This window comes from Trichechus manatus, unplaced genomic scaffold, assembly GCF_000243295.1.
Source record: "Trichechus manatus latirostris isolate Lorelei unplaced genomic scaffold, TriManLat1.0 scaffold00038, whole genome shotgun sequence".
Classification (NCBI taxonomy): Eukaryota; Metazoa; Chordata; class Mammalia; order Sirenia; family Trichechidae; genus Trichechus; species Trichechus manatus.
The window spans coordinates 15,810,928-15,934,585 of NW_004443974.1; the positions used below are offsets into that span (position 1 = coordinate 15,810,928).

Sequence of the window (123,658 nt, forward strand, 5' to 3'; positions counted from 1 at the left end):
GCACTAACTCCTGGGCGGGGGCAGAGTCCTCAGAAACCAGGGCTGCTCCTGTGGGGCAACCTTCTAGAAGCACCCTAACCAACCCCAGTGTGGCCTCTTTCCTCAGTCCTCCCAGAAACAGCCACTTACCTTGAATGGGTCACAAAATCATAGGTGGGGACCTCAACAGTTTTGCCCTCCACAATGTTTTTCAGAGTCCTGTGCATCAAGTCATTATCAAAAGCATCTGCAGAGATAGGACAAAAGCAAGCCAGCCCAGCTGCCCTTGAGCAAGAGAGGGTTGTGGGGTCAGCCACAGCTAGTGGAGGTGACACAGAGAGCTGAGCACCCTATGGAACGTTTGGACTAGGAGCTGCCCCTACAGTTTACATTTGGTAGCAACAGGGGCCTCTGCAGTCCTGCAAACCATGGGATGGCCCTGTTCTTGCTGCCCTCAGGCAGTGGCCACTGCCCAAGCTGTGAGGGGCCCTCTGGGCAGCTTCCCTTTTGTACATGAGGACTTTCTAATCAGCCAGTGCTGGGAGGGAGAGAGGTTAGGCCTCAGCCTCCCTCTTCTGGGAAATCACCACAGTATGACTGATGCTTCCCAGGCCTTCTTCCCATGTGCCCTCCTGGAAAGGGCCAAAGGAACCATCCACCAAGTAAATCTGCTATTAGTTGCTGGGCACCCTGACTTTTTCTCCCTCAACTACCCAGTCTCCCCCTGTTCACCTGGCCCTTGACCAGACCAGGAAAAGGTGCTTCAGTCCACCAGCTCTAGTTTACCTACCCCTATCCATAACTGACCTCTGAGGACTTTGCCCAGGACAGGTGGGGAGATGAAAGGCTATCAGGGACAGCACTGTGTACAAAGGGCCCATAAAGATTAGTCTTTGAAACCCTATGGAGCAGTTCTACTCTATCCTGTATGGTTACTATGAGTTGAAACTGACTTGACGGTAACAGGTTTGGTTTTTCGAGTTTTAGAGTCATTGCAGCATGGAGGTCCAGAAGGCTCCTCTGCTATGGAGGCTTCCTGACTGGTTCCCAGCCAGGGGCCACCTAGGGCCCAGGGAGCTCAGCAAAGTCCTTCTGACTTAACCGCAGCCCACTCTGTGAGGGCTATCTGGAAAATTTCACGGAACCTCTGGTCTCCTCATCCTCTTTCAACCCTGGACAGAGCAAAAGCCCGCTGGGATTGCACTCAGGGCCGTCTGCCCTCACCCCCATTCCTCCCCATTGTCGGCCTCTCTCCATCTACCTGGGTGGTCGAAATTGTACTGTCCCTTCAAGGCCTTCGCCTTCTGTTCTGCTGTCAGGACCTTATAGAACCTGTCTTGGCTTAAGATGACCAACTTCCGCTGTCGGTGGTCTACTTCGTTCTGCCCCAGCAACTCCATGATCTTCTCACACACGGTCGACTGAAGAATAAAGAAACAGGGTTCCAGCCTGGAAGCGCTCGGCCTTCCACGGTCTCAGGGCCTTTCCTGAGCGCTTCTGCAGAGCAAGCTTCTGGAGACACTGACGTAACAGCCACATGTGGAGCTGAGATGGGCGGGAGGGGCCGCGGGGCACGTGGCAGCACGGACCTGGGGGCCTGAGGGGGCAGCTTGCGAGCAGCCCCGACGGCAAGCGCCCCACATCCTGCCTGCCACCCAAGCCGACCCTGGCCCACTGCGGCCGGCAGCCCCTTCGCTCCTCGGCTCCGCCCATGCCTGGGAGACGGCACCTCGTGAGACAGTGGCTGGGGTCTCCTCTCCAGCCCGAGGCCGATGACACGGGAGTCGGCGGTCAAGCCCCTTACCTTCCCGCTCGCAGTGCCGCCGCTCACCCCGATCAGGAAGGGCCGCTGGTGAGGGCGGTCCGCGTCCGGCGCCGAGGCCGCGCAGTCGCCGCCTCCAGCCGAAGCCATCTCCGAGTGCGCTTCCCCGCATCGGGTTCCTTGCTCACCGCCTCTTCCCCAAACCTGCCCGCTCCCAGCACAAAGGTCGGACACGGACCCCCGCAACTACCATTTCCGGGGGGCTTCCGGCGCGGCGGACGCGCGCGGTGCAGGGCGGGAATTGTAGTCCACGGTACTGCGCATGCGTGAGACCTGGATGGGTCTCAAGACCAAACCTGCTCCCCTCCTGTAGTCAATTCCAAGTCATGGGTCTCGATCGTAGAATCCGCTCAGTTTGCAGTCTCCGCGGACCCTAGGCCGAATGGGGAAAGGACAAGTGCCATCCAGTGTCGCAAGCGGCAGCAGGAATCTCCAGACGCCTGGCAGCCTCCCCAGCAGAGGCCCATGGCTGGGAAAGACTTCCCCCCATCCGCACCTCAAGTGTCTGGGGGCGTCGGGAATGATTCCTGGAAGTGGTGGGGTCGCGGGCAAGGGGCAGCACCCTGGCTCTGGCTGTAAATTGGAACCGGCCTTGACGCCTCCTGTGCCATCACCCTCAGTGCGGATGATCCACCTCTGATCCGCTTCTGAATCAATCCCATTCCCTCTGTTGCATCACCCGGGTTTCGGCTTCTCACCTAGTCACGACCTTAGCCTTGCCTGGGCTCACACCCACTCCTGCCTATCCTCCACATTGGTCCTCAGAGTTTCCCTACAGCCCTGATCATGTCACACACACACACACACACAAAACCTACACCCACTGCCTCCTGAAACAAGTGCTTGACTTTCTCGCTCTACCGAGACCAATGTGGTGGGCAAATATCACGGGATGACTTTTTACTTGCCCAGGTGGGCTGTGAGCGCCAGGAAGGCAGAGCCCAGGTCTGTATCCTCAGTGCTTGGTACAAATACCAATGGATTCAAAGTATAAAATTTCCCAAGGTATCAAGACTCTCTTTGCATCTCTAGGCCTAGGGTATCATGAGAGTCCCATTAAGATTTGATGCTGAAATATGATGCAGGAGAGATGAGAGTAACATGCAGACTTCAGGAGGTGTAGCTGTTTATGTAACTTCAGAGGTAGTAACCCATCTCAGGGAAGGTTACAGGCAGCTTTGATCAGTGGGAGGAGGTGGAAGGGGCCTTGGGCCTCCTGAGCCCTGTGGACATGGCTGAGTAGAGAGGAAGGCTCCATAAAGAGGCAGCTGGGTTGGCTCTGCCAGCACCCGGGCCTGAGAAACCATCCCCCACACTGAAAGGAACTTGCACATGAGCTCAAAACTCCTTCAGCCTGTGTAACCGGACTGTCAGGCAGCCTGCAGAGCAGTCCTGGGGTGAGGTTTGCGTTCAAACCCTGCTTCTACTGGGTGCCCTTGAGCATGTGATGTGACCACTCTGTGCCTCTATTTCCTCACATCCAAAATGGGGGAAATGACATCGTCTTAGTTATCTAGTGCTGCTATAACAGAAATACTACAAGTAGATGGCTTTAACAAATAGAAATTTAATTAGGAGGCTAGAAGTCCGAATTCAGGCTGCCAGTTCTGGGGAAGGCTCTCTCTCTTTCTGCTCTGGGGGAAAGTCTTTCTCTCTTTTCAGCTTCTATTCCTTGGCTCCTTGGTTGATCTTCAGGTGACATGGCATGTGTCTTCCCCCGTCTCCCCCAGCTTGGTTGCTTGCTCAATCTACTTTTTTTCTTTTTTCTAGCAACTAACTGTTTTATGTATTTACTAGCAATGCGAGGCAGAGCCCTGGTGGCACAGCGGTTAAGTGTTCGGCTACTAACTAGAAGGTTGGTAGTTCAAACCCACCAGCTGCTGCTTGGAAACCCTATGGGGCATTTCTACTCTGTCCTATAGGATTGCTATGCATCAGAGTTGACTCGATAGCAGTGGATATGGCAACGGGTATAGCAATTTGATGCGGACATGAATGAACAGGAACAACTTGGAGGATGATCCCGATTAAAAAACATTTCAATGTATCCACGGTCCAGTCAGAATATTATGATACTATATAATATAAACAACTGCTCAGTGATACTTCCATTTATTTTACTTTTAGTAATAAAATTTTTTTGCTATCTCATACATGATTGAACACATAGTTTGCTTTAAAATTAACAGTCACAATTGAAGAAACAGTGGTTTCTTTTTCTAATCAAGTGACCAAGCTGCTGAATCTTATAATCTTATTATTTTCACTAAGCAACAAGCCATTCTATTTGATTATTCCTGATACATAGCGATTTTGTCTCTCCAGTGGTTTCCATTTGCCAAACAGTCATGACAGACAGTTTAACATGGTGACTTTTGCTTTCAGGGGAGTCTATCAAATGAATCTTCATTTCCGGTGCCACAGCTGTGAGCAGTATTACATCAAAAGTCCAGCCATCAGGACTTCCCTACTGTGGCTGGCCAAGGAGTCCTCCTTTGGCCGCTAGAGCTTCATTCTGCTGACTATGATATTCCTAAAATCTCATGGATATTCTTTGCCTCATTTTTAAATATTTCTGTAAACAAGTTCTGAACAGGTGGTCTCTTCAGGTTTTACTTCTGTTGTTGTGAAGTCTTTAACACAGTCCAAAAGGGAGATTTCTGTAAGCTTATTGTAGTTTCAAGAAATTCCTTGAGAAAAGATTAGTCCAAAGGACTAATTGTCCACAGCTACCAAGGCCTCCACCGGACTGAGTCCAGTACAGCTAGATGGTGCCCGGCTACCACCACTGACTGCTCTGACCAGGATCACAACAGAGGGTTCTGGACAGAGCTGGAGAAGGATGTAGAGCATAATTCTAACTCACAAAAAAAAAAAGACCAGATTTACTGGCCTAAAGGAGACTGGAGAAACCCCAAGAGTATGGCCCCAGACACACTTTTAGCTCAGTGGTGAAGTTACCTCTGAGGTTCACTGTTCAGCCTGGGAGTGGACAGCCCCGTAAAACCAAACGAGACTAACAAGGTATAGGAGTCCAGTGACAAGGGCCAGAAGGCAGAAGGGGACAAGGAAGCTGGTGATAGGGAACCCAAGGTTGAGTAAGGATATTGTTGATATGTTGTGAGATTGTTAACCGTTGTCATAGGGCAACATTTGTAGTAACTGTTAAATGAGAAACTATTTTGTTCTGTAAGGCTTCATCTTAAGTGAGAATAACAGCACAATTGGAAGAGCGTAGTCAATGTCACTGAACTGTGTATGTAGAAATTTTTGAAACGGTGTATCTTTGGCTATGTGTATTTTCACCAAAAAAAAAAAAAAAGGTTGAGAATTTAGAGAGTTGATATGTTGTGGGGTTGTTAACCAATGTCATAAAACAACATGTGTACTACTGTTTCATGAGAAACTATTTGTTCTGTAAGCCTTCACCTGAAGTACAGTAAAATAAAAAAAATTAAAAAAAAGAAATTCCTTGAACTGTTTTGTCTGATCAGATTCTGGTATTTGTGCAGCCATGTTCTTTTGGTATGGTTATTCACCTTTTCTGATGCATGAGTTTCTTTTCTGTTCTGGAATAGTGGTTGTCCAACCTTTTCTTGAATGTCTCCAGTGAGGCCTGAGTTCTTAGTTAAGCACAGGCTCTCACATCCGACACCTGTACAAGGCTGGAGCGCTGCGCTGCCAGTGGAGTCTGGGGGTGGAGGGCCAGGGTCAGGGCAGGCACCTCAGTCACTAGATGGGGCTCAATCTACTCTTTTATATCTCAGAAGGGATTGATTTAAGACACACCCGACACTAATACTACCTCATTAACGTAACAAAGAAAACCCATTTCCAAATGGGATTATAATCACAGGTATAAAAAAAAAAACAAAAAACCTGTTGCCATCGAGTTGATCCCAACTCATAGAAACCCTAAAGGGACAGAGTAGAACTGCCCCATAGGGTTTCCAAGGAGCGGCTGGTGGATTTGAACTGCCAACCTTTTGGTTAGCAGCCAAGCTCTTAACCACTGCGCCATCAGGGCTCCACCACTGGTATAGGGGTTAGGATTTACAACACATATTTTGGGAGGACACAATTCAGTACATAACAAACACTGAGAGGCTTCGCTGCCATAAGACACACAAGGGCCTGACACAGGGCCTGGCCCAGAGTAGGTAACTAGCCAACGGCACTGCCCTTGCTGTTGCTGGGGCTCTTGTTCTCTGGAGCCAGGCAGGTGTGTGCCCGAGAAGCCATTGGGCCCTGAAGCCAGTTTCTCATTCACAGTGAGGAAGAACTAGACACCAGGTTGCTGGCTCCTTCTTCCCCTGTCCTCCCGCCACTCAGAAAGTGGGGGAGGGGCAGGCAGGGAAATGGATCTAGTGGAGTCTGACCAGTTACTGTCCACTTGGCTTGACCTGTGACGACCAGTCTGACAGTTTGTGTCTCAGGGGACAGCCTCCTGCCCTGGTTTCTAATTTCCTTGCTCTTGCCAGCCCCTCCCTCTCATCCCCAGGCTGCTGTGTCACAAGGGCTGTGGATGAGCTGGGGCCCCTTCTACCAGTGCCAGCCAGGCTGCAGCCGGGTGCTGCTCCCAGGGCAAATGGATGCCTTGGGTTGAGGCAGTCCTTGGAGACCTGGAGACAGGCCAAGCACCCAAGAGCCCATCACTTGGGAAACAAGTCTTGGGCCAGCATGGACACCCCCACCTCCCCCACCAAGCAGATGGCCAGCCCCAAATCCCTAGCTGGCCCCTGCCTAGCCTCATTCTGTGGGCTGAGAGGGAAGATGAGGAGTGAACCTGGCCAGGCATGAGGGGAGGGAAGGAATTCCTGGCTTGTCCAATTATTTGTTTAACAACATTCATGAGCATATACTGTGGCCTGGCCCTGAGCAAGAGACGCACCGGGGGACACAGAGATGGAGACAAAGAGAGAGATGGAGTCTGCCAGAGGCTGCTCCTGCCTCAGAGCTGCAGGCCTGGGACACCCTTCCTCTTCACCCCCTCCTACCCCAACTCTTTCTCAAGCATCCTTTCCCCAGGGAAGCTCTGTCCCCTCCACAGCAGGACGAAGCCAACCTCTTATCCTTCTCAGTGGCCCCTGCAATGCTTCTGGAAAGCTCCTAACGCAGCTGTGTTGTTGTTAGTTGTTGTCTAGTCCATTCCAACTCATGGCGGCCCCATGTGTGCAGAGTAGAACTAGGTTAACCAGGTGCTCCATAGAATTGTCAAGGCCATGACCTTTCAGAAGTAGATCGCCAGGCCTGTCTTCCAAAGTGCTTCTGGGTGGGCTCAAACTACCAACCTTTCAGCTAGTAGTCAAGTGCTTAACCCTTTCGCCACCAAGGGACTGTGTTGTTAGGTTAGGTGCCACCAAGTTGGTTCCGACTCATAGCTACCCCATGTGTAACAGCAGGAAACGCTGCCAAGTCCCTCTGCACCCTCACAATCGTTGGTATGTTTGAGGTCATGTTGCAGCCACTGTGTCAATCCATCCCATTGAGGGTCTTCCTCTCTTTTGCTGACCCTCTACTTTACCAGGCATGATGTCTCACCATCCTTGCTTCTGAAGAGCATTCTGGCTATACTTCTTCCAAGACAGACTTGTTCGTTCCTCTGGTGGTCCTTGGGATATTCAATATTCTTCGCCAATGCCATAATTCAAAGACATCAGTTCTTCTTCGATCTTCCTTATTAATTGAAACTACTTTGTAAAATCACTTGCTTCCATGATGACAAGGGTGTGGCTGGTTTGGTCAGCCCAACCTCCCTGCCATGCACCATAAACATTTGTTGTTGTTGAATGACGCATGAGGTTGAGACTTGTAGCCCTTGGGGTCTGGATTTCTCAGAACCAGACAGGGTGGTTCAGTGAACAGTGAACGGTGTCTACCCTCTAGGATTTTCTCCTCTTATCTCTACATGTCCCACCCCTCAAACACACATAAGCACAGGGAACACAGCTCTCCAAGGCTGCCCTCCTGCCTCCTCACCTTAGCCAACTGGACCTCTACAAAAATGTCAGTTAATTCCAATCACATCTTTTAGCGTTTGTTAAGCTCTAGCTGGAGTCCCTGGGTGGTGCAAACTGTTAACAAGCTCAGCTGCTAACCAAAGGGTTAGTAGTTTGAGTCTACCCAGCAGTGCCTGGGAAGAAAGACCTGGTGATCCACTTCCAAAAAAACCAGCCTCTGAAAACCCTGTGGAGAACAGTTCTGCTCTGATACACATGGGGTCTCCATGAATCAGAATGACTCCATGACAACTGGTTGGTTAAGCACTAGGTAGCACTCAGCATTTAAAGAGTTAACCAGGAATCACTATCACTGAATTGTATGTCTAGAAATGTTGAACTGGTGTTATGTTTTGCTGTGTATATTCTCAAACAACAACCAAAAAAATAAAACACATTATTTAAAAAAAAGAGTTAACCAGGTGCCTGACATTTTAAGCAGCATTTATTGCCTTTTTCCTAATCACAAAAGTAATTCATGCTCATTGCAGACAATGTATACACAAATAAAACTAAAATCACACATAACCTTTCACCCAGGGAAAACCAGGGTTTTGTATTCTGGTGTTTGCCCTTCTGGTCTGACGTGGATATGGATAGATAATGTGAGTGAGAGGTTAAACAAGGTTTGGTTCCGCATCTAGAATGTTATTAAAGCTTCACAACAACCCTATGTTTTGGGTACCATTATTAGTCCCATTTTACTGATGAAGAAGTTGAGGAGCAGAGAGATTGCATGGCTTGCCCAAGTCTCATGGCTGCAAACAGACTTCCGGTCAAGATGGTGGTGCTACAGGTACTGGAAGTCAACACACACACACAGATTTCTACACATACACACTCCACACACACAGACATGCATAGTCTTCCCGTTCGAAGACAAGAAAAGGACATATACTATCCAGGTCCTTGAAATGAAGAAGGGCCTTATAGCCTGTGGTGTTGAAGCCAAGTTACCCATTAAGGGATCTGGACCAGATATGTACCCTAGGGGATGGGAATCAATAGAGAAGGCCCCAAGCCCAGCAACAGGGTTCTGAAACTAGCCCTATGCATACTGCTGAAGCCAGTATGAATTGTGTCCTCCAAAAATATGCGTCAGTTTGGCTCGGCCATGATTCCCAGTATTGTGTGATTGCCCACCATTTTGTCATCTAAGGAGACTTTCCTATGTGTGATAAATCCTACCTCTATGAAGTTAATGAGGCAGGATTAGAGGCATTATGTTAATGCAGCAGGACTCAATCTACAAGATTAGGTTGTGTTTTAAGCCAATCTCTTTTGAGATATAAAAGAAAGAAATGAGCAGAGAGACATGGGGACCTCTTATTAACAATAAAGTAGTGCCAGGAGCAGAGCATGTCTTTTGGACCCGGGGTCCCTGCGCTGAGAAGCTCCTAGTCTAGGGGAAGATTGGTGACAAGGACCTTCCTCCATAGCCGACCGTGAGAAAAGCCTTCCCCTGGAGCTGATGCCCTGAATTTGAACTCTTAGCCTCCTAGACTGTGAGATATTAAACTTCTGTTTGATGAAGCCATCCACTTGTGGCATTTCTGTTATAGCGGCACTAGATAACTAGATACTGCCCTTTTGTGAAACTGAAGGAAACCACTAGGTCAATCAGGCTATGGGCAGAAAGAGAGCCATCCCTAAGAAATTAGCACCCTGGGCCTGCACTACTCGTAGGTCACTTACCTGGCACATAAACCCCACGCTGAGAAATTAACATAGGGATCCATAGAGACAAATGCAAAACTGTCTCATATCTCAGGGTACGTGCGTGGCACACACAGGACGCCCTTAGAAGGCCGTTCCTGCTGCAGATGAACTCACAAAGAGTCTATGAGGAAATCTGCCACCTTGCCGAATAGTCAACAGGTACAGCAAATGGGCAAATGACGTCTGAGAAGCTAGAGATAATACAATTTAAAAAGGAGTTTCAGGGTTTAAAAATTAGTCTACAAAAGTGTTTGACAACTAAATGCAACACATGATAGAGACTAGATTCTGTACTGAAGAAAAAAAATGCTAGAAAAGGCATCACTGAGTCATTTAACAAAATTGTAATAACCAAAAATCAAACCTGTTGCCATCAAGTTGATTCCTTCAGGACAGAATAGAACTGCCCATAGGGTTTCCAAGGCTGTAATCTTTACAGAAGCAAACTGCCACATCTTTCTCCCCCGGAGTGGCTGGTGGGTTCACTTAATCACTGTGCCAGCAGGGCTTATCAAAATTGTAATAGAAACCAAAAACCAAACCCGTTGCCGTCCAGTTGATTCCGACTCATAGCGACCCTACAGGACAGAGTTAGAACTGCCTCATAGAGTTTCCAAGAAGCAGCTGGTGGATTCAAACTGCCGACCTTTTGGTTAGCAGCTGAGCTCTTAACCACTGTGCCACCAGGGCACAAAAATTGTAATAGGGACAGTGAATTAGATTCTATCTAATTGGATCAATGTTAAATTAACTAAAGGTGTTAACTGTGCTGTGGTTGTATAAGAAATAAGAAAATATCCTCATTCTTAGCAAATACATACTGAAGTATTTAGGGTTAAAGGGCTATGATATATGCAACTCACTCTCAAATAGTTCAGAAAAAAATATGTGTGTGTATGTGTGTGTGTCTGTGTGCGTGTATGTGCGCCTGCATGCATGCACATGCGCCCTCATACTTTTCTCTGTGCCTCCGGCTCCTGCCAGTTCTGCCTGTGGTAGCTCTAGCTTCTGCCAGGTGACTGGGCCGGCCAATGAGTCTTGTAATGCTATTCGCTTTCTTTGTTCCTCCAGCCTAGTATGCAGTGGCAGACTTAGCATTTTTGACCCTTGGAACGGATCATTTTAAAACGCTTCCTCTTCTATATGACAAAATCATTTTCACTAATAATTAAAAAATGAATAACAATGGTCAGGAAAAAATGTAGACAGTGAAAATTTTCTTGATTGAATTTCAGGTAAATAAGCATGCTGTGGGGTCACATGGGGTTGCCATGAGTTGGAATCAACTAGACAGCAACTCGTTTGGTTGTTTTGGTTTGAATCATGCCATTAAAAAGAGAAAATTACTATCATTGAACAGAAAAGGGAAAAAGTAATGGAGTAATACTTTTCAATCATAATATAGTTTTTCAAAAAAAGGGAAAATATACCTACCTTTTGGGTTTCAATTCTTTAATAATTAAATATAAATATTATATTTTAATTTTAAAGTTGTTCTCAAATTCAGTAAAAAAGTTCATGTATGAACTAAAATTTATACCTTCCGAACATAAACATTATACCTTCAAGTTCACACTCCTCACTGTTTTGTATTTTCAACACAAATAAAAACTCCCAACTGGTCATAGAGAATGACAATTAAAGTAACTCAAGATCTCTTTCTTCATTTTCACAACCATGCTATCACTGTTTACTTCAAATCTACTCCTTTAATGCAGGAATACATAGTACCTCAGGAGTTCGAGACAAAAATCGTGCCCAAAGTGAGTTTAAAAGATTCTGAACCGTTACAAACTTATTCCCAAAAGGAATGTGTGTGGCTGAGGCTAAGTCCTAGTCGCATTGTGTTGAGGGCTCATTGTTTAACTGGGACTTCTCCAAATCAACTTCCACTTAGAATATAATGTCTACTCAAAGATAATTTGAGCTTGCACATATTATTAGAAGTCAACAGTAACCACACAAATTGTTTAGAACTTAGACCCACAGAAGTTTTTTTCAGGGAGGAGTGTTTTCTCACTGACATTGTTTAGAATTACTGGTCCGTACCCGCTGAGTGGATTCCAACTCATAGCAACTGCATAGGACAGACTAGAACTGCCCCATAGGGTTTCTCCAAGACTGACATCTTTAGGTATGCAGACTGCCACGTATTTCTCCCACGGAGCAATTGGTGAGTTCGAAACCACTGACCTTTTGGTTAACTGCCAAGCTCTTAACAACTGTGCCACCAGGGCGCCTAGAATTACTGGCACATAGTGACTAAAAGCAGACTGATTTTTAGTCAGTTTTACTGTTTTTAAATTCACTTCAGACAATGCACTCTCTTGTTGCCTTTCTTGTGTGTCCCTTGATAACATCTTTCTGCTCTTGCTAAACTCTGAGTTACTTCACTCTTCTCGGATTAACTTTCGCCTCTTCTATTTCCTCTAATACCAGCTTCCTGTACTAAAATCCTCTATTTTAAATACTCCAAGTGGTTTCTGTTTTCCTGGTTGAATCCTGGTTCATCCAGTGTCTAATCTTGCTATTGTTCATCAGACTCTCCCTCAAGGTGGATTGTTTCTCTATGTGTTTTGCCATTTGGGATTATGAGTTCATCTCTAGGAGGTGCTTTTTCTGTGGAAATCTTAGCAGCTGGGACGGAGGTTGTGTCCCAACAGAGTGTTTTTATGTTTGCTTTGGCCATATCCCAGGGCTCTTCTGTTCTACCACTTTTTTAAAGCCAATTTTTAGTGTAGGGGTTTCTGGACCACATGGATGGGTGAATTTGAACTCCATGCCCATGTGAGGAACAAGACTGTGGTTGGTTACAACTCCCAGGGAAATTTTATTTCCATCCACAGCCTAGGCTGGGTCAGACCAACATCCTTACCACCTCTATGATCCATGGGCAGATTTTGTTCTCTGTCCATCTCTCTTCATCCCAACTCCCTGCTTCATGGACCCAAAGGCTTCATCTCCTGTTCCCATTTGGATCCCTGAGCCCAATAACCCCACAGTGACCAGCCCCCATCTGCACCCAGGGTGCTGTATCCTATGCTCTCTCTACACTCTTTGTCTTGGGCTTTTCCTTACTATCTTGGGAGCTCAGCTGTGACCGTAAAAGGATGTTTGGCACGCAGAAATAGTTTATGTCGCATTTCTGGGTGTTTGTATTGAGACTTGCTTCAGGTTATCCAGTCTGGCAAATTTCAGGGACTAGAAGCCCCATACACATTGTTTTAAAAATCTAGAGACTTCACATAATCTACACTTTTGACTTCTCTTGAAGGCAAAAAAAGAAGAAAAAAAAAGGTGGGGGGACATCTGGCAGCTATGAGTCCTGCAAAGTCCTTGTTGGCCACGATTACATCCAGCTGTGCTCTCCAGTTTGCCTAAGTCCCCGCCACTCCTTACTGTCTCACCGCTGACCTGCCTGGCCCCTGTGGGCATTTGAATTTGCTATCCTTGCCTTTTTCCAATTCTGCCTGACCTGCTCCCCTATCCCACCCCAGCTCAGTTAAAGGGCTGCTTAAAATCTCAGTCAAGACCATTCCTTTCTTTACGCAAAGAACAGATCCTCCGCCAGGCTGTGATTTGGATGCAGCCGCGGCCTACAGGCCAGACGTTCAGGGCACGGGACACCACCTGGGTCCGGGGAGGAAGGTGGCAGCCCCCCCCCCCCCGCGCCGACCAGCGCCATCAGCCCAGAGCCCAGGATTGGCCCGCGCGGGGTCCGCCGCAGCGCGGGGTCCTGGCTAGGCGAAGAGGACATAGGTTCGGGCTCCGAGCACCAGGGCGCGAGGGGAGCGACCTGTTGACACAGCCGTCAGCAAACAAGGCGGTCAATTATTAACAGGCCGCGCAGCCGGCACCAGGAAACTGGAGCCGGCGGCGAAAGGCGAGCCAGCCGGGCGGTGGCGGGCGGTGGCGGGCGGGACCGTGGCAGGCGCGGGGACGGGCGGGGAGCGCCGGGCGCAGGGAGCCGGGCAGCCCCAGTCGCACTGGCCGCCGGCACCGGCCATGGAGGCAGGTAAGGCCGCGGGACTGATGCGAGCTGCGCGCACCCCCGGACCCAGGTCCCCGGGGTCCCAGCCCTGGGGTGGCGGGCGGCGGGCGGCGGGGAGACAGCAAGGTGAGGGAGCAGGGAGAGGGTTAGGGCGCGGGTTCCGGGGGCCCCACCCTGACCCTACCCTGCTACACTTCCCCCTCCCCAGAGCGGAGTCTGCTGTGGAAAGTTGAGTCAACTTTGGCGACGCCCCCAGCTCCAGGGGCACCCCCCGCTCCATGGGCGCCCCTCCTTTGGCGTGGCCCCAGGGGGCCCCTGCAGCCAGCCCTACCCAGCCGTCCAGGGCAGGCAGCAGGTGCCTCGGGAGGTGTCAGTTCTTCCGGCATTTTCCACTGCACCCCTCCCCCCGCCCATCCTTCACTTCGCGGCTTTGTTCACTCTCTGGCCTGGCTGAAGTGCTTAGAACGTGGGAAACAGGCGACTCAGGAGAGGGGGCCGAGGCAGAACGGGGGGAGGGACACAGAGATGGCAAGAGACCCGGCAAACTGAATCAGAGACTGAGAGTTAGGGACTGAGACCCGGAGGGGCGGGAGAGACCGATCTAGGGAGACCGGCAGACTGAGTGGGTCCGCGGAAGGCTCATTCAGTCGACTCCGAGGGCCCCGCGGGAACCAGGCTCTGCGAGGGCTCGGGGTGGGGGGTTGGGGCAGTGAACCGAGACCCTGTCCCTGCCCTGAGGAGTTCCAGGCTGGCGGAGGTGGTGAAGGGGGTGACCGCAGAGGGTCCTGCCAGGACCCCCCCAGCCCCGCTGTTCTCGAGAACCTGCATGAGGGGCGGAACACCCATGTATCAGGGGATGCGGGGCGAAGAGGGGCGGGGCCCGACCTGGCTCTGCCCCGTACCGGGGCTTCCGGGGTTCCCTCACCCGCTAGAGCCCGGAGCATCCCCCTCCCCTGCGCAGCCTGGGGCCCCCCTCCTTGCCGCCTGGAATGTCCGACGGAGGCTCGGGTGTCGAGAACCGGAGAACCCCAGGCCTCAGCCCGGCCAGCAAATTTATTTACTCTGCGGCCCTATCTCCGCGCGATCCGCCAGGTATTTGCCCTGGCGGGACCCAGGGAAGCTGTGGTTTTTGTTATGATAACTGGGGCAGGGGCTCCGCGAGCCCCCGGGGCGTTCGTGTGCTGGGTCTCTGCAGTGGATCAGACTCGCTGAGGCTCGCTGACGCTCGGGTGGCCTGTTCTCAGCCTCAGTTCCCTCATCAGTTCAGCCAGGGTAATAAAAAATAAAAGCGCACCTGAGGATGACCTGGGTTAAAATAGCAAAGCTCTCAGAACACAGCCTGGTCCACTGTTAATTATTTTTAAATGATCATTACTGTTATTGCTCTCATTTTAAAGATGAGAAGCCAGAGGCACAGAGAGGTTAAGTCAGTTGCCTATAAGGTCACACAGCCAAAGTGCAGTTGTTATGTGGGTTTAATGTTGATGGAGATACGCGAAGACACCTATTAAATGCTTAATGGTGGTAACTGTTGTTCTTAGCATTGTTATTATTATTCACTTGGACATCTTACCCACAAAGCTTCATGGTTTCACCTGCCCCATAGGCACTAGAACCTGCTGAAAGCAGGTATTTTTGTAGGGTTTGTGTACAACATTGTATTCTGAGCCTAGAACACTGCCTGGTCGGCCCCCTGACTTATGATGACCCCGTGAACAATGGAACAAATCTTTGCCGGTCTGTCCTGGGCCATGCTCAGAGCCCTGGTGGGGCAGTGGTTAAGAGCTTGGCTGCTAATCAAAAGATTAGCAGTTCAAATCCACCAGTTGCTCCTTGGAAATCCTATGGGGCAGTTTTACTTTGTCTTATAGAGCCACTGTGAGTCAGAATCGACTCGACAGCAACGGGTTGGTTTTTTGGGGGCCACGATTGGTTTCAGATAGGACCGTTGTGACCCATAGGGTTTTTATTGGCTGATTTTCAGAAGTAGATAACCAGGCCTTTCTTCCCAAGCCTTTCTTCCTGTTCAGCATCATATCTTTGCCATCAAGTTGATTCTGACTCATGGCAACCCCATGTGCTACAGAGTAGAACTGAGCTCCATAGGGTTTTCTTGGCTGTAATCTCTACTGAAGCAGATGCCAGGCGTTTCTTCCTTGGTGCCACTGGGTTGGTTCAAACCACCAACCTTGGGTCACAAATCGAGAGCCAACCTCCTAGGGACTTTGCACAGCATCATAGCAGCATGCAAACCACCATGACAGATGAGTGGTGGCTGAGCATGAGGTGCGTTGGCTGGGAATCGAATCAGGGTCTTCCTCATGGAAGGTGAGGATTCTACCACTGTACCACCAGCACCTGTCTGGTAGAAAGCAGGTGCTCAGTAAATACTGTGTGATGGAATGGCTGGCCTGCTGAGTCCTGGGCTTCTGTGTAGTTGCATACGCAGGGGGAGGTTTTGGGCTTTCTGTCCCAGGGGTGGTGGGCTTTGGCTGAAAGCGGTGTGAATAAGTCAACCAGTGTCACTGGTGCCTCTGGCTCAGGCAGCAAACACACCGTCTCATTTTTTTCAGTGTTTCTTTTTTGTTGTTGTTGTTGCCTGGATTATTTCAAACCTCTGGCCTTTGGCTGCGCGGAAGTGGGGGCCTGGGCGAGTGAGTTTGGGAAGCTGCCCTGGAAACCCTCACAGCATCTAACAAGGCCTCTACAGGGGTTGGGGTCTGGCTGGCGCCTCCCCCAATGATATTTAAGCCACCTTCTAACTTGAATCTGAACCCCCAGCCTGACCGTTAAAAAAAGCCTATTGCCATCGAGTCGATACAACTCATAGCCACCCTGTAGGACAGAGTAGAACTGCCCTGTAGTATTTCCAAGGAGCACCTGGTGGATTCGAACTGCTGACCTTTTGGTTAGCAGCCAAACTCTTAACCTCTATGTCACCAGGGTAGGACAGAAACCCCTAAATCCCCACGGGGGTCATCTCATAAGCGCCCCAGCTCTCAGGGTCAAAGTTACGGACTTTTCTGATTTTAAATGTGGACCTCATTTCTCAGTAGTTTTCATTCCCCACTTACACAGTTCAATAACTGGCCAGAATACCTTCCATTTTCTTGTCTTCCAGTCTCTTCCCGACCTCCGATAATAGTTTTGTTTTTTTTTTCAGTTGCCGTTGGGTAGATTCCAACTGATGGCAACCCCAAGTGTTGCAGAGTAGAACAGCATTCCATAGCATTTTAAGGCAGTGACCTTTTGGAAGCAGATTGCCAGGCCTGTCTTCCAAGGTGCTTCTGGGTGGGTTCGAACTGCCAACCTTTTCAGCTAGTAGTCGAGTGCTTAACGGTTTGCATCACCCTGGGACTCCCAGATAATAGTAGCCAACGAAGCAAGCTCTTTGATCATTTAATCATTATCCCCATTTTAAGAACAGGGAAATGGGAAGAGGCACAGGGAGGCAAAGTAGCCCAGGACATCTGGCCTCTGAGTTCCAAGTTCTGACCAGAACAGAGAACCTCAGCCCAGGCCCGTCAGCCCAGCCCTACAAGTCAGCTATCACTCTTGATAACTTCTTTCCCTCCCTCCATATCCCATCAGGTACCGTGTCTTAGTCATCTAGTGCTGCTATAATACAAGTGGATGGCTTTAACAAAGAGAGATTTATTCTTTCACAGTCTAGGAGGCTAGAAGTCCAAATTCAGGGCGCCAGCCCCAGGGGAAGGCTTTCTCTCTCTGTCGGCTGGAAGCTCAGCTGAAACCTGTCTGCCATTGGTGACCCTGTGCTATTTGAATACCGGTGGCATAGCTTCCAGCATCACAGCAACCTGCAAGCCCCCACAGTACGACAAACTGAGAGGTATATGGGGGACCAGATGAGTTGTGGAATGACAGCAAGAACATCTACGTTAAGAAAGCATGAGATCATTAAAAAGACGACAGGGAAAGAAAGAAAAGACCAAACTGGATGTCAGAAGAGACTCTGAAACTTGCTCTTGAATGTCGAGTAGCTAAAGCACTCGACATGAAGAAATGAAGTAAAAGCTGTACAGAAGATTTCAAAGGGCAGCTTTAGAAGACAAAGTAAAGTATTATAATGACATGTGCAAAGGCCTGGAGTTAGAAAATAAAAAGGGAAGAACATGCTTGGCATTCCTCCAGCTGAAAGAATTGAAGAAAATATTCAAGCCTCAAGTTGCAACACTAAAGGATTCTATGGGGAAAATATTAAACGACGCAGGAAGCATCAAAAGAAGATGGAAAGACTACATGGAGTCACTATACCAAAAAGAGCTGGTCGGCTTTCAACCATTTAAGAGGTAGCATATGATCAGGAACTGATGGTACTAAAGAAAGAGGTCCAAGCTGCACTGAAGGCATTGGTGAAAAACAAGGCTTCAGGAATTGGTGGAATACCAACTGAGATGTTTCAACAAACGGATGCAGCGCTGGACGTGCTCACTCGTTTATGCCAAGAAATTTGGAAGACAGCTACCTGGCCAACCAACTGGAAGAGATCCATATTTATGCCTCTTCCAAAGAAAGGTGATCCAACCGAATGTGGAAATTATCAAACAATATCTTTAATATCACACACAGTAACATTTTGCTGAAGACCATTCAAAAGTGGCTGCAAGAGTACATCAATAGGGAGCTGCCAGAAACTCAAGCCAGATTCAGAAGACGATGTGGAACAGGGATATCATTGCTGATGTCAGATGGATCCTGGCTGAAAGCAGAGAATACCAGAAAGATGTTACCTGTGTTTTACTGACTATGCAAAGGCATTCAACTGTGTGGATCATAACAAATTATGGCTAACATTGCGAAGAACGGGAATTCCAGAACACTTAGTTGTGCTCACTCACGAGGAACCTGTACATAGATCAAGAGGCAGTCATTCGAACAGAGCAAGAGGATACTGCGTGGTTTAAAGTCAGGAAAGGTGTGCATCAGGGTTGTATCCTTTCATCATACTTATCCAGTCTGTATGCTGAGCAAATAATCTGAGAAACTGGACTATATGAAGAAGAGCTGGGGCATCAGGATTGGAGGAAGACTCATTAACAACCTGCATTATGCAGATGACACAATCTTGCTTGATAAAAGTAAAAGAGGACTTGAAGGACTTACTGATGAAGGCCAAAGACTACAGCCTTCGGTATGAATTACACCTCAATGTAAAGAAAATAAAAATCCTCACAACTGGACCAATAAGCTACATCATGATAAATGGGGAAACGATCGAAGTAGTCAAGAATTTCATTTTACTTGGATCCACAATCAACACCAGTGGAAGCAGCAGTCAAGAAATCAAACAATGCATTGCATTGGGCAAATCAGCTGTAAAAGACCTGTTGAAAAGCAAAGGTATCACCTTGAAGACTAAGGTGCGCCTGACCCAATCCATGGTGTTTTCAATCGCCTCATATGCATGTGAAAGCTGGACAATGAATAAGGAAAACAGAAGAAGAATTGATGCTTTTGAATTATGGTGTTAGTGAAGAATATTGAATATACCATGGACTGCCAAAAGAATGAACAAATCTTTCTTGGAAGAAGTACCGCCAGTATGCTCTTTAGAAGCAAGGGTGGCAAGACTTCTTCTCAAATACTTCGGATGTGTTTATCGGGAGGGATCAGTCCCTGGAGAAGGACATCATCCATAGTAAGGTAGAGAGTCAGCAAAAAAGAGGAAGACCTTCAAAGAGATGGATTGACACCAAAAAAAACCCCAAATGCGTTACCGTCGAGTTGATTCCGACCTTTTGGTTAGCAGCCTGAGCTCTTAACCACGGCGCCACCGGGGCTCCAGACTGACACAGTGGCTACAGCAATGGGCTCAAGAATAACAAGGATTGTGAGGATGGCGCAGGACCAGGCAGTGTTTCATTTCGTTATACATAGGGTCCCTATGAGTCGGAACCGACTCGATGGCACCTAACAACAAGCCTGTGGTTATAATCCCATTTGGGTGGGTTGTCTTTGTTATGTTAATAGATAAGATTAGTGTAGGGTGTGTTTTGAGTTAATCTCTCTTGAGATATAAAAGAGATTAAACAAGGCAGCAGAGGAGAGATGGGGTAAAATAGATGCCAAGACACATGGAGATCTCCAAGGAACCAGGAAGCAGAAGCTGAAGACACAAGGCTCTTCCTCCAGAGCTGACAGAGGGAGCCTTCCCCTAGAGCCTGTGTCCTGAATGTGAACTTCTAGCCTCTTAAGCTGTGAGAAAATAAATTCTGTTTGTTAAAGCCATCCACTTGTGGTATTTCTGTTATAGCAGCAATGGTATTCTCTAATTATCCTTTTTAATGTCTGTAGGATCTGTGATGATAACCCCTTTTTCATTTCTAATAGTGATTTATGTTCTCTCTCGTTTCTTGATAAGTCTAGCTATAGGTCTGTCAAATTTGTAGATCTTTTCAAAGAACCGTCTTTTGGTCTTGTTAATTTTCTCTATTGTCTGTTTTCTATTTCATTGATTTTCATTCTTATTGTTATCACTTTCATCCTTCTTGTTACTTGGGATTTTCCTTGCTCTTCTTTTTTTAGCTTTTTAGGGTAGAACTTTAGGTCATCGATTTTAGCCCTTCCTTCTTTTCTAGTGTATTTAAAGCTTTGTGTCTCCCTCTGAGCACAGCTTTAGCTGCACCTCACAAATTTTGTTACGTTGGTCTTCATTGTTATTTAGTTAAAATCTTTTTCTTATTTACCTTGTGATTTCATTTTTGATCCACCAATTATTTAAAAGTGTGTTTAATTTCCAGATATTTGGTACTTCCTAGGTATCTTATTGTTATTGATTCCTAATTTAATTCTGTTGTTGTCACAGAATATACTTTGCTTGATTTCAGTCCTTCTAGATTTATTGAGACTTGTTTTATGGCCTAGTATATGGTATACCTTGGTGAATGTACACTGTGTCATTGAAAAGAAGGTATATTCTGCAGTTGTTGGGTATAGTATTCTATAATCAGCCTGATCGCTGTAGTTGATACATTGTTCAGATCTTCTCTATCCTTACTGATTTTTTAAAATATAGTTGTTCTATCAATTGCTGTAAGATTAAGTATTAAAATCTTCTACTATCATCGTGGATTTGTCCATTTTCCCTTTTAATTCTATAAATTCTGCCTGCTGCTCTGTCGTGTGGCTCCAGGACTGGGGCTTGCCCCTGAGGCTGAGCTGCCTGGGAACTAGAGAGAGAGAGAAGGAAACTCACCCTGTGAGGGTTGCTTCTCCAAGTTTTGACTCTATTTCATAGTCTGTCTGCTTTTATTCACTTTTCAATGACCCCAGGTAATTGTTTTTTGTATTTTTTCTAGAGTTTTTAGTTATAATCAGCAGGAGAGGGAGGTTTTTTTAGACTCTGCTTGCAAGATATTTGTCAATGTCCTGTTGGCCAAAGCAAGTCACATGCCCAAGCTCAGATTCAAGGGGTGGAGAAATAGAGCCACCTCTTGATGGAAGGAAGGTCCCTGGGTGGCAAAAATGGTTTGGCTTGACAATTAACCTAAAAGTTGGTGGTTCAAACCCACCCACCAGTGCCACAGGATAAAGGCCTGGCAATCTGCTTCTGTAAAGATTACAGCCAAGAAAACTATGGAGCAGTTCTGCCCTATAACGCATGGTATTGCTGTGAGTCGGAATTGACTGGATAACAACGGGTTGGGTTTTGATTGTTTTTGATAGAAGAAGCTGCAAGCTTACACTGCAAAGGGGCATGCATGTAAGGATGGCAGAAACGTGTCTATTTTTGCATTCTACACTCTTTCCAACCCAAAAGTCTGGCCATGCTACTCTCCTGCTTCAAACTCTTCCAAGGCTTATCAGGGTAGCGTTTTAACACCTTTACACAATGTGCAAGATCCTCTTCTTGTCCTGGCCCTTGCCACTCCTCTCCTCCAACTGAGCTCCAGCCATATTATGAAACCACTCACAATTCCCGGGCTACACTGCAGTCACACCTGCTGTTCCCTCTGCCTGTAACACTGTTCATCCCTCCGCCTACTTCACACCTCCGCATCCTTCAGAAACTGTTTAGATGTCACACCCGCCAGGACAGATTCCCTGGCTCGCCATGTCTGCCTCTCTGTGTTCCCATCTCCCTGGGCTTCCCCGGTGCAGTCCCCATCACTCTGGGCCAGTTTTTCCTTTTCCTATGTCTGCCACTCACCATTTTGTAAATGACGATGTGAAACCGCCAACTCTTACTCATTTTCTAGCCCCATCCCTACACAGCCCTTTTGCAGCAGAGTGTGTGCTCACTAATGAAAGAAGGAAGAAATGGGAGGCCAAGACTGACACAAGACAGTTACAGAGGGAACCCCCAAACTTGCTAAATGATGTGGGGCTAATGGAGCGCTTCGGCCGGCAGGCAGAGGCACAGCATGGGCAGACGTGGAGGCATAAATACCACGGCAGGTCTGTGAGGAGCAGGGGCCCTGAGGGAGACCTTGGATGCTGGGCGGTGGGGGGGGGGGCAGGGAGCTCTCAGGGGCTCAGCACCCCTTGCCATTGGAGTCTCCTCCCCTAGTGATCCCTAGCCTCTGACTCCACCCACCAGCCCAGCCTAGGAATTTCAGAAAGGCTCTGCCCACCCTCACCTGAGATGCCTGGGGTTATAGCTGTTTTACTTATCCCTCTGCCTTGCAGGGAGTCCCTGGGTAGTCCAATGGGTAACACGATCGGCTGCTAACTGAAAGGTTGGTGGTTCAAGTTTACCCAGAGGCACCTCAGAAGAAAAGCCTGGTGATCTAATTCTGAAACATCAGCCATTGAAAACCTTGTGGAGCACAGTTCTACTCTGACACACACGGGGTCACCATGAGTCGGAATCTATTTGATGGCAAACAACAATAACAACCTGCCTTGTAGAAGCCACAAGACCGCTTAGAAAATAAGCCTCCAGAGCCAGGCCCTCAGCACTGGGCAGTCCACCCCTGCTCTGGGGCCTTGAATGCCCAACCAGGGGAGGGGTCCTCCCCAGCACTCCATCTTTTTAAAAAGAATTTATTTTATTTTGTTGTTGTTGTTGAGAATATACATAGCAAAACATACACCAGTTTAAGTTTTATATGTACAATTCAGTGTCATTGATTATATTCTTTGAGTTGTGCAACCATTCTCACCCTCCTTTTCTGAGTTGTTTCCCCCCCGTTAAAGTACACTCATTTCCCCCTAAGGTTCCTATCTAATCTTTTGAGTTGCTGTTGTCAATTTGATCCCATATAGATAGATCTTAAAAGAGCTCAAGGCAGACATTCTTTACTGGTCAAGCTGAACTACTGTTTGGTTTTAAGAAGACTTCAGGGGATGTTTTTGGTTTAAAATTTAAAGATTATCTCAGGGTAATAGTTCTGGGGGTTCATCTAGCCTCCATGGCTCCAGAAAGTCTGAAGTCCATGAGAATTTTAAATTTTGTTCTACATTTTTCACCTTTTGATCAAAGATTCTTCTATAGTAGAATGGTTTGGCTTGACAATTAACTTAAAACTTAGATTCTTCTATAGAATCTTTGATCAAAAGGTTCAGTAATGGTAGTGGGGCACCATCCAGTTCTTCTGGTCTCATGGCAAAGGAGTCAGTTATTCACGGAGGCAATTAGCCTCACATTCCATATCCTCCTCCTATTCCTGACTCTCCCTTCCTCGTTGCTCCAGGCAAATAGAGACCAACTGTTGTGCCTTGGGTGGCGGCTTGGCAGCTTTTAAGACCCCAGGCACTATGCAACAAACTAAGGTAGAACAGCACTCTCTTTCAGAGTCTTCCACGGGCACCTGCCTGACATCTGGGGGTGCTCAGTCGGTCAGGACGCTCCCAGGAGGTACAGAAGGACCTTCAGGATTTGTGGAGACGTGCTCAGGTGCCTCCTGAGTTTATCACGTGGATGCTCAGGCCAGGACCAGAGTTAGAAGGCAAATGGGCAACTGAGGTGCCTCTGAGTCCCAGCTTTAAACAGCTGGCCTGGCTTCTCTCCAGCCACTGCCCTCTCCTCTCCCTGGCCCCCTCAACATTCAGGATTCTGTTCCTTCTGTGCCTTGGTGACCTCCTGACTCTTCCATGTCACTCATTAACCATGGTCTGGCAGCTCTTGAGCACCCCACCCCTCCCCCACAACCTCCAGGCCAAACCCCCAAGCCAAGAATCTGATTGGTCCAGCTCATCTCCTGAGACCAGCCCCCACACGACTTGTATCTGGGGCCAGCCTATCAGAGGGCTGCCCTTGGTCTGTGCTCCTTCCCTAGTCCAATCAGCCGTGGCAGCAGAGCCTGGGGGTCGGCACTATCTCCCAACAGAAGCAATCTGGACCAAGCACTGGGCAGGGCAGTGGCAATAACCTGGGCTCCCATCCCAGGCCGGCCACTGGGTGTGTGACCTCCAGCAACGCACTCAACCTCTCTGAGCCTCAGTTTCTCCTCACATCATTGGACTTTGGGCAGGATTCTATGAGAGCTGGGAGCAAGCGGAGCACTTGGTACACAGAAGTGGTCAAGATTAGCGTCGTCATTGGGGTTTTGTCCTTAGGGCTCTGTCTTGGGGGTGTGAGGGAAGGAGTTCCAGTGGCCCAGCTGCGTCTTAGGGCTCACGGTGCCTCCCATTTCTTCCCAGGACAGGACACGAAAGGGGGTGGCACGCCCACAGACTCTGAGGGCCTCCGGAGCCCAGAGCACCCCGTGCTCCCGCAGCTCCCACGCCGTCCGCGTCTCCTGGATAAGGACCGAGGGACCAGCGAGGAAGGGGCCGCGGGGCCTGTGGAGGGGAGCAGCGGCCCTGGACGCGCTGCGGGGGGCGAGCAGATGCCGGAGGACCCCCTCGCCGATTCCTCCACCGAGGCCTCAGCAGCGCCCACCACCCAGGCCGATGACCCCGCTGGCTCCCAGGCCAGTCAGGAGCCCAAGCTGGCGCCCTGCGGGGTCCCCAACATCGGCTTTGTGGGCGAGCCCCCGCCTTACGCCCCACCCGACCCCAAGGCCGTGCACCTGCTCTACCCTCCCTTCCCCCAGGTGCCGGTGCTGTTCCAGCCCGGGCCCTCGCCCCAGGCCCTGTACCCGCCACCGCCCGCCGCCACGCCCCTGTACTCTGCCGGGTCCTCACCACCGCTGCCCCTCTTCTCGCCCTCTGCCGCTGGAGGAGGAGGCACCTTCCCCTTCCCCATGGTGAGTGGGGCCCACGGCCCTGGCAGTGTGGGCAGGGGTCGGGCCTCCGCCGCCCTTCAATCTTCCCTCCCTCCCTCCCTCATCTGTTGTATTAGCACGGGTCTGGGCCGTTTCTGGGCACACAGCGGGCTGTCCGGTAGGGGAGGCTGGAACCCAAGATAAGAGGTTACTGCTACTGGTGCAGAGGGGCCTTCTGTGCCTGGAAGAGGAAACGGCTACCTCTGCCTGGGGGGGCATGTGGGCCTGGAGGCCCCCCAGAGGTGCCAGCATTGGAGCTGGGTTTTGCAGGATACATAGGAGGGTGCAGGCAGGGAAGCGAGGAAAGGGCCTCCAGGTCAAGGCTGGTGTGTTCTGAGAATGTTGGGTTTGTTCAGCTTATCAGGAAGAGGTGGGTAAGGTGGGATCCATTGTGAGGGGCCAGGGGCTTTGGGTGGGTGGGAGTAACCTGATTAGATTTTCATAAAAACAGAACAAACAATAAATCCCTGAGAGATTGGAGGAGCCCGGGGGAGTCCAGTGAGGATGATGTAGACCCCCTGTGGCTGGGTGGATTGAGCAGTTTGTAGAGGACTGAACTACAGATGGCTGGGGGCTGAGCAACTGATGGGATGGGGGAGGGAGAGGGTGGAAGAAGTGCCATAACCCGACCCTCAGTGACTCACAGTCACACTAGGTGTGGCAGGTGGGAGGGTGGTGGATGGTGTGACCCTCCCATTGCCCTCGACAGCCATGTCCTCCACGGACTGCACCCATCTCTGAACCTCAGCTGCCTCACGCCGGCAGTGTTGGAGGCTAGGGCCAGCTTCCTCACTGTGGCGTGGGCTCTGCCTCCACAGTATAACAGCCCGGTGGCAGGCATGCCAGCCCCTGCCACGGTGGAGCACAGGCCGCTGCCCAAGGATTACATGATGGAGTCTGTGCTGGTGACCCTCTTCTGCTGCCTCCTTACTGGGCTCATCGCCATTGTCTACTCCCACGAGGTAGGTGGGGCAGGGGCAGGCCCTGGGTACAGCCCCCCCCCCACCATGCAGCCACCGGTGACCCCAGATAGGGGTCTGCAGAGTCACTGTCCCAGCAACAGGGACTCTGGTATTTCTCCCTCAGGAGAGGGTAGGAATTGGGAAATCAGTGCCCAATTGTCAGTGGGTCCTAGCCCTTCTTATATAGGCACCTCCTCCCTTCTCCTGTCTCTGCCCCTTACCACTCAGGATCTGCTCCAGAAAGCTCTGCTGAAACTATTCATAGTAAAGGTGTGAATGACTGATAAGGCCCAAAGTGCTGCCCATCCCAGTAACAGGATACAATTCTGCCCATCCATCCATCCACTCATCTCTTCATCCATCTACTTCCAAATATCCATTTATCTAGCACCCATCTGTCTACTCACCCACTCATCCACGCATTTATCCATCCATCCATCCATTCCTCTATTCATCTATCTACTCATTCACCCACGGTCAATCCACCTTCATCTATCTAGCTAGCTACCTACCCGACAGTCTACTTTCCCATCCCCAGCTATTTATCCATCAATCCATCTATTCATCCATCTATCTATTCACTCATCTGTCTACTCACCTATCTGCTCATCCTTATCTATTCATCTCCCACCAATCCACCCATCTACCTACCATCTCTCTAGTCTCCATCCATCCATCCATCCATTCATCCATCAATCTTCCCTTGCTTCTGTTACTGACCATATGCCAGGCACAGGGTCAGCCCCTGGGGATACAGTGATGTCATTCTAATATACACAGAAGTAAAAAAGCCTCTGGGGGCCTTTGCTCAAGGCTGATGGCCAGGGAGGCCACAGCCTTGACTTCCCTCTGCTGGCCAAGCTCCCCAGTCATAAGAAATCCAGGACCGTGGGGAGAAGGCAGCTTTCAGGACAGCTTAATGGTCAAGAAAGAGACTCTGTAGGCAAACTACTTGCCTGTGAATTGTGGCTCCATCACTAGCTGTGTGGCCCTGGGCAGTTCATTTATAACCTCTCTGGGCCTTTGTTTCCTCATCTGCAAAGTGAAGGCAACAAAGATCCCACACTCAGGGTTGTTGTGAGGATGGTAGATGAGATGGAGGGTATAAACCAGTGCCCGCACACATCAAGTGCCCAGGGGCCAGCAGCCACCACCTCCATCACTCCTCCTCCCCTTGACCTTATCACTCACTAGCTGTGAGGGCTGGGCAGGTCCCTAAACTTCTCAGTGTGTCGGTTTTCAGTCTGTAAAATGGGATTCACAATCCCCTGCCTTCCTCAGGGCGGGGACTTGGCCTGGATGGTGTCACGCCAAAGGGAGTGGGGCTCTGGTCTACTCACCCTTTGCCCTCCCCTGTCTCGTTGCAGACACGCGCAGCCCTGAGCAGGGGTGACCTGGCCCAGGCCGAGGAGGCCTCACGGAAGGCCCGCTCACTCGTGCTCTTCAGTCTGCTCTTTGGGGTCTTCGTGTCCACCAGCTGGGTCATCTACGTGGTGGTGGCACTCTACCTCCCCTGAGGGCTGGAGGCTCTTGCCCGGATACCCAGGGGTACCTGGCCTGGCCAGACTCTTTCTGGGAACTCTGGTCCTTGCCAGCGGACAGCTGTTGCCTACAGGGGGACCAGGGGCCAGAAGAGGATGGGCTCTGCAGCCCTCTGCAGCCATGTGGCTGGGCCTCAACCCCCACAGATGGCCCAGGGGCCCAGGCCCAGTTGTGGGAGGGCACCCACTGGAGCCCTGTTTCCTAGACACCTCCTCCTGAAGTCTCCTGGGGACTGTCCTGAAAGGCCCATGGCCCTGCCTTTGCCTTCACTTCCGGGGGACTGTCAGAGGGACAAGAGCCCCAGTGTCCTCAGAGCCTTCTGGCAAGGACATTGCAAACTCCCCCTTCCCCCTTCTCCAGCCCAGCTTGGTAGATGGCCCCGGGCAGAGCTGTCAGTATTTATTTTTCCCTGTGGGAGAGTTGAGGGGCCCTATCGCTCGGTCCCGGGCTTTCTGCTACCACTGCGTCATCATCTCTCCCTGGTAGCTCCTGGCTAGTTGGTCCCCCATCCCTGCACATCCCAGGAGACAGGGTCTTTCATGCTGAAACCAAAGCCATTATTCTGGTCAATAAACGTAAGCGACACCCTGTGCAGAGCTCCATGTGGCTGCTTCTGGGACATTGCTACCTCCTGGCTCACTTCCAGGTGGGCAGCAACATCTGCCCACAGCTGCCCTCTCAAGATGCCCTTAGGATGTAGGCCGCCCCAGCCAGGATCTGTTTGTTGCTCACACTTGCAGCTCTACCAAGACATGACACCTCTTCTCCCTGGATCCACTTCTTCTGGGGCTGCTTTTCTAGAAACTTCTCTCTCCCCTCCTCATTGCCTCCTGGCTTCTGCTTACTATCAGTCTCTGCAGGTCTTTCAGCTTCTGCCCCACCCCATCTGATCTCTCTGCTCAATTCTCAAGTCCCTAATTTTATTGCCTAAAGATGGAGGATAAGCTGGGACCCCCATTTGGAGACAGCCACCCTAACTGGGGAGTGCTCTCATCCCAGGTCACCCCCAAGGCTGCTGGTCAGCCTGTAGAGCTATAGATTGGTGCCCTTTCATCAGATGCCAGGAGCCTGGGCCAGTCAGCTGTGGTCCTGAGAACGTCCCTCCATTTTAACAAGATTCAAAACCATAAGCAGAGACAGAGAAGGAGAGGGACACCTGGGAACTGTGATCCTGGTGAAACTCTGCAGCTTCCCAGGAGGGGGCACTGTAATTGGCCAGCAACTTTCTTGGCTTGTCCAGTCTCTGGCCCTTTCAACAAGTTTCCCATTTCTTGAAGAAGTTGGGTTTTCCCCATCTATAAAATAGGGCAATAACACAACCTGCCCCCTGGAATTACAGAGTGGACTCATTGAGATAACCCCGTCGGTGTTCAAAGGTGACGGGAGAGTAAGGGTTTTACCCTGAGCTCCAGGACAGCCTGGAACCTCCCAACCAGCAGAGACGGGAATTGGTTAATGGGCATTTTCCTGGGGAGTGGTCCAAAGCTTTCAGTAGATGACTCACCAAGATTAAAAACCATCTACAGAACTTAAGAGAGGGGGGAAGGGGGCCGGGCAGAGCTGTAAAAGATTGACAGCTCAAGTTCCAGCAGGTGTTTTCTGAGTGCCTACTGTGTGCTGCTCAGAGCCCTGGCACTGGGAGCCCAAGCAGGAGGACATCCTGCCCCAGCTCTTGAGGTGCCCAGAGAAGCTGGAGAGAAAGGAATGAGGAAGTGATGAGCAAGAACGCTTGGAGCTCGTGAGGTGGCTTTGTGTCCCAGGACACAGGGCTGGTCCAGAATTAGGGAACTCAACACTAAAATGCATGCTAGCTACAAACAGGAGGAAACCATTTTTTAGTGGATGAATAGATGCCACAGAGTATTTGATAAAAATTCAACAGCCACAGCTATCCCTACTAAGTTCTTAAGTAAAATCATAATTGAAAGAAATCACCTAGACCAGTGCTTCTCAAACTTTTAAGTGTATATGAATCACCCAGGGATCTTGTTAAAATGCAGATTCTGATTCAGTAAGTAGGGCCTGAGATTCTGTATTTCTAATGAGCTCCTAGGTGTTGCTGAAGCTGGTACAGGAACCAACAGCAAATGGCACACTAAGTGGGAAATTACTAAAACCGGTAAAAACCATTAAAATCAGCATCAAACTAGGGATGCCCCTAATGTCTCTACTATTCAACATTGTTTTGAGGTTCTAGCTAATGTAAAAAACAAGGAGAAGAGATAAGATGACTCTTGGACTAGAATATCCAAGTGTCACTGAAAAACACTTAGAACAGTGACAACCAGTTAAAAGTGGAAAAACTTAAAATCTAACTCCCAACAGTGGCAAAACAGTAAAACCTAAGAATAAATTTAGCAAGAAAGATGTGAGACCCCAAAAAGGAAATGGTTTTTAAAATTACCAAAAGACAAGGGGGGAAAAAAAAGAGATGAATAAAATTTCTGACAAGAAGATGTAATGTCATTAAAATATCTATCCTTCTTAAGTATAAATTAATGTAATTCTAACAAGAAGACCAAGTTTTCAAAAATTTGACAAAATATTTTAAAAAATTAATATGAAAAGTATGCAAAACTTGCCAATTTTTTAAAAGTTTAATAAGGGGAAATTTCTTCACTAGATAGTCAAACTTTTCATAAAGCTAAAATAATAAAAACAGTATGGCATTGACATAGAGATAGACAAATAGATCAGTGAAAAATAATAAAGTCCAGAAACCATTCCAAGTATATATGAGAAGTTAATATAGGATAAAAATGGTATTCTAATTGAGTGATTCAAGGAAGGTTCACAAAAAACATTGGCACAGTTGGCTATCTGGCTGGAAAAAATACTCTCCTTATATCGTATATAAAATATAATTCCAAATGGATTAAAGAGTTAAGTATAAAGCTAGTAAAAATAGAAGAAAGTCTAGGAGAATATTTGTATAGCTTTCGGGTGCTGGGGCAGTATGGAGAGGGGAGGCCCCTGAAGTTCTGGAAAACCATAGAGAGAAAGACTAATAGCTTTGAGTCCTATATATCGGAAAAGTGCAGATTTAAGCCGTGAGACATGATTTTTATTCATTGAATTGGAAAGCAATTAGAGCTTGAATACATCCGGAGATGGCAAAGGGCTGAAGACACAGACCCTCTCGTTCATCACCGGTAGGGTGTGTATTGCCACAATCTTTGTGGAAAGTAGACTAATGTTGTCTATTAATAATGTCTGCACCATATGCTTATATGCATATAAGTGCAAGGAACGGGGTCTGGAAGGATGTATTCCTCATGATTGACAGTGGCTGCCTTTGGGACTAGGAGAGTTTGCGTAATACACTGAATTTTAAAATATGGATGTATTCATGCCTTAATTATGTAATTAAAAAATAACTGGAAAAAAAAAATCCATGCCTTTTGACTCAGTAATCTCAGTTTTAGGATTCATAGTGGTGAGGAAGACAGACACAGTCTGTTTTCCTGGAATTTACAGTCCTGTGTGAAAGACAGATATTTATCAGACAGGGTAGTAACAGACTGTGCTGAAGTGCTGGGAAGGAGAGGTAGCTAGGGCAAATCAAATCTGAAATGCCGAGTGTAATGAGAAAAAAAATGCTGCAATTAAACTGTGATGCATTCTTGTTAAAATATAAAATGTAAAAATATGTTAAAATGTAAAAGTTTGTGTCTTAGAATCACTATAATGTGAAATAGAGGTGTTTGACTTGAGAGTGATGAGGAAAAGCTTTCCTTGAGGAAGTGACTTCTGAGCTTTGGTTGTGAATACATTAAAATCTAATGAGATGCTGCCAAACTGCATTCCAAAGTGGTTGCATCATTTTGCATTCCTACCTGCAACAGATGGGCAGTCCAGTTACTCCACATCTCATCAATCCCTGGGCTTCTGGTAGGTATGTAGTGGTATTTCAGTGTGGTTTTAATTTGCATTTCTCTGATGACTAAAGATCTTGAAGCTTTTATATGTTTATCAGCTATTTGAGTATCTTTTCATGATGTGCCTGTTCAAGTCTTGTGCCCGTTTCTATGCTGACTTGTTTTTGTCTTATTGATTTATACGAGTCCTATAGCAACTGGAATTCTGGAATGTTATAGTTATTACAGTTACAGCAAATACCTTTTCCCACTAATAGCTTCTATGTTCACTCTCTTAATGGTGTCATCGGATGAAAAGTTCTCAATTTTAATGTAGTAAAACTTATCTTTTCCTTTCTTTAATAAATCTTTCCCTACTCCTAGGTCGTGAAGATGTTATCTTCTAATTCTAGAAGCTTTATTGGTTTATTTTCACATTTAGATCTGCCACCCACCTGGGACAGATTCCAGGGGTCCATTGGTCTCTTCTTGCACCCGTCATACTTCCTTAATTGTCATAGCTTGATAGTAAGTATTGATATTGGTGGATCAGATTCAAACACCATCTTTAACAGTCTTGGCCATTTTTAGCAATTCATATTTAGAATAAATTTTGACACAAAAAAAGTTGGGATTTGGACTGCGATTGCTTTAAGTCTATGGATTAATTTGGGGACAGTTGGCATCTTTACGTTGTTGAGTCTTCCAATACGCACATACATATAGTGGCTCTCCTTATTTAGTTAGGTCTTTAAATATTTTCCCTCAATCTATTTTTTTAGTTTTCTGTGTAGAAATCTCATGTCTTATGTTAGTATCTCTAGGTATTTGACTTTTTTGATGCTATTATAAATATGATCATTTTATACTTCATTTTTGTTACTTGTTAGTATACAGAAATACAATTGATTCTCCATTGACTTTGTATCCAGCAATCTTTCCAAATTCTCCTATTTATTCTGATGACTTATCTGTAGATTCTATTGGATTTTCTATTTACACAATCTTATCATCTGTATATAATGACAGTTTTGTCTTCTTTGCCAATTCTTACTCCTTTTCTGTGTTTTTCGTGTTGCACTGGCCAGGATCTCCAGTGCAATGTTGAACAGACGTTCTGATAGTGGGCCATCTTGTCTTCTTCCCAACTTCAAAAGGAAGGCTTTCACCAGTTTCACTTTCAGTTGTGTGTATGCATATGGTCACACACACACACACACACACACATATACACAAACATCCTTTATCAGATTAGGAAGTTCCCTTCTTTCTTTTTTAATCACGAATGGATATTGAATTTAATCAAGTGCTTTTCATGCATGTATTAAGAACATTATGTATTCTGTTAATGTGGTTACTTCCATTGATTTTCAATTGTTAAAATAACTTCTCATTCCTGGAATAAATCCATCTTGATCATGCTGTATTATCCTTTTAAAATATTACTAGATTTGGTTTGCTAATATTTTAGGATTTTTGCATATGTGTTTGAGTGAAACTGGCCTGTAGCTGTCATTCTCATTATATCCTTGTTATGGTTTAGGGTTACATTGGCGTCATCAAATGAGTTGGAAAGTGTTTCAGATGTCCCTTTGAGTCTCTAATGACGTCTTTTGCCTTAAAGTCCACTTTTTCTGGTATTGATATAGCTATACCGTTTTTGGGGCGGGGCGGCTGTATTGGCAGTATATCCTTTGCCATTCCTCCCCCCCGCCCCGTGGTCTTTCTGTTCTTGTGTCTCTTTGAGTCCCTGGTTATCATATGTGAAAAATCAATCATTTGACGCCTAGGATGATGTTACCTTCTTCCAGTGAGACTCTGCACTTGCCTGGCAGGTGCCAGGGGCCAACAAGCCAGGATCATCTTAATCCAGTTTCAGGGATGGTGATGATTTGAAGCTGGGTTCAGTCCCTGTTAGGCAGTATACTTGGAGTTCACCCTTACTCCCCAGGTGTACCTCCTTGGGGTCCCAGCTCAAAGCATGTTGAGTTCTGGACTCCTTTAAAAAAAAAAAAAAAAAAAATTCCTTTTGTCACAAGTGCCCCTCAGCTTCTCAGCCACCTCTTCAGGAATTGGCAGATACCCTTGAAGAAAATGTGGCCCCAAATGCCAGGCTCACATCCCTGGCTGTCTTCTTCTAGATCTTGGTCCAGTAATCCCTCACTCTTGCCAGCGCTCTGACTCAAGGCAGAGATTTTAAAACATTTTGTACAGCTCCCCTAGCAGGATGGCTGGTCTGAATTACCAAGTCTGCTGTCACCAGAGTAGAAATGCTTTCTTATAAATTTTAGAATACACTTGTCAAAGACCATATACAATCCTCTTAGGTTTTTCTGTGGAATAGCTTTCAGCTTATAATCTAGGGGAGAATTGACATCTTTAAGAAAGCGAATCTTTCTACCCATGAATATATGTATCTCTCAATTTATTAAATTCGTCTAATGTCTTTTAATAGTCTTACAACTTTTTTCTATAAAAGTCTCACAGATCTCTTGTTGGATTTATTCCTAGTACCTTAAGACTATTACGAATGGTATCTTTTAAGAATTACATTTTCTAGTTGTTTGTTGATTGTATATTAGAATGTGTTTAATTTTTTATCTGATTTTATAGCCAGCCACCTTGACAAAATTTTCTATGTCTTGGTTACTTTTTTCCTACAGCACTGCCTAGCGTCTCCAGTACAACAATGAACAAACATAGTGGTAGTGGACGGGATCCTTACCTTACTGCTGACTTTAAAGGGAATGTTTTGAATATTTTACTATTAAATATGTTTGCAGAGGATTTTCGAAGATAATCTTTATCAGATTAAGGACGTTTTCTATTTCTCGTTAACTAAGAGTTCCTTTTTTAAAAAATGATGAATGGGTGTTGCCCTCTTAATAAAGGCTTTTCTGTGTCTATTGAGGTGATCATATTGTTTTCTTTCTTTAATCTATTAATGTGGTATATTCAGGAGAGTCTAGGCTATGTTGTGAAAATAAACCCTGAAATCTCAGTGGCTTAGCACAAGAGATCATTTTTCTTTCACGTAAAGCCCAGTGTCCGTCCCGGTTCCCTCCCGTTGGGATTCTTGCCATCTCCATCCCTGGATTCTGAGTGTGCCAGGGCAGGGAAAGAATGAGCATGGAGGCGGTGTACCAGTTCTTAAATCCCCGGGACAAGGTGACAGGTATGTCTGTCCCTCAGATTTCACAGACCTAACTGCAAGGGGGCTGGGAAGTGCAGCCTCCCTCGTGCCCAGGAAGAGAGGAACCTGACACAGGGAAGCACGAACATCCTTGCATTTGTGAGAGAAACTCAACTTGGTTGCTGGTTTTGGATTGCTAAAATTATTTGAGAAGTTTTCCATCAGTATTCATAAACAAGACTGCCCTGTGGGTCTTCTTGTGCTGTTCTTGTCTGGTTTTGATGTCAAGGTTATATTTGACACATAAAATGGGTTGAGAAGTGTTTTGCCTTTTTCTGTTCTCAGGGGGAGTTTGTGTAAGATTGAAATGACCTTTTTGTTCCTTGAGTGTTTGCCACAACTACCTGTTAAACCTGTCTGATGTCTGTGGGTGGATTTCAAGCTCAGATTTAATTTCTTCAGTGTTAAGAGCCTCCTCTTTTCAACACCTATCATGGCTGTAATATTTCACTTGTGCAGTTGTCTGATTAAGAGAACTGAGTGAGGTGAAGCTACTGGCGAAGTGCTCAATAAGCTGTACTGGTGGCCACAGCTCACCAGACACTGCCCCAGGGGTCACCTAACTGAACCTTCCCAAGAGCTTATGAGGTAGACGCTGTGGAACAGAGAAGGGAAGTCACGTATGGGACCATCAGCTCAGCCCCTTCGTGTGGCAGTGCCACTGGGGTCTCCTCACCTGGAGGCCACACTGCTGTGGTCCTGGGTCCAGGCACACACCCATCCAAGCCTCCTGGGTCGCTGGCTAAGCATACAGATTCCTGGGCCCTGGATACTCTTCCCCCACCTCCGAGCGGCTCCCCAGTTACGGAACACCAGGGTTTGAGTTGCAGCAGCTTCGTCCTGCGGCCCTGGTTGGAAAGCACAGGTCCCCGCCTGGCCTGTCACCTCTCTGGGGAAGTGTTGGGGCTAGATCAGCCTGGTTCTTGATGTTGTTGGCTGGTGGGGGAAATGGGAGTGGAGGACACGGGAACACCTGGTCTCTCTCTCTGCACCTTGGTGTGCTCATTGGTCAAACAGGACAACAGTAAATAATGGGAGAAACTGAAGAACAAGTGGTTAAGCAATTTGCCCAAGGACAGAGCTAGCAAATGGGAGAACCAGGAAGGCTTTTAGCGCACTCCACAGGCTAATGTGGGGCTCAAGGATGAATAAGTGTGACCACCCAGGAATACCTGCCCCTTCCCCCACTTCAAAGGATAGTTGAGGGAAGGCCACCTAAAGCAGCCACCAGCTCCATGGTAGGATCTGAAGGGAGACGCTGCCTTCTAGTCACCACCCCCTTCTCTGCCAGGTTCCGTTTTCTGAGCCTCACGCATTGCCTGGGTAGAGCTGTGGGGCTGCCTGACTTTCCTGGGCTGCCCTGTTGGCACCTTCCGCAGGGCTGAAAGCCTGGGCCTGGGGGCCAGGGTGGAATACCAGAGGGTTTTGTCTCGACCCCCTGCCATCCCCTAGGTGCAGAGACTCAGGTACTTGGTCTCACTGCAGTAGAGGTGCTGGGGGTGGTGCTGGGGGACAGGGGGGTGACTGGTATCTGGGATGGCTCTGGAAGGACACCTCCCAGCCTGGTAAAGAGAAATGATGACAACGGCCTCCCAGAGCTGGGCGGACCTGGAGACCAGCTTACCCCCTGCAGAGGAGAAAACAGTTACCTCAAGGCAGAGAAGGGAGTAGAACCTATGGGCCTCTCTTGGTCTATGTGAGTGCAGGGGGCTCCATTGCTTTCTGGCATATAGGCTGGCCCCGGCTAAGCAGCCCCAGCTGAGTTCAGCAGGGGTCACCTCCAGGCTGCAAACAGCCTGTTGTGCAGCGCAGTTGCACCGGCCCCTCTGCAGCCAGGGGCACCAGAGCAAAGGGGGAAGCTCGAACCCCCAGAAAGCAACAGGCAAAGTTGGGCCCAAGCCTCTGAGCACTGCCTGTGGGTACACTTTCAAAGACAGAAATTTAGGGGCACTGCAAGGCAGCTCTAGACAACCTGTGCCCCCTGAAATTCCACCCTTAGAAATGCAAGTTTTCATCAGGATGCCAGGGGTGGTGGTGGTGGTGGTACAACTCTTATGCATCAACCCACTTCTACAGCACATGCGACCTAGGAGAAAAAGTTCTGGAAAGGAGCTGATGCTGGTGATATCTGTTCCACTCTACCCTGACAATAGCAATGGGTCTGGGGACTGGGACAAATGTCCTGCGCAAAGGAGCCAGGGGGCTGGGTCCTACTGGGGACGAGAACGAATGCCTTGCATAGAGGAGCCAGGGGGCTGGGTCCTACTGCTGTTTCTGCTCCAGGGCCACTGCCCTTCTCTGGCCAGCAGCACCTGTGCCCCTGGGCTGCCTGAGAAGGTGAGAGAGGCGAGGCCAGCATAGGCACCGTGGACTGTCCCTTAACTGCACACATGCTGCTTGCAGGGCAGACACGGTCACCAGGCGGGGAGGGGCTTTCATCTGTGTTTATTTTCTCATATAAAAGTTACACGTTTGAAATGTCTGCAGGAAGATGCCACTATTGGGTGGGTTAGTTGGGGGATATATATTACAGTGTAACACTTGGGAAGGGTGGGGGACAGCCAGAGAGGGAGATGCTTCTTGGAATTGGGGTTCAATTTAGACATGGGTGTGCCTACCCTTTCCCTGGCTTCCCCCACACCTGCCAGGTGAGAACTGACTTTTTCTACAGGGAACCAAATGATCTTGAGCAGGTCTGTCTGTAAAGATTGATTCCCACACCCCCACAACCCAAGAAACTGACAAATCACAGCCAAGGCTGCAGCGCTGAGCAGTGGAATTTGGCAACTGCCAGAGCCAAGAGGGCGTCTTTTAATGAGGCACAGGGCGGGGAAGCTTGTCAGCCAATAAGTTAACGCACACACGTTACACCTCACCATCTTTGCACAGCCAGTCAAGCTTGGGCCCACCCAGGCCTGCCGCCTGGGGCCTAGATGGCTACTCAGACCCCACGGGCTCCCAGGGAGGGGCGGACCCAGGGCCTCTGCACAGGCACAAGGTCTGTTCTGAATTAAAGCAGATGAAGAGCTCTCCTTCCCCTTCTAGCTCCTGACAGCGAACAAGATGGCCTGTGAAGACTGCGGACACGAGTCAGCCTACTGAATGGGTGTAGGCGGGCTGTTTTTGAAGCTGAAACACAGCCATTCATATTTCCTGTGCTATAGAAGGTGACTCCTAGGGGTTCTCAAAAACGCAAGGAGAATTTGAATTTGCACAACCCAGGGTCCCGTGCGCATAGCGTCCCTCACACATGCACACACACACACAGGCGAACACACACACAGCAGCATTCAACAGAGCTGGGCAAAAGGCGGGACGCAAGATGGGAAGGGAGTGGGAAAGACTGAAATGAAGGGACTTAAAAAAAAAAGAGGAAACAACCTAAAACCCAACCCCTACACACAATACTGTTAATAAACGAGTGACTCCACACACACACGCACACACACGCTTTAAATAATAAAGTGACACGTTCCGGCCTGTAGCCGGCAGCATTGCCGCCAGAGGTGGATTTCAACTGACATTTCACAGATTTCTTCCTCTCTATATACAGGAAAACACAAAAGACGAAAAAAACCTGCCCAAACTTTTTTTCTTGATAAAAGCTGCTCAAAACCCCACAGAAGACTCAAGGGTGACATGGTTGTTTCTTTAAAAAAAAAAAAAATCTTCTAGTCAACAGGTGTTACTTTCTACTCCCTTTCTTTGTTCTGTTTAAACTGGGCTAAGCACAGTTAGATCCTGGGCAATCGCTTGACCGTGTCCTAAACCCAGGAGAAGTGAGCACTCGTTCATGCAAAAAAGGACCTGGGGTGGGGTAGGGAGGCAAAAGGCCCAACATGAGATGCAGCACATCTGGATTCCGGCCGGCATGCTGGCGGAGGCCCACCTCTTGCTGGCATGGAGGGCCAGAAGGGGACGTGGAAGGCTCGCTGTGGGCCCAGGGTCCCCCTTGCAAACCTAGCCTCGGATTGTCAATCTCAGCAGTGAGGATGGTTTTTAACTAGGCGGATGGAGACAGCCCCTATTCTTGGAAATGCTTGCTTCTGCCAGACGAGAAAGAAACTCTGCAGACTGGTTGGAGGGCTGTGGCTGGCTGGCCTCCGAGGCACCTCCACAGCCAGGCCTCAAGGGCCTCTGTTTGGCCTCTCAGAGATGCCCCATCTTTCCCAAGGGAGAGCTGACAGCACTGGCAGAAAGGCCTGGTGAGCTGAGGAGGAACCATTCTGGCTCTCCCAGGGTGGGGTGAGGTCAGAGGGAAGCCTCTGGGACCGGGGTTGGGGGGCACAGGGTAGAGTTTAAGGCACACAGCAAGCAACAGACACAACAGAAGAGGGGGTCTGCGGGCTTCTTCCCGGGACAGAAATGCTCCTCCATGCTCCCCTCTCTCTGGATTAACCCACCAACAGCTACCGCCCAGCTCAGAAAAGTTAAAAAGACTCCCAGCAATAAAAAAGTGTTTCTTTGATGGTAAAGTCCTCCCTTTTCCAACCTCTTCTTCCCAGCTCCCCAAAGTACTTCTGAAAGTGGCTGATGGAAAACTGTGAAATTACGGGCAGAGGGGCCCAATGGAGTGGGGTGGGGGAGACGCTAAGGTGCTACAAGGTGACAGAGGCTGCCATTGCTCACCACCCAGCGAAGGGGCGGCCTATAGGTGCAGCAGGACAGTTCTGAAAACCAGTACCGTGATGAGGGGTTGCTGAAACGCCACCTGCCACACCTCTCTGGGCCAGGCGAAACTGCACACCGTCCTCCATTCTAGAAAGCAGAGAATGGAAAGTGAAAGGGGCCTCCCCTGATCCTCTCTGCTCTTGGCCTACCCCTGAGTCTCCCTCCACCCTAGCTCATCTGGAAGGCAGCTATCCCCTAGGGTCCTGCTGAGCCTCTGCTCACATGTCCCCTCAGAACATGCAGACTGCCAGATGAGGGAAGCTGCGGAGCCCTCTATTCCTCATCCTGCTGATGCCAACTCTGCGCCACTCCCAGGCTGGAGGGGCGTGGGCAGGAGGGGGAGAGGGAAAGAGAAGTGAAAGCAGAAAAAATTAAAAATAAGGAAACCACCAGTTCACAAATCAGTCCTAACACCTGCCAGGTGGGCTCCTCTGTGGGCCGTAGGGTCTGCTCCTGCAGAGGAGGGAGGGTGGGAAGCTGCCAGCAGGCTCCGGCTCTGGGCCCGTCATCACACCAGAGGCCTGGCCGGGCCTGGGGCTCCGAGGCCCAGATACTCTCAGCCTGCTCGAGGAGAGGGACTTCCGCCGTGCACCAGGTCCAAAGTCTCGTCCGGTCTCGGAGCTGCCCGCTGCGCGTCTCTTGAGCATTCTCCTCGCTCACACACCTGTTCCTAGGTTTTCTCTTCTCGGTCTGTTTTTCTCCTTGTTATGTTCCGGGGTTTGATTTTCAGAGAGAGTTCCCATAGGGCCTCCTCAGCCAGGTGGTCACTGAAGTCATTGAAGAAGTTTACAATGTCATCGTTTCTCCGGATGTCATAGTGTCTGGGGAGGGGAGGCAGTCAGTGAGAGCCAGTGTGGGTGGAGGGGGCCAGAGACCCCTGCTCAAGCCCTGCTCTGCCACTCCCCGGCTGTGAGGACCCACTGCCCACTTGTGTAAAATGGGAAGCGGTTCCTACTTTGAAGCACTGCTGCGAGGATGGTAAGAAGAGCTGGAGCAGCACTTGGAGACCAGCCCCCAGACAAGGTCAGGCACTACTGCGATAACTTGAGCCAGCTCAGGACTCACAGCAAGGACTGTCGAGGGGTTCCTGCATGGGGCAGGACACTGGCTAGTTCTGACCCACTGCACTGGGGCACCTGGTCCCTAATCTGACTTGGTCTGGAATAGCCTCACGATGACTCCCTCTTGGAACACGACCCTTGAGCCAGGCCTGTGCTGAACGCCAGCGCACCCTTACAGCAAACCGATGAGGCAGGGGCCACTCATGTCCACATTTCATAGAGGAGGGAATTAGCACCAGAAACTACTAGCACCCAGACCACCAGCTGGACTCCAAAGCCAGTGCTCTCAACTGCCCCCCACAGCGCCCCCCTGAGCAGTGCCCCTGCAGCTGGGCTCCCTGAACAGGGAAGGCTGCTGCCTGTTGGAGCTCCTTCCTTCTGAAGAGGCCTGGCTCCCCTCTGCACACCATGCCCCTGAGAGCCCACGCCTCCTTGGCCCACACTGCACACGCAGCCCAACACAGGGTGGGCTCTGCTGGGAGTAAAGCAGCAGGGTGTGCTGGCTCCCCCTTGTGATGAGACGGGGCATCAGTTTCCAGGTCTGTGAAATGGAGGTGATAGGAGAAGCTTCCATCGCTGGGCCCTAGCCCTGCTCCAGATCCTGCGTGGAGCCCTTTAAGTGCACTTCCTCATATAATGCTGACAAAGCTCCAAGAAGCAGAGATCATATCCCCACTGAACAGACCAAGAGTCCCTTTGGTCCTTTTTAACTTCCCGTCTCTGCTCAGATGCCTCAGGAGCTGTCTCTCCATGCACCTAAGCAGAGGGTTCAGGTGTGCCCCCTCACCACGCCTCCCCCACCCCCCGTGCCCCCAAAGGGCAACACTCACGCCTGCTGGAAGCGCCGCATGCTGTCGAGGATGTTGAACTGCTGCCACCGTTTGGAGAAATTCACTTTTCCGTCAATATAGTCTGGGTTTCCCAGGTGAACAAAGGTGAGGTCCTGTAGAATCAGCCCCCTGGGAGGATGGAGAAGCCCAGTGACTACTCTAGAGGGCTGGCCGAGCCACCAGGAAGGCCCAGTGACTAACAAATAACTCCAGGACCTAGTCCTTTGGGCTGGGCCTGAGCAGCTGCCAAAACCAAAGGGCAAGTCTGGGCTGAGGCTGCATGCTTTTTCCTCTGTGAGTGATCGATTCATGAACTCTGGATCCATGACGGCCTGCTGGATTCCTGGGACGCCAGGCCAGGGCCTCAGAGGAGCTGCTAAGGCCCCAACTGCTACAGAACAGGCCCTCACGCCTCTGTCCACATGTGCCAGCAAACTGAATGTGGCTGCAGTGTATGTGTGCACAGTTGGGGCAGCTGATGTAAAATCAGTACATGAACAGTAAAAAAACAGTAGAACCCAAAACCGGCAGGGCGGGGCCCTCTTCATTCATAGGTAGGGTAAGTTGTTTTAAAATACAAACGACGTGAGGTCAAACAAGTAAAGATGTGGGAGTAGCTCTTCCACTGAGAGAGCTCAGCCTGAGTGACATGGGTTACACTCTCTCAGGACCCCAGATGTCAATCCCCTAATGGGAAAACAAGTTAAAGTTCAGTGCGGGCAACAAGCTAGAAAGCAAGAAGAGGGCATTGGCTACAAGCAGATTAGTGTCTTCAAGAGTGAAGACCTCCAAGCCAGCCCCAACTCTGAGACATGTTCCATCAAGCACTTGGCCCAGGGACACGGCTGAATCTTCCATCCCCTTCTTGGAGATTCACAATGTCTGTTAGTATATTAAAGGCTCTGATAAGTCCTACAAGGAAGAAATCTGCTTAGCTTAGATTATTCCACTGTTGCCCAAGCTTATGTGACCATGGGAGCCTTTTCCAGGAAACATGTATTTACTCCATGCCAAGGCCCACACTTTGGGAGATGCTCTCTGACCTTCTTTACACCAAGTGCTCTTGGGCTCCCTGGGGGTGACTGCCAAGGTTGAGGAACACTGGAATATAGCATGATGCCATTTGTGGGGAAGAAAAGAGAAGCTAGACAGCTGCACACATACTGCCTGAACATGCTCCCTGGCAGATTACAGAAGGAAATGGGAGTAGGTCTGGAAAGCAAAGGTGAGACAGGAACTTTTTCACTTGACCCTTTGTTTCTGTTTAAATTGTACTACAAGGAGCATGTTTTAGTTTTAGAGTTAAAAATAAAAGTACAAACATCTTAGATGAAAACCCTTAAGTGAGAGTTTCTCTGAGGGAATCCAATATATATTCCCCCAAGAAACACGCGGGTGGCAGGACAGGGCAAGGAAGGAGCTACTCACAGGTACGGGATGCAGGGAGGCTCCACCTCTGAGAGGGCTGCCCGGTAGGCGCGGAAGGAGGACGAGCTGTCAATTAACGTGCAGTACTCGGCCAGGCCCTGGTCAGGACAAAGTTATGTGAGTGCTGGGACAGTGCTCAGTGGACAGGGCCCCACTCCTCCTCGCTGGCCAACTGGTCAATCACCCTTCCACCCTACATTCACTGAGTGCCCACACACGTGACACCATGACAGACTGCGCTGTGTCCACGGGCCAGCAGGAATTCGGGCTCTTTTCCCTGGTGTCAGCCGCACTCCTGGCTGCAGGGGACTGCAGGGCCTTTTCTGGAGAAATATTCCAAGGGTTCCTTGTGCTTGGCCAGAATCATCTCTGAATCACTGGCACCCACAGTGTGTGCAGACACTGACAGAAGGGCTTCTTGCTTGGTGAAGAAGTTACACTCCACTCTCCATCCTGCAGCCCAGGTGAGCTTTCTAAAACAAACTGCAACAGGCCACTCCTGGCTCAAAGCCTTTCCTTTGCTCCTCACTGCTCTCAAAGTACAGTCAACCACAGGTGTTGAGGGGCCCTGCGGCCCACAACCTCGCCCTCCAGTAGCGCTAAATGCCCTTCGCCTCCTGGATGTAGTCACCTATGAGACTAAGCTGATCCTGCCCCCTGCTCAGAACACCACTCTCCTGCCTTTTCACCTGTTAAGTCCCTCTTACAATGACATGCCACCTCCTCTAGGAAGGCTTCCTGTCTCCCCAGTATCTCTTTTCTGTAGGGCACTGTTTTATAATTGTCTCTTTGTGTATGCCTAGTGATATGACCCGAGTAGCTCAGCTGACACTAAGCAGAGCGGGCCTGGCCTCCCTTCTCAAGGACCGTCCTCCCACATAAGGATAAAGGGCCCACTTCCTCAACAGGCTCCTTGAGGGCCTGGCAACAGAGAACTGGCCCTCTCACCACAGTGAGGTGGCCAAAATGGCCTCCTTTCCGCTCCTTGAGGGTGCCAAGCTCCCACCTGTCCCCTGTATGGGCATCCCTCTGTCCCCTTGGACAGGAATTCTATTCCTTTCCCAGGAAACTCCTTCCTCATCTTTCAGGTCTTGGTGTGAGTGGTACCATTCCCAGATGGGATTATAACCACAGGCATAAAGGTTAAGATTTACAACACATATTTTGGGGGGACAATCCATAACATTCCACCTTTTGGCCTCCCCAAATTCATGTCTTTCCCACATGCAAAACACATTAACCCCATCACATCATCCTAAAAGTCTTAGATCAACTCTCCAAGTCCAAAATCTCATCTTCTGAATCATCAAAATCAAATATGGGTGAGACTTTAGGTATAGTCCATCCCGGGGCAAAATTCCTCTTTGTCTGTGCACCTGGGAAATCTAGACTACAAGTTATCTGTTTCCAAAGTACAATGGTGGAACAGGTCCAAAGCATTGGACATTTCTATTACAAATGGGAGAAACTGGAGAGAAAGAACGGATAACAGGCACCAAGCAAATCCAAAGCCCAGCAGAACATACTACATTGGCTCTCAAGGCTTGAAAATAATCCTCTGTTCTCTGAGACTATCTGGGCAATGGCCCTGCCCTCTAGACTCTGGGTGTTGGTCACGCCCTCTGGATTCTGTGTGGAGGACCCTGGGCCCTGGGCTTCAACTCCACCTTCCAGGTCCTCTGGGATGCCAAGTCTGCTCCCTCGGCTATAGGCAGCCCCATTCTCCTACTCCATCTGAGTGGCAACCCCACCCTCTTGGCCCCAGCAGGACCCGCTCTTCTGCCCCTTGCGCATGGTGGCCCTGTACTCTCAGCTTTGGGCAGCAGCCTCATCCCCCTGGTACATGTTAATGGCAGCCCCATGCTCCAGAACTGAGCTGGCGAAGATCAGACTTTTTGAAACCTAGAAGGCTGTGGCCCCACCCTTTGAAACTGAGAAGGCCCTGCTTCTTGTGCTCCTTCAACAGTTCTGTTGATCTCTGAACTGCTCCAGGGATGGTCCTTTTCTCTTCCTCGAGGATAAATAACAGATGCATCTCCTTTGACCTGTTTCGTATCTGTAGAATTCCAAGAGGCAGATGGCATTCTTTCCTTTTGTTCTTTCTCTGTACCTTTCAGTCTAAGCTGATGGGTTTTCTGCCATAGTGGTTGGTTAGATCCATCAGTCACAGGCTTAATCTCTTTAACAAAAGATTGTGTAGCCACATTGTTGGTGAATACTCTAGAACATGTGTCCTTAGTTTTCATAACAGATTTTTCCAAATCTTTAAGTACTGTTTTCATTTTGTACAGTTCATTTTTAAGTCCATCTCTTTCCTCTCGCATTTTACCGTTAAGTGGCAAGGAGAAATCACGCGGCTCCTTTAAGATCTTGCTTATAAATCTCATCGGCCAGAGATCCAAGTTCATCACTTACAAGTTCTACCTTCCACTAAACATTTGAACATAATTCAGACAAGTTCTCTGCCACTGCATAAAAAGCATCACCCTTCCTCCATTGTCCAATCACATGTGCATCATTTTCTTTTAAAGCCTCACCGGGAGCACATTTAACCTTTACATTTCTAGCGACATTCTGTTGCTGGTGCCATAAATATTTTCTAAGATGATAGAGACATTCTCTATAGCTCTCCTTACTTCCTTCTGAACCCTCACCAGAATTGCCTTTGACATTCGTAATTCTACCAACAGTTTCTTCAAGCCAATCTTAGGCTTTTACTATTAGACACCTCAAAACTCTTCCAGCTCCTACCTATTACTCAATTCCAAAACTGCTTCCATATTTCAGGTATCTGTTAGAGCAGCATCCCACTCCTGGTATCAAATTCTGTCTTGGTTATCTAGTGCTGCTATAACAGAAACACCACAAGTGGGTGCCTTTAATAAACAGAAATTTATTTTCTCACAGTTTAGGAGGCTAAAAGTTTGAATTTGGGGTGCTAGCTCTAGGGGAAGGCTTTCTCTTTCTCTCGGTTCTGGAGGAAGGTCCTTGTCTCTTTGGGCTTATGCTCCTGGGCAATCTTCATGTGGCTTGGTATCTCTCTTCCCCATCTCTCCTTCCTCGCTTGCTTTTAATCTTTTTTATATCTCAAAAGAGACTGACTCAAGATACACCCTACACTAATCCAGTTTCATTAACATAACAAAAGACAAAAACAAACACACAAAACCAAACCTACTGCCATAGAATCTATTCCAACTCATAGTGACTCTATAGGGCAGAGCAGAACTGCCCCATAGGGTTTCCAAGGCTGTAATCTTTATGGAAGCAGATTGCCACATCTTTCTCCTGCGGATTGGCCAATGGATTCGAACCACTGACCTTTAGGTTAGCAGCTTAGTGCTTAATCACTGCAACACCAGGGCTTCTATAACAAAGACAACCCATTCCTAAATGAAATTATAACCATAGGCATAGAGGTTCAGATTTACAACATATATTTTGGGGACACAGTTTAATCCATAATCCTCCATCCTCTCTTTTGTACTTATCCCACAGAATTCACCACTAGATGTCTGTTCACTGTGAGTTCTCAATGCCCAATGCAGTGCCTGGCCCAGATCAGCTCCTCCAGAACCAAGGGCTCAAGGAACAAGCAGGTGAAGCTGGGACTCAGGTACGGTCTTGTGGCATAGGCCAGTTGTGACATTACAGCTCCACAGTGAACCCTGAAGCCCCTCTGAGACCTGACATTTAGAGATGAGGAAACAACGGCAGGGGCCGCACAGCTGACTGGTGACAGAGCAGGGACTCTATTCTAGTCCCAGCACCTTCTGCCACAGCCAGCTCGCCCGAGTGCCAGGTGGGCCTCTCTACCCATGGGCACGAAGGGCCGGCCCCAGCTCACCTCTGAGGTCTGCTTCTGCCACTCCAGTCTGCGGATGGGCGCCGAGTCCAGCGCAGAGAGGATGGCCAGGTAGGAGTTGAAATTATTTAGTTTTCGTAAGTGCTGCAGAGAGAAGACAAGGCCTCGTGAGGGAGGTGGCAGGGCCAGATAGGCCCAGGGCCTCCCGGGGCAGGGAGTGGCCACAGTTACCTTCATGATCTTGATGAACTTCAATAGCAGCCGTTCCCTGTCCTGGGCCTTTTCCTGTAACATGATTATTGACCGGACCCTGCAGAGACCAAGGAGGAAAAGAAGAGACAGCCACGCTGACTGGTGGTCCTGAAGGGGGTGGGCTGAGGTCCGACACCTGTGTCAGCTGGCCCTGAGCCTGCACACTGATGCCCAGAGCTGTGCGGGGCCCCAAGTGCAGACCTAGTCCCTGCTCCCAAGGAACCTATAGCATCCCAGAGACAGAGGCTAGGTGCTACGAAGAAATCTAGGGACCAACGCCACACAATATGAACAGGGGTGCCCCGATTCTGCAGACAGTGGGAGGCTGTGGAGGATCAAGGCAGAGTCTTTCCTGACAAATTGTGACGGTGACCCTGGGCATCTCTGGGGCTAGAAAAAGCTACTCAGAAGGCCTTAGGGCTGGCTTGGGGGAGACGAGCTGGCACGGGGATTAAAGGGGCATCTCGGCCAGCCACAAGGGAGGGAACGGCTGCTGTTCTGAGAAGCTGCCCTCAGCAGCAGCAACCAAAGCCAAAGCCAATACCAAAGGCCTGTATCGTTTGTGCCAAGTGTGCAGCAAAGACTTCCTGGTTTCACGGGGTCCACTAACAGACTCACTGAGGGGAAAGGCCGCCCTCCACTTTGTCCCATAAGCCCCGTAAAAGGGCACCTGCTTCAAGGATACCCTGAGGACCATGGTTCTGAAAAGACCACATCCACCCCTCCTCCTAGCCAGCCCCACTCTGTCGGGGTGTGCAGCCAGAGCTTCCTTACTCAACTTGGGGGCTGCGGTTGGAGGCCAGGCTCAGGGGCTGTGCGTGGTTTCAGTCTGCCCTAGAAACCACCATATCCTATTGGGCAAAACTCTAAACTGTATGATGGGTTGCTACTGCTGAGCACGCTTAGCAAGTGATGCGCTTCCTGTGGTGGGAACAAAGCTGGGAAAATGGGAGATGACCCTGTTTTTCTCCAATAAGCAGATCTCAGAGCACTTTGAAAATATCAGACCTTTCCCCTGGTGGCAGCAGTAGGGCAGGTTCTGCTGCAGCTTGAGGCTGTGGGGCTGATAGCTCAGACTGATCCTCTATTTAATGTCATGAGGCTGCAGGCACTTTTGATTTACACGTTGAAGAGCTAAGATTTCTGAATTATAAATATACTTTTGGGCTTCAATTCACCTTAAGAACTAAAGGCTAAATAAAATATTAATAAAACCCACGTCTTTGCTAACTGCTCTTCTCTTTCAGGCAGATTTAGTGTAAGGATGAGCCCTGACAGCTGCCTGGCAACAGCTAGTGCAGGATGGCAAACAGTCTTCCTAACCCCCTGCCATCTATGACAGACATTACTAATCGATCCTGGCACTTTCCTCCCCTGCTGAGCCTCGGACTCCTCAACCAGTCCTCCAGGTGGCCACTTCCAACTCATGAGAGCTGACGTGCAAAGTGAGCCCATCCTGTCTCTGCTCTTGCTCTCTGCTGCCTACGGTTCACAATTAATGCCCACCAGGTCTCAGAATGGGGCTTGGAGGAACGGAAGGCTCTCTGTGAAGGAAAATACAGATGCCTATTGGAGGTGCTGCTATCAGAGACATGGGGCTCCGGCTGAGGCCCTTTCTTACCAGTAGGACATGTTGTTGAAGTGCTCAGTGAACTGGGTCAGGTTGGGGCTCTTCTCCTCATTTTGCTCTTTTGCCCAAAGCAAAACCTCGGGGATCTGAAAAAGGAAGTAAATCAGATACAGCTGGAACCCTCTAGCTTTCCTCTGATGGGTAGTTTCTCTCATTTGGAGATGCCCACGGGGTGGGGCAGCCCCAGTGTTTGCACAAATCTACTCCCCCAGCACCCTGTCCCTCCTGAACACCATACCTCTATTTTATAAAAGAGCTCAGCATCTAGCAGTGTCAGCTGCTCTGCTATTTCATGGCTGTGAAAGTCATGCAAGGTCCCTGGCCTGAAAGACAGAAGGTGCGAGAAGAGTAGTCAGGGGAGCTGAGCCAGCGCTGTACTTGCAGACGATTGAAGGAGCTGCACCCCAAGCCTCACTTCCTGACAGGAGAGCGGGCAACATCAGGGCCTTGTTGGAGGTCACACAGCAGTTCAGTGGCAAACAGGACCAGACCAGGGCAGTGCTTTTCCTGGGACAATGCCATCCAACTTCCTCTCTCCTCTGCTGTGTCCCCTTCAGCTTCAGGAGTTGGGGAGACTGAGCTTTCCTCTTGAGTGCACGGACAGTTCAGGTGCCCAAGAACTGTCTGTCGTTCACAGCCTGACCCCACTTCTAGGTGGTCAGTGCCAATGAGATGACTGTGGGAACGGAGATATTGCCATATAAAGGAGCCAACATGCTCATTATCAAGGAGCTGATAAGTCAACAAACATTTACATCTGAAATTAAAATTCACCTTGGGAGTGGGGCAGAAAGGGCAGGCAACAGATGTAAAATCTTATACAAAGTCTTAGGAATGTTCTGGATGGCACAAGGAGGCTGGGCTAGAATTAATAACTGCCACGTTCGTTAGTGCCATGAAGATAATCAAGGGCTGACTACAGCCAGGAACTTATTCATTTACTTCCTGTCCTATTAAACCCCCCAACACCCCCCCGCCACTTCATTTCCTAGTAAGAAGGTGACTCATCACACAAAATACGCCTCCCAGAGAAAAGCCCCAGCTCATGGGGAAAACCCACGGGGCTATCCCAGAGGCACCTCATCACAGGAGGTGAGGCTGTGGGGCTGGGAAGGAGGGAGGGAAGGTAAACTGAGGAAAGAGGAATAAAAGGGCTGCTACTGGGGACTCCTCTTGCCAGAGGAGGCGGGGGTTGGAGAAGCAGGCCAAAGTCTAGGCCCAGAGAGCTCCCACCTGTGGGGGGCTGGGCCTGGGTCAGAACTCATGGCCATGTGGCTAGCTCCTCACCTGGCTGCTACTCCCCTGGCCGCCAGGGGCTGGTCGGAGTTGGCACACTTGAGCAACTTCTTCTGGGCCACCTTGTCCAGGATGTTCTTCCGGAGCACGCGGGCAAGGCTGAGCTCCCCATTGCACACCAGGCGGAAGACCAGCTCCATCAGCAGCTTCAAAATCTCTTCTGTCAACTCCACTAGGCTAAAGGGCCAAAGGGCCACAAGGTGAAGGGCAGGATCACAAGAACCAGGAAAAGTACTGCCAGCCACTGAGTCTGGGACTCAACTCAAATTCCAAAGGGCCACAGGGCTGTGATCAACACAGAGTTGGGAAACCCCATGTGGGAAGAGAGTAAGGAAAAGACCTTGGGACGGCTGCCTGCCTGAGGCACACCCCAACTTTCTCTACCTAGCACTTACCATGTATTACAATGTCCCAGTTGTACACTCATTGACTGAGGTCACTGTCCGTGCCTTGAAGGCAGGGCCTATTTTGCTCACTACTGATTCTCCAGACCTAGTACAAGGACCCACTCAATTTATATTTGTCAAATGTATGGAAACGGCAAGTGCACGTCAGAGGTGCCGAGAGATCGCTATGGAAATGCTGAGGAGGCAGGGTGAGGCTGCTGCCTCCACCCCAGCCTAGACTCCACTTAGCCTCCAACACTGCTAGTGGCTAAGAGCACGACCTACTGTGGACTCTGTCCTAAGCCGGGGTGGGAGGGATGGCCCCGGGGCAGGTTCTAGCCTAGTCTAGGGTACACCCCACAAGAAAATCCAGGGCCCAGGCTTGGGTTAGTAACATTCTTCACTCTGCTCTAAGGGGGACAGTTTATTCTCTCAAGGGGCTGAGAAGGGGTTTGAATTCATGTAAAAGCAGGCCAGAGCAAGCCCTGTCCGGTGCTGGCAGGCAGGGCCCTGGCACATGCCCTAGGAGAAGCAGGGAAGTCCACACCACCCCACAGGCTTGAGTTTCTCCCCCCAGGATCCCTGCTGGCGAAAGCACTCACCACAGCTCATCCACCACTCTCACCAGCACGAAGAACGTGTTCTTGCTGACACGGTTCTTGAATGTGTCAGCAAAGGGAGAAAATTTCTCATATGTGGAGCATGGGTTAAAGAAACCGCCAATCCTCATGTGGTGGGGGGTGAATGTGGGGATTAACTTCTAGCTACTACTCACTGAGTGCTTACCATGTGCCAGGAGCCCTATGAGTAAGGCTTTCTCATCTGGAAATGTAGGCACAGGGATGCTGAAGGACTATGCAAAGGCCTGGGGCTGCAAAGTGGGGTGTGAGTCCAAATCTGCCTAACCCCAAAGACTACACTCACCACTACCCTCTCCTGCCTTCAGAACCGTCTCTACTGTTATCATCCAGGCCTGGCTTTCTATGCAGTTTAATCCAGTTTCCTGTGAGCCTCAGGTAAGGGAAAGGTGATCAAAAACAAAACACCCTAATAGATTTATAAACCAGAGATGTCTTTCTCCAGACTCTCTGTGTGAGTTTACATTCTAAGATCATTCTGTACATAGCTGCTCGCAACCAGAGCCTCTGCAGGAACCTCCTTGGTCCTGTGGCCAGCTGTGTATTGGCCACTCTCCTAGGGAGAAGGGGCTCTCATCTCCTAATGCCTCACCAGAGCACCAAAGAACACACCTGTGCCCTCTTCTCTACAGTAGCCCTTCACCCACCTGAAGACCTTGGCTCCTCCTCTAGGGTCCACACTTCTGACTGCACCCTGCCTGCTTTCTAGCGATCCATGATCTTCTATGTCACGGCGCTCAGGACGGGGGGCAGTGCACCAGCATGCTCCACACAGCACAGAGGGCTCACTAGCCAGCATGCCCAGGAGCTAGATGCTACGACATTTCCACTAACACAGCCTGAAGCAGCCAGGCAGGGCAGAGGTTAAGAACCTAAGCACTGGAGTCAGAGCTTGGGGTGTGGCCATTAGCCCACCCACCAGCCACCTGGGTCAGCTACTTCACCTCTCTGAGCCTGAGTCTCCTCAATCACATAACAGGAAATCATAATGGTACCAAGATCACGGTGCTGTGGCTGAGTGAGACTGCACATGCAAATGCTTAGCATCATGCTTGAGGCCAGCATGTTCTCAGTAAGTGCAAATTTCTAATATTCACTGAGCCAGCTGTGTGGTAGGTGCTTTGAGTAACAGAACATGTGAAGCTGGAGGAAATCTAAGTCTCTGCAAAGGGGAACTTTCCACTTGAGCCTTGATAGATCAGGAAATCTAAGGGAGGAGGACAAGGGGAGAAGGAACAGGCAGAAAGGTCTGGATGGAGACACTGACCCTAGAGCAGCGGAGCTGGGGAAGCCCCAGGACTTCCTGCCCCGAAGTGACAGCAGCTGTCCAGCAGGCGGCAGTGGTGGACTATGATGCTGGGAGACAGCCAAGGAGCAGAGGATCCCGGGCCACCCCCATTTCTGGACCAGTAGCTCCAGGTAGACAGGTTTGGACCCAAGGGAAGAGGTAACGCAAGTGGGTCCATCCAAGCTCCCAGGGGCTCCCGTGGCTGCTATGGCAGGAAGTGCTGTTTACCAAAGTGTGAGCCTGTAGGCAGATGTGGTAGAGGCAACAGGGATCGATTCTAGCTGGGGCTGTGGTGTTACTGTTCACTGCTGGTCTGTACCTATCCCTGAGACTGTCCATTTGAACTGTGATTCCCTCAAGCCTCACACACTTTGATATCCATCACCCCAACACCCTGGGCTGCAGCTCTGAGGGCTGCCCACCTACAGGGATGGGTGCATGCTGAGCAAAGTCCCCAGCCGGTCTCCGCAGCAGCCTGCACACTCCCTCCCTCTCCAGGATGTGTTAAGTCCTTTTCAGTCACCCATTGACAACAAGTGCCATCAGGCAGCACACCCTGACTATGTTCCAGGCACTTGTTACAATTTCACTCGACTCTTTCAAAGATGAGGCAAGTGGGATTCAGAGAGGAAGCCTTGCCCAAGACCCCAAAGCTGGGATATGGCAGAGTAGGTATGCAAACCCTGGTCTGCTGGACTCCAACATCCCCACATCACGCTGCTGCCCCACATGACCACCTGGCCCCCTTGCAGGAGGGCTGAGCCAGTGCGGCTGGTCCTGGGGCTGAGGGCTGGGTGCTGAGGCAGTGCGCCGGGAAGGATATCTGTACTGCAGCTTCTTGATGAGCTCCTCAGGGGTGATGAAGGTCCGATAGGTTGTCAAGAAGGCTTCACAGTACAACACCAAGTCTAGAGGAGAAGAACAAAAGGAGTCAATTAGTGAAGGTACAGAGGGCTGGGGGGTGGATGACCCTGGGCCAGAGAAGAGCTGGGAAATCCTCAAAGACAAGTCCTTGCTCAAAGAGGCAGGTGAGGCAGGGTGGGGGAGTGCAAAGAGCAGTGGGAAGGGGATTAGAAGCCCACTCTCCGTGCCCTCTGCCTGTGTGTCCCAGAGAGTCACCGGTCCTCTCGGGACTCAGCTCTACATCTCTCAAATAAGAGGGTGATCACAGTCAGAAAAAGCCAAACGGGTTTCATCTTGCAAGCACACTCTACTTGACTGACAGCAGCTGGCTTGGGAATGAAGCTGCAGTAGATTTTGAGGCCAGGGCGGGCACCAGTGGGAAAGAGAACTTCAGTTGATTAGTAATGTCTGCCACTGGCAAGGGATAAAGACTGGCAGCATGCCTGCTCCCCTAGATTAGACAGAGAAATTCCTGTCTGTTCCAAGAGCTGATGATTCGAAGGGTCATAATCATCATACTCATAGAGAAAATTAGTTCAAACTTGTCAGAGGGTTTTGAAGCTAAATTATAGATAGTACTCTTAGATGGAAGGGTCCAGTAATGCAAAAATTTTGGGAAATTCCACTTATTGCGAGTCCTAAGAAAAGGTTGAAGAGGCATAGCCTGGCATGCTGCTGGAATGCACATGTGGGCACCCTCAGGCACCAAGGAGGTGGAAGGTCAACTGCTAGGAGCATGGCTCCAGCAGTTGGGGGCGGGAAAGAACGAGAGGACAGGCCACTGCACAGACCTGGGCTGGCAGCTCACACCCACCCCTTCACCTTCTCTTTGGAGGAGCTAATTCTAGCCAGGGATTCCCAACCCCTCTGGAATCATGACATCCCCTTGTTTATTTGCTGTTGTGACCCTCCTAACCATGCTGTCTCTGGCATTAAAGAAAAAAGAAATGGAATTTTTAAATGGCAGGACACTCTGTGAGACAAAGGACCTGGCTAGACTTGCTAATTTCACAGAGTTATGACGTGACAGAGCTTTGAATCCAGATCTGGTTCCAAAGTCTGTGCTCTTAACCATGAGGCCAAGCATGCATGTGCACACACATACAATTTAAATTTTCCTTTTTGGGCAAAGGTCACCTTCCTCTATCTTCTCTCATTCCTCCTCCAATTTGTGGGGTGTCTGCTCCCTGCCAGGCAGCAGCAGCGAGGCTGCACTGGCGTGGCACAGATGCACCAGTATGCTCACCCTAGATCACCTCCAGATGAAAGAGGAAAACTCACACCTGTTCCTGCATCTGGAGGCCCGTGTGGCGTTGGGTCCAGCTGGGGAGAGCAGGTGGTGTGAGGGAAGCTCACAGGTTGAAATCACAGCAGAGTCCAACAGCATATGCTCAGACTCTTTCTGGACCCTCAACCCCACCCAGCTGTCTCTCAAATTTGGGATTTCGTTCAAGGAAGTGCTGGGCAAGGAAGCAGAGATGGAATCAGCACAGACCAAGGCCTACTTCCGGAAAAATGGAGCCAAGTCTGCACTTCTTTGTGGGGTGCTATCTTCACTGCTGCCAGTGGCCATGGTGACCACTCACAGGATATGTCCCAGGCTTGCTGGTGAGCACCTAGCCATTCTCAGTCCCCACACCACAACCCAGTATGCCCAGAGCAGCTTCATGAGGGGCAGAGCCTACCGTTACCCCCACTTTAGAGACAAGAAATCCCAGGCCCAGAGAAAGGGAGTAATGAGCCCAAGTTCACAAAATATGTAAGCAGTGGTATCATGGTTTGCACCCAGGTTAAAGCTCTTACCCATCTGCTGTGCCCTGGGACATGGTAAACAGGGTGCTACCTGGTTTTTGGTAACAGCAGTGATGCGCCACACTTTCTAATGTTCACATACCTCTTTATACGTCCCAGAGTACTTTCTGTTACCCTGGCACGCTTGCTCTTCATGACAACCCTGGAAGGGAAGGTCTTATCATCCCCAGTTTTCCTAATGAGGAAATGGAAGCCCATGAGGGCTGAGTGACGTCCCTGGCACACACAGTTCATGCAGAAAGGAGCCAAATCTGAACTGAGGTCTGAGAAGGCCAAATTCAGCTTCACCCTCTACCATGCTGCTTCTGATAATATGCTACCCGAGAGCAGAGCCTTCCACATGACAAAGCACTTCCCATCCACTGGGGCTCATCTGGGCCGAGCCCTGCTCTGGATGCCTGAGTTCCAGACATCTCTGAGCCCTGGGGCCTCCCAGGGGTGAGTGTCACTGGTGCAGTCTCTGAGCAGCAGGAAACCACCTGCCCAAGGAGCTTGCTTTTGCTTTGTTACCTGCCTCCTCCTCCAGTCTAGCCCCGGGACTCTGCCTCAGCAATACTGCCTAAGTATAAAAACTCTGGTCTCATGGAGTTTCTCATCTCTCTATTAATAAAATCAAATGGAAGCTCTGGCCGGCAGCAGAGCCTCCTCTCAGCAGACGCAGCCTCGGCACAGACTGAGGGCTCTCAGGCTGCCCAGCCTGCAGGGCTCGGCCTCGGGCCTTAGCCACGGCTGGCTCCATGTGGCAGGACGGTAGAGTTCATGCTTCAGAGCCGAGGGCTGGAGCCAGCTCCCAAATCAGCCTCTCACTTTTTGGACAAAAAATAAAATGAAGACTGTTTCTTATGCCCTGCTGAGGACTGAGCTCTGATTTATCAGGCATGAAGTAGGATTTACTGCAGAAAACCAGAGCAAGGACTTGTTCTTAAAGATAAGGAGTATTTCCTGAGCACTTCCTATATGCCAGACATGTTTCATGTTATCTCACTTAATCCTCACACTGACTTGAGAGATGGGCACTGTAACCTCTTCACCAAGCTGAGTCAGCTGAGGCCAAGCAGGGCAGGGATGTGCCCAGCTGTTGCCCAAGCCTACCAAGGGCATGGCTGGGATCTGAACTCAAGGACTCCAGAACTGGGCTGGCCCCCAGAGCACGTCTAAGGTGTGAAGAAACTCCAAGGGCCTAACAGTGGCGGCCGTGAGTCTGTAGAAGCCTTTTTTTCTCTAGCTTTCAAATTTTCATCTTTTTCACTCAACTGTCAATTCAGAACTTTCCAGAATTGCTCTGTGTTAGCACACTTTGGGAAATCTCCTGTAAAAACATACAGGCAAGGTCGTTTACAAAAAGAAAATTAGTTGGATTAAGGTTTCAAGGTCACGGTGTTTTTATTCCCTCCAAAATTTACTTTAACATTATTGTTATATTATCTTCGTAATAAGTAAAAAAAAATATATATAAAAGGACGACGAGCCGGGACAGACCCCGGCTTAGTGGGTGGAGGACCGGCTCGCAGCAGCCTGGCCATGCTCCAGCTCCTTGAATACTGCCCTGCCTACCCCAGACCACGGCATTTTCCTTCCACGCTCACTCTCCTCACAGTCCCTCGTCCTTGCCCTCCCTCAAGAACATGTCTTGGAATGATAGCTAGTGTGCTAGCACAGAGTCTATACTACAAGGTTTAAGGGACATCCCCCGAGTTTCCAACCCTCTCACACTCTCAGGGCGCTCAGTGGAATGGTGAGGAAGGGGCAGCTCTAGGCTCAGGAGTGAGAGCTTCATCCTGTGAAAGCTGATAGCACTCTTAGTAAATTGGAGGTTCCTAGATAGAGCAAACTTTTTTTCAGGATTTCTCCTATCGGAGTACGTGAATTAAACCCAATCTAGTAGGGTTAGGATAATTTAATGGGCCATACATCAGGAAAAGCATAAAAACCTACCCACAGATAATTTTAATTTTAGTATTATAATTCAACATGTTATTCAAGTTACCATTTATTGAACACTCACTGTGAGCTGGGCTTTGCAGCTGATATTCACCTCCTTACAATCCTGTGAGGCACACACCTCAGGACCAGGGGGCAGATTCGGAGCAGGCCTACAGCAGAGGACCCTGACATGCGTTGGCCTGTCTCCTAAAACGGTTCTCCCTACTCTGGGCCTGCTGGACCAGGAGCGCCACTGAGAACCGCGCAGCGGCTGGCTGCCAGGAGACAGCAGTGTCGGCCCCCATCCAGTGAGCTCTCTGACCACAGACAAAGGCCACAACAGTGGGGGCTGCCATACCTTTCCTGTCTGTCTCAGTAGCATGGACCAGTAAGATATCCCCAGATCCTCCACGGACGTCTGGTCCGTCGTCACCCTGTAATGAAAACAGCAGAGGAGGGCGTGAGGCAGAGCGCAGCCTTAAGAAGGTCGGTCTGGAAGGAATAGGCAAGGATGAGACAATAGAGTGCACTGAAGAGACTCCAAGTCCCCTTCCCTCTGGTCTCCACACCCCAGAGTGGAGTGGCCATGCTGCAGCCCACCCAATGCTATGTGGTCAGCATTCAGGAGCAGACTAGAACCTAATCTGGGAAGTGATGGGCCCTGAGAGCTGCCCAGGCAACATGGGCACCAGGGCACAGATCACTCCTTTGAGGGCATGAGTGGGTTAGGGAGAAATAGTGCTGCTCAACCTCTCCCTGCTCACCAGCCCATGGGGCAGAGAGGACAGGTGGGATGTTCTCACACACTGGGATTGTGGGCCCCCACTGGGAGGCAGACAGGATCACCCATCAGCCTCTCCCAGGATGACCATGGAGGCAGTAGGACTATTTCCATGTATGTTCATGTTCCTAAAACTGCAGCAAGTTGCCCTAAATCTAAATCCCTGTTTTCTGCGCAGAAAGAGAAGTCACTTGTAGCTATAACACAGGTTCTTCCATGGAGCTCTTCAGTGGAGGAGTGTAAAGTGTTACAAAGACGTCCAACTACACCTGACATTCTTTATGTGACCACTGGCTGCTGCCTGACAAGAAAGGAGCAAGACTTGTTTTTAATGTGGGCAAACCGAGGCATGAACCCATAAACCTGCACTGGAGTTAAAAAGAGTTGTCACCAGGGCTAGAAATGGAACCACAGGCCTCACACTGCCAGGCCTGGCCCTCGCTTTGTAATTCTGAAGCAAACGTAATCAAACACCTGTCAGCCCCCTCTGTCTGCAGCACACACTCTGGGAGACACACTTGCCTCTTTAGGCACTTGGGTGTTTTTATCCCCGGACTCCAGAGTCCTGAAAGTGTCTTGGATTTCCCGGGGGGGGGGGGGGGGGGGGGGGGGGGGGCGTGGCTATGCTCATGACCTAATTTTTCAGAAAACATTCCTGGCAAGGGTCATGAAACATCACTTCTCTCTGGAGAGGAGCCCAGCTTCCCAAGTGCCCCCATCAGTACTTCAAGGAACAGTCTGCCAGCCCTTCCTGCTGACAGGTGGAGGGGCCAGTACCTTCCCCATGTGCTCTCCACCACGGCCAGGGCTAGCTCAGCCTGGCCCAGTAGTGTGTAAAGGGACAATGTCTGCCTCCCTGCCCATGTGCCTGTGTGTGTGTGTCATGGAATTGGAGCCCAGAAACAGTCACTTCCTCAGGGGTGTGCCAAGGCTATTTTATTAAGCCATTCCTTTGTGTTTCCAGAATCATATGGCATAAGAAAGACCAGGGGCTCTTTCAGGATCACCTTTTTTATTGTGACAGGTTTGGGGATTGTTTTCCCCAATAAGGCTCTCTTGACAAGGCACAGGATGGACAAACCAGTGTCCAGACCTGAATTTTCTTGATTAGTTTGTGTCTCCCATGCTGAAACTGGAGTGGGGTTATCTTAATAACACAATGATGCGTACACATGTGGGCTCTGTACTGAATACTTTACATGGATACATTTTCATAATGACCCCAAGAGCTGCACCATTTGAGGCTTTGGATGTGTTATGTAACTTGCCCATCACCACTCTTGAGAAGATCGAGACGGGGCAGTACACTTTCTCCTGGAATTCATCCATTTGTCCAACATCTCTTAGAACCCAGGATGAGATACCGAGACGCACAGAGCCCCACCTCCACGGGCCACAATCTGGGCACATCTCCTGGGAGGACTGCCCAGCTCTGGCTGGGAGGACTGGCCAGCTCTGGCTGCAACACTCAGCTTGGATCTATTCTGTGTGAGACACCTTAAGGTCCCATTCTTCTCAAAGCTCTCCTTGCTCCCTCTTCATAGGGCCAGACCCTATAAAATTAAGACCTGTGAAGTACTTACCTCTTGCTTGAGTGTCAACCTTGCCATAATTTCATTGTGGTCAATCAGGGACAGCTCATCCACTTCCTCCTCTGATTGAGCCACCTCCAGAGCATCTGGTGATTTTGGCATCCTAGAAGGGGAAGTGGTTTGTGTTACAAGTGTCAAAGTGGGCCCCTGGACTCACGAAGCCCTAAGGACAGAGGGAGTGCTGGCCCTACCCAGGGAAACTACATATCAGATACGTGGAGAGCTTCTCCAGCCCCTCTGAACAAGTCTGCCCTGAACTGCACTTAAAACTGATGCCCAGACATGCTTCCCAGCCGACCATAGCAGGACAGAGCAGTGGACAGAGCCAAGGTGTGAACTGGATTTCTAATGTGGCTGCCAATGAGTTGTGTGACCTGGGGACACTTCCTACTCTCTCTCTGGATGTCCCTCTGTAAACAGAAGGAATGAAAAAGGTTCCACTGACTGAGTTACTTAAAAAAGTGATGGTTTCAGTCATTCTTTGCCAACGCCCACTGTATATACAGTCGGTATTTAAGGAGAGGAAGAGCAAAAGGCAAGCAAGAAGGGAGGAAAGTGGGAGCCAAGTTAGCAACAATCTCAATGCAATTCCTTGTCTTTTCCGAGGCCTGCTCTCCATCAGACCCTTGCGTGGCACTGAGAAGCAGCAGGCGACAAAGCAGATGTGGCCGGCCCCCTGTCCTCACGGTGCTCAGTCTAGCAGTAGAGACAGACATTAAAACAAGCAGTTGTGGTGCGATGAAAGAGGAAGTGCAGAACGCTACAAGGAACACAAGCAGTGGACCTAGCCTAGTGTAAGGGGCCAGGGAGGCCCCCTAGGATGGGACAAACAAGTTGAGACTTGAGGCACTGCACTGGGGCTTGCCAAGTGAAGAAGGGAGAGAACATTCCCTCACAGGGAGCATGTGGGAAGGCTGGGAGGTATCCAAGACAAGCTTTGCAGCTTGGGCCATTCTACGGAGTAGAACAAAGTTCGGGCTGAAAATGCCTTGCTTTTTCTTCTATATTCCCGTTTTATTCTTAGGATTCTGTGGCAGATCCTGTGAGGCACTGATCAGCTTTGTGGAAGCAGGCCACATTTTTGACCCTGAGTATTTGACACTAAAGATATATGCCTTTAGTAAGAGAAGACAGATGGATGTGCAGGACCATTCCCAGGCCTGGGAGGAACCACCCTGTCTTGTCAACACCCGTCTGCAGCTTGGCCTTTGTGGACAGAGGGCACTGTCCCAGTAATTGTTTGTAACTAGCCAATGTGTTTACCCTTCATAAGGACCAGCTGGGACTCTGAAAATGACACTCTTGGGTCCAATGAAGCTGGAGACAGAGCAAACAAATTGCTTTTGCTTGGTGCACACACCCTTTGCCACTAGGTGTTAAACATACAAAACCCACCATTTCTGGCTTTACACTTGGGAAAACCTTGGGCTGGGGCAGATTCATGTGGATGGCTCCAAAGAGAGGCAAAGAGGCAGGCTGGGTGGGTGTCCTCTTCAAAGGGACCCTAGAAAATGATTTCTAATTTCCTTCCTTTTCTTTCTCTTGCTACTTTTACCCCCTGTCAACCGTTCATGCTTAGGCCTGACAATGAATGGCAAGCAGGCACTGCTTAGCTCTGCTGAGAGCACCCAGGATTACAGAGGTAGCTGAACCTTGGCCTAAAGATGGGAGAAAAAGCTTGGCCTAAAGAAGGGAGAAAAAGCTTGGCCTAAAAAGTGAACATTTTACAGTGAAGGTGAGGGTCACACGAAGTTACAGGTAGGAGTGTAGATTCGCAGATTTTGTAACTGCATACTGGGAAAAATTACTATGTATTTTTTAAACCTGGTAAGGACTGACTTCTGCTAATGTTGAAAAATGTTACAAGAGATTAACGAGATATAACTAAATGCAATACACAACTCCTGGTTGATCTTGTTTCAAAAAAATAAGCTATGCAAAACATTTTTGGGAGAATTGGGGAACTGGAACATGGTTTACATATTAGATGATATGAGGGAATTTATTGTTCATTTCCTTAGGTTTGATAATGGTATTGTAATTTTGTAATTAAGTAGGATTAAAAAGTATTTTTTAAAAGTGGTATGCTGAAGTATTTAGGGGCAAAGTGTCACAATATCTGTCACTTACTTTCAAGTGCTTTAGCAACAAAATATACACACACAAAACCTTTCACAATAAAAAGCTGGGGCAAGGGACTTCTACACTCCCTCACTGCACTTCACCTTGGAAAAGATTGAGGAAGCTTGGTTTGGGATTAGGAAAAGACAACACTGTTTTAAGGTGGATGATGCATGTATAGATAATCAAGAAGCAATGGCAGACTACAGATTAGAATGAAGGCCTTTGAGGGGCAGAATTATCAGTGGCTTTTCCTATTTTCTAGTAGTTTTCTGTACTTTCAATTTTCTGCGCTGGGCATGTATTGTTTTGAGAATCCAGGCCCTGGTGAGCAGAGGGCTGCTCTTAGAGGGACCACGGGGCGAGAGGAGCAGGCAGGACACGGCTCCATGTGGTTTACTCCTACCTTTCACGGCCTTCTCTGTTTTCCTTCCCAGGTGCACCGCCAACTGAGGAGGAATCTTTGGGATGTCCACCTTTCACAGCTGGTGATTCCTGAAAAGAGAGTGTTTGAATTTTGACAGGTGCCCATGCTGGGGCTGATCTGTCTTCCCAGCATTCCTGCCTTGAAATGGTTTTTGAGTGCAAGTTCCTATGGAGCAATCCGAGATGTGAACAAGTTAATGACGAATGTGGTTAACTACACAGGAAACACAAGGACCTCTTGAGACTAGCATCTTGTCTTTGGAGGGTGAAATGGTGCCACTATTTATAACATTTTGTCAGCTGCCAACCTAGATGAAGCCTTCTTGACCATCTCCTAGAAGAAAGAGGACTATCAAATAGCTACTACCTATCCAAAGCTCAGCCAGGCACTGTGCTGAGGGCTTCGCAAACATCTTCCCATTTGATTCTTACAAAGACCCTATCAGTTAGCTAGCATCATCACCCCCACTTCACACATAAGGAAACAGAGGACTGAAGAAGTTAAGGGCCCTACCCAGGACCACACAGCTAGTAAATGGCAGAACTTAAACCCAGAGTTGTCTACCTCCAAAGCCTGTGCGTTAACCACTGTGCCCTGCTATCACGTAGTAAACTTTGCTGACTTTCGAGTTAAAGGAAGTCTTCAGTACTGTAGTGCCGAACCAAAGCAAACTCAGGTCTCCCCTTGAGTCACTCTTCAGTTAGAGTTCGACAAAGTCTAGTCATGAGCGCAAACTCCCTCTCCTCCACCGCAGCCTCACTTGCTCTCAGGTCTCTAGGTTGACCCTACTCAGTGACAACATGGCCCTCCAACGCTCCTGGTCTGCCACCGAGGCAATGATGGAGAATGGGGGCAGCATGAGTACATGGAACATTGTCAGTGGAGAACACTTCAAGGTAAAGGAAAAGTCGGTGCTGAAATGAGTCTTTGGTAGAGGGGAAGCCAAGGAAAGCGAGCCTGGTTGGGCTCTGTCATGCTGAGGTTGAGCTGGATGATGCTGGGGTACTGGTCCCTAGGGGGAATGGGCAAGGTGGAGAGAAACAGCTTAACTCCCCACAAACTGGGTGAAACCCCACTAGAGTGAAAATTCCTCAACATTCCACAACTGCTAAGGTCTGAAGTTGGGCCTGCTGTGTAGACATCAAAGAACCTGTGAGGATCCAGCTGTGGAGGACTCAAGTTCCCACGGCAGCTCTCCTTCAAGCAACTTGTTCCATTCAGGCTGGTGGTAGAAAGTTATTTTTGAATATTTGGAACTTGCTCATGTTTTACTACAGCAAGACCTGGAAAGTGAACCTCAACTGCTGAGAGTTGGGGCAGCAATATAATGAGGATGATGACATCAAATAATTCTTCACTCTCATGAGGGACATATGCATAAACGTGGCAGGGGCTACTCTGCCAGACTCACCTAGCTTCCTTGGAAGCAATCATATAGGAGTGATGGAGCATGCTGGAACAGGAAATGAGGATTTGGAAGGCTTGGTGTGGGGAAGAGCTCCTCACTCTGGGTGAGGGGTGGAAGACGGAGCTCAAGACTAGTGGATGGGATAGAAAGAAATCCCACAGAGAGCAGCTGGATACATGGCCAGGGCCAATGCCAAGGATGCTCCTTGTAGATTTCCAGAAGACCCATCCTGCCAGGCTTTGAGGAGGTGTCACACATACGCACTGAAGCAGAAGCAAAGGGAAGACCACCACCAGGAAGCCACGTTCTCTCCCCCTGAGCCGAGCTGGCTTCCTAAAGGCTGTAGAAGGCTAGTCTGCTAGTGGCTGGGCTGCTCAGCCAAACAGAAGCAGGTCAAGGGAAGTGGCCTTAGGAGAGCAGGGGCCCAACCTTGGCCAGGCCACATGCACGAGGCAGCCAGCACTAGGGCTGCGCCCTCCTGCCGAGGGTTACTTACTCCTCGAGAGTGAGGGAGCTCCTCGTTGCTCTGGCCAGAGGAATACAGATTGACGTATTCACCCTCACCAGCTTCCTCACTGGTGTTTTCACTCTAGGGGAGACAGGATGAGAGGAAATACAGATGTGACGAGCCCTCTAGTCGTCCTCAAGGTTCAGAGAGGGCAGCCAAAGGGCTGGCCCCAACCAAGATGCTCCTTTTATAGCGTGCCCACATGCCAGTGACAGCGTGTGCTCTGCTCCCCTTAGGAAGCTTGCCCTCAGGGCCAGAGAACAAAGCTGCTTCGCCACCTCCTGCCTCTATGTTAGAGGGGACCCCAGTTTCCTGCTGGCTCTTCTCCAAAGACATCAAGGACCATTCAAACCATCCTGAGAAAGCATACTACACTGTAGCGGGGTCTAGCAGTGCTGTGCAAGATGGCAACCAAGGAACGGGAAAGCAGCAGCACATCAAGACAACTCCACACTCTGCGAAGTTAGGCCCCATTTGCCTGCGTGCCCCTGACCCATCTTGTTGTCCACGTCAACCTGCAAGTGACACTTCCCTGTGCCCAGATGAAGTACTACTGGCAATTTAATAGGAAACCAGGCCCTTGATCCTCAGCACCACATGCAACTCAATATGCAACTTCCTTTGATCTTTGTCACTTGCACACTTCCACACGTCTTTATACATTTCTCTAAAGCAAACAAACACAGAAAACTAGTAGCAATTTTCTATCTTATGCTTATGATCATTGTGTTTAACTGGTCACTAGCTCATTTGTCACTAATGCATCAGATTCCTAGTTTGATGGGAACTTTATATAGAAGGTTCAATTTGTTCTGAATATAGACAGGCTACTATGTACTTTTTGCCCTGTAGCCCTCATACACGTGAAGTCCAGTCATGCTGAACTGCACATACCAGCAACAGACCTGACTGTCATGAAGGGGAGAGGGGGATGTCTTTCAGGAACAGTGATACTGCTTTCTAAACAAATACGCAGCCCCACGTGAAGGTGTGTTTTTTGAGTTCTCACCAAAGGCGTCTGGGGCGAGTCAGTGAAAGAGGTTTCAGAAGGAAGGCAGACAGTGTTCCCATGAAAGCTGCTCTCCTGAGAGGATGAAAGAGGCCCGTCCACGGTGCTGGAAGGCGGGCTGGCTACGGTTGGCACCGCTAAGTCAGAGCTCTGAGACTGGTGGACAGGCAGGAAATGTGGAGAGGAAGAGGAGGTAGACGGAAGGAAAGGTTGAACGGAAGCTTGGTTGTGAGGCACGAAATCCTGGGAGTAGGACCTAAACACAGATTTATACTACAGAATCAAAGTGAAAAACAAACACAAAAACGAGATGGGAAGAAGAAAAAAAGACAGACAAAAGAAGTGATTAGATTAGCTGTGACTGAGCAGTGACTAACTGTTCACAGTGATTCTAACAAGGGATCATGCCAAACAACTCCCCCACCCTATGGTCCAATGGCCTGAGGGCCCCTCCCACCACACCCAGGTGCTTCCTCCCTTGAAAGAAGGGCCTAAGACTAGCCAGTGCTGTCGCCAGAGAGTCTAAACAGTAGGACATGGAGAGTGACTCCCTGGTGCCCCCAAAGAAAATCAAGTCCCATAAACTGTACTGGTGAACATATACTCTGCTTTGTCGGAAAATTAAATCTATACAACCGAGGCTATTGCTTTTTTGTCCTTTCGTGAACCTTATGGCTAAGTTAAAAGTGTATATCCAGATATTTGGTCATATTTACTCATTTTGAATCTTCTGGACGAATCTCTTTGCTTTTATCCCTTAAAAGTCAAACACTGCAGTCTTTTAAATATTGTAATCTACCTCAAAATCTTTTGGAAGGACAGAATGCAAGCCTTTTTAAAAAATGGTTGGAAGAGCCACGCTATCAAAACACTAACAATTTCAATGAGTTCATTTCCCTTCTTATCTAATCTTTTCTTCTTCTAACTAATGATCTTACAAATGCCTATGATGCCATGTAGGAGCCACAGGACTCTACTCTTCCAAATTCTCACCAAAGAGAAAAGTCCGAGGTCAGGGAAATGACAGTGAACCACCATGGCTTCTTAGATCCAGAAGCACTCTTCAGGCCTGGGCTTGCTCTCCTGCTGGAGGAGTGACAGAGTGGCTGAGACCACTGGCCCCCAGGCTGGGAATCTGATGGTGTACCCGTGGCTCTGCAAAGGACTGCCGGCACATGGCTAATTGTTACACGGAAAAGGGAGCAGAGCATTCGGATGGGGCCATGTCTGAAGCCCTTGCTGGGCTCACTTGCCCACTGAGGATATTAGAACTGGACCTAAGTCAAACCCAACACAATGTGCATAGGCACTCACTCAAATGCCTCTGGATTTGCTGTTGCACAGGATTTTTAGGATCCGTGGAAACAAGGAAAAGGAGGAAGAAGAAATTTTATACTAATAGGAGGTTAAAGCTATTCATATCCTTAAGCAATCTTGCAAAGTACCTTTTAACCTGGGTAGAGAGCTGCCATAACTCACGGGGCAAGGTAATCCCACCACCCAGTTGGGGTGACAACACCAGCCCTTTCTTTGTAGTGCTGATCAGAGTCCAAAGCTCTTACTCCCCTCCTCGATGACGCCAAGGCCCTCTCATTCTTCTGAGCTCTAGTGGCTGTTGCTTTATATCAGACCCATGACATTTACCTCAGGCACCTACTCATTATTATACTTACTCTTATACATTTTATTTCCCCCACTCACTCACAAGATCCTCAAGGCTAAACCCGTATATGGTTAAGTGAACGTACCATACATGTTGCTGACCAACTAACACCGAATGCTTTGACACCTGCTAGAAATTAAGTTCTGTTTACATCCTTCTTCCAGAAAAGCTTAGTGAGCAGATCTGTGGCCAGCACTTCATCACCTGCAGGCTTGCTGCACTCACTTGATGGCCATGTGGAGCCCTAGCTGTCAGCGGTGTCCTCACCTTCCAGGCTCCACATTTTGTTTAACCTTAATAGTGACTATCAAAGACAGCGATCCAGGACTGAGAGGGAAGAGTGGCCGGAAACTCACGCGGGCCTTCCTGGGGCTGACAGTGGAGCGAGGTGCTTGGCTTTGGGGTTCTCCATTTCACCTCTGGAGGATGTTCACCCCATGGTGAGGCTTTCTCATTGGCTGGGAAGGCCCACAGAGAAGACAGTGAGTGGAATCCACTGGCCAAGGAGGGACAGCACTGTCCTTGGAGGAAACTTTCAGTGAACTCCCACATCATCCTGCTTCAGGCAGTGGTTCAGTCTCACGCAGAAGCCCTGGTTCTCAGATCTCTTAGCTGCTCATTCCCAACTCCCAGGCTCTGCCAAGAGATTTGCTAACAGATACTTTCTCCTTGCCCAGGAATCCACCCACTCATTGCCACCTGGTTTACCATTCACGTTAAGTGCCAATTCTTTCCGGAGTCCTGACACTATCTTCATTGATGCCCCTCCCCCTTGTAAATTTACATAGCACTTAAGCATGTCCTCTAATAATTTGGCACTTGATTTATATATAAACAAACTGTTCTGGTGTAATCACAAAATGTATCAAGTTTGAGAGTTATCTTTTTAACTAATCATATGGTATCTGTAACAGATTTTGATTTGACAAGTTCAGGGGAGGAGACTCCCACATCCTGGGTGCCTTTTCTGATAGATGGTACAGTGTAATTGTTCAGTGCGTGTTCTCAGGTAGACATGGGCTCAGACCCTGCGCTACCTCTTTCTACCTGTATGACCTTGGGCAAATTCTCTGAGCCTCAGTTTCTTCATCTTTAAAATGGGGATGAAAATAACAGTACTTCCTCTCATACAGTCCTCATGTAGAGTCAATGAGATAATGCTGTGTGAGTCCTTAGTGCAGTGCTGGTGAGTGGCAAACACTCAATCAACGTCAGCTATCCTCTCCTGCCCTCCAAAATACCAGTCTAGTGACTACTCTGAACGAACAGAGGTTGGCTCCCAAGCAGTGCTTGGCACTTAATAGAGGCCCGATACATACTTGCTGAATGAACAAATTCTCAGCAACTGATTCTATTATTATGTGTATTACTTAAAAGTGCCTAGAATATTGCCTTGGACATAGGAGTATCTTAATGAGTGTGGGAGGGTAACAGACAAGCTTTACCCACTGGCCAGGTTCAGGTTCACAGTGGGAGACTAGGGAAAGAGGCTCAGGGATGCCAACAGCGGTGTGAACTGCTGAGGAGAGGTGCAGCCTCCACTGGAGAAAGGAAGGAAGTTACTGATAGAAAGGAAGAAGGTTCCTGATACAGCATCTCTTAGACAAAGGGTCCTGGCCTGGCCCGCCCCGCCCTTCCCCTCCTTCCCTCCCTTAGCAGCCCCACACCAGCTAGCAGCTCTGGTATTCAAGCTATGTAGTCATGCTGGGACAAGAGCCAAGCCTGTAGAGTACCTTCCAGGGGGTGGGGAGGTACAAGGGGTTGCTTTCTAGTCACCATAAAGCACATTTGGTGCCCTCTCTTGGGCTCATTATCATACTATTGTCAACAAGTCCCCATCTCTGATTCTCCAAAGATGTATTTCCAGTGCCTTTAAGGTCTTATTTATTCATAGGTGCAAGGAGAAAGGCAGGGCTGGCCATTCGACAGAAACACCACTTAACCACAGCCTGGAGTTTATTTTAGGATCTGGCTGGTGCCTGGCTTTGCTTCTAACGAGCTGCTGCGCTCTCTGCAGCAGGAATTTTTATTTATAGCCAGGGTAAGGCTGTTTGGGCTGAGGATTTTATAACAGGAGGGGCTGCCTGCCTGGGGATCTGCAAATTTCTGCAGAAGATCTGGGAGTGCCAGAGCAAGTTCCTAAGAAAGAGAGCAATGGGGAGGGGCACCCAGCCCCTAATGTCAGCCCTGGATGTCACAAAGGCAGTGAAAAAGCCAGGAGGGATAGTCTTGTCTTGACAACGGTGATGATGATGACAATGATTCTGAGTGCTCACTCCTGGTCAGATGAGGTGCTGAGGGTTTTGCATGAATCATCTCATTTAATCTACACAAGTGTTATGTTCCTTCTTACGATGATGAAGAAACTGAAGCTGGGAGGTTAAGTCATGTACTTAAATAATACACAGCTTGTAAGATGTAGTACATGTTTTCTGAATAAATGCGGAGCATTCTGGGAACGTGACAGGCTCTAACTACACAGCCCCACAGCCCTGCAGGACACTTCCCTACTAACTCTGGCTGCTCCCTCATTTGGAGAACCCCTTTGCTGAATGTTTTGTGACTCCAAGCATTATGAGCATTAGGAAATGCTTGATATGTAACAGTGGGATGCAGAGAGTAGTGCATTAACCAGGGTGCTTCATGGACAGGCAAGGAAAAGACCTCACCTTGTGAGAGCTACAGGAACCAGCAACCTGCTCTTTTGAAAATACACCCTTGAAAGAACTACTAAGAGTCTTTTGATGGAAGCTGACGCCCTGATAGTCAGTGTGTCGCCATTCATCAAAGAGGAAAGTCACCAGAAGCTGGCCAGGTACCACCATTTTTTGGTGACACTTTCTCTGCATTATAGTCCTGGAATGGAAAATGACTAGGATGGGTCCTGTGTTGTGTTGGCAAGAAAGTAGGATGGCAGATTTTTAAATGAAAAAATTCTGATTCATCAATACAACAGACATTCCATTTAATCCTCGTGATTATCAGGAAGACGGGGTGGCGGGGTAGGTGTGGGGAGGTGCCAGAGAAAGCAGTCTCACTGCCAGCTGCTGAGGGCTAGAGTGACAGACTAAAGGACCTTGACCCAAACAGCTACTCCTTAGAGGCGTGAGCTCCAAATCTTGGAGCACTTTCAACTTTACTAATTACAGGAAAATGTGATCATTTAAATGAACGACCTTACTGTTGTGGTGAAGTGTTTGGGAAGTATAGAAGTTGCCAGAGATCGGCCATTACTGCATAATCTTGGCTCAAGCAAGGCTCATGACTTCAGTGTTTTTGGACACTATTTGGCAAAACAGATAAACTTGTGGACAGCTGGTTTTTGGGCTTAAATTTTTATCCAACATTTGTGAGAAAATGCACTCAGGGAAACAGCTTTTCTAGGGTGGTTTGGGCTCCCTTCTCCTAAGGAGGATCGCTGGGAAGCATCGCTCAACAGTGGGCCTGTCTGCAGAGCATGCTCCTTTCAACCAAGGACTGCAGTGCCTACATTAATGTGGCTCCTCACTTATTGATTTTGGCAGGAAGTCAAGCTTTTAGCTTCTGCACAATATCCCACACAATCTCTTGGAGAGGACTCTCCCGAAGAGAAGCATCTGTGATTTGGTCCTTACAGAGATGAGACATGATCAGTCCTAGGTCAACAGGGGGGTTCTTGGTAATATTCCTTGTTCCTCAATTTGGCAAGCTACAGGGGAGACTTCTGGCTTTGTCCTCCTCTCCTTCCTGGTCCCAATTAACTATCTCTTGGGTCTACCTTAGGCCAGGAGGAAACTTCCTTCTTTGATGCTCTTGTGTTAATTTATAAGAATAACTACATTTTATATAATGTTAAAGGGTGAGTTTCCAAAGCCAAATGGTAGATTCTGAGGCCGATGTGACGAGCACCTGCACCTGAGATCTCGCAAGCTGTTCTCTCTCTGTTCCTGGCAAGGAGAGGCCCTTTTGTTGGTTATATTGTGTGTATGATGAGATATCATTAATCTGATCAAAGAAAGCAAACATTAGCATCATGTTTAGTACAAAAAATGTCCTCTCCTTTTTTAAATAAACTTCTTGGTGGAGGTTATTTTTTAAAATCCATTTGAAAATTCTAAGAACAAAGGATAAAAAGAACAAAAATGTTTTGCTCGAGAGAATTTTGGGCAGCAAGATGGGTAAATGTACAAATAAATGCATTACGTTCCTTTTCCTGTGACATATTTTTGCATCCTGAATCATAAGATCTTCTTCAAAAACACCAGTTTTTTGGCCAACGGTTCCACAGCTAATTATGCTCTTACAAAAACCACATTTTAGGATGCTCTGTGTATTCACAGAAGCCCTGGTGGTGCAGAGGTTAAGCACTTGGCTGCTAATCCAAAGGTTGGCAGTTCAAACCCACTAGCTGTTCCATGGGAGAAAGACATGGCAGTCTCCTTCTGTAAAGATTACAGCCTTGGAAACCCTATGGGGCAGTTCTACCCTGTCCTTTAGGGCTGCTATGAGTTGGAATTGACTCCACAGCAGTAGGTTTGGTTTTGGTTTCGTGTATTCACTAAACGCTGACCTTAATAGCATCAACGCTTTTAGAAAAAGATTTAGTACACATTCAAAAATGATTCAAATTCAGTTCTAGAAACCTAATGGAACTATTTTTACTCAGTTTGGATTTAAACATCACGACAGGGGCTCTAATTTATACTTATTCTTGGAACTCTATTTACAGCTTGCAGCTACACTCCATAATGCTTCAGAAGACAAAGAACAAAAAACATACCTCTTAGTGTCTAGCCTATGGACTCTTATTTAGCCTTACCAGGTCTCAGTATTTATTTGGTAATTAAGCAGTTCCTAAATGTCAATGTAACGCTATATTTTTCATGATGGGGATTTGGATTTTAATCTTGGCTCTAGCTTAAGACAATAGGCAAATGGCTTAGCTCCCCTGTTCTGGTTTCTCCATCTCTAAAACATTCAATCACAGAGTAATAAGGAAGACCTCATGACAGACAAGCAGCTTGAAAACATGAAGTTCAAGGCAGTAGTCAACGGGTGTGGACAGTGCCCTCAGGGTTCATGACACTGCATGACCTTAACATGTAGTACCTGGTGCCTTTTGGTACCTGGACAATTAGACTGTCATGGGTAGAGTCAGAAGTCTATCTGCAGCAAGGTGCTACAGTGAAGCTCCTGTGTCAGAAGCTGAGACAGCACTGACCATGCAAGATGCCGGGAACAAGAGAGTCAGCAATCGGGAAATCTTTAGAAGCAAGGGGCTGAAAAGCACTCCTTCGAGTCAGAGTTGTTGCTTTTAAGAGCCCCCAAGGCAAGCAGTCTGAGCTCTTGGTCAGTTGCTAGGCTCTGACTGCCTCAGAGATGGAGTTTTATACAAATGAGGGCTCTACGTGCTCCTCTGTGGGTCAGAGAAACCCAGAAGGAGTGCTGGTCTCAGTAGGTCGTCTCCCTCCACGAGGCTATGCCAGTAGGATCTAATCAGGATGTCAGCACTTCAGAGGCGAGTCACTGGGTCTTTCAGGAAGGGTAGAAAAGCACATGGTGAACATACCAGAAGAGCAAAACCATATTTCAAGGGCCCAGCAAACACGAATTACCTATGAAACTCTCAAACCAGACACCCAGCAGCCAGAGCCTCAGAGAAATGAGGAAGAAAACAGGCTCTTGGCCACAGCCAGGAACCAATCCACCATGTTTCCTGGGAACAGAGAAGCTATCATGGGATGTGTCAGCATCAGGCTGCACTGATGAAAATGTTGAGAGAGCAAGGGAAGATGGACATGATGGTGGAGACTGAGGGAGAGAAGGGGGAAAAACTCCCAGTCGCTGGAGGACTCCGTGGCCACTGGTCACTGTTTTTGGGTGAATCTAAGTCCTTGCTGTCAGTTCAGAGCATCACAGAGCACTGGCCACTTGCTGGCGAGGCCCTGAGCTACACATCGAGGCTGCAAGTTCATAAAATGTCCAGTCCCTATCCTTAGAAGTTTATATAATCTTTAGAAAAAGGACCTAAACATTACTAAAGAAGGAAATAAGCAACCTAGCCCAATTAATATATCTACCTTGACACTAAACATAGATCATTTGCCACGTCCTATATTACACAATTTACGTGAGTTTTTCCTTTAATCCTCACAACAATCTCATGCCCCTGTCAGGAAGATGAGGAAATGGAGGCTTAGAGAGTTGGGGTACATGCTCAGATTCACACAGCAAGTAAGGAAAAAATATGAGGGGAGGGTGAAGGCTGAGACAGCACACAATACAGGGGAAACTAGCACAACTTGTACAAGGAAAGGTCATGGAAGCCCCACAGATACCTCCAAACTCCCTGAGGGACTGAATTGCTGGGCGGAGGGCTGTGGGGACCATGGTCTCAGGGAACATCTAGCTCAACTGGCATAACACAGTTTATAAAGAAAATGTTCCACATTCTACCTTGGTGAGTAGTGTCTGGGGTCTTAAAAGCCTGTGAGCGGCCATCTAAGATACTCCACTGGTCTCATCCCTTCGGGAGCAAGAGAGAATGAAGAGAACAGGATACAAGGAAAAGATTAGTCCAAAGGACTAATGGACCACAGCTACCAAGGCCTCCACCGGACTGAGTCCAGTACAGCTAGATGGTGCCTGGCTACCACCACTGACTGCTCTGACCAGGATCACAACAGAGGGTTCTGGACAGAGCTGGTGAAGGATGTAGAACATAATTCTAACTCACAAAAAAAAAAGACCAGATTTACTGGTCTAAAGGAGACTGGAGAAACCCCGAGAGTATGGCCCCCAGACACCCTTTTAGCTCAGTGATGAAGTTATCTCCGAGGTTCACCGTTCAGCCTGGGAGTGGACAGCCCCGTAAAACCAAATGGGACTAATGAGGTACAGTACTCCAGTGACAAGGGCCAGAAGGCAGAAGGGGACAAGGAAGCTGGTGATAGGGAACCCAAGGTTGAGTAAGGATATTGTTGATGTGTTGTGAGATTGTTAACCATTGTCACAGGGCAACATGTGTAGTAACTGTTAAATGAGAAACTATTTTGTTCTGTAAGCCTTCATCTTAAGTAAGAATAGCAGCACAATTGGAAGAGCATAGTCAATGTCACCGAACTGTGCATGTAGAAATTCTTGAAATGGTGTATCTTTGGCTCTGTGTATTTTCACCAAAAAAAAAGGTTGAGAAGTTAGAGGGTTGACATGTTGTGGGGTTGTTAACCAATGTCATAAAACAATATGTGTACTACTGTTTCATGAGAAACTATTTGTTCTGTAAGCCTTCACCTGAAGTACAAAAAAAAAAAAACATATATATATATATAAAAAAAAAATATGAGGGGAAGCAGACAGAGGACATCTGGGAAGGTCAAGTGCAGAATAGAGAAGTATGTGGGGACATGCATGGATAAAACTGGGAGACAGGATTGAGGTGGAAGGTCCACAGGTAATGGGCAGGTGGATGGGTGGGTAAAAGTAGCCTGCAAAGCCCTCAGAAGAAGACTGAGAAAAATATTGGACCCAATTCTGCAGTGATGTAGATGAAACTGTACTCTGGCTGTACAGTTGAGAAAGGGACTAGGTATCTATCTGATTGTGGAGGTAGGAAGGCCAAGAGGGAGGCCACCTGGGTAAGACGCTGGAGGTTGGGACTGAGCCGTGGCAATAGGGTTGTAGAAAAGCAGACAAGCTCAGAGAAGTTGAGCTTAACTTAACAAGGAAGGATCAGCAGGACTTGGTGACTATATGTATACGTGGTAGGGAAGGAAAGACTCAAGATGATGCCTCTGTTTCTTGCTTGGAAACGTTCACAGAAATAGCGAGGGTGGAGAGAAGAGTGGGTGTGGGACGGCAAGATTTAATGAACACTGACTAAGAGCCTGGTACATGTTAGGCATGTGGGACAGAATTCCTAATCCCAGGGAGCCCACAGTCTAGTGAGGAGATAAACCTACTCAAATAGGTACAAATCATGGGAAGATAGACTTGGACTTGCAGACTACACTCTGTTGTTAAGCCTTCAATAATGGGGAAGACTTTAGGAGTCAATGACTTCACATAATATGAAACACCCACACAATACTAGAGCTCCACCAGGCTAATGAGGAACATGCAACAGCAGGATGGAGTAGCCCCAGTGGCTTTCCAACAGTGGGTGACAACAGCATATTACTCATTTTTCCCGAAAGAGAAACAGTTCTGACGTTGACCATGCAAGGGGACCTCTGTGGCAGAAAAACCCCAGGAAAGTAAAGCAGGCTCACTCATGAAGCAAAGCCCCTTAGGGAGGGATGCAGCACTAAGAAATACCTTGCCTGCCCCTGGGCCAGTGAGTTCTGCCCTAGGACACTCTCTTCCCTTTGATCTCTCAGTGTGATTTAGCTCTAGCCAAGGCAGGAAGCCAATAAAGATAAGATGACATCAGGAAGAAAGGAGGGACAGAAACAACAAGGTGGAAACATATTTTTTCTAACCGGTGGACATAGACGCCCTTCTGGGCCAAGCAGTCCCAGAGCCCTGCAGGACTTTCTTCCATTTGTCTCATCAGTATTTCTCTTTTCTTTCCATTCTTTCTCCTCCTCATTCTTCTTTCTCCTTTCCTGTGATGCCTTTAAACCAGTCGGTGTGCTCACTGACTCTGTGATAGCTGCTGGGTTAGTTCTTAGGGATGATTCTTGGCCAGGAGATTAAGGAGGGAAACGGAGAGGGAGGGAAAGAAGGAGGGAAGAAACAAAGAGGAGGGCACAGGGAGGTGGAGGCAGGATGGGGAGAGAGAAACAGATGCTAGTAGGACTTAAGGAGCCCGCCATGTGTCTCAAGGAGGTGGCCAGGCTGTTTCACAGCAAGGGGATGAGTGTGGTGCAGGAACCAAGAGTCCGCATGAAGTCATGCCTTCTGTTAAGAGCATACGTGCTGATGCACGAAAACCTGGGTCCAACAACTCAGAAAAATCACTAGAACGGGCTACCAGCTGCTCTACAGATCTTTTTTTTTTTTTTCCCACTTTTTTCTTTTTAATTAAAGTCCTCAAGATTATACTCATTTGATTTTCCTACCCCAAATATATATATTTTTAAACAAAAGACAGTTATTATGGTCATTTCCAACATAACTTCTCAAAATCTGGGTCAGCTAGCAGTTTACATATTCAGAAGTCATTCTGGAAGCCAAGATGGTAAAGAAATACTCAACAGATTTCTAGCATGCAGACAGATCATATCTTGGTTAGTATATATCCATAAGTGCAGTTAGCAAAGAAAGGATGTAAAAGAAAGTGGGCTAAATCATTTGGGGAATGGAGGAAGATTTTTCTAGCATCAACATGGCCATATCTGAAGGATACTGGCAATCCCAATGGTTACGGAGAGAATCTCATTATCTTGGTCAAGGGCAAAGTGAATATGGACCCAATCCAAAACTTTCAAGATTCATACCATCAGAGTACAGAAACAGAGAAAATGCAAGCCAGAGAAAGGTTATGAAAAGGAGCTGGGACATGGGAATTCAGGTCGAGGGTGGAAAGGGCTGGAGGAGAGGAGGAAGGGGGCCTAGGTGAGCAGGCTCCTGCTGGGCTGCAATGTGAGCATGGCAGGCAGCCCAGTGGGTGTAAGAGCCCAGAAAGCAACTGAGGGAGATTCCAGGGACAGGAACCACTGCCATGTCAGAAAGCTCATGCAACACTGCTATCTCTGGGAGGGCCAAACACTCATTTGTGCCTCCTACGTGCAGGCCTGTTGCTAGGCACTAGGGAATCTGAAACACCACAGCCAGCCTCTTGGGCCTCAGTGAAGGCTGCACCTACCTCTCTAAATCTTTCCTGCCTCAGAGTTACTCACTCATTTCCCCCAAACACCTTTCTTCTATCAAAATGCTCTTAGTGCTCCAGGGACCATATGTCAAGGTTTCGATGCATGTCTGCATGGATGTTCAAGTCTCCTAGGATTATGGCACATGTTGGGAAAGAAAGGAAGCCTGGGGACAAGGAGCTAACACTTTCATGGAAGGAGAGTCAAGCCGACCCAGGTGAAGACTGTGAAGAGGAAGGTGGGGAGGGAAAGCTGAAGGATGGTGTGCAGTGCGCAGGGGTAGAAGAGTTGGAATATATCTGCGGATGTGGGGACTGTGTGGAAGCCTGGCCTGTGCTGGAAAGGGCTGTGCTGATGAGAGAAGCCAAGGAAACAGGGGATTTCAGTTAAGGCAGAGGGGGTGGGTGTAGGGGGGACTGAAAGATCATGGAGTGGAAAGGCTGACTATTCCCATTACCCTTTAGATGGTTCTCTCATGACCTCAACCCCTGAGTGCTTACATTTGTGATGACCTTCTAGAAGATATGCTGGGTTTTCCAGCCTCCATTACACAAGCAATTCCCTCCGCTTGGAACATCTCTGACCTACTTTCCTTGCCCTAAATCTTGTTGTTGAAATCCCAACTATCCTTCAAGACTCAGCTCAAGCTCTATCTCCTCCATGAAGCAATTCCTGACCCCTCACCCCACCAATGGGGTTTCTACTGACTTTGTAGCTCTCATGCCATTACTCATACCTTCCCCTAATGTGAGTCTCTATTATGCTTGTCTTATTTTGCCTACTGAACTGTGAGCACTTCTTGGGGATGGGGTTGTGTTTTACTCATCTCTGGATCCCTCCTGCAATCTGACCTATTTACAGGAGATGACCCCTGCTTATTGAATTAAACTGATCTTTTGGATCTTAGGAAGAGTGAACAAGAATACTTTTCTAGCACCCATTTCATTCTAAATTGTTCGATGCAGATTTATTGCTCTACAAATTCCTTGGCAAGAAGTTTTCAATGGTAAAAAACTTTCAGTAGCCATAACAGGCCACTGTACCAAGAACCCTGTGAAGGGTCTTCAGGTTTGACAACTGCTGTATTCATAAATGGCACTCCTCTGGAATTCCATGCTGGACTGATGACACAGGCCCATAAACAATGGAATGAAGAAATTTAGGAATAAAGGCCTCTCTGTCTGGGGCTCATCTCTTTTAGAATTTAAGTAGAGAATATATAATGAATATGTTGGCACTACACTAACTTTTCTGGTATTTCAACATATTAGATGTCAAATATTCCAAACACTTAAGCCTTACTAGAGGCTCTTGTGGCCTGAAGTGTACTTTCCTTTTAATGAAATAAAGTACCTTTATGATCTCATCCCCTTGGGCTCTTCATGGAGTTGGTGCTTAGAATGCAGTGTTTCAGATGCAAAATGTCTCAAGACTCCCCTATGTTCTATGGATAAAAACTATGATGTTCATACCCAAACTTAATTAAAATGCCCTTGAGTTTTCTTTCATTCTGTAGCAAACAGTCTAGCTCATTCACAGTCCTCATACCCTAAACTGCTCAAAAGGGAGACTGTAGAAACTCTTAGGATAACGCACACTTATTTTCTGTTCACAGAGAGGAAAAATAGTCAAAAGCTGGGATTATCTAAAGGCCACGTTTTACAAGATTTGTGAAAAGAGCTTGCTAGAGGTGCTTTCTTGGGAAAGAGAGGGTATCTTTGTGACCGGGCTTGGTGTGGAGAGGGTGAGGTAGTATTTAGCCTTTCTGTAGCACTTGCAGGTTTGCTGAGGGCTCTAAAAAGTTAAGCTTTAGCACCCAATAGAGACAATGTATTCCAAGGCCCTCAAAACGGGCAGGACTGTCTTAACCCTGGGCATTGGATAGTTTTAAAAAATGGAAGCCAGCAAAATCAAACTGGGAACTTGGGTTTGGATAAGTCTTTAAAAGTCACCTGGTTCAATCTCATCATTTATAGAGGGGGAGAGAAAAACCCAAATAGGCTAAGCCATTTGTCCAAGCAATTGTGCGTAGAATTAAAAGCAGAGCCAAGAAGAGAATCTAGAACTCTTATTGCTAAAGTAATAAAGAACAAGAACAATAATGATATACTTTCTAAGCTTACTATATGCTTGAAAGGTTCATATTATTTCATATAATCCTCACAATTACCCTATGAGGCAGAGAAAATACAATCCCAAAGGAAAGAAATTGAGGCCCAGGGAGGATAAGTGAATTACCCAAGGTCAAACAGATTTTAAGTGGGATCTGAACTCAGCTCTGTTCCAAAGTTCTTTTCACTGCTGCTCAGTTTCATTTTAACAGATTAAAGGAAGAATGGTGGCTATTTTAGGTTCTTGGATATAAACTCCAGGGAAAGATAAAAGACTAGCACTGTGCCTCCTTAAGTGTTACTATCCCCTAAGGTGCTGAAAGGTTGGCACTTCGAACCCACCCAGCGGCTCTGCAGGAGAAAAGACCTGGCAATCTGCTCCTGTAAAGATTACAGCCTAGAAAACCCTATGGGGCAGTTCTACTCTGTCACATAGGGTCGCTATGAGTCGGAATCGACTTGACGGCACAGCACCCAAAAACAAAAATAGCAAAGCCTTAGTAGTAAACTGTTTACAAAAATGGTTGCAACTCTTCCCCTTCCTATATCCTTTGCAGTGTGATTTAGCAGCAACACCCCTCACGAGGTGCAGTCTCCTTCCCCATTCCCTGAATCTGGGCTGGCTTTGTGATTTAACTAAGAGAATGCATTGGAAGTGACATGGTGCTAATTCTGAGCATAGGCCTTAAAATCTGTGCACACTTTTTTTCGTTTTCTTGGAACCCTGCCAGTCGCATGTGTGCAAACCTGATAGAGGTTGACAGACCATGTTTCACAGCCAAATCGGTCTAACTGTCCCAGCTGAGGTCCCAGAGATGTGAGCAAGCCCAGTCAAAATCAGTCGTGCCTAGACCAGATCAGTACAACCACCCTAGTAATCTGTGTTTTGAGCAATGATAAATGGTCATTGTTGTTTTAAGCCACAAAGGTGATTTGTTATGCACCAAAAGCTAACTGATACAGCCCTCAAACTCAAAGTCCATCATGTACCTGGTAAAGCCCGCTCTTCTTGATCTTGCTTTCTATGTGAGGAATCTTCTCTTTTAAATACAGAACACTCACAGGGCTGAGCTAAAGCTCAATGTGGGATGAGAATAAAAAGGCCAAAACATCTCTGCCACTTTATTTTATGATAACGCTCCAAATGTGGCCGCTAACTTTTCCCCATCTCTACCCCTCTCAACTCGGATAATCTACAGTTCTTAAGGCCACAGACAACCAACCACACATGCCCTTTCCCATCTAGGTGCAGGGATCCTGCAGAAGGACAGAACCAGCAATGAGCAGCACACACCATCAGGAAGTACAGGTACAAATGAACGATCATGTACACATGTTTCCAATTAAAGAACGGCAGGTAGCAACTCACCGAGGGCACAGGTAAATTGCCGTGCCGGCTGAGAAAGGAGTTAGAGACGGACACACTGATGCCCTGAGTGGCACTGCCGTCCTCGGGCGTGAAGGTCACTTTAGTTTGCTGGACACAGTAGGAGATAGAGGAGAAGGAAGAAGCAGCATAGGAGGCCTGCTGAACAGAAGGGAAGAGAGATGACAGGGAAGAAGGGAGAAAAGCAGAGAACAATCAAGCATATATATAATACATACATAAATGCTATGTGCTGGCTACCTAATTCTGCTCAGGGGCGTTTTGGATGGGGTAGCTTCGTGGATCAGTTCAGGGATCAAAAATAGCTGCTGAAGGCTACGTGAACAAGAGGATACCCTCCTTCTTTTCCTTATGACAGATTTAAAAAGTTAACTTTCATACAAATTGTGTCCACTGGAAGCAGGCGGTAAGGTGGAATAAGGACAAGCAGGCTTGCAGCCATACAGACCAGGGTTTGAATCCTGGTTCTGCCACTTATTTAGGGCTTTGAGCTCCTCCCACGTGGGGTGCAAATTCGTGAGGTGATTTATGCTTCACCAGAGTGCAGGCTGGGAGGCAGGTTGCTTGGGCTAGAATCTGGGCTCTGCCATCTATGAGCTGTTTGGCCTTAGGCATTACCTAAAGCTGTGCCTCAGGTTTTTCATCTGTAAAATGGGGTAACAATGGCAGCTCCTGGGTAGGACTCTGGGGAGGATTAAATGAGATAATATGTCCAAAGTACTTAGAACTGTGCCTACCACAGAGTACAAAGGCCAACAGATAAGAGTAACTATTATTACTATTTTTATCTGTGAAACAAGGACACCTCCCACATCCTCATTTGAGAGAGGGTACACTAGCAAGCAGCCAGCACAGTGCATGTGGTACATCTGGGCTTCAGTGAGAGCTGGCCTGGGTTCCCACTTCTAGCTCTGGGCTCTGAATAAGTCTCTCAGGCTCCTGAAGCCTCAGTTTACTAAAAACGGTCAAGACGGGAGCTGTGGCGAGGACTGTGTGAAGTCATACGAAAGCCCATGCTCACATGTGGGAGGCGTTCCACTCCTGGTGCTCTCTGAGGGCCTCTATCCCAGTTGCCTCTCACCAGTGTGCTGCTGCAGGATGGGTGCTGATCCCAAGTATGCTCATTAGGGATCTGTCTCCAAATACTCAGGAGCCTGTGGAACTCCTTGGTACAAAGGAGATGCCCAAAGACATCCGATGTGCACTTGTGGACACGGGTAGGAGAGTATAAGAATATTTCAAATCAATGAAATCTGGCTCAGCAGGGGTGTTAAATCCTCTCGTACAGAGCCAAACATTTTAGGTGATGATTCCCTAGGGTAGGCATTCATTTTTCTGTGGTGAAGATCCTTTTGTGAAACACTTTCAGAGCAATTAAAACATATATTTGGGCATATTTGGGTGTTCATGGGGTTGGCAGGGCAAATGGCATCAGTTTCATTTTGCAGACGAACTGAGACCCAGAGCACAGCACATGTGATACAGCTAGTTAGTGGCAGAACTGGAACTCAGAACTGGTTGGTTGTGATTCTTGAAATGAAATAAAAAGATGGCTTGGCCAGCACCGTGATATAGACTTCTGAGCCTATTCAATGTGGAAACTCCGGGGACTGGGCTTGGGCTCAATGCTTCATTATATGATTGTACAGTCCTCATATGACTGCAGAGTCCCAAGTCCCACAGCTCCTGAGGGCTGTAAGCAGTAACCCAGGGATGTCTGTCCTCCAGTTGGTATTTGCCTCCAAGAAGTCAGGGTAGCACCTTCATGTCCTCTTGCAATGGATAAAAGACGGTCCTGCTAGCCACACCTGTCCCCTCTCTTAATAAAAAGCTACCAGACTGGCCAGCATACAAGCAAAACAGCACATTCAGCTCTGAAAGTCAAGGGTTTCCTTCTGGGGTGTACTCTTCCTAGAGAGCATGGCTGGATGATATGCTTCGATTCTAAAAAACTGACCAGAGTCCACTAGGTTAGTCAACTGGTAGCAGAGAGAAAAAGGTGCAGAGACACACGACAGGCCTACCTGAGCTACCCAACCTGCCCAATCCTTGTACGAATTCCCTTCGTTTTACAGGTTGGCCACAGCAGGACAGCCTGTCTTCTGTGCTGACTTTTTCTTTATTATGTGTATGAAAGTCCTTAACACGGGAGATGTTTTTCAGAGAAGGAAGGGTGCTATGCCTGAAATACAAAGTGGCTCTGTGTATAGCCATCCTGCTTTCAATAGAGCTTGCTTTAAATGGGCCATCCCTGGCAAGAACTGGACTATAAGTCACTCTATAGAGTTAGGTCCATTATGTAAATCAAGCCCACAGATGGCCCGTACACAGACCATGCCCTGTGCTTTGATTAAGTCCCTCCTTTCTGGGAGGTCTACGTTTGAGCCAAAGAAGAGAGAAAAAATACAAGTGACTGTCTGCAGAGAAAGCAAATATTCTGAGTACAAGCCAGTCCCAGCTGCATCAGGCTGCTGTGGAAAAGAAAGGTACCACCCACTGCCACCAGGGAGGGAGACAGGCAAGTGAGAGCCAGGCTGCCAGTGAGCTGATTAGGAGGATGTGAAAGCACCCGAGTGGGAGATGGCAAGTCCAACACACACGCCAAGGGCCCCGACATGGAAGAAAACCGAGTTAAGCCTGCCCCCCGAGGAAGATCATTCTAGTTCCTAGAGACCTGTTAGGATTGAAGATTCTGGTCATGATGGGCAGATAAGAACTGTGAGGGGGCCGCTTACCAGCTGCCGCTGCTTTGGGGGAAGGGCAGGGGGTGGGGCCAGCTCCTGTGCTGAGTCTCCACTGCTGAAGGAGTCGTTGAAGCCATACACTTCCATGAGGAGCTTGTTCTTCTGCTGGTAGATGTGCTCGTTCTGCGGCGTCTGGTAGAACATGGAGGGTTGGGGCTCGGAGTAGTCCTCGAGCAGCTGCATGTAGGCCAGCACTGCAGAACAGAGAGGGCAGTGGATGGCAGGCAGCCCCTTGCATTCTTGGCTGCACTCTGTTAGTGAAACGCAGGCTAAAGTGGGATTGGGGGCTGCCACGCTATGAGAACCCCCAATCCTTCTCCTGGCAGCCAGGCAGTCAGGGTGATTTCCTTAGGAAGTACATGGGTGCACTTCACTCCTGTGCTGAAAACCCCCTGGCAGTTTCCGGCCACACTCTGAGTGACATCATGGCTCTGAAGGGGCTCACAAGGCCCGGCGGAGTTGGTCAATCCCAACTTGCACCGTTCCATGCTTCTCTCACGCAGCTCCAGCTACACTACCTTCTCTTAGCTCCTGGAACAAACACCTTAGGGATTCCTGCACATGCTGTTCCTGCTGGCCCAAATGCTCTTCCTCTGACCCTCCTGAGGCCAACTCTTTGCCTTTATGGCTCAGCTTATGTTCACTGAGAGGCTCATCAGGACCAGCTGCGTCCCCACTAGTCTCCAGCTGTGTCCCTCATTTGGTCCCTTCTTAGCACTTCCCGTAACTTGCAGTTAGTTATCTGTGGGCTTTCTTCATGCCTCCCATCTCACTGAACACCTAGTTTATGCTAGGCACTGACGAAGGTGCTGGGACCACATGGTGACCAGCAACACAAATCCACTGCCCTTGTGGAGCTCACATTCTGCTTAGGGAGACAGACAATTGACAAACATGGTGGACTGTTAGAAATGAGTCCCGTGGTGAACAGTAAAGCAAGGTGCGATGGGGGTGCTATTCAAGAATATGGATGAACCGTGTGATGATTAGGGTGACAGCCTTCCCCACCATGTGCGATACAAAGGCCCAAGGCTGGGAAGAAGGCCCAGGAGGGCAGACCACAGCTGCATGGGGAGACTGAAAGGAGACGAGGCTCTACCAGGCAGGGGCCAGCTCAGGGGGCTGTGTGAGCAGAGCCAAGGACGCAGGTTTTATTCAGAACATGGTGAAGGGTTCTACTTATTCTAGGGCCGCTGTGGGTGTTTAGGTGAGAGATCACAGTGGGAGTGTTGGAAGTGATGAGAGGTAGTTCGGTTCAGGATAGATTTGAAAGTAGAACCAACAGCATTTACTACTGCCTCCCCATCAAGAGTTGACACTCCATGAGGGCAGGGACTGAGTCTGTGTTGGTCACTGCTGTATTATTAGTGCCTGGCACACAGGAGGTGTTCCATAAATACTTGGAATGAATGACTGGAAGAACACATGTCCGTCAGCAACTGTCCCTAGTGACTTGCAAAACCAGAAACGGCTTTACCAGGCTACAGCCCCTGGAGTACGTCTAGTAAAGTACCTACTGGGTATGCAAGAAATTCAACTCTCTCCTTTCAGCTGAAAGGCTATACAACATCCTAGTGAGAAGGGCAAATGGTGAGGAAAAAAGTGCTGACTTTCAAATAGATGCACTGTACCCTCTCCTCCCTAAAAATCCATTCACAAACACCTGCCATCTTATGCTAAGCTGCTGCCTCACAGTGGAGCTGCCTGCACCAACACAGCCGCCTAGTGGGCAGGCCGGGCTCGCCTGCTCCTTGTGGCACCACCAACAAAGAGACATCTGCAGCGAACAACAGCAGGGATCTCACCCGCCTGGGGAGGTGAGAAGTCAGCAGAACAAAGAGCTCAGCTGTCACATCTCGGTGATGTCATCTTCCGCAGGCACCTTCTCACTGAAGCAGGTGCGGAGCCCTCAGCCCTCACGTGGGAGCATCAGCATACACTTTACTCGTGATATTTCAGGGTTAAGGATCTGAGCCTCGCCACCCACAGAACCAGGTCCTTCTGAAGACTCCAGACCCTGAAATCCACAGGGTTCTGGGAGACACAAAGTTTGAGCTGACTGTGTACAGCACAGCCCTCCTGATGTCCTTCATGAAGCTGTGAGGGTTGAGATAAGCATGGGCCCTGTCTCCAGTCCCACTTACATGGACCACTTACATGGCATCCCCCACAGCAGAGTCTAGGTCAAGCAGACACCTGTGAAGATACGTTTCCTGAAATCGTGTACTCTCTTTCCCTTCTCTAGGTAGTGGAGGAAGCTCCTAGCTGTTAGAACATTCCCTATACATAATGTATGTAACAATCTGTAGACAAAAGGCACTGTTAGGCCTCCTTAATACACGGTTAAGAATGAATACTAATTAACATACATACAGAGTTGTTGCACACACACTAAGAGGGATGGAATGTGACAATGAGAGCTGGGAAGAAAAAGGGGCCTCAGGTTTGGAAGCAAAGGAATTTAAGTCGGTGTGTGGCAAGCACAAGCAAGGAAGCATCATTGATCACTGTCCCCTTGGATCCTGTCTCAAAGTGTCAGGAGCAACTGTTGGGTGGGGCTGAAATTCAGATGACCAAGAGAAAGTCTCAAGGATAGTCTTGCAGTACTCACTTTTGTATTTTCATGTAACCACAAAGTCAGGGGCTTAAATGGAGACCTATTAACTAGTCAGAAAACTAAAGGACAGAGACGCTTAGCTGAGGTGGGCAATCACAAATGTAGGGGGTTTATCATTTTCTTTCCTGCATCTCATTTTGGGTCCAGGTATGTAGGAAATGCTCTTACACGGTATGTTTTTTTGGCACCCTGCACTGAGAAAGGGGGTTCAAAGCCCCCCTTTAATAATAAATAAGCATTCTTATGAGCTCCAGTCAGCACTGAGTGGAACTTGGCCTTAGAGGTGTGCAGGATGAGAACACGGTTTCTGCACAAGGTCAGCTGCCGTTACCGCAAAAACAAAAGTGCAGCTCACAGTCTCCCTGATCCGCACAATGCTTTTTCTTTAACACTACAGAGTCAACACCACTAAGTTCTAGAGGAAGATGCAAGCCTGTGAAGGTCATCCCAAAATGCCTACTAATTGCTCCCTTAAAAGACTAAACACAATCACTTTCTGCTGGCTAAAATGGGAAATTTTAGTAAAACTATAATCTTTCCAGAATGTCTCTACGACCTCTTGATCGTTGAAGACTCTCCAAAGACCTGCTAACCAAGCATGGAGAAACAGCAGTGATGTTTCACAACCTTTCAGAAACAAGGAGGGCCAGGCCATTTCAAAAGCAGCCCAGCATGATGGATCAGAAACCAGAGCTGCCAACATTATTCAGAAGGTTCAATAGGCTGTGCTCCCGACTGCACCCAGAACTGTGGGGTCTTTAGGTGGGCAGACCACAAAGCTTGGTGCTCGTCCAGCACAAGGGGCTCGTGTGGCTGCCCTTGGCGAGAGGAGCCAGGGACACTCCTTCAGAGCATCTCCAAAGGACGAGGACACTCTATGACATTGAAATTGTACGTGTCTGAGGCTTGTCTGTTGTTAGCAAATACAAACCATAGCTATGATCTCATTCTTCCTTCAGAGCAACTTTGTGAGGTGTTTTCCATGGGGAATTCTGGAGTTGCAGACTGTAACTCTCTGAGGCTTCCCACAGGAAGTAAACAGCAGATTCAAGACTAGAATCCAAGCCTCTGGATGCCTTAAGTTTAGGGTATAGAAAAGACTACCCCACTGCACGGGGTCACTACCTGAAACTGGGCAGGGCCTATTCAAAGAGGGCTGAAGCCCTTTCCACTTAGTGAGGGAGGCAGTGTAACATATTGGTTAAAACAATGGCTCTGGGACCACAGAGGCCTGGGTCTGAATCACGGATTTGCCACCCACTTGCATGTTGATCTCAGGCAAGCTGCTTAATTCCTCTAAGCTTCGGTCTTTTCCTCTATAAAATGGAAAATAATGGCCATCTCACAGATGGTTGTAAGGGTTAAATAAATAGGATATATAAAGCTTTAGCTCAGGGTACATCACAACTTAAACTACTATTAGTTTTCAAAAGGTTTGCAGGCACAAATGCTACGGACATTGATGAATGGGATAACGCATCAAAATGGATACATAAATTAATAGAAAATTATTTTCAGCCACTTAAGGCTTCAGGCTGTTCAAAAGGATGAAAGGATGCTCCCTTCCCTTCCCCTCCTCACAGCCCCCTAGCATGAGGACAACTGCTGCCCAGCACCTGTTCTAAAGCTGGAAGAATGAGGGCTTGCTTGCCCCACGGCAGCCAGCATCTTACGCTGTCACAGTTAGCGTGAAATGCAAGCCTTCCCTGCGTTTTGAGTTCAGAGGAATCCCAGAAAAGGAAAGGGGGTGAGCCTAAAACAGAAGGATGCTCAAATCAAGGTAAATATGGGTGGAGGAAAGAGGACAGTAGCTCTTTACACACTTTTGCGTGCAGAAGGGGCAGCACAGTGGGAAAGATTCTTGGCATTGCTGTTTGTAGCCCCCTCTACTTAGTGCCCTGGTTTTTAATGAGCAAATTTAAACAACAGATGGAAATGACATCATTAGCCCTACAGAGCCAGCTCTCCCCCAGCTGGGGGACCACACCACTGAGGCCATTATGCAAGGAGGGCAACACCCAGTGAGGAGCTGGGGAGTACATTACACCATCAGCTACAGCCTCCTACTGTCTTCCTTCCCTGGACCACCCAGGCGGCCCTCGGGATAAACCCTGCTAGTCTAAGCAGCTAGGTCTTCCCTTCTCTGAGAATGGGGAGGCTCTCATTTGGGAATTTGGAATGGAGATTCAGTTCCTAGCTCCCTGAAGTCCTCTGCTGGATGCTTCAGCTGAGGCCAGGGAGTCCTGGAGTTGGCCACATTCACATCAGGATGGAGAGAGCTGGTCAGCCCAAGAAGAGTGAAGCAGAATTGTGTTTGTGAAGTCAGGGAGAGGGTGGGGACAGAGAAAGAGAGACAGGAAACGCTCTACAACGTGGAGTAGTTAGGAGAGCTAGCAGAAAATAAAATTTCCACTAGAACTCTAATTAGGAATTTTAGGGCAAATTTACAGTTGGAAAATACTCAAAATACAAATATTCAAAGGGTCAGTTCTCCTATGGGCCCTAGTAATATAAAGAGAGTAAAACGTCTGATCCATGAAGTGTCCTCAGCTACACCTGCCAAGCATCTTCAAATTTCCTGTCATTATTTGAGCATGCTGTTTTCAGTGCCTGCAGACAGAGGGCAGGGCTAGCGCCCAGCTATGTTTCTCTAAACAGCCACCTTGCATACTTGCAGGGATTCTCAGAAAACTAGCATGTGCTAGGAAATTCCTGTTTTTAAAATTCAAATTTCTACCTTGCTTTCTGAAGGTGTTGCAGGAAGGCAGCCCTGAATGCCGTGCCGCTCTGTCACTGTGTGTTCAGGTGAGAAGGGTCAGTGCCTCCTGCTCTCGGGCAGAAGGAGCACTCTGGGTTTGTGGAGCTCAGGTCGAAGCTTTTATAAAGACCACCGGAGAGGTCAGCTTATCAGGCTTTTACAAATTTTGGTTTTTAAAAATCACCAGTATCGACAAATCAAGGCTGCCAGAGGTGTCCGAGTACCTATCTTTTATGAAATAATGAGGCCACTGATTTGATTTTGGCCTAATGCTTGAATAAAATATACCACCACTTCATGTTACAAAATGTGCTTCCTTACATTAGCTCAGCGAAAGCTTACTGTGTTTGTTTTTCTTCTCTGGTAGAGGAGGTGGTTTTTCTGGGTCACCCGTTGAATCAGCAACAGTGAAGTCACCCACAAACTCGACAGGGGCTGGAGATCCTCCTTGCTGAAAGGGGAGAACAGCAGCAAAGGGTGTGAAGGGGACAGACTGGACTGAGGCTGGGTTCTGCAGGTCATCCTCGGTGATGTTGTCATACTGTGAAGGGTGTCGCTCGTAGGACACCTTGCAGCCAGAGCTGTCCGTGGTCTGGGAGGCTGCACTCCTGCGCTTCTTCTCTGGGAGAGCAGGCGGTGTGTCTGTCTGCTGCCCCAGGGCCAAGGGCCCCTCTGGCTGGGGACAGCTGCCAAGAGGCAGCTGGAAAGGATGGCCAAGAAATGGAGACCCAGACTCCCCCAAGGACTCCGGCAACGGGCTAAGGTTACAGGCCACTTGCTGAGGTATCTGGTCTGTGTTAGAGAGGTCTTGCTGGAGGAATTCATAGTCGGGATCATAGTGATCTGCATTCACAACAGGGGAAAAAAATATCTGTTAGTCACAGGCTCACAGAAAAAAACAATCTCACCATTCTTATTTTACCCAATCTTGCTCATTATACTGTGGCAACAACATGTCTTTGGTCTCATCTATACAGTGCTCTCACTTTATTTTATATTCTTCATTGTTTTCCCTGATTATAAAAGTAAAACACAGGAGAATACCACTGTTTGCTATACTATTCTTTGTATTTTTCTACTTACTTACTTAAAGAAAAATACATGACCATTGTAGAATATATGGAAAGCAAACTATATCAAGAAAACAAAAATCATCCATAATCCCATAACCTAACTATCATCACCACCTGCATTTGGATGTATTTCTTTAAAGTCTTTTTTTCCTAGGATTTTTTTTTAAATCAAACTAAGAAATACCACATAAACAATCTTGGATTTTTTTCCATTTATTAATTTATCACAAGTGATTTTTAATAGCTACATATTATTTCATCAAATGAGTGTACTATAATTCACCCAATTTCCCACCAATGAGTATTTAGATTGTTTCTAGTATTTTACTACTCCCAATAATGCTGAGATTAACATCCTTGGACAGAAATCTTGTTACAAATCTCTAATTATGTTCTTAGAATAAATTGTTATTGGTGTAATATGTAGTTCAAGGGATGTTACAGCTTTATTCTCTTTAAATCTATTGTCAAACTGCCCTTCCTACTTTCACACAAACACACCTGCACAAATTCAGCACTGATGAGAAGTCAGCATGTGCTGCTAGCTTGCCTTTAACTTCTGGCAAATGTTGTCAGGGGCTGTCCCCCTTTGTTTCCAGCTCTGAGCACAGATGGCTCTTAATTTTGGTGGAGAGTCAAACGGCATACTGACAGATTAACAGTAACAATAGCTAGCATGTGAGTATCTCCTATGTGGTTTCACATTGTTATTTCATGTAAACTTTCAGCCTCTTCAGGATGTAGATATTGTGATCCTCATTTTGTAGATGAGGAAACTGAGGCTCAGCTTCTAAATGACTTGATGAAGGTCACAAAGCCTATAACTGGCCTACCTGGGATTTGAACCCAGAACTGTATGACTCCAAAGAAACTACCGCAAAATGATGAGACAGAATGAAGAAGTCTGCCCAAGCAGAGTGGGGGCACAGAGGCCTACAGCTCACCTAGTGTTTCACAGCTTGTGTTCCGGGAGCACTGCCCGCTGTCCCTGTCCAGAGAGGACAGCTGCTCATCCGACTTGCTGAGCTTGCCTATGCTGCTGCAGGGGGAAAGGCGAGGGGACTCTCCGCCGTATGAGTGGCTGCCTCCTGAGAGTCGTCTCTGTGAGTAACAGTCAACGTCAAAATCCTCATGTGGAAAAATAAAAAAACAAACCCAGTCACTTCTGAGAAGTGGTGGCAGAGAACAGGGAAGAAGCAATCAGTACATTAACCTAGAGAAGGAAATACCATCAAGCTCAGAAACCTGTTGGAAAGGCCCATCTTTGATGTAAGCAATAAAAGAATGTATCTGTGACTAAAGAGAAAGAAGCCTTTAGGAACTCTCAGCGTGTGGCAAAAGAAGGTCCTTAGGCTGGACTCAGCTGTCCTCAGGAGATGTCCCTTTGGCTCCAGTCTCCTTCTCCCCACTCCCCATATGGGAACTTCTACCATGTCTTGGAGAGAGAAGGAAGACTAAGAAGACTTCAACCCCTCCAATAGCGATCGTCTCATTCGGACTAACAGCAGGGTCTGAAGACCACTTGGTTTCTTTCAGCTTTAGGAACCAAATCCTAGAACTCAAACTCTTCCTCTGCCTTTCCAGATGGGGCTGCATTACCTGCTTATTAATTCCAACAGGCAAACTAGAGCCACTGGTAGCTCGGCTCATGGGGGCCACTACAGCCACTCGGGTAGGGGATGGAGCCGACTGTCTTTTCTTGGGTGGCAATGCTGGTGGAGGGCTGAAACAGACCAACAACTCCAATCAAATCAAACAACTCAAACGAAAATTATTTAGAAAGATACCACAGGATGTAGAATTCTTTCATTATTAAACTCTTGCACACCTAGTTTTCACACTTTCAACTCCTGCCCTACTCTCCTGCTTAAAGTCAAGTCAGTAACACCAAAAAAAAAACTAAAATGAGAAAAAAATTTTTTTTTTCCCTTTAATAGAATACATTGTACCAGTTTTCACTTGGCTAAGGCTAAAAGGCAAGGGCAGTAATACTTCAGGTCAAACTTTCAAAGCTTCTAAAGAGAAAGGGATTGAGCTCTAAGTTCTTATCCTAACTGTACCATCTTCTTTTTTTGCTCACTCTACCTATTCATTCATCAAATTATATCACAAATAGGTGGTAATGGGGGGAAGTGCCAGAAAAATAGAAATTAGTGTGATAGCATCATTACCTATTATCAACCACTCGGATGCCAGGTAAAGGGGGCTTGGGAGGTGCGACCTCTTCATCCGCAGAGTCTGGGAGCAGCTCAGTCGACTGTGACATCCCAGTTGTCTTGTTTAGAATCTCCATCTCTCGATCTGTCAGGGGGAGCTCAGACTGGCTGCAGAATGTAAAAGAAGTTGGGGTTACAGGAGGTCCTGAGAGGGTGATAATGAATGGGACCAGGGCAAAGGGATGATGGGGCTGGGGACAGGCTGTGAAGCAGGAGCTCTCAACACAAGAGCACTGGACTCCAGGTCAGATGAGGCTTCAAGTCCGGTTTGATCCCTAACAGGATTCTGGCCGAGCCCCCACTGTGCACATCAGCTTCATCATCTGTAAAAGGAATCTTTAGCATAAATGATCTGAAGTCTCCCTAAAATGCTCTGAATTTATGTTTCATATTTTTACTAGGGGCTTGTAGTAGAAATTGTTGCAAACCATTAAAATGATCCGTGTTACCCTCGGTTTACTTTCTTGGTAAAGATAATATTACAAAACCTTAAATGCTCTCAAGCCAAATCTCCGAAATGCAACCCTAAAAGGTTCTTTCTAATTATGAAATGGAAGCCGGTCAGGAAAAGCACTGGTATGGGTCACTGTACACACTCACACACTAAACCTTAGATATAAGCATAGTGAATATTTAAACTCAAAACAGGCAATACTCCAAAATGTGTGTGAAATATACACATTTTAAAGTAATACAGACCCTCATCCAGAACATATCATTGAAAGAGACTACAGGCCCCACACAGTGTACCTAACGTGGGCTACCCAATTTGACTCTCATTCTTTCTCAAGTGTAGACTTTGCCACCAAATACAGCAGTGACCAGAGGGTTTTGTCAGCACTTACCTGTCAGGTTTGCAGGCCGGGGAGCTGGGCTTCACTGGGCTTGTTGGAGACGGACGCCCCTGCTTCTCAATGGTAAGTCTGACCAGCTCCTACACCCCACACAAGAGAAGAGCAATGAGGCACAGAAAAGTTGCTTTTCATTGCTCATTCTTCACAACAAGGTAGGTCACTTGTCTGTCCTCCACTGCTGTATCTCGTTTCTGTGCCTACAGATTTCCCACACACCATAAATGCAAGTGTTATTTGACTCAGGTACTCTGCATGACTTCCCAAAATGTCCCCTACTCTCCAAAAATACCTTCATAGCATGCTAAGACATCTCAAATGCATAAAGGCACTTCCTCTTGGAAGGGGGAAATGAAAAATCCCACTGTCTCAAAATGACTACGTTTATTGCACAAATTAAATTCCCAGTAGATTTCCAGTCGCTTTGTGGGGGAAGGACTACTTTTTAGTTTCCTAATGCCATTATATTGCATGTATGATGATGCCCAATAATGATGAAATCTCTGGCGTCAGGAACGGGCAGTTTCCCAAAGTGAGCTGGTCACGGGTGTGGTGGCAGCCAGTACCCCATGATGAACTGGTTCAAGGTCTTTGTTAATGAACAGAAAGTTAAGAACACTTTACCCAGTAGAAGATATAACTTTTGAATCACTAAAATACCAGGATAAAGGAGTAAAGTACAAAAGAAAAAGAAAAAAAGAAAGCAAGCATTTTCAAATCACAGGGGTAAAAAAAAAAAACAAACGAAGAGGTGAGGATCTACTTGTTATTTTTTTTCAATTAAAATGCATTTTTCCAGCTTAATGAGTTTTGAAAACTGCATATACTCATGTAACCACTACTCAAAAAATACAAAAAGCTTCCATCACCCTTTCTAGTCAATCTACCCCAACCCAACCGCTTTTTCACTTGTACTGTCTTAGATTAATTTGTCTGTTCAAGAACTTCATATAAATGGAATCACTGTCTATCTTCTTAAAGAGCTGTATTGGTACATAATTCACATGCCATAAAAAATCACCCATTGAAAGTATATAATTCAATGGCTTCTAGTATGCTCAGAGAGTTGTGCAACCATCAATACAATCAATTTTAGAATATTTTCATCTCTCCAAAAAGAAACCCTGTACCCATTAGCAGTCACTCTCATTTATCCTCAGCCACCCAGTCCTTCTGTTCCTTTTCAGTGCTGAGTAGTTTTCCAATGTATGTACACTGACAATTTATCTATTCTCCTGTAGAGGGACGTCTAGGTAAGACCTACTTGTGTTTAATGAGGGGTTTCAGGCTGTCAGCATAAACATCTATTTCTATTGTAACAGAAGAGGCAGCAATGGATGTAAGTGGGTAATATACAAGTGTGTTCCTAAATCAAAGACTGCAAACTCAAAAAAGGTACACATAAAAAGTGTAAAACATGTGATTAGGCAAAAAGCAAGGGTTGTTTAAAAAAAAAACAAACCCAAAACTAGAAAAAAGGTGAACACACCGAATGAAATATTAAAGAAGAAATTCATATATCTAAATATCAATTATCAATAAGCATACCAGTTTTTCCAGCTTTGCTGATAATAAAATAGAAACTTTCAGATACAGTGGGTTGGAGTAAGACTTGAGGCAGTCTTTTCAGAGGATGACTTGTCAGTATATATCAAAAGCATTAAATATTTACATTCTACTTATAAGAACTTTTGCCCAAGGAAATGTCATGGATGTGTACAAAAATTAAGCCACAAAGGATGGTCATCATATCATTACTTATAATAGATAAAATTAGACTATTCAATATTCCATAATTAAATATTCATCAATAAGGACTGATGGCATAAACAAAAAGAGCCAAACAATGGATCGTTATACTGCTATTAAAAACAAAGTTGGAATAAGAATATGTAATTATATGAAATGATGTTCTTAATATAATGTTAAGTGAAAAAATAATCCCATATGGTACACTGGTATATATAGTATGAAACTATTTTTGGACACAAAACCAAGAATACATGTATAGAACAAAAAACATGGCTATGAAACAACCCTTATCTTCTTGTTATTGTTTATTCGTATTTTCTAAATTTTCTACAAGGAACATGTATAACTTCTGAAATACTAAAAAAAAGCAAAACAAAAACTAAAAGCATATATTCTATATGGCCAGAATAAGTGCCATTCCATTTTATAGTATCTAAGAGAAATGTGGAGAAGTGAGATCTCTAAGAGTCAAGTACTAGAAGCAAAAAGAATGTTGATATTTTATTGTTACCACAATTCAGAAGTTAAATAAAACTTTACAAATATTTCAGGAATAGCTACCTATCTGGGGATGACAGATAGGACAAGGATGGAGAGATGAGAGACTATGTAAATTAGAATGGCTTGCAGTTAGTACTGAGGCAGCCCCGTAGCCTGGAGGAGGATGTGAGAAGCAGAACTTCCTAAAAAGCTCATTGCCAGGCCATGTGGAGAGTATTACGGAGTCAGGGAATCAAGGAGCACCAGACCAAAGTGACTTGAAAGCCCCATGCTCAGGTTCACTCTTCTTTACAAACAGTGCCAAAAACCCTAAAAAAACCAAATTCACTGCTGTCGAGTTGATTCCAACTCAGTGACCCTACAGGACAGAGTAGAACTGCCCCATAGGGTTTTCAAGGCTGTAAATCTTTATGCAAGCAAGTTGCCACATCTTTCTCCCACAGAGCAGCTGGTGGATTTGAAACACTGAACTTTCAGTTAGCAGTTGAGCGCTTAACCACTGCACCACTAGGGCTCCTAAGCATGACAAAAGGAACAGAGAAAAGCCTGCACATTTGTATCTGCTGACATAGGAAAAAATTCCTCCAATTCCTCATTGATTCATGAGCAATTATAATTAGACTGTCATCTTTCTGAAGAAGCAGCTGTGCAAACTCAACTAATGAATGATGGCAAAAGAATCATGGAATGACAGGCGCACATGTAAAAGCACGCACCCAAATTCCAAGATGGTGTCCAGACTGCAACAACTCTTCCTTCCACCAGTCCACTGGCCTAGGCTTGAAAAGAGTGTGGAAAAACGGCAGGCAGCTTTTTTCATTCACCACCAACCTTCCAGTCCAAACAGACTAGCCAGAAGGTCTTTAGTCTCAACTTGCCTTATCTATCACAGAGTAGAGCTCTTAAAACATGCACGCATCTGGCTACTGTGTTAACACCCTAATCTCATTCAGAGCTGACCTGCTTGTAACTTGGCAAGAGGCCAACTCCTCCTACTGAAGGTCTCAGCCTTCTCCCTGGTGGAAGAACATGGTATCTTTGAGATGTGTGCCTCTTGGCAGATGGCAGTAGCTAAAGCTGGTGGACCTTTGCTGATAGATGAGCTTGTCTTGGCAACTACTGTATACCACGTGCCCAGGACAGTGCCTGGCACACAGGAGGTGATCAATAAATACTTGTAGAAAACAAGTCACATGAGATCCATTTCATTATGGCTCACCTGTTTAGTTAAACTCTTAGTTTGGGCTTGGATACAAGAGCCACTTCAGGGTGTGTCTGAAGCACGCTTTGGTAAACTGACTCATGGTATCCGAGAATCCTGGGAGGGAGGCAGGCATAGTCCCCAGGCAGCTATCTGACTTTCCAGGGAGACACTACTAACTCAGTGTTAATACATGGATTAGAGAAAAAAATCTCATTTTGTTTTCAAAATGCAGAAAACAAAGTATCACAAATCTTATTGCTGTTGGGGATATGCAGAAGATGGCAGTGATTCTTACAGGGAAGGGCTACCAGAATTTCTGACAGGGATGTCAGGTTTTTCCATCATCTTGAGGCACAGGTTAAAAAACTGGAAAAAGGCTGCACTTGACTATGGGTCTGTAGCCAACAACTGGATCAGTTCATGGATTACTGGCTCTCTAAAGTCAAAAAGAATATTTTCTAAATATGTAACACTTTATTTCCACATTCGTTTTCTTCAGATGGAAAATGATCAAAGTGCTGGATAAGCTTCAGTGACCTTCAGCAAGTCAAACTGTAGCTCTGGTGCTAAAGTAAGAGAGCAGCACAACGCTACTAATCTTCACATTTTCTCCTTGACACTAAGACAAAGGCCCTGCCTGCCAGAGAGGAACACAGACTGCACAATGAAAGTGCTCCTGACGCGGTACCCACTGGCAACACCGACCTCCTAAGACTCATTGCCACGCTGCCCCCGACCACAGGGTTCTCAAGGACACAGCATAAGATCGACACCCTCCACATCCAGACTAGACTAGAGGGAAACCACACTTCAACTGAAAAGCACACTGTTCTACAACCCATGGCCTTCTGCTCCTGCTCATGCCCCATCCCGATCCATCTGTTTATCCTGTCACTTTTTGGCCCCTGTGAATATTCTGGGTTGGGGACCACAGCCCAGGGAGACATGCATTTACGAAGCAGACACAAGGCCTCTACCAGTCAATTCTTCTAAGATAAGTTCTTCAGATGCCTTGGATTGAGTCTGGGTCACCAAGAACACTGAATATAGGCCAATGGAGGAGTTTCCTGTAACTAAAATTGAGTAAAGAAATCACAGGGGTGTCTGACCCAATGTGATATTTTTTATATGGTGACAAAAAGTGACCTTCCCTGCCCACATCCTAAGTGGTAGGAAAAGGCAGCAACAGAAGACAGGAAGTATCTTCCTTCTCATATGCAATCAAGAAGGGGCAGAGTACTAAGCACTCAAGATGCAAAAGTAAACTGGGGTTGCAATTAACTCCTGAAATCAGCTCCTAGAGGGTTCGCATTCCTTGTACAACCTAAAAGCAAGGCAGCCAGAGGCAATCTCAAATTTTCCACCACAGCAAGTGGGATGATGATGAGACCTATCTAGAAGCTGTGTTGGACAGGGTCTATGTTGCAGGGGAAGAGGGGGGCACAATTCTAAAACCAGTGTACCTATGTATCCAAAAAGCAAAATAATGTGGTTGAGGCAAGAAGCTACAATTCAAACAATAAAAGCTTGCAGGAGTCACTCAGGAAAAAAAAAAGCCCTAAAGAAGCTTTTAGATAATTGAAAGATAAAACAAAGATCTCTTGACCTTTGAACCAAGCAATATAACTAAGCAGAGTAACCAGAACCAGAAGGTACATGTGTGTCAAATAAAAGGAGGAGATGCTGCCACCACAATTCCTACACTCAATGTCCTTGAGAATTATAAAAAAAATAAGTAAATGTTTGTGTACTGCTTTATGTTAGCAGATTTATTACAGAATATGCTTATTGAACTTCACAAAAAAATAGGTTGGGGAGGGGGTTATTAGAAGGAAGAGAGACATCTTTAAGTCACTTTATTATTTAAAAAAAAAATTAAAACAACAATAAAAACCCCAAAAAACTTGAATGTATAAAACTGAAATAAAAACTTGATGATTTTTTTGATAGAAAAAATTTCTACTACATACAATAATTGTTTCTTTTCTTCTCCTTTTCCTTTTTTTATAACAGTGGAGTACTTAAGAAAAAATCTTACATAGAAACTTCATTAACGAAATCCATAAAAAGTGGAGCTGCCCACGTTAAAGGGGGAGAAGCAATTCTCTGGGGCCCTGGTGCTCCACACAACACCATGTGAAAATCATTGGCATACAGTAAATACTCAATAAATATACTATGTAACCACACAAAGGGAAACTATTCCAAGTGATTTTAAAATATAGAGTTTGACTGTACATTCCTAATAGGATAATTTTTAAAAATCTTACATCATTTTTTAAAAATCATACTGATGGAGGTAGTTGATGTTGTTGTTCTGAGATTGTTGTGTTTGTACTGTAGGAAAAAGCGTGAGTCACTATGCTGATATTGTTGAAAACTGGGGTTTTTGGTGCGAGAGGAAGAAAATTAAGATAGAAGTTTGATGAGGTTAATTAAAAAACCCTTGTGGTCCTGAATTTGAATTGGAAGTATCACTATAAATTCATGATGTGTTTTGTTTTAAGGAAACTAAACATGTACTTCCAAGCTCTGTCCACTGAAAAGACCTGGAAACAGTGACCAAGCATAAGGTAGCAATGAGCAACCTTAGAACTCAGACTGTGGTCCCTAAATACCATTTCTCAATATAAGAAACCCAAGCTCCTTAGAAGAATGACTGATTCCAGGCTCCTGGTAAGAAATTTATAAGATGACTTACAATTCAATAAAAAAAAAGACAACCCAATTTAAAAACGGACAAAGGATCTGCATAGACATTTCTCCAAAGAAGATATATAAATAATAAACACATGAAAAGATGCTCAACATCATTAGCCATTGTTGTTATTAGTTGCCATCGAGTCGATTCAACTCATGGTGACCATACGTGTTACAAAGTAGAACTACCCCTTAGGGTTTACTCGGCTATAATCTTAAAGGAAGCAGATCGCCAGGCCTTTTCTTCCTCAGTACTGCTGGGTGGGTTCAAACTACAGCCTTTGGGTTAGCAGTCAACAGTAAACAATTTGTGCCACCTAGGGACATTATCACTAGCCACTGTTGTCAGCTGCTGTGGAGTAGACTCATGGTGACCCCATGTTGCTGTTGTGTGCCATCGAGTAGATTCCGACTCATAGTGACCCTATAGGACAGAGCAGAACTGCTCCGTAGGGTTTCCTAGGCTGTAATTCTTAAGGGAGCAGATCACTAGGTCTCTTCTCTTGTGGAGTGGCTGGTGGGTTCAAACTGCTTAACCACTAAGCCACCAGGTCTCCTTATGGCAACCTCATAGAGAAATGTAAATTAAAACTACACTGAGATGCTACTTCATACCCACTAAGATGGATAGAATCAAAAAGACAGATAATAGTAAGTATTGGTGAGGATGTAGAGAAATTGTAACCCTTGTACACTGCTGGTGGGAATGTAAAATGATATAGCCTCTTAGGAAAGCAGTGTGGCAGTTCCTTACAAGATTAAACACAATTACTACATGACCAAGCAATTCCACTCCTAGGTATATACTCAAGAGAAATAAAAACATATTGTCATGGATTGAATTGTGTCCCCCCCAGAAATATCCGTCAACCTGGCTAGGCCATTATTTCCAGTATTGTGTGACTGTCCACCATTTTGTCATCTGATGTGTTTTTCCTATGTGTTGTCAATCCTACCTCTATGATGTTAATGAGGCAGTACTGGAGGCAGTTATGATAATGAGGCAGGACTCAATCTACATGATTAGGCTGTGTCTTAAGTCAATCTTGTTTGAGCTATGAAAGAGATAAGCAAGCAGAGTTAGGGGGACCTCATACCACTAAGAAAGCAACACTGGGAGCAGAGCACGTCCTTTGGACCCAAGGTTCCTGCGCTGAGAAGGTCTTTCACCAGGGAAGACTGATGACAAGGACCTTCCTCCAGAGCCAACAGAGAGAGAAAGTCTTCCCCTGGAACTGATGCCCTGAATTTGGACTTCTAGCCTACTAGACTGTGAGAGAATAAATTTGTCTTTCTTGAAGTCATCCACTTGTGGTATTTCTGTTATAGCTGCACTAGATAACTAAGACACATATGTCCACGCAAAAATGTGTACAAAAATGTTCAGAGCACTATTACTCGTAATAGCTAAAAAGTAGAAACAACCCAAATGCCCATCAAATGATAAATGAATAAAAGGTGCTACATCTACACAATGCAATATTATTCGGCAATAAAAAGAAATGAAATACTGACACACGCTACAACGTGGATGACCTTAAAAACATTATGTTAAGTAAAAGAAGCCAACAACCAAAGACCATATATTGCATGATGCCACTTATATGAACTGTCTAGAATAGGTAAAGCCATAGAGACAGAAAATAGATTAATGGTTGCCTAGGGATAGGGGAGGAGCCCTGGTGGCACAGTGGTTAAGTGCGCGGCTGCTAACTGAAAGATCGGTAGTTCAAACCCACCAGCCGTTCCACAGGAGAAAGATAGGGTAGTCTGCTTCTGTAACGATTACAGCCTAGGAAACCCAATGGGGCAGTTCTACTCTGTCCTATGGGATCACTATGAGTCAGAATTCAACTTGACGACAATCAATTTAGGGATACGGCAGGGGGTGGTTGAAAAGGTTGTAGAGTGATAGTTAAAGGGTATGAGATTTCTTTTGGGGGTGATAAAAATGCTCTAAAATTGAGTACGGTGATGGTTGCACAATTCTATGAATATACTAACAACCACTGAATTATGCACCTTAAATGGGTGAATTGTATCATACGTAAATTACATCTCAATAAAACGTAAGATGAACCTGGAACATCTTGTCATACTAAAAAGTGAGAAAACTACCAATGACTTGAGTGTCACATGAAAAACCTAATCCTAATTGGTATTCTCAGAAAACACTTCTTTCAAAATACACCTGTTATACAAGTTTAGTCTGGTACACAAGCCCAGTTTTGGGTGGTGATGGTGAAGTGACAGCACTGCTAGCATTTCACAAAGTATTTCCCCAAGTTTATCAGTGTAAAAAGATTAAAAAAAGAAAAAAAGTGTGTGTGTGGTTGGGGGTGGCAGAAAGGGTCTCTAGATCTGAGACTGGAGTTTTGCAAGGAAGGTCTGCAAGAAGGCTTGCAAATGGATAAATAGTTGTAAGTCTGAGATAAGAGGAAAAGTTAAAATTTAACAGGGTATGTTGGGAAGACATGGGATGCTGGTATCAAAAGGACAAACTGGGATATCTGTTTGACTTTGATGGGCTCAGTCTCCCAACAGCCAGGTCCCAGGCTGGATGTGGTTCCTAGAGAAAATGGAAATGAGGACCTTCAAATTCCTCAGAGGCTTCCTTCCTTGGAGATGCCAGAGTTACTGCCATCTCTGAGCCTCAGGCTCCCATCAGTAAAGATCCTGCCTGGGCCAGATCAGATAAAAGAAGTCTATCCTTTGACCTGAGATTTATGTGATTACATGAAAAAGAGCCACATTCATTGCCAAGGACTGGTAAATGTGAGCTGTTTTAGAAATTAACATTCCTATAGCTAACAGTGGAGCCCTGGTGTTGTAGTGGTTAAGAGCTCTACTGCTAACCAAAAGGTTGGCAGTTCGGATCCACTAGCCGCTCCTTGTAAACTCTATGGGGCAGTTCTACTCTGTCCTATAGGGTCACTATGAGTCGGAATTGACTTGACAGCAGTAGGTTTGGTGTTTTTTTTTGTTTGTTTTTTGCTTTTAATATAGCTAACGGTACTTGTTGTTAGGTGCCCTCAGTCGATTTCAACTCATAGTGACCCCATGTGACTAGGCACCTACCTTGTATCAAGCACTCTACATAAATTATTTTACTTAATCTTTCCTCAAATCTTCAGGGTAAATATTTTTAAGGTTATTTGAGACTCAAAGAAGTAACTTGTCCAAGGTACACAGCTAACAAGTGGCATTTATGGGAGGAGGGAGTGTTAAATGATAAATCTCACAACTCATTCAGAGACAAAAACAAAGTAATCCTGTTTTAAACACTTTTTCAACCCTTGCAAAAAAAAAACAAAAAAAGATTCCATTTAACAAGTGAATGAGTTATTTGAAAGACAATGAGTCAGTTTAAAGAAACATGCCAACATTTCTCCTCCAAGTGGGATGACGGTATCCTCATAAATGTATTTTATTTCTGTAGTCCTGGTCCCTCCCAGCTAAGTGAGGCTCTCTCACACTACCAGGACATGGGCTTATAAGGTGTCCTCAGCCTGATCGGGATAGTGAGAGAGGCTGGAAGTCAACCGGCCTGGGGATGGGAGCAACGTGAATCTTTCTCCTTGTGGGAGGCAGGAGACAGTGATATATGTGCACAGGGCCTGGGTGTTCAACAGGCCCCGGTGTAAAATCACAATCTTGCCACTTACTACTTGTCTGCCTGAACCTTAGTTTCCGTATTTGTGAACCAAAAAAAAAATCCAAACCGGGTGCCACTGAGTCAATTCAGACTCATAGTGACCCTACAGGACAGAGCAGAACTGCCCCACGGGGTTTCCAAGCAGTGGCTGGTGGATTCGAACTGCCGACCTTTTGGTTACCAGCTGAGCTCTTAACACCTCACCACCAGGGCTCCGTATCTGTGAAGGGGGGCAATAATGCCTACATCAGAGGGTTGTTCTGAGCATTAAATAAGATAGTGCAGAAAAACTGTCGATAAATGTTAGCTATTATCACTATTAGAGCTTAATAACAAATGACATCATAGTGTCTCCATTGTCCTCAATGTCTTGACTGACAGGAGCTACAAAAAGCTTCCAAAAACAGGCCAATTCCTGCTCATCCTTCGAGCTTTGGCTTAACTATCTCTTCCTTAGGGAAGCCTTCCCTAATTATCCTGAAAAAGGAAGGTGACCAGTACACTCTAAAATACCATGTATCACTTTTTCTTTGTAGCCCCTGTCCTAGTTATAACGATTTAATTGTGCATTTTTGTTTGCGGTCTTTTTTCCCCTTTAGATCATAAGCTCCATAAGGTGAGGGATGTGCTAGTTTTGTTCATCACTATATTCTCAATTCTCTCACATTGCCTGGCACACAGGTGGTTCTCAATAAATGCTTCTTGAATAAATCAAACAAAACTGAACCTATAGAGCCCCTCACCTAGGAAATCTTTGTTCCGCAGAAAAGTCGTTTACTTTCACACATTGACAGGTTCATAATCTATAGGTTTCTCTCGCTCTTTTTTTCCTTTTATCCTGGCCACTTTGAAAATCAGAGAAATTGATATTTCAGACATGCCTTTCAACTGATATAGTGGTGCTTTAATCTAATGATTCCATAAAGGAAATCTACTTTGGAATGCCATACAGCTTTATGGGTGGAAACTCAATCTCTTCTGTTTTGGGTGTGCTAACTTGTTTTGAATACCTCGTCATAATCAATTTGGTAGAGGGAAACTTTAACAATGTCATCTGAAAAATAACATTTTTCAATAATAGCATTTCCAGAAGCCTGGACAGGAATAGCTACGGTAGGTGAGCCAGAACTACATGGACTACACTGACGAAGTGGGACCCCAGGCACGTCTCATTCTGCCCTGCTGACCTCAAAGAGCTACTGTGAGGATCAAACAGGAGAGCATATGTGAGTGCACTCTAAACTCTATAACGTGACACAAGGTCTTATTACAATGGCCACCCTGGGCTACACCCTCAAGCCTTACTGGCCAAAATAGGTAACACAGGACCTAATAACTTTCTGGAATGGAGAGAACATGACAGCTATTAGAAGAAAATGTTGATGTCATCCAGTTAGGCCTCCCTCTAAATGAACTCAATAAAGTCCCTGGCAGACACATCCAGCCTCTACTTAAATGATGCTGGTGGTAGGGAGACACCAAGACTTCTCAAGCCAACACATTTCATTCTGGAGCAATCTGTATCCTCCTCCTCTCTATAATTTTTACCCTTTGAGAGTCTTAATTCTACTCTCCAGAGCTACTAACCTGCTGCCGTCGAGTCGATTCCGATCATAGAGACCAGAGCTACTACAGAATGTCAATTCAAGGAGGCACATTTCAGGAATTTGATAACATGGGTAAGTGGGAAAGGCATTTTTGTGACCTGGGGTAAGCACGTCTGCTATAATTTTGGACTAAAGGGTCTAGAAAGAAAGGGGGCACAAGTTTCATTAAGCCAAGAGATCTGTTTGCAAAGCATGCATTTAGTACTACATAATTAATAGCAGACAGCATAAGGTCTCAGTGCTTACTATGTGCCAGATCATTTAATCCTTCCTACAACCCTACGATGTAGGTACTTATTACTGTACCTATTTTATAGGGGAGTTAACTAAGGTACAGAGCAGTTTAGTAAATTGCCCAAGGTCACAGACTCATATGTGGTGGACTTGGGATTGAAACCCAGCAGGGCCCCAAGGCCTCTTACCTCTACATTATATGGCCTCCCACAGTGTCAAGGTCTCCACTCACCCACTGTTCATAGCCCCAGCCCAGAACCATGGGCCCTTACCCATCTCATGCTGCCATGCGATTAATGACTGACTGATTACTTTTGTGTGGCCTTTCTAGCCAGGGTCTTGTAACTCTCACCCAGGTGACTCTGTGATAGGGTAACTGTGGCCTGCCAAGGGGATTGGTCAGTTCTGTCTTAAAAGAGCCAATTCCAGAGCAGAGAGAAGAGCCCACCACCATCAAGGCAGGAGAGACCAGCAGGAGACGGCCGATGGGCTTCCCGGTCCACAGAGAGAGAAAGCTGAGTGCCTTTGGGCAGAGGCTGAGGGCCAGGGACAGGCATGCGTGTGAGCACAGCTGTGGAATGGCTGTCCTGATGGAAGAACTGTATTCTGAGTGTTCCTGAGCCTGAATTGGTACAATTACTTCCTTAATAAACTCCCTAATCGTAAGTATGGTCTGTGAGTTCTGGGTGGCCATTGCAATGAGTTACTGAACCCAGTAAAGAGTGCTGTGGGATGGACAGGTGGTGTCAGAATTGGTAGAGATGGCGGAGAGAGAAGCCTTGTCTGGCCTCCACCTCATGGGAGTCAGCCTTGTGCTGCTGATTTGGGTTCTCCTTCCCCCTTGTGGGGTTGGAGGTTAGACATCTCCCCCATGCTATTTTTACATATGCCCTACATTCTGCCTTGCTCCTCATCTACCACAACTTATTTTCTCAGTTAGGTTTTCACCTTGTCCCCTGTACCCCAGTTCCAGACCCTCTATGGCCTTCGCTTCCCTCCTTAACTATGATCTATCATTTTCCATTAAGTTGTTTTTGACTGCCCTGGGTAGTATACACACAGACCACACGTTGGATATCAAATCAAGTAAATACAGACAGTTTCATTTCTTACTCATCTCAGTCCTGCCTTTTTTTAAACCAAGAATCCCTGAAGTTCTTAGAACAAGAAAAGGTAACAGTTAATATGCTGAGATTTTTGCTAAATGCCAATGCAAAACAATTTTCATTACATTTTGTCTAGCTGGCAAGCATGCACAGTCAGAGCTGTGATGTAAAGACTCACTAAAAATTTAACACAATGCTCAATAAAGGCTGACTGCTTCTGGCAGCTTTTCCAACTACAGGCACAAGTACTCCAAAGGCCTGTATTACTATAAGAGCTGTTTGTACCAGTCCCAAGAGAATTAAGTAACTTTCGGATTGAGCAGCACACCATTCCAGAAAAGTTGGAAGACATTCACCCTACTGCATTAAGTTCAGGGATCCGTTTTTAACGTGATAAGCATGCAGCAGAGGGACTGTGCTAAGTCCCTAATTAGGACTGCCTAGAACCCATGCATGGTACCTTCACTCCATCCAGCACGGCTTTGATGACCCCCTTCACAGTTGTCACCATCTCTTTATCTTCTGAGTTCACACCTTCTAGCATCACTTGGTCAGACCAACGAATGAGGTTGGCGAGACTTTGGTACACTCGGCTATAGCAGGAGGACAGGGCTGAGCTGGAAAAGATTTTTAACATGAATGTTAAAAAACAAACTAAAACATGACCATTACTTTAAGAGATCCGTTTAGCACAGAGTCAGTTTCTTGGTGGTTAGGATGAGTTTCTCAGTCTCTCTCTTTTTAAACCCACCTCCTTTTAGTAAACAAACATTTTCTCCTCTGAGTCTATATCCTTAAATCCACCCAGGAAGATTCTGTGGAGTCTTACAGTCTAGTCTGCATTATAATTTTTTTCCTCATTTTCCAAATACAATATACACAAATTCCACCATGATAGTTAATATGCATTCTCAACCTTCACATACCTCCACAAGATCTGACAACATCTCTCAGGAAGTGCCTATCTTCCTCCTCCTGGTCGCTAATCATTGCACTAGGTCAAAGCATTGTGCACTTCTTGTTTTGAATTAGGTTGAAATTCATTTAGATGTGTCACGAGAGGCCAAGAGGTTTGCAGAATTTTAGCAGGCAGGTTCCTTTAAAGGAACAACTATGAGCTTGAACAGACCTCTAATTTATTAGAATTCCTCGTAACATCAGCTTAGCTCCCTCATCTTCTATACTACAACCGTGGCTGAGATGTCAGAGGAAGACGCTAATGAAGATTACCTTAAGAATGATAAATCAGAGGTGAGTTGTCTTGTGGTAGTGGTGAGGTGAGATGCTGAGGTGTAGGGGCTGGTTCAGGGAGAAAGGAGTAGTGTTAAGGTACCAGCTATGCTGTAATGCTAACACATATAAAACAGAATCCCTGAGTACTTCGAGGGTGCTGCAATGATTATAGATAGTGGTTAAAATGAAATCTTACATCTTCCACATGTTTTTAAATAACTAAAGACATTTTCCCTTAGAATTCTGGAAAGGATGATTTCTCCATTTCAAACATTAGGTATTACAACAGAGGAAGAAGAAAAATATGAAATATTTGTGTGCTGCCCCCTCCTCCACTCCCAAAGTATCTCAAAAGGAAAAAACAAAAAGAACGAGGCAGATATTTAGGAACTGAAGATACAATTCTGAAGCAAAGATATAATATTGTGAGATATGATTAAAACAGGTTCTAAAAATAAAGCCATTTAAAACAAAACCCCGAACCAAACAACACTCCAACAAGAAGCTCTTCAGAATCAGGTAAGGAGGAAAAAAAATCTTTCCAGTGATCTAAAATTTCCAGTTAGCCAGTCATTCTACTCTGTGCATGTTCCAACAGGAGAAAACTAGAGTCAGAAAGAATGAAAGCAAACTTTTCAAGTTCCATTAGAAACAAGAGAAATTTACAAAAGGAGCCCCAAGAAAGTCAGGGTTTGGCTGCTTCAGGGGATAATATGAATGAAAAGCATTTGGTGTTGGACCTGTTCTCCTAGGAAAAGAGAAATGAACACAAGAACTCTGTGGTCTTTTCCTGGGTGTTAGATTATGTGCAGATCTTCCTGAAGGGGAAAACACTTCTTACAACCATGCATCCCTCTCTCCTTCCTGAGAAGACCAGGTCTGGACTTTAAACAAGGACTGTTGTCTTTTGCTAATGTGCCTGTACAGGGGATTTCACCAAAGCATCACATTGTAAACTATGGGCAATAATTAGATGAAAAGGCAGAAAAACACTTTACATAATACAATACTTAATTTCTACCTGCTTTGGATGGTACTATTTACCTGAAAGCACCTAAAGATTTTGACAATTATGTCTACCCTTTGTATGATTAGCTTGGAAACAGAATATTCCTCTGTGTCAAGGTGCTAAGAGACTAAGAAAGGAAGGAGGGGCCTGTGCTATGAAAATGCTACCAGTGGACAAATCGCTGGCCTATTTCTGGAATGCAGCAGAGCAGTCTGTGTTGAAGGCGAGCCCTGATCCTGCTCTTTGGGTGTTCCGATGTACAGAAAGAGAATCCTCCACTCATGGCTCATAGCCAGCTGATTATTCAGAGGCCAGTCCATGACAGTCCCAGGAACCTGGAGGAGGGTGGCAAACAGCCTGTCTGCTAGGACCCAACTCACAGAAGAGGTTCTGTTCAGAAGGCACAGAAAATACCTTCCTGGCTTACAAACTGCACTAGGGGGAGGAATGAGACGCTAGAAATAATCTAAAAGAAATATTTGAAGATGTATTTTCAATCATTTCAGGGAAGTCAATAAAAATATCACCACTGGCTTTGGCAGAATTTCAGACGGAAAAAAAAAAAATCACTTAAATACTATTAGCCAAAGGACTATCAGGAAAAAAAGAAGTTATTTTATTGTTCCTTATGGCTACTCCAGGCACTTCCCTTTTACCCTCTAGGAAATGATTGTAGACTTTGAATAATTTTTGTCACTACGAGTCAGAATTGACTCAACGGCAATGGGTATAATACAACAGGAGCCCCGGTGGCGCAGTGGTTAAGAGATCGAATGCTAACCAAAAATTAGGTAGTTCGAATCCACCAGCCACTCCTTGGAAACCCTATGGGGTAGTTCTACTCTGTCCTATAGGGTCACTATGAATCAGAATCAACTTGATGGCAATGGGTTTTTTTTTTTCCTAACAAAACCAGGGAGCCAGCCCTGATGGCACAGTAATTAAGCACTTAGCTGCTAACCAAAAGGCTGGCAGTTTGAACCCACCAGCTGCTCCATGGGAGAAGGATGTGGCACTCTACTTCTATGAAGATTTACAGCCTTGGAAACCCTGTAGGGGCAGTTCTACTCTGTCCTATCGGGTTGCTATGAGTTAGAACTGACTCGACAGCAACAAGGTTTTTTTTTTGGGGGGGGGACGGTAAGAGGGGGAGGGAAATAATAATAAAACCTCCCCATCAGGAAAAAAACAACCAAAAAACTCCAAAACTACTATTACATGACTTGAATTCTTTTGCAGTGTTTGCATGTCTAGAACGTAACTTCTCAAGCAGGAAGGAACAAAGCAACAATCCTAATAGCAACACACTGTACCACTGCTAGCACAGGTTTTTAGCTAAGGTGACTCTTGCCTGGACGCTCCCTAAGAAGCTTAGCACCTGAGGATGTCTGGGTGAGGAAACTTGTCTTCATTTCCCACTCTTCCCTTTTTCAATGTCCCAAAGTGCTCACACACTCTTTGCTTGTATGGCTGCTCAGAGGTCTCCTCCCTATGAATACACCATGGCCAGCTGGCCTCGGCTCCTTTGTTCTTCTTGTTCCCCTGCCCCACTGCCAATCCAATTCCTACCCCATCCTTCAGGGTAGGCCTCAGCTCCTCCTCCTCTAGGAAGTCCTCTCCAACTCTCTTGTAACTCTCCCTTCCAAAAGAACTTCTACTCTGTGCCACAAAATTAGCATTTTCTCATAATGTGTGCAGGGTTGATTTTTTCCCACTAGATTTTAACTCTCCCATGGTAGGGACCATCATACAAGATAGCATATAGGAGAGTACTTTTAAAAAGCCATCTGAGCATCTGACCGCACATGTTGCCCAATAACTAGCATAATGTTAGGCAAACTCACTCAAAGGAAACCAGCACTGAGCACTCCTACGAGCTGGATGCTGGTTAAACTATCAGGCAAATGTAGTACTTGGTCTCAAGGCTCTCTGTGGCCAGCACACTATATTGGGCACTGAAGAGCCTCATTACCTCAGTGGCTCTTCCTATAGGGCAGTAGCATGGCATGGAAAAACAACAACGGTAGCAGGGCAAAGCCACACCGATGAGTTTATCAAAACCCTCCCACCACCAACTAGCTCCAGTGAGCTGCTAGCCAAAAGACCACAACTACAGGGGTCAGCTGAAACTCCAGGTAGAAGCCCCAGGGCAGTTTCTTGGAAATAAAGACACCATTGGCTTTATCTCCCAGAAGAAGAAAAATATGCGCTTCCTTGCCAAGTTCTGAAAGCAGTTCATAAAAGCTTAGGCCTCATGGGGCTCCATGAACACTAAACCATCTCGAGGAATCGAAACAGAGATACACTTATCCTGAACAGGTAACATGAAGAAAAACAAAAACCTAGCAGGAAACTGACAGCTTCCCAAGAAATAGCTCTTGTCAGGCTTTCATTTAAGATTACATTTAATATTGGTTTTCTTTCTGTACTTAACAGTAAATACGAGGGCAGCTACTCATACAACCAATGGAAGTATGCTCTAGCAGTACAAGCACTGCCTAACAGCAGCTTGTTGGGGGCAAGGGGTGACCCTACCTGTGATATCTGGCCTTCAGTGAATCCAGGTGCTATCTTTGGGAGATCCTGGCTGGACACAGTTAAGTGTTTCACTAATTCATATTCTAATAGGGTTCTGCTCTACCTCTCTTGGCCTAATCATCTGAGCAGTTGAGGACTCTAACAGGTTAGACTTCGATAGGATTTGATGTCATAATAAACCATGGTTAAATGTCAGGTGATTGAAGGTACTAGGAGAAATGTATCTAAATCAATGTGATTACTGTCAATGAGCTAATGCAAGGAAATGACCATAGACTTACACTGTGGCTATATCCCTAGGGACGTTAGAGATCTAGGTCAATGCTGAGACCTCATGAATAACCCTGAACTTGACCTTGGGATAGCACCAAGTGATAGCCTGAGGAGAAGCTCCTTTTCCTACCTGACACTCCTCCTGTTCCTAGAAACTCTGAGTTTGAAGTGACCCCAAAGCAAGATGCCTCTAGGCCTTCCCTTGCTCTGACCCAGCCAAGGCCTGCAAAGCAACTCACCTGTGTTGAGTTCGAGGATCGTTATGCACCAGGGGTAGGATGGCTTCCAGCACCTTGCTGGCTGACCCTGGAAGCATCTCCAGTACCTTCTTATCAATTGCCATTTTGTCCACAATGGTCTTAAAGTAGCGCAAGGCACTGACAACGTCCTTCTCTTGCTCTTCCAGCCAGCTCAGGTTCTGAAAGGAAACGTTAAGCACAAGGAAGGAGGAGAGAGATTAAAGGTAGCTATTCTGAAAGAAGTAAAATAAAATTTCCTGTAAACTAGCTTGAGATTGATGCAGATGGAAAAGTCTTCTTGCTGCACAAACGAAGCCAAATTGTTTTTCTAAGGATTGCAATCAGGATACACAGACTAGACTTGAAAGAAGAGGAAAGGTTGTTTATAGATATTCCTGTCTTTTGCTAGACTCAAGATTGATTTGCTCTGAGGTCTTGAAAGTCACTTGTCCTCCTCTATTTCCTAAACAACCACACCCAGATATCACCACTAATCTCATTAAGTATAGTAAGGACTAATTTGCTGATGGCTGTAAGACACTTGGAAAGCTAATAGTAGAGTCCCATGGTGCACATATATCCTGTAAATTAAATCAAGAAACTCCAGGCTTTTCTACCTTTCGAAGATCAGAGGGACTTTGTAAGACTGGTCAGGGGCATTAGGTTTTAAAACTCATTCCCCCAGGACTCTTCACTAGATTCCACATTGTTCAACCCAGAGATGTTACCCCATCTCAATGAAATGACCTGCTACTCCCAAATGACATAGAAACCCCCAGGGCTAGAAGAGGTGGGATGCTCTCAGGTGAAAAGGTGAAGAACCCAGAGCAGATGGCAATGATTCAATCACCACCTTGAAGTTGTTGCTAACAGCATGCAGGGTCTCTATGCTCCTGAGGAGAGCCCAACTACAAAGAAAATAAAATACACAGCCCTATGCTTTCCAGTATTCAAATTATCACCCAAATCTTTTCTCTTGACTGTGAGATCTCTTGAATTGGTGTCAGTGCGTACATATACCCCTTTTGTTCCTTTCTCCAACCTCCCCCATACTAGTCCTGTCAATGACCCAGGTCCCAGCTGGCTGGCAGGGAAAGGAAAATCAAGGATAATCTCTAAAATGGATAAATCCCAAAATGAATTATCTATTTAAGGAGAATCAATTCTATAATGTCCAGTGCAAATTAAGGAGGGTGTATATAAGGAAAACTGCCACCTGTGGTTTCTCTGAGGTCCAGAGAAGGAATAAAAGCAACCGAGGGCAAGGAGATGATTTCCAGAAAAGGCTAATTTCAACAACAGTCTAAAAAACATTAAAAAATGACAGAAGTATGATGAGAAAGTGATTATGATCGTGAAAACTAGCTTTCTTCTTCTGAAATAGTGGGGAATGTCATTTTAAATGAAAACTTTTCAGTAGTGGAGGCATTTTATTTTATGAGAATATCGAAAGAAAAATATGTAAGTGGGATCAAGAAATAATTAATCAGACAACTTTCAAAGACCCAAGGTCTCTCAACGGGGATACTTCCCAAAAGGTGCTCTACAGACCACTAAGGTGGGGCAAAGCACCCCCTCCCCCATCCCCATCCCCATTCCTTTTACTTGTCTCTATCCCCTTTATTTTTCTTCTTTTACTATTTGCTTATTTACTGTCCATTTCCAAGAGGCCAGGACTTGTTTCTCTACTTCATGGACTAGTGCTCTCTGCTTCAACATCACCTACAGGGCACTGGGGTACCTGCATCTGAGGAATCTCAGTGCCTGCAGACACCGAATGTGGCTAAACCAGTCAGTCTGGCAAGAGGACTATCACAGAAACACTGCCGTCTTAGCACAGCAGAAAGTGCTAGAAGCAAGCAAGAATGAAACTTGGTGAGGAAATAGGTAACATTTTAAGAAAATGTGACATCAGGTTTGCTAGGGAGAAAGGAGCAAACCTGAGGAAGGGAGGTATTCAAACAAGGCAAGGCATTTCAGAGCAAAGAGAATTTTCCTGTCATTTGCAGAGAGATCAAATTAGCCATTTAAAAGCCAGGCTGCCCTGGGCTCCTAAGAAAGGGGTCTACAGCTTGGCAGAGTCAGGTTTCATCCATTAACTCTCCAGCAAATTCCACTCGCAGAATTAATGGCCTCTGAGGAGCTTGTGCATCCCCTTAGCCCGTCAGCTGTTAAAACTGTGGCTGCTTACAAAAATGTAGCCAGTAGTCAGAAGCATTCAGAAAGAGACACCTATACAGAGCACTAGCTAGAACTGGGAACCCAATGCCTTGTTTTACTAAAGTTGCCTTGTCACATAATCTCAGACAGGCAGATGCATCCTCTCTCCACCTACCCCCACTTCCCTGCTGTAGGGGGTTAGGTGTCACCACTGGTAAAAATGAGCCTGGAAACTAAAAGAGGCTATCAGGGGCAGAAGGAGGATCAAACTCTGGGTATGGGAACCAGGGGGCTTCAGGCTTCTTATCTGCAAAACGGGGAAAATATGTGCCCTGTGTATTTAGAGAAGTTGATGTGGGGACTGAGTGAGAGTGTGTAGGGAAGAATTTTATAAAATCTAACAGATGCTATACAAATATATGATAATATATATCTGTTAATAATAAAGCAAAGGGGCCCCGGCTGCACAATGGTTAAGTGCCCAGCTGCTGTCATGGATTGAATTGTGTTCCCCAAAAATATCTGTCAACTTGGCTAGGCCATGATTCCCAGTATTGTGTGACTGTCCACCATTCTGTCATCTTATGTGATTTTCCTATGTGTTGTAAATCCTATCTCTATGATGTTAATGAGTTGAGACTAGCTGCAGTTGTGTTAATGAGGCAGGACTCAATCTACAAGATTAGGTTGTGTCTTAAGCCAACCTCTTTTGAGATATGAAAGAGAGCAGCGAGCAGAGAGACATGGGGACCTCATATCACCAAGAAAGCCAACCAGGAGCAGAGTGTGTCCTTTGGACCTGGGGTTCCTGTGCGGAGAAGCTCCTAGACCAAGGGAAGACAGATGACAAGGACATTCCTCCAAAGCCAACTGAGAGAAAAAGCCTGGAGCTGGCAACCTGAATTCAAACTTCCAACCTACTAGACTGTGAGAGAATAAACTTCTCTTTGTTAAAAGCCATCCATTTGTGGTATTTCTGTTATAGCAGCACTAAATAACTAAGACAAAATTTGGTACCGGGAGTGGGGTGCTGCTCAAACAGATACCTAAAATGTGGAAGCGGTTTTGAAACTGTGAATGGATAGAGGCTGGAAGAGTTTTAAAATGCCTAATAGTAAAAGTCTATATTGCCTTGAAGAGACTGTTGGTGGAATTATGGACATCAGACAATTCTGGTGAGAACTCGGAAGTGAGGAGAGACCCGGCAGCACCAGAGGAGTGGCAGCAGCAGAGGATTATTTTCAAGCCTTGAGGACTAATGTAATGTGTTCTGCTGACTTGCTTGGTGCCTGTTATCCCTTCTTTCCCTCCAATTTCTCCCATCTGTAATGGAAATGTCTCGCTTGTGCCTGTTCCACCATTGTACTTTGGAAGCAGATAACTTGTACTCTAGATTTCACAGATAAAGAGGAATTTTTTGTGTTTTGGACTTGGAGTTGAATTAGGACTTTTGCTATGACGTGATGGGGTGGACATGTTTTACATGTGGCAGGGATATGAATTTTGGGGGGCCAAAGGGTGGAATATCATGGATTGAACTGTGTCCTCCCAAAATATCTGTCAACTTGGCTAGTCCATGATTCCTAGTATGGTGTGACTGTCCATCATTTCGTCATCTGATGTGATTAGCAGCAGTTATGTTGATGAGACAGGACTCAATCTACCAGATTAGGTTGTCTTAAGCCAATCTCTTTTGAGATATAAATAGAGACGTGAGCAGAGAAACACACACACCAAGAAAGCAGCACCGGAAGCAGAGCGCATCCTTTGGACCTAGGATTCCTGCACACAGCAGTTCCTAGACCAAGGGAAGGCTGATAACAAGGACCTTCCTCCAGAGCCGACAGAGAGAGAAAGCCTTCCCCTGGAGCTGGAACCCTGAATTTGGACTTCTACCCTACTAGACTGTACGAGAACAAATTTCTCTTTGTTAAAGCCACCCACTTGTGGTATTTCTGTTATAGCAGCACTAGATAACTAAGACAGCTGCTAACCAAAAGGTCAGTGGTTGGAACCCTGCCAGCGGCTCCTCAGGAGAAAGGACCTGGCAATCCGCTCCCATAAAGATTACAGCCTACGAAACTCTACAGGGCAATTCTATTCTGTCCTATAGGGCTGCTATGAGTTGGAATTGACTCAATGGCACACAGCAACAACAATAATAAAACAATGAAGGAAAAAGGATGTAAAAGTCTAAAAGGGAAAAGGAAAGAAAGAGGTCAGATCAGGGGAGGATTATCCAATAGACAAGGTAAACATGGTGCTTACCTTGCTTACCAGATCATCTGTAGTAAACAATTGCCTATCTTTTTACCATATCAAAGACTCTGCTTCTAGATATGGCTGGGCTGGAATCTGTCTCTCTCCCAACCCCACAGCACCTTCCTACAGAATCAAAGCCTCTTTTCAAATTTTCAATCCTGGCAGGGGCGGGTGGGCCAGTAAGCAAGGTAATCATGGACTTATTTACTAATCTGTAGTGAACAATTTCACAACCTGCGTTATTGTTAAGACACAACTTTGCTTGCTGAAAGTGGAGAGGACTTGAAGCACTTACTGATGAAGATCAAAGACCATAGCCTGCCGTATGGATTACACCTCAACATAAAGAAAACAAAAATCCTTACAACTGGATCAATAAACAACATCATAACTGATTTAGGAAATAATATTGGAGTTATTATTCCCTCTCCTTGAGCATAGAGAATGTGACCAGCTGGAGCTGGGCTCACAAGGACACATCAACTGGGCCCTGAGGTAAAAGACAATAGCTAAGATAATCTTGGAAAATATCTTTTAGGGAAACTTTCACATAAAGCCAATCAAACAGAACACAAAAAAGACTTTCTACTCTTATCTTTTTCTATTAGCATTTAGTGAATAGAAATTTATTGGACCAATGAAGACCTTTACTGAAACCTGTACCAACGATTGTTAAGAAAGACGATTCAAAACGTAGGATTACAGTTTCTAGCCAATCTGTAAAAGGTGAACTTTCAATGGTTTTGCCCATTTGTAATGTTAGTATATACTGATGGCTCTGTAATAGTTCCTTGGACTCGGGCAGACATGGCTGTGGCAGTATGTTTGTCTGTTGTCCCACTCTTGCCTATTCTGTAATATTCTTTGGACTCGCGCAGACATGGCTATGGCAGCATGCTTGTCCGTTTTCCCATTCTTGCCTACTCTGTAATATTCTTTGGACTTTGACAGACATGGCTCTAGCAGCATACTTATCCATTTTCCCACTTTTGTCTGTTCTGTGATATTTCCTTGGACTCGGGCAGACGTGGCTGTGGCAGCATGGTTGTCCGCTTCCCACTTCTGCCCTTTTGAACATATGCCGAATAAAACTTTCTTTTGCTTTACTAAACTTTATGATGTTTTCCCCCTACAACATAATAAACAGAGAAAAGATTGACGTTGTCAAGGATTTTATTTTACTGGGATCCACAATCACCACCCGTGGAAGCAGCAGTCAAGAAATCAAACAGCGCATTGCATTGGTCCAATCTGCTGCAAAAGACCTCTTTAAAGTGTTGAAAAGCAAAGATGTCACCCTGAAGATAAGATGCACCCGACCCAAGCCATGGTGTTTTCAATTGCCTCATATGCACGTGAAAGCTAGACAATGAGTAAGGAAGAGAGAAGAAGAATTGATGCCTTTGAATTATGGTGTTGGTGAAGAATACTGACTATACCACGGACTACCAAAAGAACGAACAAATCTGTCTTGGAAGAAGTAGAGCCAGAATGCTCCTTAGAAACAAGGATGTCGAGACTTCATCTCACATACTTTGGACAGGTTATCAGGAGGGATCAGTCCCTGGAGAAGGGTATCATGCTTGGTAAAGTAGAGGATCAGTGAAAAAGAGGAAGCCCCTCAATGAGATGGATTGACACAGTGGCTGCAACAATGGGCCCAAGCATAAAAACGACTGTGAGGATGGCGCAGGACCAGGCAGTGTTTTGTTCTGTTGTACACAGAGTCGCTATGAGTTGGAATGACCCAATGGCATCTAACAACAGCAACATGTGAAACTGTTCCCTACAGATGATCTGGTAAGCAAGGTAAGCACCATGCTTACCTTGACTATTGGATAATCAACCCCTGGACCAGATTACAGCTACCATTTATGGAACACTTTAAGTTACCCACTGTGCTAAGTATTTTACCATACTATTTCATTTAAGGGTTACAACCACCCTATTAAATAGATACTATTATCACTACTCTCAAGGCTGAGAAAACGGGGGGGGGAGTGCGTTTAAGCAAATTGCCCAAGGTTACACAGCTGTAAGTGACAAAATTGGAATTTGAACTTGGTTTGGTTCAGGGCTTCGAACCTATTTCAAACTCTGCTAAGGATTTTCATTTCCACCTCAGACAGACTGAATCAGAATCAACATTTTAACAAAATCCCCAGGTGATTTTTATGTGTAACTTCCTGGGAACTTGTTAGAAATTCAAATTCTCAGCAGGGAATTTGTTAGAAATGCAAATTCCCACCAAGGGTTCGAACCAGACCAAACAGGTTCCTGGAAGCCCTGGTTTGGTTGATATTAGAGGTGGTATTGGTGGGGGGAAGGGGAGAGAGGAAAGAGGCAGAAGTTTTATCAGAAATGTACTGGAGGAAGTAAAGAAATTTACTACAGAGCACCTGGTCCAAGGCTCTCGTTTTACAAATGAGTAAAACAAGGCCCAAATGGCAAAGATGAACAGAAAAAGTCAGCTTTCCTGACTCTTGCTGTGAGCTCATTTCATGACATTGGAGCTGCTGCTTTGCCGCTATATTCCGCTACATCAGATGGGCTCTGGATGAGAAAGAGGAGTGAGGGAAAAACTGGCCCTGGTCTTCAGACAGTTCTCTCCACAGCAGAGCAGCATCCTAGATGCCCTCAAATTAGGCCTTCATTTCCTTGACACCACCTGCATCCCTAATGCCTCTCCTCTCAATAACTCAAGTTTCATTCACGACACTACAGGACAGTATATGAAGCACACAAATTTGGGCTAAGCCTGTGGAGAAACCAATTGGAATTACTACATAGATACTCCCGAACCTACGATGCATCTGAATTACAAGGAACTGCACTTATGACCATCTGTTTTTTGTTTTTTTTGTACATCTTATCGTTAGTAATATGTACTAAAATGTTGCAGAGTGTAATCTGTTGATGTTATCATTCTCATGCCTACCTCCAAAGACAAATAAAGATCAGATTTATAAAGATACTGATAATAAAAGGCAATAATAATGAAAACTAAAAGAAAATGAGGTATCTGACTTACATCAGAACTGACTTACAACAGAGATGTTGGAACAGAACCCCTTTGTAAGTGAGGGACTACCTGTAATAAAAAACTGGACTCACAGGATTTAAGGCAATGCAACTTTATTCCCTTCCACTGGATCAAAACAGGAAGGCCTAGTAAGTAGTCATGACTAATACACAGAAATCAGTTACAATTAGCATATCATAGCACCGCCCGGGCATGCAGGCTCTCCTGTAGTAGCATTTCCCTGGCTTCCTTTCACCCTGAGAGTCAAAAGGGAAACCCTTTCACAAATTCACTCAACAACAGCTCCAGGATCCAACCTCTGTCTAAGTACTCTCAGAGACGGAGAACTCCTACCTCCCTGGCCACTCAGACCATTTTTGAACAGTACCAAACGTAACTGTTATATTGGGACTGTGGTTTTTTGACTCTCAGCCTGTGCTCCATTTCTCTGCTACTTTAGAACTCTTCACAGCTCACTGTTAGGCTTTTTAAAAAGTTGCAAAAGAGTTTATAAATTCACCACACAGTACTTTGAATTTTCAAACTTAAGTGAAGACATAAGAGGCTACAAATATATCTAAGTAGAACCAGTCTAGAAAGACAACAGAGATTTTAAGAAAACCAAGACAAGAGACAACTCTCTGTATAGTGGGAATAAACAATAAGATAGCATCTGTGAAACCATCCCTGAACAGGGCCTGGACAGACAGTAGGCCCTCAACATGCAGTAGATGAATCTGAAGCTGTACCTCTATCTACCTGAACTTCACTTTCCCATGACTTTAAACAGGGACAGTCACGTACATAAACAGAGATAAAATGAGAATATGCTATAAATGGTTAAGAAAGCTACATACACGCTAACCAAAAAGAAAAAAAAGAAAAAAAAAACCCCATTGCTGTTGAGTCAACTTTTGACTCATAGTGACCCTAAAGGACAGAGCAGAACTGCCCCATAGGGTTTCCAAGGAGCGACTGGTGGATTCCAACTGCCAACTTTTTGCATAGCAGTCAAGCTCTTAACCACTTCACCACCAGGGCTCCACATACATGCTAGTAAATAATAAATACTTAATGATAGCAAATGACAGACACATTGTAAGACTGCTCTGGTGTAGTCTTCTAGGTTCATACACCTTGGCAGATTCCCCAATACTTCTAGTCCTATCTTTGGGCCTCTGCTATCAGCAACAGGTTTGCATGCACTTTGTCCCATGCAGGTGACTTGAGGCAGAGCATAATAATTCAATCTTAAAGGGAGATGACCAAAAGAGGGGTAATATTCTTTGTTGGGTAAAGATCACACCTACAGCTCCTTGCTATAGAGCAGGGTTTTCCAATCTCAGCACTATCGATATTCTGGGTTGGATAACTCTTTGCTGTCGGGGCGGGGGGAAGTGGGGTGCTGCCTGGTGCATCACAGAATGTTCACCAGTATTTATGGTCTCTACCCACTAGATGCCAGCAGTACCTGCTTGACCTCCTAGATCTGACAACCACAAGTATCTCCAGACATTGTCAAATGTTCTCTGGAGTTTGCAGGAACTCCCACTAAATGAAGAGTACTTCACATTGAGTCTTCCCTCAGGACCTCTTTTGGGGTCGTAAAAAAAAGGGAAAAATAAATCTAAGAATTGAGTGGCTGAACCAGCTTTCCATCAGGGTTCACTAGCAGAACACAGTCATCAGTAAATCATTTTAATCTGGACTGCCTGGACTAGCGTTAGATGACAACTGAAACACTCTTCCTGGAGTTTAATATTAAATTCAGTTCCAAAAGGCTGCTAAACAGATTGTAATAAAAAAAAATTGTGGCACAAACCAAATCTTCCACTTTAATACTCTTTTGCAATCTGGAATTTACATCAATCTGGCAAATACTGAGTATTTCACTCTTGATCTTCAGGCTCCTTTTGCTAACAGATGGGGCAGGAAAAACAATTACTGAACACAAGAGTTTTGAACCTAAAACCTTTATTTCCTACACTTTTAACTAGAGTTTTAAGGTATTTTGCTGGTCAACATAAAAAAAAACCAAAACAAAAACAGATGCACTGCAAAAGTCAAGAATTCTTTGTTATATAACATGGTAGTGTTTGCCAGCTGCATTAAATCAACAGCTATAACAATGGTACTATACATTATGCTATGTATAATCACGAGAAGATTAAGGATCTATTTATCTACAAGGCTTCTTTTTAACTCGTATTGCTATGTTTATTTTTAGCACAATTAAGAGTTGGGATTAGTATCTAGATTTGTGAGATATTAAAAAAATAAAGTCTGGCTTTCAAATCTAAAAAAAAACCTGTTGCCATCAAGTTGATTCCGACTCACAGTGTCCCTATAGGACAGAGCAGAACTGTCCCATAGGGTTTCCAAGGCTGTAATCTTTACGGAAGCAGATTGCCACATCTTTCTCCCGTAGAGTAGCTGGTGGACTCAAACCATGACCTTTCAGATAGCAGCTGAGCACTTAACCACTGCACCACCAGGCTTTCATAAAGGGGAAATATAGTATCATGAGAGTTCAGACTTTGATGTCAAGTGGACTGTGTTCAAATCTCAGCTTCCCATCTTTTTGCTGTAAGAGTTTGGCCAAATGCTTAATAATCCCTAAAGCTTCAGTTTCCTTTTCTGCAAAATAAGTTCCTGACTCTGAGGGTTGTTAGGGGGATAAGCAAGATAATGCACGTAAAGCACTTAGCATGGGGCTAAGAAAAGGCTCAACACAAGCAATACAAAAGGTGTCTCAGCACTGACCGCACCTGGTTATGTGGCAGTCCCACCATGTTCCATGAGTCTTGCTAGATCTAGATGTCTAAAGATGTCTAAAAGAGCATCTTACCCTTTAAAAGCCTTTCTTCTTCTAAACTATTCAGACCATCTTAGCAATTCAAGGAAAGAACAGGTAAGAAATGAGACTCACCCACTTCCTCCTGGAACCTGTTGGACCCAAGCAGCACACCCAAACCAACGCCAGAAAGGATCCCTGAGCTTTCGCCATAGAGTACTGAGCTCTTTCCAAAGACCATGAGGGCTTAGAGAAACTCTTGCTTTTATTTTTATCCAAGGCCCCTTGATCCCACAGTTGCCACCCCATCCAACAAACAATCTGCTCATAAAGATACTGCAATAGATTGTTTCCATCCCCAAAACCATGGGACCAGGATTCTGCAGTAGAAGGCAAGGCAAACCCAATTGTTCTTAATGTTACACTGACCTTCTGCCTTTGAGACCTGGAAGCCACAGCACTGGTGGACATAAATTCTACTGCCTGCTGCTCCAGATCCAAGGGGATAGGGTAGCCCTCTGGTAGAAATCTGTCTGTTGCCTCCTGGAAGAGAGGAAACCTGGATTCCTACAGAGCTTGAAATGGCCGTTTTAAGCTGAAGGGAGGGGTTGATGAAAATCAACAGCTGTCTCAACATATCTGGCTTGACTTGCCCTGTTGAGGTTACCAGTGCTTGAGAACATCTTTGGCTGGGTTTCAAGGGTTTTGCATGTTTAAGAGCACAGACCCTTTAAAGCTGAGAGATGGATGATCCGGACACCACAAATTCCCAGTATGTGCGTGTGCACCAAGACAACATGGGATCTCTGGGGCAGGGTGACAGCACCCTGGGGTATGAACATGATGCAGTGAGCTATTTTAAATGCCCAGAGGATGACACATCTGGAAAAGGAGAACTGTTCTAGCCAATTGAGCTTGACTCTGATTAACATGACTAACACTCACCGTCCTAAAGGTTCATATTTCCCAAGGATGCTGAAGGCCCCGTCTGGAAACATGGAATTCTATGGAATAGGTGTTATGTACTGAAAGCTCAATCCCCAGGGAAATAACTTAGAATTAGCACAAACTAATATCACTGGAAGCAAGCAAAGACCAGGAGAAACACCTAGAGAAAGTCAGCTTACTTTGTTCACAGGCTTCTCTGGAACCTTCACAGACACTTCAGCTGGTTTTCCCTTCTTTGATGGCGTTCTCTTGATTTTGGGAGAGTGGAATTTGTCCATCAGCTTCATGGTGAAGGAGGAGAGATGAGAACGCTGAGAGTCTGAAAACAAAAAGGTACCGACTGTCAGAGGGCGGAGTGGGAGAAGCCGTGGTTCGCAGACCTTTTGTGGAAATGAGCAATCTTCCCAAAACAATTTCTTTTCCTGGCCGCTCAGAGTTTCAAAGGAAAGGAAATATGGATCCATTAAAACATTTCTCTTGCATGTCTCAATTTCTGAAATTTCCTTCTAGGTTAGATTGTTCAGAATTGTGGTAGTCGAAGGTAATCAAAATAGGTATGGAAAAGAACTTGCAAATATTTCCAAGTAAACTTATAAATTTCGTATGATGATCTAACAAATGTTCAAGGGAACTACCCAAGAAAAAAGAATACCAAAGAAAAACTGCAGAGGCATAGGGAAGTAAGAACTGGAAAGAAAGGTCCTTTCAAAACTGGAAAGAAAGGTCCTTTCGAATTAATCTCATCATTTTTCAGCTGAGGGAAGTGCAACAGGTGACATGGGCAAGGTCCCAGAGATGGCAGTGGAGACTGAAGCAGAACCAAGGTGTTCAAAACGCCCTGGCCCATACTGAAAGACTGAAAGCTTTCCTCCTACTATTAGGAACAGGACAAGTGTGTCCACTCTCACCACTTCTCTTCAACATTGTACTGGAAGTTCTAGTCAGGAAAATTAGACCAAAAAATGAAATAAAAGGCATGCAAACTGGAAAGGAGGAAGTAAAACTATCTCTATTTGTAGATGACATGATCAATACTTAGGTATAAATTTAACAAAAGATGTGCAAGACTTATAAACTGAAAAACTACAAAAACATTGCTGAAAGAAAATAAAGATGATCTAAATAAATAGAAAGACATGCTACGTTCACGGATCAAAGGACTTAACTATCGTTAAGATGGCAATACTCCCCAAATGGATTCAATGCAATCACTATCAAAATTAAATTAAGAAATTAAACTGATCCTAAAATTCATACGGAAATGCAAGGGACCCAAAACAGCCAAGACAATCTTGAAAAAGAACAAAAAGAACAAAGTTGGGAAAACTCAACACTTCCCAATTTCAAAACTTAATGTAAAGCTATAATAATTAAGACAGTGTGGTACTGGCATAGACATACAGATAAATGGAAAGGAATAGAGAGTCCAGAAATAAACCCACACATTTATGGGCAAGTGATTTTCAACAAGGGTGCCAAGACAATATAATAGGGAAAGATATTTTTTTTGATAAATGCAAAAGGATGAAGCTGTACCCCTACTTCACACCATACACAAAAATTAACTCAAAATGCACCACAGACCTAAATTTACGAGATGAAACTACAAAACTTTTAGAGGAAAACATAGTAAATCTTCCTGATCTTGGGTTATGCAAAGACTTCTTAGATATGACACCAAAAGCACATGTGACAAAAGAAAAAAATAAACTGGACTTTATCAAAATTAAAAACATTTATGCTTCAAATAAAACCATCAAGAAAGTGAAAAGACAATCTACAGAATAGAAGAAAAGATTTGCAAATCATATATCTGATAAGGGATTTGAATTTAGGATATATAATGAACTTTTATAACTCAATAATAAAAAGACAAACAATCCAATTAAAAATGGGCAAAATATTTGAACAGACATTTCTCCAAGAACAAATATATATGGCCAATAAACATATGAAAAGATGTTCAACATTTGCCATTAGGGAAATGCAAATCAAAACCACCATGAGATACCACCTTACACCCATTAGGATGGCTATACTAATGTAAAAGACAGACAATAACAAGTGTTGGTGAGGATGTGGAGAAACTGGAACCCTCATACATTGCTGATAGGATTGTAAAATGGCACACCTGCTTTGGAAAAAAGTCTGGCAGTTTCTCAAAAGGTTAAAACACAGAGTTTTCATACAACCCAGAAATACTACTCCTAGGTATATATTCAAGAGAAATGAAAATATATGTTCACATGACTTGTACATAAATGTCCATAATGGTATTATTCATAAGGGCCCCAAAGTGGAAACAACCTAAATGTCCATCAACTGATGAAGGGGTGGGTAAACATGATATATTCATACATGGAATATTATTCAGTTGTAAAAAGGAATGGGGTACTGATACACGCTACAGTATGGATGACTCTTGAAAACATGACGTTAAGTGAAAGAAACCAGTCACAAAAGACCACATATTGTATGATTCTATTTATGTGAAATATACGGAATAGGCAAATCTATAGAGACAGAAAATAGATTAGTGGTTGCCTAAGACTAGGGGTGGATGGGTAGCAGGAGTGACTGCTAACGGATATGGGGTTTCCTTTGGTGGGGGATGAAAATGGTCTAAAATCAGAATGTGGTGATGGTTGCACAACCCTGTGAAATACTAAAAAACACTGAATTGTACTTTAAATGGGTGAATTGCATGATATGTGACTTACACTTCAATAAAGCTGTTAAAAATTAAAAAACAACAAAACTGGGCTATCCTTTCTTCACCTTACCACTAACTACAGTATTTTCCAGCATCTGAAACGGTCTTATTAATTGATATATTTACGTGCTTGTCTCCCTGACAAGAATGCAGGCTCCCTGAGGACTGTACCTATCTTGTTCATGTCTGTATCCTGAGAGCTGACAATGGTACCTGGCCCATTGAAGATGCTCAAAAGACATTCATTTAACACATGAACAAATCAATAGACCAAAAAATACTCCAGTGCGGAAACATGTTCCTTTTGTTAACTTAAAAAATTCACAGATAACACAGTTTATAAAGACAATGTTCTACATTCTACCTTGGTGAGTAGTTATCTGGGGTCTTAAAAGCCTGTGAGAGGCCATCTAAGATACTCCACTGGTCTCATCCCTTCAGGAGCAAGGGAGAATGAAGAGAACAGGATACAAGGAAAAGATTAGTCCGAAGG

At 46.4% G+C, this 123,658-nt stretch overlaps 3 protein-coding genes across 9 annotated transcripts in view; all 3 read right to left on the reverse strand.

The window, feature by feature from the left end:
• UCK1 (uridine-cytidine kinase 1) overlaps positions 1–2,087 on the reverse strand; it is a 6,636-nt gene extending 4,549 nt beyond the window's left edge. The window contains exons 1-3 of one of the 3 annotated variants that reach the window (XR_002824000.1): positions 1,784–2,085; positions 1,241–1,400; positions 130–259 (exon numbers count right to left, since the gene is read on the reverse strand). Coding sequence is in view for 2 of the 3 variants with exons in the window: in XM_023730820.1 (XP_023586588.1) it covers positions 130–259; positions 1,241–1,400; positions 1,784–1,891 (398 nt within the window). In the remaining variant the exon portion in view is untranslated. Of the gene's footprint in view, positions 1–129; positions 260–1,240; positions 1,401–1,783 lie in introns of all 3 variants that reach the window. The other 2 variants (XM_023730820.1, XM_004375774.2) reach the window with 2 other exon arrangements.
• A 2,181-nt stretch (positions 2,088–4,268) lies between these two features.
• On the reverse strand, positions 4,269–5,317 carry LOC105756245 (mitochondrial import inner membrane translocase subunit Tim9-like). Of its 3 annotated transcripts, none has more exons than XM_012555405.1 (3): positions 5,261–5,317; positions 4,396–4,480; positions 4,269–4,309 (listed from the first exon to the last, which is right to left on the reverse strand). In XM_012555405.1, exons 1-3 carry the CDS (start codon positions 5,315–5,317, stop codon positions 4,269–4,271), a joined length of 183 nt encoding a protein of 60 aa, XP_012410859.1. The 3 variants fall into 3 exon arrangements, with proteins under 3 accessions (XP_012410859.1, XP_012410858.1, XP_012410857.1); XM_012555404.1 differs by having other exon boundaries at positions 4,269–4,319; positions 4,385–4,480; XM_012555403.1 differs by having other exon boundaries at positions 4,269–4,334; positions 4,385–4,480.
• Positions 5,318–38,479: 33,162 nt separating this feature from the next.
• On the reverse strand, positions 38,480–121,337 carry RAPGEF1 (Rap guanine nucleotide exchange factor 1). 3 transcript variants are annotated; one of them, XM_023730822.1, is made up of 24 exons: positions 120,632–121,337; positions 119,934–120,047; positions 109,267–109,445; positions 105,205–105,273; positions 104,435–104,591; positions 91,210–91,298; positions 90,320–90,472; positions 89,748–89,871; positions 89,093–89,276; positions 87,418–87,918; positions 81,692–81,894; positions 61,059–61,147; positions 58,523–58,634; positions 56,517–56,592; positions 52,344–52,428; positions 50,197–50,289; positions 49,200–49,385; positions 48,151–48,235; positions 47,904–47,998; positions 46,262–46,340; positions 46,073–46,174; positions 42,226–42,323; positions 40,798–40,926; positions 38,480–39,727 (listed from the first exon to the last, which is right to left on the reverse strand). In XM_023730822.1, the coding sequence occupies exons 1-24, from the start codon at positions 120,914–120,916 to the stop codon at positions 39,577–39,579; spliced, it is 3,438 nt and encodes a 1,145-aa protein (XP_023586590.1). In that variant the 5' UTR covers positions 120,917–121,337; the 3' UTR covers positions 38,480–39,576. The 3 variants fall into 3 exon arrangements, with proteins under 3 accessions (XP_023586590.1, XP_023586591.1, XP_023586592.1); XM_023730823.1 differs by lacking the exon at positions 105,205–105,273; XM_023730824.1 differs by lacking the exons at positions 105,205–105,273; positions 119,934–120,047.
• Positions 121,338–123,658: the final 2,321 nt, after the last annotated feature.

What these genes read in the sequence shown, in the direction of transcription:
- LOC105756245 (XM_012555403.1), bottom strand. Translation starts at nt 5,317, where the DNA reads ATGGCTGCACAAATACCAGAATCTGATCAGACAAAACAGTTCAAGGAA. An exon ending in AGTTCAAGGAATTTCTTTTT is followed by an intron (nt 4,481 to 5,260) that starts TTTAATTTTTTT and finishes GGAATTTCTTGA; the next exon opens with AACTACAATAAGCTTACAGA. An exon ending in AGACCACCTGTTCAGAACTT is followed by an intron (nt 4,335 to 4,384) that starts GTTTACAGAAAT and finishes ATGAGATTTTAG; the next exon opens with GAATATCATAGTCAGCAGAA.
- RAPGEF1 (XM_023730822.1), bottom strand. Translation starts at nt 120,916, where the DNA reads ATGGATCCATATTTCCTTTCCTTTGAAACTCTGAGCGGCCAGGAAAAG. An exon ending in GCCAGGGGAGTAGCAGCCAG is followed by an intron (nt 48,236 to 49,199) that starts GTGAGGAGCTAG and finishes TCTGTCTTTCAG; the next exon opens with GCCAGGGACCTTGCATGACT. An exon ending in ATGCGGCGCTTCCAGCAGGC is followed by an intron (nt 39,728 to 40,797) that starts GTGAGTGTTGCC and finishes TCCCCTCCCCAG; the next exon opens with ACACTATGACATCCGGAGAA.